General features: G+C 45.4%; 1 protein-coding gene across 2 annotated transcripts; it reads left to right on the forward strand.

The window, feature by feature from the left end:
- Positions 1 to 8,754: 8,754 nt before the first annotated feature.
- MVB12B (multivesicular body subunit 12B) lies at positions 8,755 to 96,072 on the forward strand. Of its 2 annotated transcripts, XM_032769253.2 has the most exons (10): positions 8,758 to 8,973; positions 9,167 to 9,289; positions 17,191 to 17,298; positions 20,498 to 20,594; positions 23,968 to 24,097; positions 24,415 to 24,537; positions 42,498 to 42,595; positions 77,525 to 77,580; positions 79,918 to 79,977; positions 89,997 to 96,072. In XM_032769253.2, exons 2-10 carry the CDS (start codon positions 9,179 to 9,181, stop codon positions 90,081 to 90,083), a joined length of 870 nt encoding a protein of 289 aa, XP_032625144.1. In that variant the 5' UTR covers positions 8,758 to 8,973; positions 9,167 to 9,178; the 3' UTR covers positions 90,084 to 96,072. The 2 variants fall into 2 exon arrangements, with proteins under 2 accessions (XP_074916776.1, XP_032625144.1); XM_075060675.1 differs by lacking the exons at positions 77,525 to 77,580; positions 79,918 to 79,977; positions 89,997 to 96,072 and adding an exon at positions 42,997 to 43,368 and having other exon boundaries at positions 8,755 to 8,973.
- The last annotated feature ends 48,107 nt before the right edge of the window (positions 96,073 to 144,179 follow it).

Consider the following 144,179-nt stretch of genomic DNA (forward strand, 5'->3'; position numbering starts at 1 on the left):
CGAGGACCTAATGCAAAACGATAGCTTGCTTCATGGATGACGGTTGAAACTGAAGATGTGGCTGCCTGTGACCATCAAAGATTCCATGGCGTTGGAACCCAGTATCCTGGCCAAAATCTAACTGTCTGCCTAAAATTCTCCCCTGTCATAAAACTGGCTGTGAGCTATTAAGCAGCAGCTACTTCACACCCCAGATGTGGCTGCGTTTTGGTGGTGGGCGAAGGGATCATGTATGTGTATCAGTTTGTATCAGCTTGCAATCCACTTTGTGCTGAGAATTGGTATGTAAATGTAAGAGTGCTATCAATATCTACAGCTTTTTAGAATGAACTTGCAAACAATCTTCCAATGGTATTTGAATTAAGGCTGCTGTAATGTCTCTCGCCATTAGACTTTGTAGCTTTATTTCTCCTTTGGTACAGGAAGTTACTGAGAGGTTTTAATTTTTCAGTTTAGTCTTTGCTGAATGTCATTCTGCCTTTGTGGTAACAAGTTAGTGTCAAAAGTGCGACGCATGTGGTTGAAGGAGGAAATAAGAAAATTGTTCTCCCTGCCATTCAGCTATAGGGCTGTGCTGGTTTTTCGTGACATGTTGTGTCTCCACCAAGTAGATTATCGGATCTGCTCCACTCTCACACAATTTGTTCTTTAAGTTTTTTGTTTTTGAATTTGTAAAACTTTGTTTTCTAGTTTACCGTAGTGTTCCATTCTTTAAACTAACAAAAATTCACCCTTAGAGTATGCAAGTATGTTTGTCCTGTGCTCTAGTGTTCTTGTCTCTGTGGTCAGGGCGTACTAATGAAATACTGGAAATGGACAATAAAGCTATTATAAATATACGTGTAGAGTAAACCAATACAAATGAAGATGACATACTATGAAAATCAGGTGGGAGAGAAAGGTAGGGAAGGAGAACGGGAAAGAGTGTGTTTATAAAGATATAAACACAGGGGATTAGGGTACCAGTCAGAAAGGGAGGTCTGTATATCTGTTGATCTGTGACCTAAGGGAAGTTAGCAAAGGCTGTGAAATGAAGTCTTATGGGAGAAGCTAGGATAAAAAGAACTAGACTCGGCTTTGATCTAGTTGGACAATGTAACCTGTTTCAGTAATGAGCACTGTTAGCAACCCCCTCAAGGATCCTGGGTTTTCCCAGAAACTCAGAAGACTCTTTTGAAGGGATCTAAGCCACTAGAGCATGTTTCCTGAAAGCACTCTGCTTCTTCCAAATGAGGAATATTTGTGTAGGCAGATAAAGGCTCTCAGTTAAAGTCCACAGGTTCCATGAATAGAATCAGTGTCTCCCTGATTGTGTGCTCCTCAGCCCAGGTGATCAGCAGTGTTCTCTCCAAAGCTGGGCCCAGAGCTAAAACCCCCTAAATATTGTGTGTATGTTTGTAGAAAGGGGTCAAAAGATCCTCCGACTGGGGATCCTATTTCAGTTTGGGTGACCTTTGCCACTGAATGCTTGTTTGATATTCATCCTTTTGAAATTTTCTGTCCTGATAAACCTTCTCCTATTGGCCCCCTGCTTCCCTCTCTTCACTGTTGTGTTGGCCACTCTTAAGGCTGAAGATCTCTCTAGAATGGGCTACAGCAGAATCAGGCTGTGGGCCGCTGGGTCTGTTTTCTTTTCAAAGGCCAGCAGTCTATTGGCTCAGAGCCCGGTGTGGCAGGAAATCCAGCCCAGCTGATTAATGTCTTGTCCACAGGTAAAGTCTCAGACATCTTGACCCTTAGCGGGTTTGCGGTATGGAAGTCCCAAGGTTGATCTCTGCTGCATGGCCCCTATAGAGCACTGCCAGGCAAGCTGTCTGCAGTAGGATGGAGTTGAGACACTGGTTAGCGTCCTCTAGCAGTGACAAAGGGTAGCGTGGGGGAATGATCAGGTTTTCAGAGGTTATTGCGAGTCTCTCCTAAAGGATCAGGCTCTTCCTCTTCCACCCCCAGCAGCTTTGATTTGCTCTCAGAATGTGGTGTACTGTCTGGGTCACTGCGGTCATGTTCTCCCCATCAGCTGCCCCTTAGGATTACTGGAGAACTCTCCACAAGGCAGTGGTAAGAGAATCTTTCAAGTGAAGGGATGGTCAGGCTGACTCTGATGCGTTGAACCCTGTGGGGAGAGAGCTCCCACTAACCAACCAGCAAGAAGCAGCCTGGCTCCTTATTATAGTGATGGATCAGGATGGCAATGCTTGCATTTCCTAGATGAATGCAGGCGTTCACCCGTGCTGCGTCTGCTCCGCAGTGTGGGAGCCTGACTCCTCTTTGCTGCGGTTACCACAAGGAAAATGAAGAGTTGGCTTAATTATAACGATGTGTGACCCTGCTCAGGGTGAGCTGCTGATGCAAATAGTGATGTGGAGATCTCAGGGAAGAACTTGTCTGCTTCTCCCCAGCCATCTATGTGCCTCCCTCCACACTCTCCTTTGCATGTGGAATATCCTCTCCTCCTCCAGATCCCTCCTCCAGGCCCCTCTCTGCTGTGATGCCGACAAGAGACTGGCCAGCAAATAATAGTCAGCTTGAAGGCCAGTTGGGGATGGTTGTTCTGGACTTAATAATAAATTCAGCACTATGAACAATGTCTATCAAAAGTGTATTCTCCCAGCCTTGGCCTGTTGCTTGTCGACATAGATTTTGAGCTTTCCAGGCAGGGACCAGTCCCCCTGTGCATGTGGGCAGCCTAGAGTGCAGGTGCTACTGGAGTGCAGGAGATGGTGAGTGAGCTCTTTGGCAGGCAAATTCCCTCTCCCCTAATGAGCAGCGATTTGAATCTGTCCTCCTAGAGCTTGGCATCTTCGGTCTCTCAGCCAAGATGGACTGGATGTGCACAGGGCATTTGGACTGACCTAAAGAGAGAATGCTTCCCGCTAATGGGAAAACGATCTTTTAATTGATTTGATCTGTTCCCAAAGCGACACTGCTCAGGATGGAGCGGGGGTAGGGGACCTTTCCATACAGAATTATACAAACACTGAGGGTAACAAATGGGATTATAAAATGCAGTTCTCAGCTGCAGTGCGTCTAGCCAGGACTACAGGTCAGCCTTGCATTATTTAAAGAGAAGCTCGCTGTGATAACAAGCCGTCTAATAGAAATGTTTGCGTAATCCTCCATCTTCATTTAATCCATTCTTTTATTGTTAAGGAAAAAATCACAAGGAGTTCAGCCACATGACGGTAAAGCAAGCAAAGTTAATTCATGTCCTCCAGGGAGGAATGAAGTGTAACCAATTGTGTTTGCCCAGCCAGGGTCTCCTCTGTGACCTGTGTAAAGTTCACAAAAGTATTTTTCTGCATTCCCAGTGGACATCCTCCATACCCATTGCAGGGGCATCCCAGGACCATCCCCAAGATGAGAAATTGCCCTAAATAGGCAACCTGCAGCCCAGCAGAGCTGGCTGAATAATCCTAGTGCTTCTGTGACATGGCTGTAGCGACGTGGCCCTGGTAGCAAAGTGCAGGACTCATCAGAGTGCACGTGCTGGGCCCCTGGGCAAGGGAAAGGCTCGCGCTCCATGTGAGCCAGGGTTTGGCAGCAGAGCTGTAAGAGTGGTGCTACGCTTTGTACGTATGTCCATGGCGCAGTGTGTGATAGCCAAACCCCACCCCAGAGCACTAGCCGTCTGAGGGCGCAGCCCAAGCCCTCGATGGGGTGAGGGCTGCAGAGCTGGAATGCTTCCCAGAGCAGCTAGGTCTTCAGGAGGCTTGGGATGGAGGGAATGCTGGGAGTGTAACGCACATTGATTGGCAGCCCATGGTGGGCCGGTGGGTGCTGTGAAAGCTCTAAAGTCACTGCCTTCCCTGAGGTGATCCCCTCAGCCTCATGTGAAACCAACACATCCCTCTGGTTCTACAGCACCTTGCAGAATGGACCCCTGTTTATGATCAAATGCACATCTAGTCCCTGTTGTCTCGAGGAGCCAGGGCCCGAGTCTGTGCAGTCCTGCTCCATCGGGCCCGTATTGTTATGCACAGGTCTAGCCTGATCTGGGTATGCTTCCCCCCGATAACTTGGAGCCTGTTTGCCAGGTTACAGAGCTGTGTCCTCACTGGCTGTGTCACGGGGGAACTGGGCTAGGATGGAATGTGTCGTGCTGGCCACTCTGTGCTGCTCAGCCAGGAATAAGAGCCAAACTCTGGCCTTCCTTTGGGTGCATGCGCACGTCTCTCTCGCTCCTGGAGACAGTGTCACATCTGTGACTCAGCCTGGCAGCATCTAGCTCCTGCCATCTAAAAGGAGAAAGGCCTATTTCTTTAGCTCTTAACCTCTGCTGTTACCAGTACAAAAGGGCTTTGTCTGAGCGGTGACAAAGTAAGGATTGATGTAGTTTCCTGCCTCCCGCCCGCCATGATGTGAGTCAGACACCCTCAAAAAAGTTTTGTGCTTCTGCTACACAGCAACTTATTGACAAAAGCACCTTTCCCCCCCTAGATTGAGGGCAGATTCATGTCAGCCTTAATGGAATGAGAAGTGCATTTGTATTGAGCTACGCCCCAGGGTACGTCTAGAAGCTCCTGCTTGTGTATGTGGCTCCCTCCAGGATCTGAGACTTGTTCTAAGGGTTGCAGACAGCCCCCTGGGCTGGCTCTTGAGTCAGACAATGGGCTGCTAACTTCTAGGGTGACAGGTCCTGAAGGAAAACTCAACTCATGGATGCTCTGGCAAGTCTCTGTTCACTGCAGCATGGTCCATACCGGTGCGGCTGCAGCACTGCCGACGTCCCAGTGGAGACAAGGCCAGAGAAATACTGGTGTTTAGAATCCCTGGGCATCTTTCCCACTATGCAAAGTTCCCCCAGGCATCTGGATGGTTCCCCAGAATTATGTCCCCAGCAGAGTCCTCTGAGCCGTGCATCATTCCCCAGTGCTCTGGTGGTAGAGAAGGGACAGGGGCCTTTGATGCTGTTGTTATTTTTCTCTTGGGAGACACTTGGATTCTCTGATGGGGCCAGTCCGAGCAGTCAGATAAGCAACAGCCTTGCCATTGAGCCAGCATGCTCCCAGGCAGAGGACATTGGATGGGACTTTCATGAAGGCCATTTCTGGGGTTATCAAGGGGGCTCCACAGAGCACCCAGCCTGTGCTGTCCCAAGAGTGAGTAAGCTCAAAGTCCTGTTCTCTGCTGCTCGGCTGCCGCAATGTTTTTTTGTCTGCTGGGGACCCGGCTCCTGTGGCTGGCCAGCAAAGGCAGATGCCTAAACTGTCCCTTCCCAATGAGGCATGGAGCCGCAGGCCAGGTTCTCAGCAGAATGACATTGGGAGAGTTGGTGTCTGGATCCCATGACATCCAATCCCATTTGGGAATTGTTGGATTCCAAGACCAGCTACACAGTGCAAGGGCTTAATAGCTTTGTCTAGTCAGGTCTGGGTTGTGGGACTGCAGCCATTCACCTTCATACAGAGCTCTCTGTACCTCCTTGACTCTGCTCCCACTGCTGAGCCTCATGCCTGGCAAGCATCCTGCAGTACCGAAACCACACAACAGCGCTACATGTGCCTTTGAGGAAGTGATCCCTGCTTTACATGTGCAGGAAGCTGGAACTTCATGTTTTCTCTGAAACTGTGATCTCCTCAGGGTCCAACAGCTGCTGGCAATGTCCATAGCAAAATAACTCGATGTGGATAGACTTGAGCGCTACTAATAAGAAGAAGTGTATTTTTGATCCTGGGTGCAATAAAGCAAGAAGTATTTTCAGCCAATGACTGAGAGTGAAGACTAGGGAGACTACACAAATTGTTCATGAGGCACACCAGAAAAGTTCAGCTCCACCAGAAACCATGGTTACAAGGAGCCCCGGTAATTCTGGAATTGCTCGGGAAGTTTGCTTCTCCTTAGATGCTCACAGCTCACGAGGGGCTTATTTTCAATTTTAAAAAAATTCTGTTAATGATTTTCACTAACTCTCATAGATTACAGCAGTCTTCCGTCCGTGCAGCTGTTTCTCACTAAGCCCTTAGTTCCGTGGGAACCCAAAACTGCAGTGCAGGGATAAACAGCGTCTGGGGCCAGCATCTCCCTGTAATTCTTGAGGTTAAAGAGCTGCAGGCGGCTTGAGCTACATTTCTGTGTGAGCCAGTTAGACAATGCTGAGGAACTCCGCTGGACATAGAAAGAAAGAGAGCCATCTGGGATGGGGGGGGAAGTGGTGACCCTTCCGTGCCCTGTTCTAAAAGGGGCACTGAGACAAGGGCTGAGTGAAATGAGCCAGCGTAACTCATTGATGTGGAGGATTCTGATGACAAACTGTATTCTGCATCTCCTGACTTCTGTATTTAAAATTTCAAGCTAAATGTTGTCCCAGCTTGCGGGGAGGCGAGGGGATGCAGTGGTGATGTGGCTGAACTCTTTCATTCTGAAATAGCGCTGGCTGGACACTAGCAAACGTTTTCAGAAAGGTTCAGAGAAATGTTCTGGTTTTTTCATTGAAAAGCGAGAAAGTTTCAAAAGAAATGAAGTTTTTATGCAAAACTGTCCATTTTAGGGAAGTCCATCTGTGCTTAAATTGCTCGTGCTGTCCCTGTGCAGTGTGACCGGGCAGGCTTTCCCCAGCTCTGTAGCGCAGGATTGCATCCCAGCTCCCCTCGGGGCCAGCGGGTCTTAGGAGGCAGGATGGGGCTTTGGCATAGTTTGCAGCAGAGTGACTCCTGGGTTGGCGTGTTAGAGAGGCTGAGGAGAAGCTGCTTCAGGCAAATCACATGCACAAACAAGCAGCTGGTTTGTTAGCTGCCTAGAGGAAATGGCTTGGGGCAAAATTTTCAAAGGCTGCTAGTGATTTTTGGACATCCAATGTGAGTGGGTGCCCATTTCAAAGGGTGATTGCTCAGCGCTCACTGGAAATGAGGCCTCCCCAAGTCACCAGTCACTTATGAAAATTTGTGGCTTTGCTGGTTTGTGGGTGTTTTCAAAGGCAAGATATTGTCAGCTCCATTCTGAGCCTTTCAGGAGAGGAGTGCCTGTAGTGATGTCCGATCCATTCGGGGTAGCTGCTTAGGAGGGAGTTGGGATGATGTTTGCCACAAATGGAAGGAAGCAAAGACTTTTTCATCCCAGCATTCTAGCATGTCAAGTCCTGGCACTAGACCTGAGGGCTCAGCCTGTGTTCGCCTAGTGCCAGTAAGCACTGCCACGTCGGTACCAGCCTTTGTTATCGCGTTTGAATGCAGCAGTAGCTGGTGATATGGAAACACTTGAGTGGAATCGACACTCTGCCCCTTTGCTTAGATAGCAGTCACCATTCTGAAATCTGCTGAGGGTATCTTTTCTGTCGTGACCTAGGGAATATCATTATTTCTTTTAAGGACAGTGTGGATTCACCTAAGAGCCCTTAACATCAACATTTGTTACATATCAAAAGAAATTGATGGGCATCAGTAGGTCACTAAGCTATTGTGAGCAACTTGGAAATGTGTTTATCAGTAAACATATCTACACATCTCTATGCAGATTACATATCCTGTATTTTAATTCACATTATACGGTGTCAGCACTGCACAGTTTATGCCTTCCGTTATGAATTGTTAATTGCAAAGCATTTTGGGAAGTTGGTAGATTGTAGTGTTTTGAACTGCAAGCAACAGCACTGGGTTTTGGGTTGGTTTTTGTATATAACTAAACATGAGAACCATGTTTGCTGGAAGTTGGCAGCTGTGGGTGGGCTGCAGTCTCTCTATTCTAAGGGCTGCCTTCATTCTTCTGAGCTGACTGTGTGAAGCTAAGGAGTCTGTATGCAAAATAGAAGGGGAAAACACCAGGATTCAAAATGCAAATTCCTATCTCCAGATTGCTAGAAGCTTGAGTAGTCTAGAAAATGAAGGAAGCTGCATCTCCGTTTCTTTTCATTTTCAAGAAGTTGGTCCAGGCGATGAAGCAGAACTCTTCCTGACACCAATTGCTTCATTGACATCATAGGCGGATGCTGACTCTTGGGGTTTTGCTGGGTGAGGGTACTACAGATATGCTGACTCTACATGTAGCACTGTTATGTAGGACACCAGAGTCACCTTTTTTATTGCCTGCAGCACGATGCTTGCTCAACTCGGCAGTATGAAGTGTACACACCAGCACTCACCTCTGCCTGGTTTAGAGGTGATAAGTAACCAGCCCTGAAGAGGTTGGGGTTTAATTGCTGTGAAAAAGCCACTGAATGAGGTAGCTTTTTGCACAGCTTGTCTGGCTTCCCAGCAGTGACGCTCTTTTACACTCCGTGCTGCCTTTTCATCTCTTGGCGTCGGGGTGGTTTCCTGGAGCATTTCTACCTGGAAGCAAGAGAGGACTTGCCTGAATTGGCTTTCTTGGCAGGACGCCACATGCTCAGGCAATGGCTCCGTTCCCCCCAGCCTTGCCTGGACTCTGCCCCCTCTCCTTCTCCTCCACCCCAGCTAGAATTCTGTCACAGCCCTCCCACCTACTCCTGGGACCTGTCTGGCACACGCATCTCCCCTGACTGCACCCTCAGGCTCTCGGGCCCACTCCCCCGCGATGCTTGGCACACCCCACCTCCTCCCCTCAAAGTCACTCCAAACCCAGCTACGCTGTGCATGCAAAAGTCTCCAGGCCTGGCCCATCGCACAGCCTGGGCCTGTTTGCGCCTCCCTGCTGTCTCAGCTGTGTGGGACAGGCATGTCGTTTGCTGTCCCAGCTGCTGTACAGTGCCAGGTACGTGATGAACCAAGTGCCAGAAGGGAGGCAGGCTCACAGTGCAATCCTCAGCTTGTCTGATACTGAGCTGCAAGGGGGAGCCTTAGAACAGAGCCATTCAAAGTAGCTTCCTTCCCTCCAGGAACGGCAGGACCACCTGGGCCTGGTTGAATCACAGGGGTCAGTTTGCCTTTCATTGGGTGATGGGCTCAGGTTTTCTTCCGGGCACTCGATGGGGACCAGCCCAGGCTAAACATTCTGGAAACAATCAAGTTAATCTCAGAAGAGGCTGTTGGCCTGAATTCCTGACCTATCAGAGAGGGTGCAAATGTAAGTTCTTATCAAAAGCAAATGCCTTTTTAAAAATGCTTGAAAGCTTGAATGCTTTAAAATGCGTAAGGTGTGTGTGGCCATAGTGGTGGGTTGCTCCAGCACACAAACGGTGCTCTGGATGCGCGTGCTAGGTTTTCTGTCTAAGGGACTGTCTGCAGTGTAGCTCTCTAACTCTGACTCCCTGTTTCAGGCACAGTCCATAATGCCTGAAGTCCGAGACCTTTCAGATGCCTTGCCAGACGTGCCAATGGATCCTATCACAGGCGTTGGGGTGGTTGCAACTCGGAACCGGGCACCTACAGGTTACGACGTAGTAAGTAGAGCTGATAATGCCTTGGCAATATTGTTTGTTTGTCCTTTGCTTTGCAGAGAGCAGTGTCTCCTCCAGAGAACGGGCCAGCTGTTTGTGTGCTCACCTTGAAGAACGTGTTCTGGGGTTCCTTTTTTTTACCAGCCACCCTCCTCCAGGTCTTGGCTTTGGAAGTATTTTAGCAATACTTTCCGTGTGCTGTCATGTTAGTGCATCTCCTCCCCACTACTGGCATGTCATGCGAAGCACAAGACTTCTGTAATTACCTGGGGGAGGGCTTTCCAGAAACAGCTGGCCAGTATGGCACGCAAATATAGTAATCCTAGTAACACCCATCTTGAAGGGTTCCAAAGCACGGCACAGATTATATCTACGTGTAAATGAATCCTGTATCAGCTATTTAACATCACACCTCAGCATGTTTGAACTCTTCAGGCTGGAAAGCAAAGAATTCTACATCCAGCTGAAACTGCAGGGAGAAATTAGCCAGCAGAATGCGACCCTGCAAACCGGACTCTGGTAGGAAGCTGGGCAGCTGGGAGAAGTACTCAGCTACTGTAGTGTTGAGGCCATAGAAGTATCTGCATGGATAGACCGATGTGAGTGCTTAGCAGCTGCTTAGCTCTTAGGTCGATTGGTCAAATTGCTTTGGAACCAGAACAAGATTTTTTCCTGAGGCCAGTGACCCAACCAGTGAAAGATTCTAACATTAAATGTGTATAGCTGTAAATTGCAAACGTAGCTACCCCGTCAAGGCAGACCAGTCGTCCATCTGTTCCCCTCCTCCTGCTCTTTCCACAGTGCAGCACGCCAACCAGTCATCAGCCCCCAGCAGTGTCCAGTTAACTGCCTAGCCCCACTCACTCCTTTTAAAGCACTGGGTTGGGGCAAATAAAATGTAAAAGGGAAGGAAAGGGCTCAGGGCAAAGTTGTTTTCCCAGAGCCAAGTGAATCCTCATCTAAGGCAGCCGTATGAGCGTTTTCTCCAGTTCCAATGTAATTTACACCAAAGTACAGTAACTGGGCACCAATGAGCCTCACAGCACACTTGCTGCAGCTGACAGGTTAACTGACTTGAAACAGCAGATGTAACTGATGAGCCAACTAAAGGGTAAAATGCAAGGAGACAGAGTGCCTCTGCAGCAGAGGGGCCTGGGAGGTCTTGGGGAAGTATTTGGTCTGTATTTGTTTGCTTGCAGCCCCTCACCAGGGCCTTGAGTGGCATTTCTCTCAGTGTCTGGCTGATCCAATGGGTGGGCTAGGCAGGGCTTTGCAACTTCTGCTGCGTGGTGCATAGTGTATCATGCTCCCGCTCTTTGACAGCATCCCCTTTCTGAACCAAAGGCAAATACCCTTTCAGCCTGCCCAGCAGGAGCCCTTGTGTGCCCATCCCGATGGCAGGTGAGTGAGTTATCTGCACCACCTTCCAGAGCTCCCAGGATATCAGAATTAAAGATCACCTGGAGCGAGGATAGCCATGGGTAGGTGGAGGGGGTGGAGTGGGGCCAAATAGTCTCTTCCATCGTACGCTTTTCCTTGTAACTTGTTTGAGTTTGTGCTTGGAGACTACGGCTCGGTGTCCTTCTTGCAGAGAGTAGGCTCCTCCCTTCACCCTGTGTCAGGTGAACGTCCACTTGGTGCTCCCGTGGGAGAGGCAGTTCCCATTGCAAGGCAGCGCTGGCTTGGGCTCTCTCTGATCCCAGTGCAGTGCTGGAAGGTCCATGAGGACGGAGCCCTGCAGATGATGTATGAAGTTTCCTGTTTACATTAGTCTGTTTCTTTCCGCCACGAGTTTCCTGACAAGTGAACGCAGGCTTACATTCTTCAGGCTTGAAAGAGGCTCTTAAAGGCTAATCTGGTGCTGCAGCATTAGAGATTAATTGCTGGTGATAGTGCTTGGGCGTTTCCGCTCAGCATTTTGGTCAATGGCTTGTTAATCCCAGCTGCCTCTTGCTCAGCACAGTGCTTGGATCTGGGGATCTACAAATCGCACTAACCAAGGGCTTGTCCACACGTAAAACGCTGCAGCAGCCTAGCTGTGCAGCTGCAGCACGTCAGTGTAGACTAGGGTCAGCAACCTTTCAGAAGTGGTGTGCCGAGTCTTTGTTTATTCACTCGAATGTATAGTTTTGCGTGCTGGTAATACATTTTAATGTTTTTAGAAGGTCTCTTTCTATAAGTCTGTAATGCATAACTAAACCATTGTTATATGTAAAGTAAATAAGGTTTTAAAAAAATGTTTAAGAAGCTTCATTTAAAATTAAACTAAAATGCAGAGCCCACCCTCCCCCCCGGTCCGGTTGCCAGGACCCGGGCAGTGTGAGTGCCACTGAAAATCAACTTGCGTGTCGCAGGTTGCCTAACCCTGGTGTAGACACTGCCTACGCTGAAGGGAAGGGCTCTCTGCTGGTAATCCCTGCCCGAGAGGTGGTAGCTAGGTGGATGGCAGAATCCCCCTGTCGCCGGTGCTAGCAGTGTCTCCGTGGGGACTTAGGTTGGCTTAACTAGCCGCTCAGGGGGGTGGGTTTCTCACTGACCTAATTGTCTAGCCCAGCCCTAATTAAGCTTCCCACATGCCCTGGGACTGCGGTGAGCGTGAGACCGATCATGGCCCAGATCAGTGAACTCTCTGTTCAAGGCCACACAACGCTCCAGGAAACTGTGGGAGCTTTACCATCGACTTCAACGGGCCTTGGATCAGGCCCTTGGTAAGTGGCCGAGCCAGGAATAGATCCCACAGGAGTCTGCCCCCTCCTCTTGCCAGGTGACGACACGGCCACCCCACTAGCAAACGTGCACTGGGAGAATGGGCCTGGCTCTGCTCTGCTTTGGAATGAGCTTCCCACTGTTGGTGAGTGGGTTTGTGGGTGCTAAGGGAGAGTGGAGAGAGGGGGGAAGGTGAGGGTGGTGGGGTGACTAGGCCTGGCTTGTGCAAGGGAGCTGAGGCAGTGATCTGGGAGCTCAGGTGCTCCCCTTGGACAGGAGTGAACAAGACTCTTCTGGCACCTACGCTGGGTCTTGGCCTGCAGCTGGTTTTAAGCACCCTGTCAGAGGTGAGCTGCTCCCAAATGCACAAAGTCTCCATCCGTCGCCTACAGCAGATCACTCTCCTTGCCCTGCTGCGGGTGCCATGCTGGGCTCTAGGACGCCCTGCGTTTCTCACGTGCGCGGCAGAGAGACGTGTTCGGGTAGGTCTACAGTGCAATTAAACATCGTGGCTGGCCCAGCTCAGCTAACTCATCTTGCGAGACTCGGGCGTGGGGCTGAAAATGGGTGTAGCCACTAGGGTCTGGGCTGAAGCCCCAGCTCTGGGACCCCCCAGGAGGAGGCATCTGTCATGTGAGTGTGACTCAGGGCAGGGTGTGGGGCACATTGACCAGAAAAAACAGCGCTGGGGTCCTCTCCTTTTAGTGCTTCCCTCCTTTTTCACCAGACATGTGGGATGCTCCCTCGTGACTCAGCATGGGCTGGGGCATGCAGGGATGGGTGCTGAGTGCAGGGTAGGCGGAGAATAAATGGCATTTCCTGGGAAGATGCTGGGAGGTTTAATGTGTGTATTTGGGAACTGCCTTTCACTTGAGCTGCTCCTGCTCAGCTGATGGGGGTCTCAGAGAGACATGGCCAGATGGGGCAACTTCATAAACTTCAGCTCCCAAGTTTGTTCCTGAATGCAGAACCCTGACAGGCCATTTTCCGTCTTGGCTATCGCATGTATCTCAAGCTGAGCAGTGCGCAGCCAGTGATTGCAATACATTCCTTTCTACCATTGACTCGGACAGATTCTTTTCCTTGGAATTTAGTTTCCTGACCCCTTTTGATTACATTCCTTATCTGCGTAAGACGTGAACGTGTTACAGACATTCCTTCATGTTATAGACTTACAGCAACATTAACTCTCTAAACTCCTTTAGACAGCTGAGAGGAAGAAACAGACTAATTTTCGCTCTTGGATCTACCATTGAAGGAGACTTAAAAGCTGTTAAAATCGGCCTGCACCAAAGATCCTTGGTGTATTTGCTGCTCCCCAGGGACCCAGATGTTTACAGATTTTAACATCATCTGTGCAGCTCATAGGTAATTTTTAAAGGCCTGGGAATGAAGTCCCCAAACAAGTTAAATGTTATGCCTAAAAATTCAATTAAAATCAACCACAACAAATTCCTCTTCCTCCTCCAGAATGAGAACTACTGAAAATAGAGGCCTTGTCTAGACTTGTGCTAAATAGGTGACATAGAACAAGCAGCAAATGATTCCCCTGTCTGTCCTTTGCTCTGAAATCACTCCATGGTGGTTGCACATGCAATGGCCCCTGCCCGGCTGTCCTCACTGGGAACTCTTGCCTGGACAGAGAAATGTGCAGCTGTTGATTCTGGCTCTGTCGTTTGGATTTCCCTCAGGCATGCTCTCTATTTCAATCTCATGCATTTTAAAAGAACATGATTCTCCCAGGGGCTCCCTTTTCCCTGTTGGTCTGTGGAAGGAAACTCTAGCCACCTGCTTGTCGTGAGTCCTCCTGCAACTGCAGAGTCTGACAGCTTAGGAAAATGACTTCGCTTTAATTCTTGTGAATTCAAAATAGCAAAAGACACTAAAAATTCTCTCTCCAAGTGCAGAGTTTAACCTCGGGGATGGTTGTTGGACGAAGCAAATTATTGCTGAGACCATCCGTGATTTAAGAGGAGGCTTTGAGGTTTGATCCTGGAGGGCATTTTCCATGGGGGAATGAGAGGACGTCTTACATTTTCTTTGTCTTTGCATTCATTCCTTTGTCTTTTTTTTTTCATTTTGTTCTGTCCTGCTTCCCAAGGCCGCAGGAGGGAAATCCTGCCTTCTTTCCTGTTCCCTTTCAAACCTTCCACATCTCCTGTCTCAACAGCTTCTGCAGAATCAGGCCACTGTAAGGGCCTCTGCCTCTCACTCTCTGCTCCACTTCTTTTCCGGTCTCCTGCTCTCCCTTCTCCTGCCCCAAGTGGTGGGCAGATTGGTGGCTGCCTAGGTCTGAGACACACCATGACCGGTGGCCAAGATCTCCTGAGATCTGTGGCATGACGGGCTCTGGCACCTGCAGGCAAGTTCAGTTAGGGGATGTCTGCACCCTGGGGACTATACCAGAATAGCAAGGGTCAGCATAGCCCCATAGCGTAGATGCGTCTACACTGACAATGTTTGTCAGCTGGTGAAGGGATACCTGCTCACTGAACAAAGCTATGTCAGTGGAATCCCTCTTCCAGGGACGTAACTGTGTCTGCACTGGTAGTTATGTTGGCTTGCTACATCAGCCAGGGGTGTGGATTTAACTTTTCAGTGTAGATCAGGCCTTAGTGCCGCTGTGATCCTGGGGTGCTGCTGCTTGCATAGAGAAAGTGACAATTTGTGCATTGGGGCCTCCAGGAAAGAGTATGTGCACAGGAGCTAAGCAAGTTCTGCAGCTGATAGCCTGTTTTAAAGAAAGACACAAGATATGCCAGTTTCCTGGAAAGAGGCATGCGGCAGTAGGTCTGAAGTCACAAACTTAGCTTGAGAGGAGCCCACTGGACCACAATGCTAGGAATTGACCCCTTCCATCTCCACGTGAGCTTGTCCTATCAGATAATTGGGCTGCTGAGACCACACACCTCCCATGTCCTCTCAGGGCTGCTACGAAGGCCCTGCAGTGGTTTTCAGAGAGACGTGTTTGTTACGCAGGGAGCAGATCTGGAGTGCCACACCCGACAGCCTCAAAGTCATGGCAGGTGACCCATGGGAGGTACCCTGTTTCTGTGGAATAGTCCAGGAGATGACCGCTTACCTGTCACCTGGAATAAATAAATATTCCAGTGAGGTTATTCCTTCACACAGAGAGGAAACAGGGGAAAGTTGGCCCTGAATTCTTAGCATGGTTCACGCTGAGCCAGGAAGCAGTGCTTAGGTTTCAGTGTCATATCAGTTGTGTGGTTAACTTTCATCAAAGGTTCTGTGAAATACAACTTCCAGAATTATTCTGCAATAGCTGCTTATTTGGCTGCTGTCCTGACACTGCTGAATGTTCACTGCTTTATCCAGGAACGAGGAGTCTTAACTCTGACCAGCAACATCACAACGAAATGACCTGCAGATGGCAGGGTTGGTATATTGTATTGTGTGGATTTTTTAAGAATGAGAAAAAAACGATGTGATACTCAGTGGCTTAGAAAGGGTTGATCTAAAGTATAGAACAAATGGAACAGTGTCAGTCAGATGCTGCCTCAAATATCACAGGAATTCTGCATTCTGGGAAGTGGCAACTTTTCCGTTTGTCTTAAAGCCCCTAGGTGCATTCAGCCTGTTATGTTGCTCACCTGCATCAACATCCCCAAGCTCTATCATGCCTAGCAAACGCCTCACGCATTAGAATGAGCCATTTATGTGGACTGATCCCTGTTCTGCTTGCAGGACACAACTGGCCATATCCATCTGAAGTTCATAAGGACATAAGAACGGCCAGACTGACTCAGACCAATGGTACATCTAGCCCAGTATCCTGTCTGCTGACAGTGGCCAATACCACATGCATTAGAGGGAATGAACAGAACCGGGCAGTTTGTCAAATGATCCATCCCCTGTTGTCCAGTCCCAGCTTGTGACAATCAACTGATTAGGGATACCCAAGTTCAACACAGTGGCTTTGATGCAGTGCTCTCCAGTAAAGTTCAGGGCTGTTCCAATGGCACCTCTTTCTGTTACCAGGCCTGTCACTGATAGTCCTCTCAGGATCTGAATTATTGCTTCTCTGTCTTTCTCCTGAACCCTCCTAAGGATGGTCCATAAAAATGTTCTGTAAAGAGGCGTCTCTCCGTGCCTGGTTGCAGAGAAAGCTTGGGCTCTTCTCTTACGTAGTAAGAGGTGGGGCTTCTGCTGTGAACAGAAATTAAACTGTGAAGATGTTTGTGTCTTTCACTATTGGAAACTTTAATTTTTTCAGAGATTCGGCTTTCAGATGCATTGAGATCGGATAGGACAGGTCGAATCCTGCGCTGATTTACATCCTGGGTTCTGTATTGTGAGTCAGTGAAGTCTGTCCTGCTGCATTACAACAGTTCCTGCCCTAAGAGGCCTGGGAACACAGAGTAGACCTTGGATTAGGGGGGTGCTGAGAACTCCTCTAAGCTGGTCAGAGGAGACAGGAGACATACCCAGTGCATTAGCTCTAGGGACACTGGTGCTACTTCCGCATACACAGCCATCTCTGCAGCTGGAGTGAAGAGACTTTGAAGGGAAAGGGGGAATTTCACTCTCAGACAGGCACAGCTAAGTCTCTGGTTAACTTTTTGAGTGTGTGAACCAAGTGCAGCAATTCTGATACTATTGCAGTGAGTCTTTCTGTTGGAGAAAGGTGACTGTCACCTTTGTGAACTACCACAACTTGCAGTGCTCCTTGGAACTGATGTTCTGGGCATAAGGTGCTTTTTGAACTTCGTGAAAAACATTTGCACAACTGTTCACTGGTTCCACTCGGCCCCGCTTGCTGGGCATGTGAGCGTACCATTCAGGCAGGCTCCTGCCCAACTACTGGAGCTGGGGCACCTTTTGGAGGGCAATTTCCTGCATCCCTAAAATGTAGCCCTCTTTCCATGTTTGCAGATGCTGTGCCCCTTGTGATGGAATGGTACTGAGTGTCGTAATGTGCTGACTTTCCAAAGCTGCCGTTTCCTTTTTAGAATAGTTTTTGTCAGGGATTCTTTAATCAACTGGCTCCCTCGAGACAATATTCTTAGAAGCTGGGGCTTTTTTTATCCCTCCACTTTACCTTGTGAAATGAACTAATGAGATGCTGAGAGAATTCAGGCCAGCGTTAATGAGAATAGGTGTGAGAAAGATGTACTGCACATACATTAACTGTATCTTGGCTCAGATGTCCCGTCTCTCCCTCTGTCTCATCTTTCCAGGTTGCGCAAACAGCAGATGGCTTGGATGCTGACCTCTGGAAAGATGGCTTGTTTAAATCCAAGGTCACAAGATACCTGTGCTTCACAAGATCGTTTTCAAAAGAAAATGTAAGTCCATTTGCCGAGTGACTGAACAATTTGCTTGGCACGTTCTTGTTCCTAAACTGATTCAGTTTGGGGAGCCAGGATAATTCAAGCAGGTTTTTCAGCAAGTCCAGGTGAGTCTATGGCCAAGCTACACTGATGGGATCTTTGCTGTGTGTTTGTTCTCTTAATCAGCTGTTTGTTCCTGGGTAAAGCAGCTCTCTGAAAGATTTGCAATCAACAAAATGGAAAAAAAAAATCCCAGGAAAGTTTGTTTCATCCCTGTTCTTGCACTAGCATCTAGCACACACGCAATGGGGCAGCCCTTGCTAGCAATGCAGGTGACTTTCCTACACTGCCAACATAAGGAAAGCAAGTGTAAGAATTGAATCCCACAAGCCTGAGTGCTCTCCTGGTCCAGAGCATCATCCCCGTTTTCCCTGGGGGACTCACTTCCTCACCCTTCTCTGTCCTACTACAGTTCTTTAGCACTCACCCAGGGTTTTCAGTAGCTGTGTGTATGTCTGCCCTGGAATCATATCTTCCAACATGGATAGTCAGACTTTGTTCACAGTGTGCAGGCAGCAGCTATCTGGTGTGCCTCTCCAGTGGACAGCGGGCAACTACATCCAGCCAGTCTTGGTTGGTTGTGCTCTAGACTCACTTGGGTAAGGAGCTATTAGGCTGGGAAAGCCCGTGATCTGATGCCTTTACTGACTGTTTGTTTTTATTTGTCAGATGAGAATAATCTAAAAACTTTATATTTTCTGGAGAAAAATATTTGATTTTGCATTCCAAGTGCAGTGAGAGCCCTATATAGGAGGTACTACTTCTGCTCTCCATGTTTTGAATGTCAATATTGATTCAGTTTTCAGTGTTTTTGCTAATAACAGAGATAGAGAAAGGCAGCCCCCAGCAGCACAGTGGGATCCTGGTCCATAACTTAGGCTCCGAGCTGCTGTCATACAAATAAATAATAATAATTAATAATAGGCGGCTGATCATGGATCTTGACTTGAAAACCAAAGGATCCACCAACCCCCAGCCCCCGGCCTCGCTGTAAGCTGTCTAGTGTAACCATAGCCATGTTATTTTGACACGAATGACACTGGTTTAATGGGGTGCAGTGTTGTAGCCATGTTGGTCTCAGGATATTAGAGGCACAAGGTGAGTGAGGTAATATCTTTTGTTGGACCAACTTCTGTTGAGGAGAGAAACAAACTTTTGAGCTCGAAAGCTTGTCTCTCTCACCAACGCAAGTTGGTCTGATAGAAGATATTACCTCACCCACCTTGTCCCGGGTTTAGTTAACAGAACAAACCTAGTTAAGTCTCTGAGTTTCACTGTAGGGCTAATTTGTGATGTCATTTATTGGGAGCATCATTCTCAACTGTATAAAGAATCTTTGAGAGGCTTTCTAATTTCCCAACATGTTGACGTTTTCCATGTGTTGGTGTTTAAGTGTTGGGGACAGTGGGTTCTTTAACACTTTTACCTGAGTAAATTGTTTGCTGCACTCTCATACATACACTCCATTGGATCAGCACTGACTCCAGCCATTTCAATAGTTAATAAACTTAGTGTGGTTTTTTTCTTCTGCCTATCTGGTATTGATGTGGCAGAGGAATCATCAGTTTAACTGACGTTGAATGTTAGTGTAAAACAGACAGACAGTAGGAATAATACAACATGAAAGATGCATTAGCAAAGACCGTTTTATCAACCAGTCACTGTGCCTAGACAAAATGTTAACTGACATGTTCAGATTTTAGAAAATCAGCACTGCTCACTTTCAGCATCACCACTGTGTAGTGTTTAGGTATTGCTATGGAACTGTAAAGTTAAAAAAAAACACTGTTCAGAAGGTACGAAGCCCCTAATCAACCTGTTTTATTTCAAAGCCCCCCAATTCATAGACGCACAGTAATCAGACAGCATTGGTTTTTCTGAAATATTTTGCTTGCCCAGATAAAATAAAAATTGTGCCTGGCAGTTTGCAGGAAGTAATGATAAAATACACTGGCGGGGTCTCATAGCTTAGAATGACATTTTAATTGCTTTTTGCATTTCTGTTCATAAAAGCCATGTGACAATGAAAGAGGGTTTGTTTTTCTTCCACGTGTGAATCCAGAATATTGGCAGAATATTGGCTTTAAAGGGAACTGCAAAGGAAATGAAGTCTCTAAACAATTGTGGAGGCTGTCATACTAAATTGTTTTTTAGTTCTTCAAACCTTGATTAATAGGACAAGGTACTGGTTCAGAATTCATATGGATTCCAAATGAAATTTATCATTCCAAATGGCGTGAGCTTTTGGAGCTAGCACCATATATATTCAATATTAATTAGCAGAAGCATGTAATAACTTTGGCTGTGTCTACATTAGAGTCTCTCCTTAGCATTTCCCACCACTGTGACCATATAAACATCATGTGGCTTTCACAGCTGGACCATGCATCGGGCTTGTAGGCTTACAGTGCACTAGATGATGGTGTTTCTCCTTTAGCTCACTGGGTAGGGACCAGGGACTTTCCAGGAGACTAGCATGGTCTCTGTTTCCAGGGTGCTAAGGGATTACAGTGATGGGTGTGACAGAAGACCCTGTATAAACAAAGATGCCTGTAATCTCTTAGCTGATGACCCTTTGTGGGCTGTGTACATGCTGTAAGTAGGCAATCAGGAGTAAAGCTACAATTTTGGCACAGACATTTTTTCGTAAATTTCATGACAGAGGTTCGGAAAAAGTTGCTAAGTCACAGAAAGGGAGGGCGGGGTTGGAGAGCAAGCCCACTCACCGTGCAGTGGGTGGCTCCGGTCTTGCAGGGCTGATCCCGGCTCCCCACTCTAGGTGCTGTGACGTGGAGTTACAGCACCACTCAGCTTTGGCCCAGCCTCACCTCTGTCGACAGAGACTGGTGAACAGGCCAAACCTGAGTGGTGCTGTGACACCGTGAGCTAGGTGGCACCATTATTCAGTTTGGGGGCCTAATCACATGTGGTTTGACAGCCATTTCCGAGATTCAAATTCACGATTTCTATCACCTCTCTGACAAAATCGTAGCCTTAGGTCTGAGTTGTTAGCCTGGTACCTGCTCCTCATTCTTCAGTCACCCTCTCTGCTAAAATACTCTGCTTAACAGGGAGCTTCAAGTCAAATCAGCAAGAGAAGAAGAACCTGAATTATTAAGAGTCACACTCACCTGTTTTTCTCCTCTCTCTAAAGAGCCATTTAGGCAACGTCCTGGTCGACATGAAACTAATTGATATCAAGGACACGCTTCCTGTGGGCTTCATCCCCATCCAGGAGACAGTCGATACACGTAAGTGTTTGTTTTCACAATGCTGGGTTTTGTGAGCAGCAAGCTCCATTCTCATGCACATCTCATGCACAGCTCCAGCAGTGGCTGAGGGGGAAGAGCAGGCAGCATTGTTACATACGCATGTTTCTGGATGGTGCCAGGCTAGGAATAAATGGCATTTTGTTCCCATGTGAGATTGAGCCTGGGCTCATGCTGTACTGTGCAGAAATGCACTGTAGGCTTTTCGGTGGAGCTACCATGACTGCCCACAGGAGCACTGCACCTTTCAGCAGTGGTGGATCTTGCTCCTTCCCTTTGCATGGGCAGATGAGGCCCAAAAGGCACCTTGTGTCTGCCAAAGGCAGTGTGGTAATGTTGGTCATGAGCGGGTGCTCAGCGGGCTCCCAGCCTCCCTGCCCCACGTCTCCACCTCGTGACCCCAGTGAAGCTGGAATAGATGATTTCACCTGGGGCAGAGCACTAGACCCTGCTGCAGACTTCCCTGGCAGGTCAATGCAATCGAGTCAGATGACCCACGGGCACTCTGGCAAGATAGAGCTGCTTTTAAAGACCTGGCAGAACCTCTCTTTTGGTTACCTGTTAAACAAGCTCAGCTTCTGGGAAAAGATGAGTCTTTTCTGAGTAGTGTTGTAAAGGAACCTTTTGTGATGAGTCAAACTTAAACATCAAAAGCTGGATTAGTCACTTAAAAAGGGCTCCTTGAATCATTCCCCCGCATGTGTCCTGGGGCATGCAGCTGTGTAATAGTCCTTATCTCACTCGCTTTCATTAACTACACCTAAGGTGTTAGATCTCCTAGATACACAAGGGATGACACCAGGTATCCAAATGGCTAGTGGGACATGCCCCACCTCTCTTATCAGCCCTCATTCCCCCTAGTGCTTTGAAGGGGAGGGTTCTCTGGGAGCAGTTAACCTTTTTCTGCTGGTAAGTGTGGTATTGAGCTCTGTATGTGTTGCTTGTACACGTATGACTTTATAGCCCTCAGATATGAGCAAATTGGTGCCCATGCACTGGGGAGCTGGGGTGCACATGAGCCTCTCTCATCATTGCCAAGATGAATTGGAAGGAGAATGCCCAGAAAATCCTCCCCTTCATTCCTGCAAGGGAAAAGCAACTTTCCAGATAAATACCTAAACTGCACTCAGCCCCAAGCCCTCTGCACCAATTAAGCCCGACTGTTGCACCCCCTGCATGCTACAGAAGAGGTCGGTGCACCAGCTCTGCAAACCACTCTCAGGCCAGTGGCTGGGGCTTGTGGGAAGGGGCTGCAGTCACTCTGCCAGTGCACATACTCACAGGCCCTTTTTGCCAGTAATGAAATGCAGAACAGTTTGTAAATTGAATCTTCATCACAGATATTAATTCATCTGGATCTGCAGTGCGTGGGGATGGTTGGTGAGTCACTGCCAGCCTGGGGTTGATTTGTATGAGTGACCAAGAAGGAAAAGATTCTGTAACCCATGACTGACTTTCCAGTGTCACTGCCCCCGGGAACTCCAGAGCACCTGTGGAGGAAGGGTAGAGCCAATCGCTTACCAAGGAAACACCACAGGGTTGTGGCTGGAGAATAACTTTAAATTAAATCACAGTCACGTAACCTGTGGCTGATGGGGAGAGGACTGCGTGATTCATTTACAGTGTATTCTGCTGCCCTCCATGCGCTGTTTGTATAAATAAAGTGGTGCATTTTCCCTGCCTCCATGAGCACGTGTAATTAGCAGTTCTAGTTCCATCGCTGAGTTTGCCACAGGTGGAGGAATTTAGCAAAATGTGAAAGTGCTTGGCAGATAAGCCAATAAAACAAGCGTTGTGATATTCTGTAAGTAAAGTAACAAGGGCCTCTCATTTTGTTCAAAGTAAAATTTGTGGCTGTGTGTTTCCATTTGTAGTTTCTGGGCTTATAACACAACGCACTAAATGTACTGCCCCCTGGCCATCTCAGCAAAGTGCAGAAATGTGGGAGTCAAAAGCCAGGCTTCTACAATCCACCTTTAGACGCCTAACTGAAAGTGGCCTGATTTTCAGAGTAGCTGAGGACCCACAACTCCACCTGACTTGACTGGGAGCTGTGGCCACCTAAATCAGGCTAAGCTGATGCTGGCTGTGGTGTGTTGAATGGTGTGCCTTATACCCTCTAGGGTCACAGTCTGTATTGTCTGTGCAGCTCTGGGACACAGGTTAGTATGGTGTTTCCAATGGCCAAACCTTAGGAAGGAAGTGGCTCGAGATGGGTTTGGCTAGGAGTGCAGCAGGCCTGTGAAATCCTGTTCTATTAAATATTTTACTAGGCTAGAATAGGGCTAAAGCGGTTAATGTAATTCAGAGATTATACTAAAGTGGAAGGAGTTATAAACAACAGCAAGGGCAGAGAAATGTACAGGGACCTCCAGAGATTAGTAGGGCCAGCATATGGTAGCAAAATGAACCACAGCTGGGAGAGCAAGCATGCATTTCCATAAACTCAATTCTTTAAGACTGAAGCTTCTGGTACAATTAGACCTTAGAGCTTGGCTAGACTAGGGAAATATACACTGGTGTAGCCACACTAGGCAAATTTCCGTTACAGATACACTGCATGAATGCAAAATGGGGTTCATGCCAGGACGATTTACCTTGGTAACTTCCTGGGGTAAATTGTACGATTGCAGCATATCTACACTGGGCGGTTGCACCATTACAAGAACTACACTGGTGCAAAGAGCCCAGCATAGACAGGGTCTCGGATGCATTTGGGTGAGGTGTTCCTGAGGAGATCTGAATCTGAGTGCATGCACTTCTTCTGTGTCACCCTCTGGGGTCCAGTCTCTCTTCCATCTCCACCTCCCTAGTCTCACCAGATGGCAGCATTTTGCTGAATGCTCCCAGTTTGAGCCTAGCTGAAGGGGACACTTACTAGAATTTAATATGCTGCCATGCACGAATGGCCATGTGAAAAAATCTTGATCCTGGGTTGACCAATGATGCTGGTGACTTTCACGTGTGTTACCAAACACAGTGATTGCTCTCCAGGCTGCTGTGGTGAATGCTACCATGAGAGAAGTGAAGTAAATGATATCAGAGATATAGGACGTGGAAACAACAGCCTGACAAATTCTATTACAGAGGCTGTAATTCTTTGTGGTATGTAGTACCTAATCTTCTCTGTAGATGATAGTATGGAGAGAAGTACTGGTAAATAACAAATCTTGCATGCCCCACAGAAGGACTAGTGTTAGAAAATTCAGTCAAATGCATGGCTTTGCACACTTATTTGCTGTCCACCTCATATTCCTGCCATAACTATCTGCATAAGAACTGAAGATGCAATAAATAACTTTTATATCCTGGTCATGCATAAAAACCAGCCTCTAATCCTGGTTTCCTTTCACAGAAGAAATAGCTTTCAGAAAAAAGAGGCTCTGCATCAAATTCATCCCTCGAGATTCTACGGAGGCTGCTATTTGTGATATCCGAATCCTGGGCAGAACTAAGCAGGCCCCTCCACAGTACACATTCATAGGGTAAGCAACCCTTCATCCAGAGGATGTTCCCATACCTCAGCATGTACCAAACCCATGCACTGTAATTTCCTACAGGAATTAAGTGGGATTTTGCAAGTGTTAATGTTTGTGAAAAAGCTCTGAGATCACTGAAGGGAATGTGCTATATAAGTGCAAAGTATTATTCTGCTTGGTATGAGAATTTATTGATCTTCTGTGGTAATTAGCCTGGTTCTTATTACACAAGATTTTTCTTGGTGAAACTTGCCGATGTTTGATATCATGTGTGCATGCTGCATTTGCTAATAGCATTAATTATTTCTCTGTTACATACAAAGGGAACTTAACAATATGGGTATTTGGTACCGAATGGGCAGGGTTCCACGAAACCATGACTCCTCGCAACCCGGGACACCTTCCTCCCAAGTACCAGCTTCAACACCAGCTCCTAACCTTCCGAGGTAGGTTCTGCCACTTGTCAGTGTTTTCTGTGGTTCTCTCCTGTTGCGCATGCCATGCTGCGTATTTTAGCTGAACACTCAAGCCAGTGGGACTGTGACCAGTGGGCACTGTCCCAGTATAAATTATTACTTGGTCCACCCTGATATGATGGGGGAATATATGCTAGTCCCCAGAAAGCTGTGCCAATGTCGTGCATAGATGGCAAATGGATGGAATGGGGATGAGAAGGTAGCAAAGTTAACAGAACAATAACAAAAATGCATTCACTGAGGGCTGCTCGGTGGTCCTGTTTAGCACGCAGGCCTGGGTCAGAGTGTAAACAATTCCAAGCATGAAACTGCCTGTCTTTTGTGTCCTGTATACCAAAGAGCAAACAATAACAGTATCATAGAGCTTCTCACAGTTGCCCCATATCTTTGTTTTTAACTGAATATAAAGCATCTTTGGTCTTACATGAGTGCCTAGGATTCTCCTTCCTGGGGCAGGCCAGTGGTCTGTCTAGACTATCTTCACCATCCTCCCCTCCACTCCCCGGGAAAGTGGGACAAAGGGAGGGGGGAGCATTCATGCCGTTGGTGGATTGTGCCGGCTTGTTATATAAGAGTGGGGAACAATTTTTTCCTAATCCCCAGAACTGAAGCCTGAGGTTGCTTTTCTTTGTCATGTCCAAACCTGTGACTTTAGGCCCCACTGCTGCCGCTGTTCGTTGTGCACAGACCCAGCTGCCCACCATCACACAAGGAACTGCAACAGCAGGGCCGTAGAGCTGCTGCTAATGTCATGGCTTTGCTCTTGCAGTGTGTGCGTGTGTCAAGTGTGTGTGTGTATTTTATATGTCAGAGGAACAGGAGTATAATTATCACTTACAGTTATTTACCACATTTTCCTGCACAAAGCCTAGTGGTGGGGGTGTTTTTAAACAACCCCGCACGCAGAAATGTATTGAACAATTTATATTATTGGCATTTGAGATGAAAATGCAGCATTGCGTGCAATGGTGAGAGAGTTGCTCTGAACTCATAGCCCGGGCAACCCCAATTGGAAAACGTGTTCTTGGTGGGTTTTTACATATTTTGGAGTGTCAGTGTTTTGTTAGCACATTCAGTGTACTGCAAATACATCTAGCGTGTGAAAGGAAATGCTTGGGATTTATATTTCTAAGGAGATTGGCAGATGGGAATTCCATGGAGACTGTAAATTGTCCAAAGTTCAGTGTATTGTCTGGCTAGAAGATGCTGCCCATATCCTTGGTTATTTTGCTTTTCTGTGCATTTTAAAGAGTGGCAGTCTTAAAATTGCTTGAAAAAGGCTTTTAACAGGGCTATGTGGTATAACTTTATCCTGATGAAGGCCGGTATCTGGGTAGGGGCATGCTCCCATGCCCTAAAGTGTGCTTATAACCTAATGTATTGTGGTGACTTCTCAACCATCTTCTGTGGTTTATTTTTGACAAGTCACTTCACTGAAAGTTGTGCTAGATCTCATCTCTTGTGCTGTCTGAGAGGGGTCCTTGCTGCATGGTAAAGAGAAAAATTATCTTAGCAAGAGAATGTCAGTGGCTGTCCTTAATCACGAAGTGTGGATGGGTCATTTTATGACTGAGCAGGGAGGACTGCAGAATGGCTCCAGAGCTGTTGGGAACAGGCCAGAACTGGAGCTCAGAGCATCAGCGACAGTCTGAAAAGAAGTGTTTACAAGGCTTATATATTTTATAACCTCTTGTTGTACAGTTTATGGTTTACAATGGCTGCAAGGAAATTGGATCAGTTTTGTTTTACTCGCCAAATAAAACAAATGTCAAAATAGTCAATATAAAATGTATTCTAATTTGGCTGAGTTAAAACAGCCAGTATGCAGTGGAATAATTGAATGTTACATTAATGCCTCCTAGTAAAAACCACCTGTCTGTAGCTGACTCTACCCTCATGCACCATGTATGATTTACAGGTAACTTTTACACCGGAATAAAAACAGCCCAATCATTCAAGGCATCTATTCATGTCTGGGTTTTTTTACATTGATTATTTATTATCCAATATATTTTTTAGAAATAGAAATGTATAGAAGGATGCTCCTTGCAAACATTTCTTATTAGAGGAAACATATGTTACTTGAAAAGCTGTTTTAACACTTTATCAACAGGGTAGTAATTTATTCAAGCTTAATGTCCATGGAAGACTGTAGTCACAAGTAACTTTTTATTTTAACATGACCATAGAGATAAGAGAACACACTTGCAGCCAGTTTGCCATTTTATTCCATGTGGATATATTCCAGCAGTAGCTGCAAAAGTCTGTTCTGAATGACTGCGGATGCCAAGACAGAATCACTGAACAGCGCATTACACAACTAGTGCTATTTAGCTGTTAGGTTGGTCAGATATTTGAAGGGATTCTCTTCAGTTTCTGACTTGTTGTCATGGTATAATTCCCCACTTTGAACCTTAGCGTCCAAAAAATGGGGTACCAGCATGAATTCCTCTAAGCTCAGTTACCAGCTTAGTATTTGTAGCACTGCCACCAACCAGGAATTCCAGTGCCTGGTACACTCTGGTCCCCCCAAAACCTTGCCTGGGGAACCCCAAGACCCAGATCCTCTGGATCTTAACACAGGAAAGTAAACCCTTTCCCCCCCATTGCCTCTCCCAGGCTTTATCTCCCTGGGTTACCTGGAAGATTACTGTCTTCAAAGTCGGGGGGTCTTGAATCCAAAAGCAGAGAGAATTCACCTTCCTGCTCATTTCTCTCTCCCCTCGGGGAGAAAGTAATCTAACACAGAGAGAATTACCTTCTCTCCCCTTTCCTCCTTTCTCCCACAATTCCTTTGTGGTTCAGACCCAGTCTCGTGGGTCTACCAGATAAAAAAACATCAGGTTCTTAACAGAAACTTTTATTAAAGAGAGAAAAAGACAGTAAAATTGATCTTTGTAAATTTTTAGTGGATTACGTACAGGGTTTTTCAGCTGCTAGGACACTGGATAACCCTCCCAGCGTTAAGTATACAAGTCCAAATCAAATCCTTTCAGCAATACAATTTGAACTCCTTTTAGCCAATATACCAATGAACTTTCTTCAGCAAATGCTCATTTGCAAATAAAGAAAACAAACATAAGCCTAACTTGCCTTATCTACCTAGTACTCACTATTCTGAACCTATAAGAGCCTGTATGGGAGAGATTGGAGAGAAACGTGGTTGCACATCTGGTCACTCTCAGACCCCAGAGAGAACAAGAACTAAAAACTAACAGCACACACACCAACTTCCCTCCCACAAGATTTGAAAGTATCTTGTCCCCTGATTGGTCCTCTGGTCAGGTGACAGCCAGGCTCACTGAACTTGTTAACCCTTTATAGTCAAAAGAGATATAAGTACTTCTGTTCTATTAACTCCTACTATTTGTTTATGACACTTGTTTTTATAAAATACCTTTGAAATCAGGACAATATGTAGCGTATCCTCAGTGCTTCGGAGTGCGTGCTAACACTATAGTACGTACAGATAGACAACAGAACACCCCAATGTGTTACTGCAGAGCTTCTTAATACATTGGTTTTCATTTCTGTGCTGGGCAGGTTCAGCAGACACATTAATTATTGATTCTCGTGATGCTGGCATGTCAGAGTTCCATCACACATGCTTTGCTGCTCTGCAAGAGACTCGACTCAGCACCTTACTGTGTGTCAGCATTGCTGCTTCGTCCATCTGAGGTTCTGTTCAGGCCATTCGCACTCTGGACTCTGCTTAGTCCCAGCATCGGGACTTCCCTGTCCCCTCCTGTTAAAGTGGGAGAGGGTTGCACTAGGGTTTGCTAGTTTGTTGGGAACTTGGAACTCCGTTGCAAGTTCTGTACCGATATCTAATGAATGAAAGCTTTTGCTAAATCGTTTGCCTTTGAATGTCCTTAGATAGAGTTGGCCAGTGGCTTGGGCGTGTGGGCTTCACACTATGCTTGTGCCTGCCCTTTTGAGAGAGAGAGAGAGAAGAAATCTATACCAAAGTACATTAGTTTCAGTCTCATGAAAGACGGTTCAGAAATCTCTGTCTTCTCATGCGCTTGTATTTAATGCCTGGCTGGCAGCATCCTGGGTTTCTCAAAAAGTGATGCCTGCAGTGGAAACAAACCTATGTGCTCTTCTTTAAGGACATCCCTGTTTGCTAGCATGCTTGCTACATCCAGGATACACCTCTCTTCCGACTATGGGGTAATACACCGTTGATTTCAATGGAGCATCCGTTCAGAACTGCGGAGCAGAAAGAGGCAAAGGGCTGAACACAATTCCTCCTGCCAGTATGGAGGGGGAAGGATTGCTTGTTTCCTGTTGCGGGGATGTTCATGTTGCTTTGGCTCTCTCTTGTCCTTCGTATTCCCCGTTACAAGCATCTGTGCTTCTGGTCTCCTGGACCGAGGCTGAGACGTTGCACTGTGGAGTGCGACCTGATGAGCTACCATTGTGCATTGTAGGATGATGCGGTGTCAAGTCACCCTAGGATTTTTCTCCCTGTATTTTGTGCTGTGGGCAGTGTGGAGAAATACACCTGCCATTTCTCATCTAAGAGGCGAGTGTTAAAAGATCCATTCCAGTGACTTGAGCTGCCTGTAGCAGGAATGTTGGACATGGAGCTTTACACTGCTTTCCTAGGTGTGTTTGCTGGGCACTGCTGGGCAGTCAGTAATTAATGCAGCTTTGTTGAGAGAGTTGGTGTGAGTAACGTCTCTTGTATAAGTTGGTGCTAAACACAGCACAGTGATTGCTTCACCTTAGGGCCTTTGGGGGAGGGGGTTTCCCAAAAGCAGGTGCTAATGATAAATATTTCAGCCTTGCCTTTTGAGGACATCAGCTTAGTTGCTGTGTGTGAATGGCTTGGGGACCACAGCCCATGTGTGCCGGAGAGTGTCAGGGTCACAGATTTGGTGTTTAGGGAATAAGCACTAGCGAAAGCTTCATTACAAGTTTGCCCCAGCCTGCAGTTCTGCCTAGCAATTGTGTATGAGTTCAGCTTTCTACCTGGCTCTTGTGCTCTCCATAAATCTAACCTCAGCTTTTCTGGGGGGAGCTCTGACTTCCTGCCAGCACAGGCAGAGCTCCCCGAAAGCCATCTCGCTTGCTGAGGCCTGCATATCGGCTGCTGTCACAGCTGTTACATTCCCTGCGTTTGTGTGATTTCTTGGTTAGCAAGTGCCTTCCGAGTTCCTTCCCAAGGTGCTGCTGGAAGAGCCTCCACCACACTCATTCAAACAATCTTCTAACAATTTGTCAGCTTCCAGCAAGATGTCACTCAGTGCTGCTGAAGTGTGTTTTACAATGACAGACATAATTGCCCTTAACTTTTTGCGTGGATGTTATCAATCTGTGGCAGATACTTTGGGAAATGGAACACTTTGATTGCAAAAGATGTGTCACACGGGTTTAATCTTACTCTCAGTGAGACTGTGATTCAGTCACAACTTTTGCATGTTGCTGTCAGGTTTTGAGAACGTAGATCTGCGCTGACCCTGAGAATCGTTCAGTCATTCCGATTGCAGGGCTGTCATCTGAAAGGTTAATGGCTTATAGGGGAAAGGAGAATCGTGCTGCAATCATCTTGTATTCAGATCATGCTTCACCATGGCCTGGCTCACAGAGCTTTCAGGCCAAAAAGGCTCCGACCCCTCCATCCACCTTCAGAACTTGCCCGCTCCACCTCCTAGGCAGATTGGGGTACGGTGTCTGGAACACTTGTTTCGTCTCCGCTTGAATTAAAACCGAGCGAGGGACTGGTGTGGAGACATGAAGCCTTTTGCTTCTAGGTCCCTGGTGCAAATTTAGCCCAGTCACTCCGTGGCAGAAGTTTGTTAGCAGGGGGCCTCAGTCTGGTCCCTGGTGGACGGATTACAGAAACCACCAGCAGAGGTCCCCTGTGTAGGCAGCTTCAGCTGAGAGGCCATGGATCAACTGGGTTGTGAAGGCTGAATTTTCTTCTTGGGATGGGGTGTGCAGCACAGTGGAAGGGCAATGGGGGGAGCATGCACTGCTGTTAACCTGCAGTTCCTGTTCTGCCAATAAAGGACTTCAGTCCATGGGGCCGCTCTCACCAGTGAATGGTGAGTATGCAAGTTCACTGGGAAAATCCTGGTGGTGTTGTAGGGGGTGAGTGGGCTGGAATGCCAGAATGCAAGCTATTGTTACAGCAAATTAATCAGAGATCTGTAGCAATGCCGATGAAATGAACGTTGTAACTTCCTAGCAGTGGGTTTGCAGGCTCCTCCAGCCTGCATGCCTTTTCCTCTTTGCTTGGAATACAGACACAGTCTGTGCCACTGAATGCTTCACATTGTAATGAAATACAGAGCTGGTGTGGATGTTCTACCAGGAGAGCTCTGTCTGGTTTTGGTAAGAGAGTGGCGAGTATTTAATGTAAATTCTTGGAATAGGAGCAGCATGTGTGAATTTTCCTCCCATGCTACTGATTTTGTTTTGAATAGTTGAGTTACTTCCTCATAGCAAAAGTTCATGTTTTGTTCATGTAACCCTTCTACCCCTCTGAATTGGCAGCAACAAGGGCTGGGTTCAGTATCCAGGGGTTCTGTTTCAATAACACAATGCCAAACCAGCTTGAGCCTCCACCCAGTGACCTGGGAAAATCTTACACACATCCCTAGGTGCCTCAAAGAGGCAATGTTTCCCCTCTCGCAAGCACAGAGTCTCGGTGTAGCAGAAAAAGTTTAATTACATGAGATAAACAACAAGCACTAAATTGGGAAAACACCTCAACTAGAGTTCCTAGACCAAACCTTGAGCAAAGACCCACCCCAGGAAATTGGGCTGTGTCCTTTCCCCTGGGCTCTTGAGTCCAGCAACCCCCAAATCACCCACAGTCCCAAAAGTCCCACAATCCAAAAGTCTCTGTCCTGGGTCAGTGCAGCCCCAAAGTTCAAGAGTCTATCTGCAGAGGTCCCTCCCCCCAGCCTGGGTAGAAAGGGGCACCTTACATGGTCTGGGGCCAACTGCCCTGCCTCTCCGTGGGTTCTGCTTCCGCCTTCTCCACGAACTGCTCTGCTTTACCAGCCACTCCACACTGCTCCTCCAGCCATCCTCACAAACTGCTCCGCTCCACCAGCTGCTCTGCTCCACCAGCTGTCCCGTGAGCTGCTCCAGTTGTCCCTGCAAACTGCTTGGCTCTGCTTGCTCTGTGGGCCGCTGCACCTGTCCCACAGCTACTCCGCTCTGCTAGCCGCTCCACTCCACCAGCTGTCCCGTGATCCGCTCCAGCCGTCCCCGCAAACTGCTCCACTCCGCCAGCTGCTCTGTTCCACAGCATAGCTTCAGGCCTCCCCACTAGTTAGCACAGTACTCAGTGCTCTCAGCTAAGAAATTTCAGCTCTTTAGTGATTTCGGCTCTTTAGTGATTTCAGCTCTTAGTAGGGGAGCCCCAGTGCTAGTGCACCATTAGCCCAAAGTGAGTTCAGCTTTGTAACCTGTGTTTAGATTCTTAAGGGAATAAAAAAAAATCAACTCTGACATTCCACCGTAGAGAGAGGAGTGGGTGGAACTGGTGCTTCTGGCTCCACAAGGAGACTACACCACCAGGCACAAATACCTGTCCCCAGCCTCTCTCAATTCACTGGGTTTTGGAACCCATGTCCCTTGTGTAGCAAGTCACCCAACTGAGGTTGAGTCATTTCTGTCACAAAGCAGTCCCACAGCTCGGCAGTCTGGGATGGGGTAGGCGTGCCTATGCAAATACATTCTCTGAAATTCTTTCCACCAGATGTCAGGGTAGAGCTCATCCTGACTCTGCTTACATTCATATTCCCCTGCGCATAACTGAGTTTGTGACAAGGGTTTCTGGCAGAGGGATCTGTTGATTTTTAATTGATTTGTTTTATTGATGGCATTTGAACTGTGGCATGTAGCTTGAAAGATGATTAACATTTGGCTTTCTGTAGGGAAATTATAATATACAGGAATGGGAGTCAATAATGTGCTACCAGTGGATGTGGCGAATTGGAGAACTAAACTCAGTGTAATACTGAGCCAGTCTCTCCCACGCAAAGGTGAATTGAATGGAAGAGGAAAGACTTGAACTGTTCCTAATCTTTCTTTTCAAAAAAGTATCAAGACACATTATTTAGAGGTAACAATATCCGGTTCTCTTTCATGCACTTCAAACCCATTTACTGAGCTTATCTAGCTTATCAAACATGAGCTCATGTATTCTTTGAGCTAAAGGTTCAAATCACATTTATTGTGACAATACGGGGGAATATACCCAGTCTTTTATTAACCAGCTTATTCTAAAAACATGTCAAGTTGAGGGTGGGGCCAAGAGTCAGAGAGCAGGTGTGCTGAGTTGGGATTTGTTGGAAGACGAAGACCTGCGGGGTTGAAGAGATGAGAACGCGAGAGACTGAACTCTTCCAGGAGGAAGCATTTTCCACAGCCCCACTCGGTGGCACAGTAGGAAGTGCATTGTAAAGAAGTACATCTGTGATCAGTGTACCCCCCATTGCATAAGAAATATGCTGAGAACAGTTTGCATGAGCAGAGAATGGGAAGGCAGGTTGACATATGGCCATTTAGGGATTGTTTCCCATTAAAGACTTGTTATGAAACTTGCACTAACCATGCACAACTTGCATCCGGCTCTGCCACATGAAGATGGCAAAAAATAGGTTAAAGTCCAGTGCGTTTTAGTGATAGCCGGTGATTAGGAAGAAATATTGAAACTGTCTGAACAGTTCCTAGCCTGAGAATCCCCAAAGCAGCTGAGAAAGAAAGACACTATCTACAGTTAAGAGAAGTTTGATTTAGTTAGCTCGTTTTGAGGATGGAGGGAGAAATATTAGGGAGTACGCAGACTGAAGATGCTTCAGTCTTCTCAGTATTGTTTTTCTTTAGAGAACGCTCTTCCTAAAGGCATTCTGCCACTGTGGCGTTGTTTGGGATCACTGAATACAGCTTGTGGTATTCATGCAAAGGAGCTGTGTGCTTAGTTGTTAAATAAGCCCTTCTGGGGAATTGGGAGTTTATTTCTAAAACTGCAGTGGTGTCTTCTAGTTAATATAATCTCTGCCACTGTGGATCTAATTGTGCTTTCACCCTGAAGTATGTGAGAGTATGTTCAGGGAGTAGCTGTTTCCATCAATCACTTTCACCATTTTTACTTTTCTCCAAAACATTTCTAGAGTTTATTGGTTTTAGACTCTTGTCAGTTACTATTTAAAGGCCTGGCAGTGCTCTTTCTGGAGGTGCCTGTGTGTGATTTCTTGGGGAAATGGCAATATGAATGTTGAGCATTTGTTTAAAAGGCTTTGTGGGAGTGAGACTGCTGTTTCTAGTGATTTGGGGCCTGATCCTGCAATGCCCATTGAAGCAGTGGAAGTCTTTGCATTGACTTTGATGGCTTTGGATCAGGCACCATATTCTCCTCTTCAAACAGACTCATGGTGTATTTTGCACACAGAAGTGTTTAGTTCTGAGAGAGGCTTGTGAATTTAGGCTTTGTTATTTTAAGACTGATTTGATAGTATTTAAAATCTTCACTGTGGAAGCTTACAGTGCATAATTTGATCTTTTGAGTATTTCTGTGGTTTGCTCCTTCCTGCCCCCCACCCCCGAACCCAGTTTCATTTTCTGTAGAGTTGAAAACTACTAATTCTAGAGATGAAGGATATGGAAAGCTGCACACACTTCCCATTGCAGCCTCCAGAGACATCAGACTGTTCATCTAACACAACAACTTCATGAACCCTTCATATTTACAGGCTGAGGTCTAAGCACTTTCATGCAGTCCTCAACTTACAAGACTTGACTAGGCTCCAGCTCAGACTTTCAAGTTGGGTAAATTAAACTCAGAGAGTTGACGAGATTTGTTTTTTCTTCTCCCTGTTGGGCAGCTGTTATATTCTGCTTGTTTAAATGTATCTGATCATAAACAAATCCTCCATATAGAGCAAGCGGTAAGAGCTACACTCTGCAGTGAGCTCTGTAGTTTGGACTGGGGCTTTCATACACTAGACCAGGCACTCCCTGTTATGACTATCTATTTTTGTTCCATTTACTCCTGTTTAGAAGTGATTATTTTAGTTTGAGGAAAATAATCTTGACTCTAGTGTCCCGTGTAGTCAGCATATGGGTGTGAGCAGAAGCGAGGTCATGCTGAATAGAGGTGCATTGTGCCACCACTGTGGGCGTGTGCCTCTCCCCCTTGCCCAACTGTGAGAGAGTGGTGGGTAAATCTACAATTCAGTGGAAAGAATCACTCACTCCCTTCTCCGCTCTCTCATGCAGGGGGGCGGCTCTAAATCTGAGAATGGTACCCCCAACGCTCAGTGATTTTTTGAGAAATAGGATATTTTAGCAGTTTGGAATGAGATGAAATACTTACCAGGCCCATATGTTGCTTGTTTTAGGTAAAGGGTCAGTGAGGATTTAGAAAGTATTTCAATATTTGGGTTTCTATGATTAGAATAGATTGTCTGGAATGAAGGCCGTTCCCTAGGTAATTCTCAGCCTTCCAGTCTTTGTTTCTCACTGCAGCGCTTTCGCCTGTGAGGTAGGTGTTGTAGCATTGCAATGCTCACATGCAAGAAAAGTTAAGAGCTATGAATAAATATCGTAGGTGTGATTTTTGGATATTGTGGAAATCTGCTTTCATGTTTTCTGTAAACTGTAACTTGAGACACGTATCCTGAGACTTAAGCACTCCTTTGACTTCTAGCCATGTGGCATGCACACATATTTTTAAGGACACACTCTTTCCCAGTCTAAATGCTGGGCTTGAAACTACTATCTTGTGGGTGGATTTTTAGCTTTTGTAGCCTAGTGTACAATGACAGTGTCCTGCACTGGGAAAGAGGTGAGAACTTTTGGTAACAGTCATTGAATGTGGAAGATGATGCAGTTTTATTTGGCAGTATTTCTATGTGGCTCTACAAATTTTGCATCACAATTCTTATGTGCATATCAAATAAATGATGGAAGTGCACACAGCACCCCAAAGCGCAGCATTGCTTCTAGTTAGTGTTATACAACATGGTTTTAGTTTACTAAATTAGCATGAGTCAGTGTTCTGTATCTTGATTGACTTCTATACCATGTTGCACCTGATCTGATTGGAAGATAAAGTCACCACTGTTTACTCTGGTGTCCATTGTGATATTTTGGATTGAATTCTGAAGCTTCCTTTGCTCTCTGGCATTGCCCCTTACAATCCTTTGTTACTTTTTATAAGTATTTGCTCCCTAACTTCAGAAGCAATTCATCACCTTCATGCAGATTGTCATTACTAATTGTTGTTTGGAACTGTTGGGTATCCTCTGGCCTGTTTGTGAGACTGCCTCTAAAATACGCACCTGAAAACTGGCCATAAGATGTGCATTACACACACTTCTCTCTTGATGGGCTCTGACGACTTTGCCTATCACGTGCCATTTTTGTTGCTGCTGTGTGTTGAATCGTTCCAAGAGTTTAATGAGTAAAAGAGCAGCTGAAGTAGAGAGTGGTTAAATCAAACCTGCACTGAACTGTTGTTGTTGTTTGATACCACCATGGAGTGTTCTGGAATTGTCAATATACCATTGTTTGAGAAAATGTTTTGCCAGAATCTGTGCATCTTAGTGCCCATCTTAAATCAATCTGGTTTCATGTGCCAACGTTCAAGAGAATTGTTTTGAAAGCCTGATTCCTAGTCTCAGTGGAGTAGGCATTCCTCACTCTCCAAAGTCCGTCTTGTCACTTTAGTAATATGGAGGGGGGTGCAACTTGTTTTGGTATGTGTGTGTGGAAATGCCAAAGAAAAATAATTGGCATTCGTGTATGTTAATGTGAGTTGCTGTTCCTTAATATAAGAGTTTCCACTAAAGTACTAATAATTACTGTTAATACCTTTCAGTGGAAACTTTCAGAGTAAACGAGCAGTGGTTGAAACAGTATTTAATGGCATGCTGCTGGCATGATAAGAATGCAAATATGCGTTATTAGCCTAATGATTTTGCTGTCGCCATGGCTGTGCGGCAACACTGTTGTGAATATGTCATGCAGCACCCGTGAATTTGGAAAGTGTGTCAAAACACAAGTTCAATTAGTTTGCTCTAATTGTGGCTCTAGAGAGTTAGTAGCTATATCACTCCTCATTAAAAGAGATTTTCTTATATGGATTAATGTAACATGCAAAGGAAAGTTTCAGAATTCCAGAGAGGAGCTGGCTTCTGAAAAGAGGTAGGCCGTAGGTTGTACAGGTCCGCAGCCCTGACTGTGTGCCATGCATTGCCGCCTTAGCCTGAGGAGCCCTGAGACTCTGGTGCGAAGAGCAGGTTTGAAAGCCTCTGAGATCTCTCTCCCCACATAGGGAGGAGGGAGACAGAACAAGGGCAATGAAGGGCTCCTAACTCAGGAATCCCAGGTCCTTCCCTTGGGACACTGGTTCTGCTGGCTAAGCATGATTCGCACCCTGCTGATCCCCCTAGGGCAGGGGTCATCAGCCTACAGCATGTGTGCCAAAGGCAGCACGCGAGCTGATTTTTACTGGCTGCCGGCCCTGCTCCACCCACTGCCTGTGTGGGTGAACGGACTCCTAGGCCGGCAGCAGTCTGAGCAGGACTGACAGCCAGGACCCCAGCTGGCCAGTGGCCGGAACCCCAGACTGGCAGCGGGCTGAGCGGCTCAGCGTGCTACCGGTCTGGGGTTCCATCCACCAGCCCCTGCCAGCCGGGGTCCCAGCTGCCAGCCCTGCTCAGCCCGCTGCCATTCTGGGTTTCTGTCAGGGCCCCTGTAAATGTAAATTTTATTACTGGTATGCGAAACTTTAAATTACTGAAGACATGGCACGCCACTTCTCAGAGGTTTCCGACCCCTGCCCTAGGGTGTGTCTGCTCCCAGCACAGACTCTCCCTAGCTCCGTTTGAGCTAGCGTGCTAGCAATGCCAGGTTGTGGCAAGGTCGGTGGCATGGGCTAGTCACCCAAGTCCAGGCTCACCTGACCCCCTAGGTGTGAGCTCAGGTGGCTGGCCCAAGCCGCTGTCTGTGCCGCAACATCCACACTGCTGCTGTTAGTGCGCTAGCTCGAGGAGAGCTAGCAAGAGTTTGTCTCCCTGGATTGGGAGTCGCGCCGCCCAGCTGCAGTGCAGACATCTCTTATGAGCCCTGCCAGGAAGGGTGAGCCAAGAGCCAAGGTTTGACATTTCAGTGTAGAGCTTGCTACACAGCAGCAGCTGGCGCTGACAATGGCTGTCCCTCCCCGTGTCCTAGAGCAGTGAATGTTCAGCTGAGTCTGCATTCTTGCCCTGTGGGTGAGTCACAGCGCTGGCTCCCTTGGCAAGCCTGTGGCTGCGTTCTCCACACAGTGCAGAACTGCCAGCACCACTGCTGACCACTAGCATTGCTGCCTCCCTCTCTGACGCACGCAGCAGTGCAGCCAGGGCTCTGCACTGGATAGTAGCAGCCTGGTGAACTGCACTGCCCCGTCTCCAGCCCACCTTTGCCAGGCACAACTACTGAGAGGAAGGATGAAAGGGTCAGGGGCTACCCTAGGACTCGGGAGACCAGGGTTCAGTTCCCTGGCCCAGCACAGGCTTTGTGAGTGACCTTGGGAAAATCAAAGAAAATTAGAAGCCTTAAAACCTTTGAGGAGCTGGGCCATGGTATCCCCACTCCCTTTGCTGAAGGGCATTTAACAATCATAGCAACACAGACCCCAGTTGTGCACTGCAAGGGAGCCCATGTCCTTAGTCAGGCTCTGTGTGAAAGAAACTCGACATCTCAGTAAAAGTCCGAGCCTCTGGACTAACATGAATGGAGTTCAAGAAACCTCCCTCAGTATGGCGTCTCTGAATAGGACCCACAGTATGTTCAGTGCCTGCAAAGCTTTCCTCCTGTATTTCTAATAAAGGGATTATACCTAATTCCTGTTTTGCTGTCTGAACATGCTCTTCCTTCCCGGGAATGGGGTGCAAGTTCTTCAGCTCACAGGTGAGCAGCTGCTAATGGGTTAAAGTCTAATTGTTTAAATCTTCTAGGCTTCCCTCCCAGTTCTGTGATAATTTGATGAAGAACTTCACCCTAATTAAATATTCAAATGAGGAATAAGTGTCAATATGGCTTCCTGTTGCCTGGAATGATGATTAATTGTATTCAAAACTCTAGTGGCCACTGTAATCTAAACCGAACTGTTGTTCTTGGTTATTTCTGCAACACATTTGCCATGTTTTTGTTTTAAAATTTAAACTAGTAATTGATTTGCCATATGCTACAGAGCTGCACATGCTTTCATGATATGTGTTTAGGAACTTGGGGAGTTTATAATTGGGATTTTCTTGCTTTTTTCAATGGCAGCCTATTTTTTTTCCTTCTACAATGCAAAATGATTTGGCTTTCACAACCCATAAGGAAAATTCATTATGCAATCAAGTTAGTAGGTATGAGTTATATTGATCATGGCCAAATGTTTGCATTAATTTAAAATAAATTAGACTGTGTTTCCCTCCCCCTCCCCTCGTGTGTCACATTTTTTTTTTTTAGAATTTAAAGTTCTGATCTTGCACTAGAAATGCCACTATCTCCTGTGCTGTAGTCTTGAAACTCCATTTCCTCCTTGGAGAGGCCCTTAAATACTCCAATCCCTGCACCAAGTTTTATTCTAAATGATGAAATCCCATTTGTCTATCAGAAAGAATGGATGCTCACAATAGAGCCGAGTGAACAAGGGAGAGAGAATCCAAAAACATTTGTGTGTATTTGAAAACTTCCTCTTATTAGCCAGTGCCCATGATTCAGTATTATTAAATTAATACCCCACTAACATTTGAGGTGCCATCACTACACATGGACATGTGAAAAAAAAGTTACAGGCTTGAATGCTCACCAAAAGCAAGTTTCAAATTGTAGGTTCAGAGTTTAACTTTGGTGTATTTAAGATTAAGAATAAACTGGAGATGATGCTGAGATATGAGCCAAGAGCTGGATATGTGCTTCTCTACTGCCATGCTCAAGTGTACGTGAGCTGAGTCTGTTTGAGTCAGAGCAGTTCATTTTAATGACGCTGGTGAAAGATATACACCATCTTAGCGTATGGCACTTATGAAACCTGGTGCCTGGTGTGAATTGCCAGGAAATTGTGGTGATAGTCAGGTACTTTGTTCATTTGGGTATGTCCCAACCCAAGGATTGAATGAAATTCTTATTTGAAGGCTCTTGGCTATATGGAAGGTCACGGTATCAACAACTTATAATTTGCTTACACAATGTACACTATGAATTACTCTGATAGACCCATCATTTTTAGCCCAGTTGGTTGCTAAGATATGCATGTCCTGCCTCTGGAGTGTGGGCTGGCTCTGTCTTTTGAGGTCGTTTGCTGAAAAGTACTCTCCCCATGGAGAAGATCCAGCATTTCTGTCAACAGTCGTTGTTAATCTCTGGTGACTTCCACGTGCTCTGTACTCCTGATTTCATCCTGCTACAGGAAGTCTTTACATTGTGTTGCTCAGAGATGTGCCCTTTGGAAGTCTGACTTATTTTCTCCCTGTGAATCTCCCTTTGGGGTTACTGTTTATGCACATGGAAGAAGAGAACGGACCCCAACGTAAACAAGAGACATTCAGGCATCCCTCACTGTTAATTGTCTGGATGACTCATCAGTAAATTCCTGGTCAGTTTCATTAAAAACGGAAGGAAAAGTGCATAATGCATAGAACTGGTGTAACTGGGCTGGGGCTGGTACTGGCAAAAAGCCCCCACCTGGGCAGAGTTTTCAGTAGAAAACTGTTGGCTAAATTTGAAAATGTTTTCACGTGGCCTTTTTGGTTATTTGTTTTAATGTTTACTTGGAAATAGGTTTGGAAGTACACACTAATTCAAAGCAATGTTATCCCTGAGGTTTGCAACCATTATCGTTGTTTTTAAAGCTGTTTCTCTGGTTTGTAGGAGTGTGTCCTGTTTTTAAAGGTAGCTGTTTTCCAACAAATATTTAGTAAATAAAAATTCCTTGGCTTGGAAAACAGGCCAGACATTCTCTGCTGGAAAGTACATGATGCTTTTCCCCCTCTAAATATGGCATTTGTGATGGGGAAAGCACTACCTTCTTTTCTGGCAAATGGCCATCGCAAAGTATCTTCCCTTGTTTGTGTAGCTTTTAAATGTATGAAATGGACAGCTGCTGCCTCTTCCCTTCATGCTAGACTAAGTCTTTGCTGTGAAGAGAGAAGCATCTTCATTACATGTGGCAACTGGGTCCAGAAGATTAATGATAACATTTAATAAAAATTCACACAGACCTAGAATCAGCAGTAGAAAATATAGATTTAAATTAAAAAGGAAAAGCTTGAATCTCCCATCAAAGCATATAAATCTATAGCTAGCAAATATCATCTCCTAATGAAATGTATTCTGTAACTGAAGGGCTTTGGATGAAGCTGTCTCTCTAGTTTAGTTTAGTGACCACATTAATTGAATCAAGTACGAAGACTGGTTTAGGGGACAAAATAAAATCTTCTTTCTGCATTCACTTAGACATATTAGGTGGCAGGAGAAGTTGTGAAAATGGCCTTTTCATATTCCACCCAAGGATAGTACATTGGAGAGTTGGTCAGTTTGCCATTAATAGAGAAGGCCTGGATGGTAAGTAGGATCCAGCACAGGATTATGAAGCAGATGTCATGGGGCCATGATTCCCTGCCTGGTTTCTTGAACAGGGAGTGCGAGGAGCCACAAGGAGCATGGAACCTAGAAACTTACCCTCGTGAGTTAGTGGCTGTCAGATTGAGGATTAGGTTTTTTCCCTGTTGCCAAACAGCTGGTGTGAATAGTTACACCCCCAGACTCCAGATTTTGAAAATCAACTGCTTGCAAATGACCACAAGACAGAGCTTGCATTTCTGGCCCTGGTACCTACTGGTACTGGGGCTCTCTAAGCATCACTTCCAGCTCCTGGCCTGTGGCAGATGGGGATTCTGGGAAACTTGCCTGCATTCTCTAGCCCACTCTCTACGCCATTCCCTACAGCATGTACGGTTTTCTTTTAATAGTTCATAAATGCTGAGCTATTGAAATGTCCCTGACTTCATTTCTGCAGGCTTGTTTTATTTACAGCATGTGCTGAAGTTAGGGCATAACTAAATTTTTTAAAATGGGGGGAGGAGGAGAAGGAGGATCCTGGTGTTGCTGCCCCTGCAGCCATGGCCTGTGCTGCTGGTGGCCATGTGGAGCTCTGCGGAGCGTTTTCCTGGGCAGGGTTTCGTTGGTCTCTCAAGGGCAGTATGGAAAGGGTGAGGTGGAAAATGCAGCTGCCCCTCTCCGAGTGTGGGGCTGGAGGAAACCACCTTGTACATTTGGGTTCTGTTTGGAGCAGTCAAGCCTGAGCTGCTGAGGGGAGGATGCAGTGGGCTGTCAAGTTTAAAAAACATCTGCCCAGGGACTGTGTTTGTGAATGCAGCAAGGTTGCAGTGCTTTACCTTACAGATAAATCCAGACCCACAGTTATAATAGACATCCACTGACTGCTTGAAAGATACACATTTAACTCCTTCAGTGCCTGCCTGCAGACTGTTAGTACTGCGTCATGGGGACACCTCTGTAAAGTCAAGGTGATGCTCATAAAAAACTGACAGCTGCCCCATGCCCCTGCCATGCTGCTCTTGAGGGTGAGTGGGTGGCTGGGTCTCCGTAGCAGAGTCACACTTTGCTCTCTTTGCTGCAGCTGCCCGTGAATGTGCCAGTGCTGGGCTCCTCGCCCACTGAGAGCTGGACTGAGATGCCAACACATTTCACTTAAGCTGCTGAACAAGTCGGGTAATAATGACCGAGTCACCAGTTCTGTCACTTTCCTGTGATTTGGGCCCACTCTGCCTTTTGCAGGCAGCATTGCCGTTGCTGTTTACCACTTGAGCTCACAGGAATCATCATCAGTTTAAGGAATGGGGTGATAGCAGCACTTTCTCCTGCTCTGTAGTAATGTCATCTCCATTCCCCCCTCTCTTCACTAGGCACATATCTCTGACGCTTCCCGCGAGCTTTCGAGGCAAAAGTAACAACTCCCGACTCGACTTTGAACACCAGCACTCAAATCTATATGCCATATCAGGTAAGCTAGTGCATGCAGTAATGACTCTTTTGTACTCTGCTCTGTCAGTTAAATCAGAAAGTCTAACCAAATGAAGCAGTCCTGGCTGCATAAAATGGAAAGAGGTGTGGGATCAATGCACTGGACTTCCAAGATTTCTGTCACTCAAGCATCAGAAACATGTGGGATGCAAAATAGTTCCAGAGAATGTTCAGGCACAACTGTTACTAACAGCAAGTGTCATTGTTCACTGGAAACAATGGAGCCAGGTGGGAGTATGGGTGCGAGAAATGGGATTTCTAGGTAGTTTTTGTCAGTCTAACACCTCTGCTTATCTTTTTTCCTCTCCCCTTTGCCCTGATCCTTACCTTACCTCCTCTTATTTACCTCATAAAACCAATCTCTTCTTTCCATATTTACAGGACACTTCTCTCTGTGTGATAAGCCCAGTTTCTGCATAGACAGTGCCCCTGTTTCTTCCCATCCCCACCCAAAAAACAAACAAACCCACCACATACGGAGTAAAAGTAAAATAACTGAACTCCTGCAGACTCAGTGTGTCGTGTGCGGTCATGGCATAGAATTTTCTCACCACCTCTGGGATAAATCAAAAACTAGACATTGTTTGGTTTTAAGGGTTTTGTTGCTTTTAGAACTTCTCTAGCTTTTTTTTTTTTTTGCATACTTTATTTCCCTCCATTATCTGCAAACTCCAGAGTGGCCTTAATCTCATTTTCTTCAGGAGCACTGGGGCCTTTCACGATCTTTCCCCAGATTTCTTGGATATTGGAGGAGAGAGGCACACCAGAATCCCAGGCACTATTCCTGTATGTAATGTTGAGCACATGTTGACTCTCTAGTCAGAAAATAGCACCATTTGCCATCTGGGGCAGGCCTACAGATACTAGAGCTAGTCAAAAGTCTCCAAATTTCAATGTGGAAAAAAAGTCAATGAATATTTTTCCTGATTTTTTTCCTCACACTAGCTCTAGTGTGCATGTTAATGAAAGAACAATTAAAATACATATGTAAGTACCATGAGCAGGAACGAGACCGTGCATGTGTATAAATGAAAATAACCAGCGAGTACAGCATATCTTGGTTCCTGCACACAACCCGTCTTAGTACTAGGCCTAAAGCTCGGCCTGTGCTGACACCTATGCAAACCCATTTCAGGAGAACCTTTGTCTACAGATTCTTTATTTCTGTGGTGATGTTCAAGCCAAAAAACCCCACAAAAATGGCCATACTGGGTCAGACCATTGGCCCATCCAGCCCAGCATCCTGTCTTCTGACAGTGGCCAGTGCCAGATGCTTCAGAGGGAACGAACAGAACAGGCAATCAGCGAGTGATCCAGCCCCTGTCATCCAGTCCCAGCTTCTGGCAGTTGGAGGTTTAGAGACACCTAGCGCATGGGGTTGCATCTCTGACCATCTTGGCTAATAGCCATTGATGGGCCTATCCTCCATGAAATTATCTAATTGGTTTTTGAGCCCAGTTCTACTTTTGCCCTTCACATCATTCCCTGGCAGCCCAGCTTGACTCTCAGAACCCAGGCTGGAATTGAATGGCTGCTGCTAGGAGGTTGTGAGGGGAGTTTTTATAAATATAAAATCTCACAGAGCCAGCCACTGTGCAGCCAAGAGCAGTGTAGTCTGGAAGTCATTTGCAGTCCACAGCAACAATAAATGGAATGTTCCTACAAACTACTGAATAATGTTATGTATTATGTGCCAAGATGGCATTCTTTATGTTAGCTGTCTACCTACAGGGGGGTGTGTGTGTGTGTAAACACATGTAAAATCATATTCAGCACTAACAGCTACAGTTCAGAATAATATCAGACTTCAATTATTTTCTCAAAGTGCTTTTCCTAGACTAATTTCAGGCCTTTAAAACTGTTGTGATAATCTTGGTGAAAAGCTAATTAGCCTTAGTGTTCCTTTAATTGTGTCACTTTCACAAAAGAAGGAAAATATCTGGCTTTAAAATTTATTGTGCCAAAATGTGGCCAGGATATTGGCTGCCTCACTAGATTCTGGTGGATTTACAGATCTGATTGGGACCCCAGGAAAGCCAGCCATGAAGACAGTGGGTGTAAGATAGAGTAGGTAGTGCTTGCACATCCTAAGGGAGGAAAAAGTGGCAAACCTGTGCCATCCACAGGATCTTTCTGTTAATGATGAGTGACACTTCTAACATAGGAACATGGCATTAATTCATGTACCATAATCAAATGGTTATTTGAAAGGTAATCGCTTGCTAAAATTGCAGCTTCAGATTCCTGAATATGTGGAATATAACAATGGCATAATTCATGTCAGGCTGGTTTTTCTCCTTACTCTTCTGCCCTGATAGATTTGGCTATGTAGGGAAAGCATGTTCTTGTGCTCATATCACACAGTTCTAGGGGGAGGAAGGGAAGGTCATGAGTTCTCACTTGCTGACACCTCGTGAGCCCAACAGGCGCACGCAGGCAGAGAAGCAATATTTCTACCTGAAAGCTGCTGGAGAGCCCCCTTGGTAGTAGGAATTCCTGGGGACTTCTGCTTCCGGCAGCAGAACGAGCTTGGAAAGATGACCTGTTTTATACAGACCCTGAATATTTCACCAGATGTTTACAGGCAAAGTGCAAAACAAGCCTATAAAACCAGGCAAAGCAATAGGCCTCAATGTCTGCACAAGTTTCAATCAAACTATGTAACTTTTTTTTCAGACTGCCAATCCTCCTCCAGGCATATTGTAATACAAGCTGCAGTGCTTACATCTGTTGTAATGGCTATTGCAGCTGTGAAATATTTCCACAGAAAAGGTCTAGTAATGTGAAACATCCTGTGCATTGGCAGGAATCTTTGTTTGCCTTCTGACCATTGCTGCCTTTTCAGCAGCCTTGATTAGCTGCTGTCTGTGACAATTCCCTCCGTGTGCTTTACATTATAAAGGTACGTTTAGCATCAGGACACAGTGGTAGCCATTCAGAAATTTCCTGTTCTGTCTGTGTAATTTGCAGTCAGTCGGTTTTATCTACATTACAGCATTAGTGTCTTGCTACAGGACTATGGTAACAGGAAATTTACAAATGTTACACACCTAATTCCTCTGCTGAGGTCTAGATTTGCACAAGTAGGATACTGATTGTGACATGCTGCGGATCTTGCTCTCGTTCCTTGCAGTTTAAGAGCTCGTGTCTAAGGAGAGACCGCAGTAGATATTAGCAATGAAGCAAAGTCCTTCAAAAGAGAATGGCTAGAACTGTTGAGTGGGAATCAAAATGGACTGACAATCAAGGCTGGCCTGGGAGGAAGCTTATGGAGCCTGGATGTTTTATTGGGCCAGTCAGCATTGGATTAGAAGGAAATACTGTGTCCCCAGCTGCTTATTGGGGTTCTGCAAATGCGGCCTCCTGCTTCGGGCTGTTTCCACGTGCTGGTTACTGCTGTGTGCCAGGCTCTCCCTGGATCCTAGTGCTATTGAGGAGCAGAGCAGTATGCTGCAGTGTTTGAGAATGTCCAACACCTTTCACTGGGAGTCTGAGGCCTCACCAGTTGCTAACTTCGTAGCGTTCCCGACCTGCACACATGTGAACCTGACTTCCCGTTCCTTTTCAGTTGGTTAAAGGTAATTCTGTAACTGTTTACAGGTAGCTGCATTGTTCTTTCAAGTCTCTTAGCACTAGCAGAAATGTAGTACAGTATCTGGACAATTTAGTGGGTCCAAATATTGGTTTGCTAAACAGTCAATGGGACAGTAGCAGATAGGCATCTGTGAAATCTGCTGCCTCTCTGACCACCTGTTAGCTCAAAAATGCCTTGTGAAAGGGACAATAACAGGGCTTTCCCCTGAACCACAGAGCCAAGGAAACTCTGAATTAGCCATGTTCCATATTCTCCCAGTGCAGGGTTCTGGCATTCGCCTGTGATATTCTGAGACCTAAAACTTCATTCAGGATGATTATCAGTAAATAAAGGATTTAAAAAAAAAAACAAAAAAAAACTCTTACAAGAAAGTTGTAATGAGCAAAGACACCACCACTAAAAGCCAGGAAAGTCGGATTGCTTTCTGTCATAGTGTCATGGTTTTCCTTTAGCATAATCCCAGACTGATTTTACTTTTCTGTCCCATTCTCTCTCTTGCAGCCCTGAGTGACACATTGTGTTGATGATTTGTCATTACCAGGCAGTCAGTTATTTAAAAATGCCTAGTTTATAAAGGATTAGGGATTTACTAAGCACCTTCCAAGTGTGGCTTTGCCTGCTGCATCATGATTGTGACCTAAAATGTATAACAATAGCTAGCAGAGTGGTAGAAGGGAGATGCAACGTCCTTCTTTCGCAGGTTAAGCCAGTCTCTAACCACTAGGGCTTCCTTTGCAGCATCTGCTGCTGGTCGCTGTGGTAGACCATGGACTAGGCCAGATGGCCCTTGGGTCTGATCCAGTCTGCAGTCCCTGTGTTCCTATCCAATCATTTGACATTAGCATCTCTGAAAGCTTGCTTACTGCATCTTTCGTAGTGACCAGTTGTTCAGGTGAAAGCCTGTGTGGTACAATGGGCCTTTCCTGCCTTTGGTAGTTACAGTTCATGTGGCATTAGCAGCGCCTCCAGAAAGTTGGCTGGGAACTGCTGTGGGAAAGTTAGATTGCCTAGAGAGAAATCCTCCAGGAGGATGGAGCCGGCCTGTTGGGTTGTACTTTCATTTTCCAGCCCCCTGCGGAGGCCAGCTTATGTGGGATACTGCTCATTTCTGCAAGCTCCTGTTAGCAGTGGTACAGAAGCGATCGGTGGCTAATGCTGCTGATGGAGAGGTGCTGGCTCACTGAAATGGGAGTTGTTCTTCTCACACAATTCTGACATCATCCTAGGAAAGCAAAAGCAATTCCAAATAATTAATGATTTTTGAATATCTGCTTTCCTCACATTGCAATTTAAATTTAGTCCTCATTTAAATAGCAGATGGGCAGGTAATCAATTTCATAATATGTATAATTATCTTCGTCATCCATATTGATAATTTCAGCCAATTCTTTTTAAAGGAGAGTGGAAGGGAATCTGTGTATGTTACACCAAAGAGGATAAAAAAGAACACATGTGGTGCATGTTCTGAACCTACCTAGCCAGGCCCTGCCCTCAGATGGTGTAAGTTGGCATGACAACATTGGGTCTGTAATAATTAAATGACTTCAGATCCATAATGGAGGTGAAAATAGAGCTGAAAGTTGTTGGTTAGTTGGTTGGTGGGTTGATGTTTGGACATTTTCACTCTCAGCAATTAAATGTTGGGTGGCAGAAAAAAATAAAAAGAGATTCTTGATTGCAAGTTAGAGCAATGAATAAGTTAATCTTTAAGATTTGCTGTACGTAGAAAAATATAGACCCAGATCTGTAATGCTGCTCGGGGAGTTCCCTGTACATAGCTCTGGTGCAGGATCAGGGCCTCTGTCTGGAATCACTTTGTTCTTCTTCTTCACACAGAAGATGTATTTTCCCCACCATGTCGCACCTGTTTTTATAGCCAGGATTATTTATGACTGGATCTGCAAAGAGTCTCATGTGCTATTGAGAGCCTGGCACCAAACAGCGGATCGAGTTTTATTCGCCGTATTCAAATGGCCACCCATTAGGACAGGGAATGCCTCATTCCAGACAGACCCATCGACAAGTGCTGCTCAGTATTTTACAACATAGTCCTTTTTCATGGCCTTCAATTTAATTAAGATGTTGTGACTACATATTGCCTTCATTTCAGAGCTCAGCATCCCTGAGCATATTGCTTTGGCTTATCAAAGCCACAAGGACAGAGAGAGAGAGCCCTCTCATGCAGCCGCAGATAATAGCATACAGGGAAAATTCCTGAATGAGGTGAAAAATTATTTATAATAATGGTGCTCAAATAGAGGGGAAATAAGTCACTTTAAGGGTATATAAATTTGTATGATAGTGTACAAACAGCCATAGCTCGCCGTGTCTCACCATCTATTCCTGCAAAGAATGAGAAAGCATCTAGCATAAAGAAAAATATAATAAGAAAACTAAGAAATGAATGGGCAGGGCTGGAGGATTGATCGCCCGGTGTATTTGTATATCCTGATGTAAAAGGTGCTGCTGACAGGTGGCCAGGTTTTCTCTGTATAAAACCATGTGTGTGCTGTCTGGGCTGTGCAAGCAGCCTTGTTTCGATTGATGAATTGCCTGCTTTCTTGATTAAACCTTCCGTCACTTAAGAAACAAAGAGCCTGTGTTTGGATGGCAGAGTGGGACATGTCACAAAAATCTGTCTGCTTTACCTTTGTGCAGATGTTGGGCACAGACTGTAACATGTATTATTAAAATGAATGTGGCATTTACTGTGCATTATTTCTTTCCTGGGAGAAAGGACCTGTAAATTATATGCTAATAATAAGCTTTAACCCTTTCAGAAAGTAAGAGATTTAAGAGTGCAAATATTCCTGCAGTCTTCTCTAATTGGATGTGCTTTAATACCACTGTAGCTATCTCAGTGAAGTTAATAAACAGTGTGTTTCAGACCAATATGCTGATGCCCCTTGGGGATCTTGCCTCCAATAAGTTTTCTGCTGTGTAAGTGCCACTGAAACATAAACCTTTTGAATTACAAGATACTCCACAGAAAGCCCTCTTCAAATTCTGATTAGAGACGGAAGACATCTGCCTGCTCAAATAGAGGCCTGTGGTGGGACAGGTGAGAGTCAGCCATGCATAGGACACACAGCGCTATCTGTTTTAGGAGCTTGGCATCCCGCTGCCCAAATTGCACCAGCTTTTAAAAACTAGCATTCAGTCCCTGAGGAGCAGAGGTTAGCATGGAAGAGTGGCAGTGTATTGTGCCACTCACCAATGGCTGACCTGGCAAAGCCACATTCTGTCAATTATTTGTGATTTCTGAGAAACAATTTGCTGTATATTTAGGCAGTTCAACAGGACACATAATCATAGCTAGTGATCTCTCTGCTAATCCAGTCATGGCAAAGTCACCTCTGGTGAAAATGACTGCATAGGATTATCATTTATATTTTATGTGAAATTCCTCAATAGGCAACTTCTGAATCACATTTCACACAAGCTCAGTTTGTACACAACACTGTGTCATGCACCCAGATGGAAATTTATCTTTAGATAGATAGATAGATATGGCACACACCAGATGGATCTTCATTAAGCAATGCTTGTAGCTTTGGGGGTTTGAACACTTGCTATCATGGTGTCCCTATAAAGACAGTATTATGCAAAATGTGGTGGACACTCTGCACAGGAGCCATCAGAATGTGCATATCATGTAGCCAAAGTCCCTTTGTGTGAATTTGAGAAGGACATAAACTTATAGAGATCACTGCAGCTGATTTTTACCTCAGCCAAAACTCTGGTTTCAGTGAGTGAAATCCTGCTCTTGTAGATTTTTTGTTTAGAAGAAACCTTCAGGTACCATGTTAATAATGATTTGCTTTGGACACAGCTGAGTTTGATGCTCTTGAAGGATAAAATATGAGAACTGCTGGTTGTGGAAAGGCAGCAGAAAAAGGCAAAGAGCACTTTCATACATTGTTGGTCAGATAATTTCTAAAGAGCACTTGCCAGCTGTCAGCCTTAAGCAATTAAAATATTTCGGTGCTGTCCTTTAAAACAGATTAAGTTGATGTCATTGTGGTAGCTAGATGGACGGTGTCTGTCATGGTGTTAGTCTATCACACAGAATCCAGAAGTGTATTGCCTGCCATCAGTAGCAGTAAGGGAAGAAATGACTAAATAAACCTTTTTTTTTAAAAAAAATAGGGATAAGAAATTGACACCATTGCTAAATGTTACATTTGCAGAAGGGTTTGATTTAGTTACAGATCCCCTAGAAATCCACATCCATGGAGCCAGCATTAAAAGTATTTGGTAAGCGTGCTATTTTTAGTAATTTGATTTATAACTAGATCCTTCAGAATTCTGAGATGCTGGGAGTTCACAACAAATCTTGATAGCAGTTATTTGTTGCCTAGACCAAAACTCACACTTCAGAATGTTTTATGCAGTTAGAGCACAATACCTGCATGTGAAGTGGGTTGCAACTAAGTACCAGTCAGATATACACTATTTCCTGATTTTTTTCTGATCCCCATTTTTTCTTTTCTTCCAGCTGGAATCCTGGATCTAATTGCAGTTTTCTAAAAATGCCCATTTCTAGTCCTGAATACTTAGAGGTTTTATGTTTTCTTTGTTTGGGGATTTTTGGGGTGCCTGGGGAGGGGCAGTTAACTGAAGATGAAGATCTCAACCAGCTTACTGTAAAGACACGCTGTGCTGTAGATCAGAGTTGAGATGGAATAGATCTGTCACATCCCTGAAAAGAGGCGCGTTATTCTACAGATTTGTTTTACAATTGTCTATGAGAAAATGAATGACACAAGCTCTAGCAGAGCTGAAATCCTTTGTTAGGCAGAGAACGGTTTTCTGCGTGCCTGACTTGTTTTATAGCATCAGAGATCTAGCGAGCTCCCAAGAAAGCAACACTCACAATTGGAAGGAAGCAGCTGCACTTGCCATTTTTTGCCCCATGCATCACCTGTAGGTGACCCATTTGGAAGGAGCCACGTAATAGAGCCGCAGGGGTGTTTCCAGTCTATGCTGTGCCTGTTTTCTGTAGTGCTCACACAATCACTTGTGCGATGTCTAGTTTCTCTGACTAAAATACATGTGAGAGGACAGTAAACACTCACTAGCCAGATTCAACTGGCAACCCCGAGTGATGGTCACTAAATGCCTGACAAGTCCCCACAGCTCTAGGAGGTGGGATATTGGCAATCCCCTCATGGCTAGCTTTGGTCCTTCTGGTGCTGGGATGCCTTTGGTTACTGCATCATCTGAATTCTTGAGACATCATCCGTGGGTGAGGAAGAGAGCAGAGCAAATTCTGAAAAAAATGTCCATAAATCCTAATTCCAAAAAGGGCCTGGAGTTCCCTGCACTCTCCAGCATCCTCCTCATTCCGTGACCGTCGTGAGTGACATTTTTGTTTGAAAAAAAATCGTCATAATTCCACTTGGGCCCTCTCTGGGGATGATTGTGGACTGATGAGCCATCCATTCACGTAGCAGAAACAACTCTGTCTGTGTCACTTAGATGACTGCTCACCTTGCACAATTAGCAACTTACTGAGAGCAAATTGTCTAAGCAGCCATCTCAGCAGACCGCGGGCCAACAGCCCATAGGGTGACACATGTTCACATAAAGCATTCGCCAAGACACTTCAAATGCCAAATGCATTGAAATTCGTAGGGCTGGAGTCTCCAGTCTACTAAGACCTGTTTGCACAGCACATGGTGGCCTTAAAGCAGCCAGAGATTCCACACGGGACAAGTCCTCATTACAAGGGGAATCTGTGCTGCTGGAGAACTGGTCGAGCTAGCGTAGACCCTTGCCGCTGGGGTCGGGGCAGTGGGGAGCTGAGCTCTGCTATGCCTGATCATCTGCTGGCATAAGGGACTTTGCACCAGCACTGTGAGTTAGAGGAGACACCTGCTGCCCCAGCGTATGCCAAGGCTGAGCAGGCCTGAATCAGGGAGCTGCAGCTTGCTCCCTTCAGCTGCCCCTGGCTCTGCACTCAGATGTAGAGGAGAACCAGGTCCTTAGTCTGGTCATAGCTAGTTTGGAAACAGACCAAGGGGCTAACTTTGCCCAGTTGTTTACTGTGAATTGCCCCAGCTCTGCGGAGGATAGAAAGCAGCCAGTGAAGCGCTAATCCAGCTCTTCTAGCTTCTGCCTCTCTCTGAGGCTGTCCTTAGCTGGGGCAGGCTGATGGTCTCGCTTTGGCACCACGAAGAAGCCCACACCCCACTCACTAACCAGAGTCAGATTCCGGAGCAAGAGCTGCAGTTATCTGGGCAGTGTCATCCGGGTGTTTGCAGTAGGAAGAAGTTTGGAAGCTTCGATTCAGTACTGTGGAGGGAAGAGAATACAATCAGATTTAGGTATACGTGATAATCCCAACACAGCTCTACAACTGCGAGTGCCAGAGACAGCAAAGACATTGGAAACTCATCCTATTTATGATCTGGGGAACCACTGAAGCAAATGGATTCCTGAAATAAATGCCAAGTTCCTTTCCTGGCTGGATAATGGAGATCCCCCTGGCAATGGGTAGCTATGAATTCCCTCTGCCAGGTGTGCTGCAGTTTATCGGGTTCTGGGAACACTTCAGGCATCGGTGGAACGTATGCTCTGAAGGAAAGAACAGCCTTGGCATTAGCACAGGAATCAGTCTGGCTGTAAGTGTTCAAAACTTTTTAAATCCAGTGATCTTTGAGTGAAACTGCTCAGATACCCCGGTGATGGGCAGCCTTTGAAAAACTTGGGTGGGTGGATGGATTGACAGCTGCCTCCCTTTCTCTTCAGGGGACATTTGGAATGGAAATAAAGCATACCGGTCTAGCGGCATACAGGTCTGGAGTCCCTGCACAATAAAGGTTTTATTCTGCTCCCACATGCCTTCATCCATTGTGAACAGTTTGACTTCCCACAGCCCATCTCTGTAACACTGCTCTGAGTGCGAAACCTGCCTTGTCCTCCTGAAACTCCTCTGAAAGGGTTTGCCAACCCATTGTCACAGAGCGGCCGGTTTGTAGAATAAGATCCCTACAAAAAGTTCAGCCTTTGACTGCTTTGCTCTCTGTCAGTGCCCACTTTGAAATTGCTATTTGCTCAGAGGATTCGGGAGCTCATTGCGTACGCCACATTAAAAAAAACTTCTTTTTAATTGGTTTTCCAGATTTAGAAAGAGAGGAAAATTAAATATTTCATTACATTTCCGTACTCTGTGCTTTTTTCCCTTTTATAAAACGTCAGGTTATCCATGCCACAGTACTGCCACGTCTCCTCAATATACATTTGGTTAAGGTATTGTATCTTTTATATGCATATAACGAGGACAGACGTTTTAATCAGAGGTTAGTCATTTATTTTTACAAACTATTGTTTTGATTCATCATTTTTGCAGATAATTAAATGGTTCACTTGGCACAGTGTGTCTGCTGTATTAAAACAGGTAACTTTGAAAAAAGAAAGATGCTATTCTTTGGATCACTGCACAAGAATTGCTTTTATCTTCATCTTTGAACATAGTTACTGGTTGTTTTGCATTACCCTCTTATGTTCAAGTGTTTGAGTGCACTCTGCTCTCTAGAGGTGAGGCCCTGTGCTGCATTTTGACATCCTAGCTTTTGAACTCAATGCATCTCTCCAAGAAGAGAAGCAAAACCAAATTTAAATTTGTGGCACTGAATTTTAAGCAGGAAGGTCAGTAATAAGACTGGTTGTGACATTAGCAGTATGGCTTGGGCTCTGCATTGAAACCTCCCTGGGGCCAAGATTAAAGTCAGCCTCTGCCTTTGACCTGTTTCAATTTTCACCCCTTTGGATAGAGAGAGTCCTGGGCAGTCTTCAAGAGTGTAAAAGGTTCCATTTATTGACAACAATTGGTGGAGAGAGGCTGAGGTCTTGTGTAAAAGGCTGCACATGCATATTTCAAAAAGTAAAATCTCATTTATTTAGACAACGCATAGACATGTATTTACTAAGAAACATGAGAGAGCGAGAGAGAGAGAGTGGACTTCTAAAATCAGTTCTCCTATTGCATATGGTTTTCTATCTGCTTGCTGATGTGCAGTAATGTTCTGTGTCCAGCTTTAACAAAAAGTAAGTGACACTCTAATCAGGTCAGTGATCAGCTGGTAAATAGTGGAGCTCCAAGGTCTGCTATTAACAATATTATTTTTCAAACATGTAGATTTTCTGGTTAATTCAGTGAAAAAGGAAGGGTTTTTTATGTCAAACAGCTACACTTTGGAGGCTCATTTTTGCTTAGTTATGCAAAACTGTAAAAGCCTTTGCTACAGCCCTGCTCCCTGTTATGTTTCTCTCCGTAGCTACATCTCAGCTAATGCATGAAGCCGCAGCTTTGGTGTGAGTGCATAACTGCACTCCTAATGTCCATATCCATTTTTATAATGTCTTCAAGGGATTGCCTGCTTCTCTCTCTTTGTCCAGGGATTTATCTTGATACCGTCCTAGGCAATCTCTGAGCACCTCATAAGCACTGACACATGAAAATAATAATAAGCTCCCTGTCCCTCCCAAGGTTGCAGGTTTATAAGGTTTGGTTTGAGGGAAAGCTAACTTGAAAAGGTGGCATTTTGCATTAAGTTCCGAAGGTGAAGTTCCGAAGGTGATGAGGTCATTCTTGTATCTGAAGTCGAACGCCAGTTCCTGCACTCGCATAAGCCTACCTCTATTGACTGACAGTGCAGTTTTTCCAGTGCATCATAGTTACAGTGAGGCACGGGTGGTGACCATGGAGGCAACTGGACCCAGCCCGTGGAGGGCTCTGGTTGTTAGGACGGAGACCTTGAACTGGACTCTGCAATCAGTGGGGAGTCAGCGCACCAGCGTGATGTGCTCACTGCAACTCATGTTGCTATGCAGACAGGCTGCTGCATCTTGTACAAGTTGCTGGAGGAATGAAGCCTTCAGGAGTAGCTGCAGTGTATTTGTTTTGCTTGTATGTGTACCATAGTTTAATTTTTTTTAATCGGAAGCTGCTGTGTAGTTTGGATATTTAAACAGTTATTAACCGAATGACAATTAACAGATTGCATAGACAGATTTTCTTTTGAAAACCTCTGAAATTGAGTACAGTTTGCAAAACTATCACGGCATAGTAATGACAATAAATTTTGATTTCCCGGAACTGATATTAGACTCCTTATTAAACTATGTGCATCTGCTTTTAATTTACTCCAAATAATTGGAAAATGCAATGAAGCTTTCCAATTAAAGCACGGCTTTATGCTGTTTAATAATACCCCCATAATATTATAGCTTGTGAAGTGACAGGTGAGTTGGTGTATGAATAAAACATAAAGGCAGCAATAAGGGACAGAAAACCGGAGACAGTTGTTGGGGATTTTAAATGTTGGATGTAATTTGCATATATTAATCTCTTCTTTTCAGCCTTATCAGGCGTTCTTCAGTATTTGAAGTTAAAATAACGTTGACAGGCGGGAGTACGCTTAGTTTTTTCAAGGATTTATTACTTGTATAATTTCTGATCTTTAATAAGCAGATATGACTGATCCTCATAGTTCTATAGAAATCAGTTAATTGTTCCAGATGGCGTGTACTGATTATGCAAAATTACTTTTCACACCATTTTTTTTTTGTGATAGAGTTCGGAGTAAAATTAAATTTTTTATAGCCTTCTTATCGTGCTGTTTTACAGTGGTTTTTGCACTGAAGTTGAATTTAATCTACTCTATTACATTGACCAGCACAGTTACTCTAATGGAGCATTTTGTGATTTGACAAAGAATAATAGAGCACATTGCTCATTGTTCGTTACTGTGCTGCTAATAAAAAGGAGTTCCAGTGTAGAGAACCAGGCTGTTGTTTATGAAGAATACATAATTCACACCGTTAAAAATGCAAAATTATTACAGGGAGATGTTCTCTCTCTTTTGGGTAGAAGATCCAGGCAGAACAAATGAAAATAGCCTTGTTGCTACAGATTTCACCTAATAAAGAAGGATTTTTTTTTAATGACTGGTGCAGTTAAATTGTGTGGAGGTTTTGTTAGGAGAAGCAGTCATCCGAGTGGCATGCTCTGAGCCCTACTGAGAGGTGTCAATGATGGTGTTTTCCCTGATTAACGTAATCTGGATCACTCAATGGCATAATTTCATAATTGAAAAGCATTTATAAAGGTTGTTGGGTTTCATTTATCTAATTGAAAGCTGTTTATACAGAATAAACCACACACAACCCTCCCCCGCCCCGTGCTAATAAGGTTATTGTGATTCATTTCGAATGTTGACTAAACTGTCAGATTATCATGAAGAGCACGGCCCTGGTTTCCCTTCAGAATCAGAGATACTGGCATACGTAGCAGGATTGCTGCCTAGGCACCCCGGTCTCCCTTTCCCTTTGGCTGGCTCTTCCAGGAGCAGGGGGGATGGAAGCAGGGCAGCAGGCTTCCCCCACGCAGCTGGCTGGTAATGCAGGTGGCTGTCCCCTCCCTGTGGAAGTTGGACAGCACCTGGGGAGGTGCCGTTTACCTTTACAGCCTTGTCATCTGTCCAAAGTATCAAGTAGCGCAGCAGTTGTTCAAAGCGCACGGTTCTCATTCATACTCACTCGTCTGCTGTGGTAGGTTTGTCAGAGAACAATGCCAGAGTGTGTTTAACTTTCTTGTTACTTTTCATTATTTGTCCTATGCTCTCACCAGCGGGACATGAACCTTTTCTTTTGGTGGCTCTGATCACCATGTTTTATATGAATCGCATTGACGTTGGTGGGCGGTAGCTGGTTTTTCTCTCCATTTGACAAATTTTAGGATGGTGGTTTCTCTGTTTTTGTGTTGTTTTAATTATCGTGCCTTCTATCAAAACAAACAGCCACATCAAGCAATGTTCTCTCAGCTCTGAGTCAGTCTGCTCATTCACTTCTGATGTGGGCCACCAGTGGGAGCAAACAGTATTGGTTTTTTGTGTGGTCTGAAAATAACATTGCTTTTTATTACACAGGCCAAATTTGGGCATAAAATCCTTAACTGTCACCTTTTAGACATTTATAAAAAGGCTGAAGGTCATGGTTGGATTTAATGAATCTTACTAATCTTTGAAAAGTAAAGCAGCAAATGTTTAAAAAATTTAGTTTATAAAATTTAATTTCCCAGTTAAATTAGAGAATCAGGGATACAGGAAATGGTCTTTAAAAGAGTGCTTATTTTTAATTCACTAAAAACAGACAAGTAATTAACTCAGCTATTAAAAGGCTTAAAATTTCACTTGTCTCTCCTACAACTGGAAAATTGTTTTGTATATAGCTGTTATATGTCGGATTAATGGTATAAATCAGAAATGATTAGAAAATATTTGTTCTAATGAAGTAATAATTTGATAGTAATGCTTTTCATCAGCATAGCTTAAGGCTACATTGAGTGGACAGACTTTATGTGGATTCTCTAATTTTAATCTTTAAAATGCTATCTAATGTCTCATTAAGACTTGCATATAATGTATCTTAAGTACAGTCATTAAATATAGTTTAGGGAGATTTATGTGCAGATATTGCTTAAAGATGTTTTAATAGGCCCATTTACTCTGATGATATTAATGATCTCTTAACACATATTAAGCTTCTAAAACTAGAGGTATGACTCTCACAGTGAACAAAACAACTTAGAATCTGCAGATGGATTGGATAATCCAAGAAGGTTGCTTTTGTTGGTTATTTGTAATTGGTTCCTCAAATATTCACTTGAATCTGTTTAACTCTTTCAAGGTCTGGCAGTGGTCTCACTCATTTTTAAAGGTGCTTCTGTATATTTTCATGTATTCCTATCATATACGTTACACAGGGCCTTGGCAAGGTCATTCAGATCCCCTTTTATCATATGTTGTATTTCCCAGACATGTTAGGGGTTAGCGGAGATGATTGTTTCTCATATAGTCATATGTGACATAGGGGACCACACTTCCGCACCTCCCTCTGTGAATATCTTAGACCTTCTGCAAATGAACTGTAAAACATTACACACATTTGTTCAGCTCATAGCAACAAGAATATATTTATAGAACTAAATCAGGTATTCTAAAAAATAGACCAACACAGACCATTTTCTAAAAAATTCTAAGCCTTTGGTCATTTAAAGTTTGGATGCAAAAATTATGATTATGCATAAGTAGCAAAATCTGTTCATTTCAGTAATGTCACTTTATTTCCAATTCTGAGAGTTATTGCAAAAAAAATTCTCTTGTTTCAGTTGCTAAATTCTCCTATTTAAAAAAAACCTTTCTGAGTTCAGAGACTTTTATAATTACTAAATTGGTTTGTTAGAAGAAGATAATAGCCAATTTCTTCTTTTCATAATTGGACGTTTGTGCCCTGTAGGCTAATGTATGCACAACCCTTGCATACACAATAAGCTGTGCATTTGAAAAGCCATAACTAGCTAATAAGTGCTCTGGTGTCATCAGAGAGTAATGGTTTGCTGATTAGCATAATTCATGACAAATGGTGGTGTGGAATTGGTGGATTGGTTTAGTGGATGATGAATGTATCGCAGCCCAGGTTGAATCCTGCCCAGTAGGCTTTGCTGGCTGTCAGCCCTTTTGTTCTTATGCAGGTAGAGCTCATTAGTCACCGTGTGAGGGTGGCAGCTTACTGCACAGAAGACTTAATAATACAAGCAACTACGGTGTCCCTGTTTTCTTTAAGCGTGTTCTCAAAATCTGTTCTTCCTATCTAGCCAGTAGCTTGTTCTTTAATTCTTCGACAATGCAATAGGCAGAATTCTATTCAGACTCACCATTGATGCCAGGGGCGTCTGGAAGGTGTTCTAGCAAAGCACCACTAGGTATCAGTGTTGCTTTTGCAACAGAGAGATGAATTGCTGCATCTGTCTGAAATATTTTTGTGGGCTATGGGCTGTAAATGTTCTTTTTCCTTTGAGGGTAGGAAAGATGCAATAGGCAGCCATCCATGCTATGAGACGGGTGCGTTTATCTCTGACTTGATTAATCAAGGTTGATTTGCATTCACAAATGAGACTGATAAAAATGAAATTACCTTTTCACCTTTAGTGAGGCGGGGAGGATTTCTAGGGTGTCTTTCCTTTAAGTGATAAGCTACTCCTTTACCAATAAGGATGCAAATCCTTAATTTGCATTAGCAAAAGGGGCTAATTATTATATAGATAATTAGCATCTGGAAATGAGGATTATCTTAATTACAAAGCACAATTTCCCTAATAGCTACAAAACTGTAAGTTTGATCTGTGTGAAGACTGGTGACTATTATTATGTAATTAGTAATCACATTAATGGTGTGGAGTATTTAGATATAATTTGCATATGCAAATGAAATTTACCTGATAGAAATATGTGGCCCTTCTAATGACTCAGAACACTTAAAAATTAAAATGCTTTCAGAACTCCAACTTCTGATTTGCAGTTTGCTGGTACTTTAGGTGACTCTCCCTCTGCGAGGAAGTGTTAGCACTGGATGGCATGGGTGCTTGTGTGGGGCCAGAGGGCCCATGATGGAGAAGGATGACGTCACTACCAGGAAGCCATTGTGTTCACAGCCCAACTCTGGGTCACTCCCAGCATTGATTTTCTCTGATCTTTGAAAATCCACCCACCTACCTCCAAAGTAATATGTCCCTGCAGCCCCCCTCTTCCACCATTCTTCCTCTACAGCTCTCGGCAGCCCCTTGTACATTATAGATGTGGCAGGACCCTGCTGACTTCCTCTCTCTCCTGAACTGCAGGCTGTGTTCTTTTGGGCACTTGTCAAGGTTTGTCCTCCACTGAGTACATTCTACCCTCAGGACTGGTGCATACGCTTCTGGATGCAAGTGTCCAGTGCTCATGGACATGCCTGCTCTGTGAGTGTGAAAGATGTTGGTTGCATTTTCTTTGCAGTGCTGTTTATTCACACAGCTGTAACTTTGGCTCTGGTGGGACAGGACTTACACGCAGACTTTTGTGGGGAATATTTTTATAGTCATTCTTTCCAAATGTGAAGAGTCGAGACATTCACAGAGACACTTCGTAGCTGTAAACTGTTTTTAATGGTTATAGAAATTTGAATATGAATGAAGCTTCTTGGTGGGTGGGGTGGGTATTCTGAAGTCTATTATCCGGAGTGCTTTGCCAGTTCATAGCTGCTTCATGGGCATAGGATTTCCAGGCTCTGGAAAAAACTGTCTGAGGTGAGCATGGTTGTCTGAGTTTGACCTGTCTCCTCTTTTAGCCTCTAGACCTTTTACGACATTTCTTTGCATTCAAATTATACAGGCTCTAACCCCATCATATGGGCCAGGCCCAGCACCTTGATTGGAACCCAGAACCTGCAGGATAGGTGCTCTATTCTCCCAGGCTTTTCCTTTCCTGGCATAAGAAAGGGGTTGGAATGGCACCATTCTGGCCACCCCAACAGACTTTTGCTGTGGCATCTCACTTTGTCAGCCTCATTGGATGTCTCTTGCGCCCTGATAAAGTCTGTGTGTTTAATGGATGGAGTGTGCCTATGCTTGTTGTGACTGTTTGTTTTTTATTTTTACTGCACCCGTAAGTGTGTTGGGTACTTACAGGGTAATTAGAAATATTAAGTCCCCGCCATGAATGTCTTCCCGTGGGATTTTGAATAGGATGCTATGAGTGAGGTTGCACACACGAGGCGGGGGAGAGGTGAGGAAGGCCAATACAGCCCACGTGCATTTGGATTGTGCACATAGGGACAGTCAGGAGAGCAAAGGCAAATCAGCTGATGGTGAAAAGTCAATGTGCGCAAGTGAAAGCTCATTAGCCCTGGTGTGGATGCTCTTGTTCACGAGTGAAGTGTCCTTAGTTTGCTCTAATATAATCCTTCTTGGGAGGATAATGTTAAAGCAGTCTGAGGGCTCTCTACTCCTGAATGTGAGTGTCCACAGAGAGGGGGTTGACGTCCTTTGAGTTTTGGCTTCATGCTTTTTAATCGATTCGCCTTAACTTTTCTGCCTGTCTCCACACAGAGGCGGCTTTAGTGCTGAAGATGGGGCAGATGGCAACATGTAAATAAATAAAACTCCTGTTCTCCTGGGAAGAGGGTCTGGGTCTCCCGGCTGCATGGCAGTCCAGGCCCATGCTAGCCCAGGAATGTTTCTGGACAGGTCACAGACCAGCTTGCTTTTTAGCAGGATGCTTCCCACCAAGGGATCATTTAATCCTCAGTGCTGCTCTGGGGGAAACAGGTTTGGCTTTTCCTCTCGTTCACGTTTGCGGAAGCCTACCTCTGTTTTGACTGGCTCACTGTGGCATGACACTTCCAGGCGGCAGCCACTCCGTTTTCTCCCAACAGCCTGCTATACCATAAACACTAAATAGCATGTACACTTTCGAAGATGAAATCCTCCAAAATAAAGCCCTACCAAAACAAAACGCTACACTGCATGCACAGCTCTCCCCTGGGGAGAGGATCTGAGAATGAACCACAAGTAATGGCCGTAAGTCACTTCATTTAATGCATGGGTAGAAGGGGCTCTCCTACTGTGGTGATGAGCATGGTATAAGAACAGAACAGTGGCCATTGTTAATACTTTGTCTTGTTTCGTCTCATTGTACAAAGTCATCCCCTTGTTTCGTGAGACCCTTCAAAGGCAAGTCCCAAGCAGTTCAGTATGAACTTTGGATCATGCAGCATCTCCTTGGAAGAAGTACATTGAGCAAGGCCCTACGTGAGTCTGTCAGAGAAAAGGAAAAGCCAAGCCCATGTGGCACAATACTGTAACACAATGCAGCATGTTCTGTAAATATGCCCAGGTTCTAACCTAGAGGCTGAAAACAATTCAAATGCAAAAGCCAGGAGCTCTGTAAGGAAGCAGCCGTTACTTATCACAGTAAAGGCTCATCAGAAGAGAGGTGTTTGTCACCTCAAATCATGAAACACTACTGCTATGCTGGGCACTGCTTGATATTGTTTTTCAGGTATTAGACCAAGTTGTACATGCCTGCAGCTCTATGTACCTAGGATACAGACAGATATTTACATGTTTAATGAATTCCAAGGAGTCTCTATCTCATTAAATTTAGATCTGATGGTAATTGAAAAATGCCTATGCTCTTCTTCAGCTCAAAGCCAGAATGCACAGCTTCACACCGCTTTGGGAGACCGTTTCTCTCTCAGACTCTGCAAGAGTCCAGTACCACTAGCCTCTTTTGTACCTGCTCTGGTGTCATTAATTAAGGGTTGTTGCCAGGAAGTGGCACTTCCCCAGGTGAGATCATTGAAGTTCTATATGTGAGGAAAACTTCTAAGGAAGATTTTATTAAAAAATCAATATCTTTGTTTGTAAACACTTGCAATTTGAAGGGCACATTTGAAGCTCTCTGCTTACTGCGGATGCTGGTGCAGCCACGGCTCTGAGGGGCTGCTTCGCTGTTCCCATTCTGCACTTGACGTTTTTATTTTCTAACAAAATCAAAACCAGGAGTATTTTTAAAAAATGTTTTGTTTGCTGGGTGTCTCAGCACAGAACTTGCTATGTTGTAGCAAGTTAGTGACAAAGCCCAGCAGAGATGTAGAGAAATTCTAAGGATCGAGTTCAAATTAACAAAAGGATTTTTAATAATTTTAATAATAATGCAGTCAGCTAGGGCCAGAACACCCATCTTCTGCTTTTAATTAATGTTGTTCCAAGTAAAAGAGAGACTTTCCAATGCTATCTCCATACTGAGCCTTCTTTCCAAAATTGTGAAAGCATCCATTCATCGCAGTTACCCGTGTGGGCGTGGGGTGAGCTAGCAACAGCCACTTGTATCTGACGCGTCTCCAGTTTACTGCTTCTGACTGGACAAAAGCCTGCCAAGTAGGCCTCAGCCCTGGTGTGGCTGTCCCTTGTTAGTCACTGCAGGAGTTATCTGCTCATATTCTCTGTTGTTCCTAATGTGAAGGACACACGCACAAATGGGTTTCTGGCTTCCGGAATTAGAAATTATACTTTATATCTCATGTGCAGATAAGGATTCTCTTTCCTCCTCCTAGGATGATCAGATGTCTCGATTTTATAGGGACAGCCTCGATATTCAGGGCTTTTTCTCACATGGGCACCTATTAGCCCCCTGTCCCGATTTTTCATATTTGCTATCTGGTCACCCTACCTCCTCCTGAGGTGTTAGTTCAAGGGAATTCCTTTAAAAGTGCCACTAATCTTGGTCCAAGATTGTTCTTCTGGAGCGCAGTGAGTGCCCTGGTAGAATTGTCTCAGAGAGGGGTTTGCATAAAGGTTCAGAGCTTTAATTTGTATGTGAATTAAGCAGGATCTGGAATGGTATAGGCAAAAGTGATGCCAGGGACATCAAATAGCTGAGTGTGGAAGTAAGGGAACGAACAGGCTGAGTTCAGTAGCGCAGCGCTAAACTTTCAGATCTCTCTGCCTGGTGCACAAGGGCAGCCTACCTGGCAGTGCCCTGGGGCAGGCGGCCTGTGAGTGTATTCAGTAGTAAGATTAAAGGAGAGAATAACAAGCAACTGCATGTGGGGTGCCTGGAGTCTTTCCCATCATTGTACGCAGCCCAGGTTGTTCTAACAAGAGAGGCCTGGCCACTGTCTTTAGTGAGGGGGGATCCGCGCATGCAACACACACTCTCTGAGAACACTCCTCTTCTTCCCAGGGGCCTGCAAACTGTTTCATTTCATGCCTCTCCCCCATCTCAGCTTACCAGTTTGCCCTTCAGCTGAGCAGGCTGGTGCTCTGATGCAGACGTTCTCAACCTTCAGTGATCCAGCCCTTTCTGAATGCTCATCTTGTCTCTGGATTTGACCCTCTTCTTTCTATCACTCACGTTCTGGGGCCCGGCTGTCTGGTCTACTGAGGCCACTTTGTGCCATGCACAACTACTTGGAATAGCCGGAGGGGAATTCCCTTTGCATGGGCAAGCTCTCTGCCCATGGAAGGCTGTGCTACCCCAGTGTAAAGGGAGGGAGGCCAGGTCAGGGGAGCTCCAGAGGCAGGACATAAGCAGGACGGGAGAGGAATTGGTGGAGCTCACTTCACTCCCCTGATCCCTCCCTCTCCATTATGAACCTTGTGCCAGGATATTGCCCCTGCTGCTCTTACCTTCACTGGGGCCACAGGACCAACAACCAGCTCTCTGCAGCACAGCTCTGGGGCCAGGACATAAGTAACTCAGCCTCCAGAACAAAACTGAACCCAGGTGTCCTGGGAGCAAACCACACATTCCCTCTTTCACAGCTCGCCAGCATCCCCCATCTGAACAGAACCCCCTGCTCTCCTCACCGTGCGAAGCACAGGGCTGTCCTTGTTCTCCTAGTACAGGTCACTGGCTCCTCCCCTCCCAAAATGCTGCTTGTGGAGGGGGCTGCTTTCACTTGCTCTCATTAGGCCATTTGACTAATGACTGGAGGAGTCTACTGAGCTGTTCTGGGACTGATGGACTCTCGCTAGTTCTCTTCTAGCAGCCTGTGAAGGCAGCCTCTGTTGGAATGGCACAGATGGCCGGCCCGAACGGCAAAGTAAACTACAATATGTCTTGTAGACACTGTCAGGCTGCAGCTTATTTGTCATGTCATAGAAGCCTACTGGGTTAGGGAGTAACTTTGTCTTTCCCCCATCTCCTAGTCTGAGAAATTATTTACAGTATGTCTGCTCTGTTGGCTGGGAGAGAAGCTGGAGACAGGCCACAATAAACGGGTCAGTTTCTTAACGTGTGGGGATTTTCTTTGTTTAAAAAAAAAAAAAAGCTGAAGGCAGGAGGGAGGGGTCAGCCCACCAATCAGTGAACGCAGCCTCTGGCAATGGCAGAGGGTTGGGCCAGGGTTTTGGTGGTGGTTGCTGGTCTGTTGCTCTTGATATGTATGTTGGTGGTGTTCCATCTGGGACGAAGCACACTGTGGCACAGAAAAACACAGGTGTTACTTTTCAGGCTTGATGTTCAGACTACTATGGACAGAAATGCAAAGGTAGGGGGCTTCTCTGTACAGGATGGAGAATGTGGCTCATTCCAAAAAACTCCTGTCATCTTCACGATCCATTGCAGGGTAGTGTAAAGTGTTTTTCCATATTTATGAATAATTTTCCTCTGTACAGAGATCACATGACATTTTGCCCCTTTTTTTACCTTGGTGTGCTGCAGAATCTCCCATGTGATTAGTAAAGCACTGTTAGTAAAAAGGATAAAATTTTGCTAAAAATGGGATTCTGAGCAGGAGATAGAAATGCACAGATGAGAACCAAAGCTTTGGGTGTGTTAGAAGTTAAATAAAGTGTCACACTTAGCAATAAAACACTTTGTTCCAAAAGACAAGGATTATAGAGAAGTCTTATAGAAATCTGTGGAAATTCTTAATTATTTCTAGGTTCTTGAGTGATTCTGTGGGATTTAATAGATTACTATGTCTCTGCTATTGAATCTTCTAGGAAGTTTGAAAAGAAAGCTCTTAGTATTTGTGTTATCATAGTGCATAGGAGCCAGGTCACGGACCAGGACCTGTTTGTGACAGGTGCTGACAGACACAGAACAGAGAGATGGTCCCTGCCCCGAGGAGCTTATCATCCAGAGAAGATTCTTTTCCATTAAATTCTAATAGTTCTCCAAAGTAATTTCTGTAGAACCCCATTGGCTTCGTCCGTATTGCATTCTCCAGGAACGTGGCAGAAGGAAAGCGTTCCCATCAGTCTTGTCACACGCCTTTCTCAACAGACAATACTCACCTGGAGCGATATTGCTGAGTCCAGCAGCCTTTTAAATGGTGAAAAGCCACAGGGCAGTGGGTAAGAATGAGCCAAAGCATAAAGTACACGTGTGTCCCCATCCACGCTGTGAGGGGCTTCCTCCCACCAACTGGAAAACCTCATGTGCTAATAGAAAAAAACAGAACATTTTCTAAAATGGTGTGTGATGGCCAAATCGACGGGGTGGCAGAGCCGGAGTGAGTGAAACCTGCTCCCATTCTTCCACCCTGCTCACCCTGTTGTTCTTACGGCTGCTAAAACATTGCTTTGGCCCGATCCTACCTGGTACTGAATGACCCCAGCACCAGGGAGTCCAGTTGCAGTTGAGAGGACTCATGGCCCTGCAAGATTCAGAGGGCATTGGAGAGGAAGGACAGGACATTTCTGTTCCTTATAGAAACATAATGGTGTCCAAGGATAATTATCAAGCAGCAGAAATGCAGAGGATGAAAGACACACTGAATACAGTGCAGCTTCCTTAGCAACTTGAGCATGGGAGGTGCTGTGACGCCGTATTACCCCGAGCCTGCTCATAAGGATCACTAGCACCCCAGGCACATCACTTCCAGACAGTGGGTCTGTGCCATTCACCTGAGAGCAGAACTTGGCCCTTTAGAGCTCCTGCCTTCTCCAGCTCCCCTTTGGCATTCACACTGCTAACTTCACTTTCAGCTCCGGCTAGTAACACAGGTTATTATTTGGTCTCCTTCCAATAACCGCCACTGCTGGAAGGGTGTGTGTGAAAACTAGCAGAGAGTGCATGACCTGCACCGGATGGAGGGATTACTCCGGGCATGGCTTTGGCATATCCTTGCTTGTCAGACTCTTCTGCCTCTAGCAGAAGCGAGGTTTCACACACACAATTCGATCCTAACATGTCTATAGGCAGCTGACCTGTTCTACACTGGAAACACCACTTCTTCTCCTCCTCCTCTGTGTCCCCAGCAGCTCTGTCCTGTTGACTGTGAGCTCCTTGCAAAGCACTGAGCCCATTCTCATTACCCCGTAATTAATAATCAGAATTACAGAGAGTATGTATCTTCTAAAGGGAAAACGATCTGCACCATCACAGCAGATTTATCAGGAGGTGGCACTTGTCCCTGAATCCTGCGCAAACCCCACATACGCTGTTGCTGTTGGTTGCCCATAGAACAGACACCAAGGTTGAGATTTGCAAAGGAGCCTCAGGGAGTTAGGTGTCTGGCTCACATTTGAATTGCAGTGGGATTTGAGTACAATGTGCCCTTAGCGTCTATTGAAAATCCAAGCCTCGAACAACTCATGGCCAGGTCTCCTTATTAATAGGATTGATTATTTATATGGTAGTAGCATCAAGAGGCGCCAGCCAAAAGCTGAACCACATTGTATGGGCACTGCACAAACATATTATGTCCTTGCTCCAAAGTACTTGGGCAATCCATTGAATTTACTATCTCAGATTAGTGATACCGTCTCTTTTAGCATTTGTCCTTGGTGTCCGCAAATGAAGCATCATGTCTTTTTTTGGTATATTGATTTAATTTCACAATGGACAGTGATCTTTTGTGTGAGGAGCTACCAGATTTGAACTCTAGAGTTGCCCGCATCCTGTGCCGATGATTAACTTGTTCCCACATAGTCCCAAGTTCTCGGGGGAAACAATGAAGACGTTATTTCCCTCTGGTAGTTGTTCAGCTGAAAATGATATTTTCTTTAACCAGGTGAGCTTTGCCATTTTCATGAGACTGAAGCTATCTTCTGAGATGCTCATCTCTGTAAAACACAAACACTGCACTGTGCTTTCAGATCTGGAGAGAGGCTTACAGAATTTTGTACTATTGCAGTAAGCTGGTTTTAGAATCTAAGGGAACTTAAATGTTAAAAGTGGCAGCAATATATTCAGTGTTTTAATGGTTAATGGTTAATTTTCATGCAATCAGGAGGGATGTTTTTGCAAGTTTTTAATATCAGCAGTTGAAAATTCCTATATAAAAATGTATGTGAAAAGAAAGCAATAAAAGAAATTCAAAGCTCTCAAATCCTAGGGTGAGAATTTCAGTGCAGAAGTGGCTGTTATTTCCTTGGGACTCCAGGTAGGTAAAACTCTTCCGTGGCTGCGTCTCCCTCCACAGTGATGTGAAGGATTAGTGCTCACTGCAGTGTGCACACGGAACCCTCCAAGCACTAAACCAGCTATTCATCTATACCCAGGAGCTAAATATGACAATGTTAGCATTTTTCATTTCCCTGACGTTACCATTAATAAAGCAATGATCCAAAAGAAGCTTTGCTGAGTCTGTTCTTTATGCTTCCATCACTCACGACTAGATAATTTCACACAGGATCGTTTTTAAATTAAATGACGATAAAAGCGCTCTGCTGTTCTGTGTTCACTAGTTCATAGAAGTCTATCAAGTCATTAATGTGTCATGACAAACTGCTAGATGGATACAAGAGTAATTAATTATTTGCATAAATAACAGGTTGAACTTGGTGCTGTGAACCACAATGACATATGTATCACATTGAGGGTATCTCAGAACCTTTCACAGAAGGTTCATAAAAAGAATTAAAACTTAACATTTTTGAAATCATATTTTCATCATTTTTTAAATGGTCAAAAGCTTGGCTTGAGTTTTAATGCTCTTTGTTATAAAGTTCTTTTTTAATGGTCATTTTAAGAAGCATCTGATCATTGGAGGTTTCAGTGAACAATTATACAGATTTCTATAATCACTATTAATCGCCACATATTTTTCAAGATAATCACAGCAATTATTATTTAGATTCCTCTTGTTATGTGCACATTGTACAAAAGAGCAAGTGCTTATTATAGTGAGTAGTGTAGTGAACTGCAGTTTAAATTCTTTGTCATCTAGAAACTCATTATGTTAGCTGATGAAAGTTCGTCAGCGTGGTTAAATTAGGGTAGCATTGGCAGATCTGGTTATTTAAATCTGGTAGCTTTGCTAAAAATATAGTTATTCTAGAAAGATGAATTACTAATTTGACAACTGAGATTTAGCTGGAATCTACAGCATTAGGAAGAAGGCAGCATCTATTGTATAGCAAGCAAAGAAAGGTGATAGGGTTGTTTTTTTCATATTAAAGAGAGAATTTCTAAGTGAACAAGTTGTATTTATAGGACATAGTTTTGTGACATGCCCTTTAAAGGTTAATATTAAATCTTAGTAATTTACAACAAATTGCACTTGGAGACATATCAGATCAGTTAAAAATGAATTCACTATTCTGCAGTTCTACATCAAATGAGATTGTCATTTTGGCTGTAGCTTCTGTCATCTGCTGCTTCCTTTTGGGGGAATTCTCCGGGAAATTCAGTCCACCACATTTTGTGTTTTGTGTGAGTGGGATTCTCACATCCGTCTCCCTGTTCCTCCTGTATCCAATTCCAGTGAGTGAGCTAATTGAATGTGACCCTTGGGAAGGAGGTGCATCTGGGAGATAGAAAAATGTTGGCAACTGTTGTTTATTTTCTGAAATTCCTTTTTGCTTTTTCACTGTAAATCTGAGAAGGGTGCAGGCCACTCACTAATCTGATACAGATGCCGTAGACATAGTTATGCAAAGGGAAGGAAACAACTACCCTTTCTTTCCTTCCCTGCATTTCAAATTCTCGGTTTTCCAATACCATGAGACTGTTTCTTTTCTCAGCCTGGTTTCACACATGGAGTAGCTCCTGATTTGCACTGTTATGAGGAGAGAATTGGGTTTCTTGGCTTTAGGGTTCCTAGTGACTGTTGTTTCAGAAGGAAAACCCTTAGACTTAGATTATTCCCATCCATTTCTCATAGGAAGAGGTATTGTACTGATGCCTTTCAGATCTATCTGGGCAAAGACTAGGCAACCCAGGGAAATGGTGTCTGGATACAGAATGTGTGTCACTTCTAGGTCATAGAATCATAGAAATGTAGGCCCGGAAGAGACCTTGAGAAGTCATCGAGTCCAGCCCCCTGCACTGAGGCAACACCAAGTAAACCTAGACCACCCCTGACTGGCGTTCGTCCAACCTGTTCTCACTGGTTCCAATCCATGTCTGGTCAGTAATAACCAAAGGTCATTGCTCTTACACAACTGTTTGGAAGCCTGCCATGTATGAAAAGTGTTGGTCTGTCTCCAGTGCAGGGGAGCCACATGCTGTCAGTGAAATAGCCATCCCAGCATGGTGACGATTTCAGCTTAAATAGGAAGGCATGAATTGTCCAGGGACACTGAGTGAACTTGGTGCTGGCATGCTCAGAGGTGGAGTGTGTTGGGGTGGGGGGTTGTACTAACTGCTGGGATCTGATGCTGGGCTTTTTTGAGGATGAAAAGAGACTATTCCAGTTACTTTACATGTGGGTTTATGCAGGGTTATTGTTTAGATACTGAAATTGATACAATCTCAAATACATTTCAAATCTACGTGATTACTATCAACTTCACACCTTTATGGAAAAGCCCTGCAGAATTTAATAGAGAATGATAATCTTTCTCTAGGACTTCTGCATCACCCTGAGGAATTTAATGGGGAAATATATCCCTGCTGTAGCTTTCTATAGGATAGTTTTAAAAACTGATAGAAAGAACACCATTCTCTGTTAAATCTTGCAGGTCTTTAGAATTGATTTTCAGCAGATCCCTATTGATTTCTTGCCTATTTAAATTGTGTAGCACTCTCCCAAAAGAGAGAGAGATATAACTAAGCCATGATTCCTCAGCAAGTGTTGGCTGAGAATTGCTTGAACCCGAAAGGTTTGCAAAGTCAGTTACTACCTTAGTATGAGTTTATTAGATCCTTGGACAAGTCTGGAAGCTTCCCTTGGGAGCTTTCCACATGCGCTTAGCACCCAGTGATGGGAGGAGGAAGGGAGTAGTATAAGGGTGAGAGGGTGACACCATCAGGCATCATCTGTAGAAATAAACGTTTCTGGTTTTGGTTTCTGGGAACTCTGACTTTGTTGTTTCTCCTATTCAGTCTTCCCGTAGATCGCTCACTGATTATTTAGGCTTTCAAGACAGAGTATGTTGGGTGACTGTTTGTCTTGGTTTTTCAAAGATGTCACTTAGGATATGGGAGCAGTCTTTCTCCTTGGCCATGTCAAACACCAGATGTGTTCCATGCCCTGAGGGAACAGTTCAGGCCTCTGTGTTTCTCCTGCAACCAGCCCGAGGGAAAGAAAATGTTATGGAATTAACCGGCTGCACAGGCCTTGGAACCGCAGTTGTTAAAGAGCTGCTGGTACCGCCTGAAAAAAATGGGGAAATGTTTTATTCTGCCAAGGAAGACCCTGTTTTCCATAGTTCTTTCCCTTGAGGACTATTCCCAGCCACACAGATACAGGATCTGGATCTTAATGTTTAATCTCTCAGCTAATAACTTTAATTGATATTTTGGTATGTTTTAGTGTGGAGACTTTATTGATGAGGAGTCTTTTTCATTATTATTATTATTTATTTTATTATTTCTACTTACTTACCATAGATAATAGGATGGTCTCTCACTCACCTTTGTCATCAGTTGTGGATGACTATAGTAGGGTGGTCACCCCGCTCCTGCCCTTAGGGGGTTGAAGCAGCCCTGGAGAGGGCTGTGGTGGGGGAAAAGCTAGACTGATTGGGGAAGCAGCCATAGGTGGGGTCACGCCCCTATCAGGCCACAGCTGGCCCCATAAGAGGGCTGAGGGCCAGAGACAGAAGAGACTCTCTCTCTAGCTCCCTAGAGAGAGAAGGCCCTGGCTACCTGGGAAGCTGAGAAGGGTACCTAGGCTGGAGCAGTGCTGGGGAAGGGCAGAGGAAGCTGGGGAGCTCCAGCCTAACAAAGCCCCAGGCTGCAGGCCAAGCTAAGGGCCCACAAAAGCGAACTAGAGCTGCAGAGGGGCAGCTCAGAAATAGGCAGAGGTGGCTGGTCCAAACCCCACTTGCTGACAATGAGTGGCATACAGACTGAAGCCTGCTGTAGGGAGCGGGCTAGATGGTGACTGGCAGTAGCTACTGAGGCAAGGTGGGGATAGAGGGTTGGGGGTTCCCCAGGGTTGGGAGACCCAGATTGTGGGTTACTGCCAGGGCAGAACCCTGACATAGATCATAGATGGGCATTGGGGTCCAGGAGGGACATGGGGCCAGTGGCAAGTGTGACACTGGCCTGCAGAGGGTGCTCCGGAGGGCTGGAGAGCTAATTTCCGAGACAACCAGCAGGAGGCGCTGTGCCGGTGAGTCATCACCCCCGCCCCAGTGACACTAAGCTGAGGGGAGAGGTAGATACGCTGGAGGGTAGGGATAGGGTCCAGAGTGACCTAGACAAATTGGAGGATTGGGCTAAAGAAATCTGATGAGGTTCAGTAAGGACAAGTGCAGAGTCTTGCACTTAGGATGGAAGAATCCCATGCAAAGTGATTATTCCCCTATATTCAAAACTGGTGAGGCCACATCTGGAGTATTGCGTCCAGTTTTGGTCCCCCCACTACAGAAAGGATGTGGACAAATTGGAGAGAGTCCAGCAGAGGGCAACAAAAATGATCAGGGGGCTTGGGCACATGACTTACAAGGAGAGGCTGAGGGAGCTGGGGTCATTTAGTCTGCAGAAAAGAAGAGTGAGGGGGGATTTGATAGCAGCCTTCAACTATCTGAAGGGGGGTTCCAAAGAGGATGGAGCTCAGCTATTCTCAGTGGTGGCAGATGACAGAACAAGGAATAATGGTCTCAAGTTGCAGTGGGAGAGGTCTAGGGTGGATATTAGGAAACACTATTTCACTAGGAGGGTGGTGAAGCACTGGAATGGGTTCCCTAGGGAGGTGGTGGAATCTCCACCCTTAGAGGTTTACAAAGCCCTGGCTGGGATGATTTAGTTGGGGATTGGTCCTGCTTTGAGCAGGAGGTTGGACTGTATGACCTCCTGATGTCCCTTCTAACCCTGATCTTCTGTAGTTCTGTGTCTACTTGGTATTTATTTGCCCCAGAATGGCTGCTGTAGGGATCCATACTTTCTTTGTACAGTGCCATCTCCAAGGGGATGATGTTTTCCTTGGTAGTCTTGGGGGTGAAGAAAGCAGAAGTAGAAATGCCCAGAATAAGCTCTATTTTAGGTCTGTCTTGTATGGGAAATACTCTAATTATCCAAGAGTCCTAGATGCTAATTCAGTCTTAAGGTTTTGCTACCACTTATAATTTCTTAGCTCTTCCCTTCTATTGTTTGAGTTAAAATGAACTCTTCAGTAGATGGCTGGCTGGTAACTGGCTCTCCGGAGCTGATATCTGACATTCTTTTAGGGGAACATTGACAACAGCCAACCAAGGAGGAATGTAAGATGTGGGTCAATCCTGTCAGAATGGATAGTGCCCTCTAAGACTACAAATATAGCAAAGGAAAATATTAATTTTTAACAAGAATTTTGAAGAACTTTACTAATAAGAAGGATCATCCGCAGCAATGCTATCTGTGCACATTTTTAAAACCTGCACCAGTGCAACACAAAACAGGACTGAAATTCCAAAGATCAAGTTCACATGACAACTGTTAACTTGGGTACCTTGAGGGAGATTCAGACTCACCCAAGGCCTATGCCTCACCGAGGCCCCGTCTTTTGCCCTAGAGGAGAATTTCATTTGTGCGCATGTACTGTATATTAAGCAAACTTTTAACGGAAGATGCAATATGCAAAACTGATGTACATCCTGCGTGCAATGGGACTGGGATTGCGTTGCTGTGGGGACCTTCATTTTTCTAATTACTTGACTTTTTAGCTGCTCCATTCCCAGCTTAATGTAGCCCTGAAAAATATGTAGGAGCAACAAGGTCTCTGAAAAGTTTCGCCTGTTAGAGTGATTTAAATGCCATTAGCCAATGTGCAGGGTCATGGTGTTTCCTTTGTTTTTAAACTGTATCCCTGCCATTGTGAGTAATACTTACTCCATCCAGCCTGAGGTCCACTTTTTATGGTGAATCACTAGCTTTTAGCTTTGGAAAAAGAATTTCCTTGCCCATCCTCCAGCATCCCTCTGTTTTCTCCGTTCACGGTGTTGCTGGGTACAGTCGATTGCAGCACAGTTTGTCTATAAGGAACATTTGAACCTCTGGCAGAATGAAAGCAAACATTGCAGGGCTTGGCCTGGGAGTTGCTAACAACTTTTGAAAGTGGCCATTGGAATACAGACCCTTAGCTCAGGCACTGTTCCCATCACAGACTGCCAAGCACTCTAGAAAAGCACCAGGAAAAGAGAATCAAAGGTTGTGGATTATGATTATTTTCAGTGCAGTGTTGGAGCAGGGGGCATAGAATTAAAAGCTACCTTCCAATGTCATTTAACTTCATTATGAAATGAACTGGCTGCTAGTAAATCACAGTTCAGCATCGTCTCCCGCTGCCCTTTGAGTGACTCGCACCCGTGGCCAGGTACCAACATGCAGCACCTCCCAAGCAGATAGTAGCTGCAGCTCTGGTCATTGTTTCCTTGTCTTTGTTCTGCTCACTTGTCATGTAGCAAAGACGTCCTCATATGGAATTAACATCTGCATTGATTAAACCCTCACCCTCCCTTGTAAATTACCAGAAACTTCACTTTAGTGCTAATGGTGATTTGAAAAAAACAACAACACTTGAGGGTTGGATTCTGCCACCCACACTTGCACTAGCATCTAATTGTGCAAAGCGGCGCCACTAACATCCGTGTAGCTACTCATGGGGTGATGGGGGTAGAGTCTGGCCCTACGTGGCAGTGGGTCCCAGGGTGATATGTGCCACGCCTCGATTGCCTGTTCAATGGATACAAGACTGAAGCCACCAACTCCAGCTGCCAAGTTCTAGGAGATTGGCTGGTGTGCTAGGCTAGCTGAGGGTTACTAGGGGGCGCTGTGCTGGGGAAAAGGGAGGGAGGCTTCGGTAAGTGGGAGTGACTCTTGCATTCATTGACTCCATTCTGCCCCACACCCACATCCCAGCAGCCTCCTCATCTCCCTGCAGCCCCTTGTGCTTTGTTGTGAATGATTATTTAGGCTGTAGTATTGCCCAGAGTGTGCTGGGGGAAATCCTTGCCCGCAAGATGTAAATATGAGCATTAATTGAACATAACTCAATATTGTGGTGAGATCAAATATACCAATATCAAACATGCTGTTCACCATCTGGATTCAGATCCCTGCAAGGAAATTTGGGCTTTTGCCCCCAAAATTGCTAGAAACGTTCACAAAACTGGGCTTGGAAAAGGTACTTATAAAAAACCCAGCATTTTAAATCTCTCTCGCATGGTGTCTCATGTTGGAACAGTTGTGGTCCCACCTGCGCTTTGTGTATTGATGTTAAATCTCCAGAAATCAACAGGTGGGGGCGAGGTGCAGGACTCTTCAGATAGTGGTGACACCCATGGGCACATTTGCTTTGTCAGGGAACAGAATAGTTCAGGTGTGAAGTCAGGATAAAGATTCCAGCTGAAACCCCTTCATTTTGTTAGGAGATTGGTTGGAGAGCAGCCTGCTTCCAGCAGGGCCCTAGTTCTGTTCCAAACAATGTGCATTCTGCAGACTGGCCCCACACTCTCCAAACAGTTGACCCTTGTGTCAAACACAGGTATGGGGGTGGTAGGAGAAAAACTCTTCACTTTCTCCCCCTTCCTTGCCCCCAGTACAGGTCTGGTGGAGGGACAGACAATGACAGCTTAGTGCATTGTTTGTTTAAACTCCCCTGAATCCGTAAGTATTTCAAATTCTCGACTTCTAGAGCTTGCCTATACGAAGAGCAGCTGAATGAGCTCATTGTTTTCTGATTGTTCCCTTTAATATATTTTACAAACAGCCTAGTGACGGGCCTGACACACTGATTCCTATGTATGCTGCTTTCGCTTTGGGATTACAGCATTAATAACATACTTCCATGCATCATGCCATTTTTAAGCATGATCGTTATGATAAAGGGCATATACTTAATTACAGGCCTACTTAATTACAGCTCTGTTGAAGCTCGTTTGTTTAGGAGAATGCTAATTGCGCTACTGAGCCTTTGGCACAGCCTTACTTTCATCTGCTGGGTTTCTCTGTACTGTGTATCAGCGTTTTTTTAACTACAGTCTCAAAGACTGAGGGAGCCTAGTGATGCATTTCTGAGGATGTTTTGCTGTGTTAGAGGAACAAACAGACGAGTGTTGGGTTATTTCTTTAATTTCTTTAACAAAATCCATTGTCTGGCTGACCAAAGCATCTCTCTGCCAGAGTAAGAAGGTTTGAGAACTTGCCTGGCTCTGTGGCACTGTTTCTTATCTGTATATTTTGTTCGTTGTAACACTGTGGCTGTGTGTTGCTGCCACACAGTGCCCTGCCTCCATCTGAGTTGGTTTGTCAAAGAAAAATTATATAAAGTGCATGTCACATGTTAAATGTATGAAAATCTTCCTACAGCCAACGTCCATGTTGGCTGACGTTAGGCACACAAACAAAAGAGTTGCAAGAAACCTGGCCATTTCAAATCGGAGCCCAAGAAACACTGCCTTGGGTCTGATGCTTTCCAGAAGAAAACCTGTTTGGAGTTAAAGTAGAGGCCACTGCAAACATTAAACTTGTTTTGGGGACATGGTCACGTCATCTTTTTCTCAGAGCTGAAATGGAAAGATGCTGAAAGGATCGAAGCAAATAACCGATGTGGATAAATTGTAAAGCCTATTCAAGGCTCAGTGTGCTGGCTTGGAAACCTGCCTTTTTCAGAATTTTATGGGAATTGCTGAGAGATGCAGGTTCCAGAAATAATCTAGCTCACCTGGTCTACGGTGCCTTTCAGAGCTTTCTTTGAGGGTTGCAAAGGCAGTGACAGTACAACAAAGATCCTTATCCTGGTTTAAAAGAGGAAACGACCCAAAGCATATGCAAAACCCACTCCCTGTTCCTAAGGTCATGCTGCAAACCAAGAGAGCCAGGGCAGTGTAACTCAAGGCTGCTACCCCACTCCAGGGTACCCTGATTTCATTGGCATCCACTTCCAGTGGACTGTATGTTTACTGCCTTATATTTGCATTTGGTTTTTTCCTGTCCAGTGTTTTCATCAGTAGTGGACTGGCAAGGGAAGGTCATTTCTCCTGACGGTCTGGGAGGCTCCATTTCATCTCTAGTGTCAGGATTTTTTTTTAAAGGATTGCAAACAAGTTTCTAAGTGTCTTTTCCAACCCTCCCCCTGTAAGTCTGCCTGTGGGATGCTTAGCGCCTTGTGTTCTCGGGGGCAAAACCCATCTTGTCCTCTGAACCAAACATTTGATTTTTCTCTCACTAAGAAAAAGTGCTACATTCCGAGGGCTCTTTTCTTATGTAGCAGTTTATATGCAAACTGTTACTACACAGTAGGTGGCAAGTGGAAGTCTGTCCTTTTAAACCATCTGCATTTGTTTTGGGCTCCAAACGCTGCCCCTCTTGAGAGTCCAACCAAGTTGGGAGCAATTTCATAGAACACAGTGTATGAAATTGTGCCAACGGCCAGAATGAGACTGGATGTTATCATGGCTGTACCTCACTGCCCCCCCTGTGCTTTGAACTGGCGGAACAATTGGGAGAGTCAACAGACTGGTCTGCCCTGATTGATTTTTTACCCTGGTATGTTATTGCCAAATGTCGATGTGATTCATACATGGTATGTTTCTGGAAACGCAGTAAGTTATTGGACATCAGAATATCAATGTAAGATTTCAACTCTCTGTTCATCTGTATTTTTCAGCCATGGATGGAGTGCCTTTTATGATCTCAGATAAGTTTGCCTGCGCTCCTGAAGGGGTAAGTTACTGTCATCATTCTCTAGGGTAAAGCTCACCCTCATGTGGAGGGCACTCACAAGGCATAAGCACCCGTTAAACTTGTGGAACATAATTGGTGCATAGTCCTGGTGCTGGCTCCTGTACGAGGGTGAATTTCACCAGTGACTGTAGATGCACCTGAGAACACTTTTGTTTGACATGTGGATGGCTGTTTAGATTGTTTCACCAGATCATTTCTAAAAGTAAATTCCTCTATTAGCTGAACCCTTGATCACTGCCAAGATTGAGGTGATCATGAGTAAATTCCTGGCTGCATTGAGACTGTCTGTATATGTTAAAAAAAAAAAAAAAAAGAAAAGCAAATACCTGGTTTTCCAAGTCTAAGTTAAATCTATTGTCCCTTCCCTGCATAGGGGTGGCCCTGTTCTTTCGGATCCCAGAAGTTGAGTACAATTCTAATGACACTGTGATTACTGCAGACACTCACTGAGAGTTGGAGATATTGCAGGGTTCTTTTCATCCCTGCTCTTCATAACTCCACAGAGAGTGGTGCTAAGCTGCGGTGAGACCTTGCACAACTGTGGTATAAGGCTGGTAAGGCACCTCCAAGCCCTCCCCAGTAGCAAAGATGGCAGGGCTGCCGTTGCCTATGAATACTTGATCGAACCAGCACAGTACTGTAATTCGTGTTTAAAAATGAGGGGTTTTCAGTTCTTTGGTGGGAGCCCTAGACATTCCATTGCGGGTCTGGCCTGTTGCTGCTGAGCCAAAGTAAAATCATTCCCAGTCTGCATCTTCGTTAGACCTCGCAGCCTGACTTTCCCAGTACCTGATGTGCTGGTCGCGGTGTCATCGAAATGTTGCTCTGGGACTGCACTTACAGCTGAGAGTCCTGGGCAGTTCCCCATTCTAATGAAATACAATACGCATCACTTACATCTTTCTGGGAGCTGCTTAATCTTGAAAAATGCTTGTGGTTTTGCACGTGGAGTGCAAGTAACTTTAGCTGACCCAAGGTAGCTTGGTTGCCATGGCTACCCTGGCAGGATTCCTGTTTCTGTGAAGAGAGGCTGTGCTGTCTTGTTTACCAATTTCAGTCTAGAAAGTTTAAAGAGGTGGTTATTGTCCTAATGATACAACAGCTGGACCTCCGCTGGGGTCCAGGTAATAGAAACGTGGCTAGAAAAATGTTTTTAGTATTCATGTTTCCCTCTGGTTTGAGAGATTATATATGCCAAAGTGTATCAAGTGCAGCAGCAAAGCGAGATTGTGTTTCCATGTACAGAATACTGCCAACTGAATTTTGAAGTGGACGTAGTGCTGGTGATGAATTTAGGATCTACACTGACAGCCCTGCTGATTCGGCACAGGTGGTGACAGTGTAAGCTTCTCATGCTACCCTGCACTGAGGTTTCTGAACTCAGATCTGTGTCTGTTTCTGAAGGGAGAGGACTCGTGTCCTGTTCAGTTCAGGGTGTATCTGCTGTGATGGGCAGCAGGGGATGCTGGTTAGTTTCTGATGTTGTGGTGTGTTTTGTGAACACCTGTCCATAGGAATGGATTCCATAGAGAGTCCCAAATAAATGCCGTTTAAAGACTTTGGAGTACTGCTTGCCTGGTACTCATTTAAGACTGTATTCTAGAGCAAAAAAGCTCCACATTCCATTACCATTCCCCTAATCCAGCCACTGTCTCAAGCAATGTCTCTTGAAAAATCAATGTACAAGAAACTATTACTGAAAACACGGAACTGCCTTCTGTGTCTTGTTCTTCACGTCCTGCATCTGCTGTTACATCTTTTTTATTTTGTGATTATAGAAACTCCAGATAAAATGTGATGGTTTTGCAGCCATTGCTGTCTGAAAAGGATCGTTTGTGCGTTGTTCATCCCTCCCACGCACCTTCCCAGAGAACTGGAATCCCTCTGCTACTAGGAGAAATGCAGAGAGCCATTAGGCCATGCTAATCCTTCCTTAAATTCCTGTGACACCATTGCCACCAGATGGTCAGTGTGGTCAGGCTTTTCCACAGCTAATGCCTCTCCTGCTTATGGCCCCACTGCCATCTAAAATCCAGGGTGTGTTACACACTGTGGTACAAGGAAGACAGCGAAGGATTTACCTGTTTTAAATGACCCTGTCAAGAATGGCAAATAATCCTGGTTAGTTATAAACAAGCGTTGCAATCACTGCCCATGGTCCACCTGCCTCTGTGTCAGTGTGGTGTATTGGGGAAAAAGGTTACATCGATTTTTATAGCTGGTGCCTCTGACTCTCCAGTGACAGAGAAAGTATCTGCTGAATTATTCTAAAAACTAAATAGCATGTTTCTGGGGTCTTTGGGGTTTTTTTTTTAGATGCAGCAAGTTGATCTCTTGGGCATCACAATCAAATCCCTGGCAGAAATCGAAAAGGAGGTAAGTGGCCCTGTGGGACTCTGAGCACAGGCACAGCCAAATCTATGCTCCCATAGCTGTAAGGTTCCCTCCCTTATGGAAAGAATTTAGCTTGCTTTGCCAGGTCACTGCTGGTAGATAATGTCAACATTAAGTTAAGCCAAACAGTAAGCTCAAAATTACAAATGCCTTTTTTGATTTGCACCAGAAGAAGCTTTAAGCATTGAATCTAACAGCAAAATCTGCACCCTCCATTTAATTCCAGATGTCTCTTTTGTTTAACCTTTCTTTCTCGCTTATTAACAAACTACATGTTTCCCCAAATAGGGCACTGTTTGTGTGAGGTTGCCTTTTCCATTTCAGGAAGCAATTGAACTCAGTTAAGCAGTGCCAGGTAAACTGCTTCATAATTTTTCAGTTTGATGGTGAACGTAACTTGTCACGAGGAACAAATAGGCTGAGATTTGAGAGAATGTGAACCTTCCAAAAGAGAGAGAGGATCAAACCAGAGTATTGTCCACCTCTAGCTTTGTGTAATTGCTGTTTTCCTAAGGCAATGTTTTAGTGTGTGCATGCACCGTACTGCAGGATGGTAAGCAGTCAGTCAGAGGCAGCTTCCCTTTGAGAGGAATATTTGTCTTAAAGATGGAGCTGGTGGAACCATGTTCCTTTGGGATTCCCTTTTTGTGTTATCAGCTAACAGGTTCCTGGCTGGAATGAAGGCAAAGTGAATCAATGTGGCACAGCAAAATTTCTGAACCTATCATAGCCAACACAGAAACACAGCTGACTACTCCTTTTATCTTTGATTTGTAGTACGTCATAAAAATGGAAGGAGTGTCACATGCAGATTATAGATGACTTTACTACAAAACGCAGTGGTTTATTACTCAAGTATTTTTATGGGAAGTTAGGAATTCTCATGTTTATTTCCATAATAAGGAAGACTCTATTTATAAGCTAGCAAATCTTCAGGAACAATGTATTCAGGTTTAAGGTGTATCCAGATTGTGAATAATTCCGTGCCCTGACACATAGCAGGGTTTAGAGCCAGGCAATCTGGTTGTGGAATATCTCAGAGTATCCCATGCGTCATCTCCCCCATGGAAATGTGTATCAGTGACAAACCAGCTCAAATCCTAGAGCCTTGCTGTTCTGTACCATCTCAGTCATCTGCTCCTCTGGAGCACTTGCATGTAGATAACATATAAGATAATAGGTTAATATTTTTATTTTCCCTTTCTTACTGAGAAATGGCAGAGTGAGGGTATAGAGCAGTTTCCCTGTTCGAGGGCATTCATGGGATATTTCTGGTGCACAGAGATGAACTTTACTCTGGGTGAAAAGCAGAACCACGTCTAATTGTGCATCACTTAAGGAAGGACAGCTTGGTCCATGCAAAGTCTGACTAGTGCCAGGTGCTGCTGCCCCACCCGACGTGAGCCTGAACTGTTAGCATCTGTTGCAGCAACAGTGTTTTAGTTGGTAGGTTTTGTCCATCCTGCTAGCATGGGAGATTAAGAAGACGTTAGATTTCAGCATCAAGGTTTGAAGCCCAGCACCATGTGCAAGATCTTAGATGGGGGAGAGCCCTCCAAACATCGAAGCACTGTTCCAAAGAGTCACAGATTACAATGCCTTTTCAGTGTGCCACCCCCCGGCCAGGTTATGTGAGGGACCGTGAGTGTCACTCTCATTTTGTGCTGCAATGCAAGGGAGCCATCCATCCCACACCCTCTTCTCCCATCACAGGCCACATGTGTTCCAGAGTAATGAAAAGTTTAATTATGTAGCCCATATTCCTTGATGAAGCATCTTGTCTGCATGCAGAGAGATGTGCATATAAATATTGTGAATTTCTGTGTAGCTTTATTTCCCTTGCAAGCAATAGCTCCATTACAGCAAACCTGCTGGTTTTCCAACTGCAGTAAGAGCATTTTCCCTGGAGCTGCATGCCACACAGAAATATTCCCAAAGAATTCCAGGAATGATTATTCATTTCGTATAGTGGAATATGCCAACTGTACCAGCCATTCTCCAGGCTGTGATAACAGCCTTCTCCTTTACATGAACAAATCAAACTTTCAGCTCTTTGGGGGAAATGTTGTAGTTGCGAGAGCACTTAGAGACTCCCATCTGGATGAGGGTGCTGTTGTGCGGGCATTGTGGAAACAGTCCCTGCCAGAAGGAGTTTACACTCTAAATAAAGAAGACAAACCAAAAGGTGGGAGGGTTGCCTGGCAAAGAGAGGAGAAGCAACTTGTCCAAGATCAGCCAGCAGGTCAGTGACAAAGCCAGGAGTGGATCCAAATCTCCTGACATCCAGGAGAGTGTCCTAGTCACTAGAGCACAATTCACTTCTTGGGAGGGAGGGGGGACATTTATACATCCAGAAAAGATTCTGCTGTTCCTGCCTTCAGCTCCAGGAAGGGATTTTGTGGTTGTTTGTCACGCACTGCATGTGCCCCTGCATAGCAAGACCTGTGTCATAATGCATTGGTAACGAATCCCCAGAAGGTGGTGGTCTCAACAAGTTAAACTATCTTCTGTAGAGGTGAGAGTGATACATACGGCCAGTGAAGAGGGCCCTCAGCCCCATTCATGCCCAGAACTCCATAGACTGTCGAGAGCAATTTATCAGCTCAATATTGCCTTAAACCTCCATGCTGTAACATAGTTAACATGACCATTGGCCTCCCAGCTCTTTTCAGCGCAAGCATTCGACAGAATGCGCCACTCAGTTTTAACTTGGCATTTAGCTAAAAGTCTAGTGAGAGTCTAATTAGCAAAGTGAACATCTAATATTAATCGTTCTCTTCAAATTGACAAGGAAGGCAATTCATTTAACCACTTAATTGCTACAGGTTTTCATAGGCTGCTCTTTGGAAACATTTTAATGAAGAAGTTGTAAATCTACAAGAGTTTAAAATCTTAATTTTATACAGAAATATTTTTCCTTGTTCTCCTGTTTGTAGTCAATTCTCCAGAGTGTAGTCACATGAAATGTTCTTTAAATGAACATATTTGCTAACTGGCATGATTTCAGTTTTTAAAACATTGGTTCCAGCAATTAGGCATTTTTTTCTGTTCCCAAATGACTAGAGAAATTCGTCTTGATTATAATTGCTCTTAGCCACGCATATCTAATTTGTGTCTTTTTAAGTGTTAATTAGTAAACAGTTTGAGCTGACATCTTTATGTGTTTGTGTGTTGAAAAATGAGGCTTATTGCTTATTTAGCTTGGGGCTGATAGTGCTGGCTGTGACATCACGACATTGAGGTAAAATTAATGAAGACATGTTTGCCAATTAAAAAGCTTTCGTGGAGAAGACGACTTCTTGACACATCCTCCCTTGTACAGATTCCATTTGAACATGAGAGCTGTATGCCATAGATCATTTTCTTTATAAGGTGAATAAGGCAGGAGTTCCTTATATTTTTGGCATCCAAGTACCCATTTCTCAGTTGCCTAGGCAGCAAATTTCCTTAGCCCTGTATCACATGTATTCACTTTTCTTTTTTTCAACTGCCTTTTGTAAAGGTTAACTTTAAAGAATAGCAGGTTTTGTCACAAAGTAATTTGTGGTCTTGTAGCACCATCTAGTGATGTAACATTTTATTGCGGCTAGAAAATAACGGCTTGCCACTTCTCTGATCAGTAGTAAATATTTATAATATGGTGGCACCCAAAAATTCCTGTTGGAACTGGAGCTCCATTGTGCTGGATACGATACAAGCGTAGAAAAGAGACCATCCCTACCTGAAGCCTACATGATTGTTATTTCTTTATCTAAAGGACACCAGGTGCTACCCAGAAGAAGAGCCCCTGCCTAGAAGAGCATACAGTCCAGATGAAAATAGCTCAGTGTACAGAATCAGACTCTAGATATGATAGTGGCAAAAATGTGTTTTCATCTGTGTGGTCTAAGGAGTCAGGGAAACAGGGTGATCTAGTGGGCAGAGCACTGGACTGGGAGTGCAGGGACCTGAGTTCTAGTCCTGCCTTTGTTCCTGGCTGGGCCAGTCACGTCCCCTTTCTGTGCCTGGTTTCCTGTCTGTAAAATCAAGATAATGACACTGCCCTCATATGTTCAGTGGTACGAGATCCCCTGATGGAAGTGCCTTTGTCAGAGGTAAGCAGCGTGATGTTATCAGCAGAGTTTTTCCTTAACCAGCCTCTCAGACACTCAGCCAGGGCATGTGACATGTCAGGAGAAGTGGCCAGGGCCCAGACATTGGCTTTCTAGAGTACAGAATAACACTGGCCTGTCCACAATGTCCCAGGGCAAATCCAGCCTCTCCCCTGGCAAGCACACAGATCAGTAAATCTGCCCCGGCCCTGTTTGGGGAGGCCGAGGAAACATGGGGCCAGTCTGCCTTCCATGAAAAGTCATGGGAGAGATTCCAGAGGGCTGGAAAAGGGCTAATATAGTGCCCATCTATAAAAAGGGGAATAAGGACAATGTGGGGAATTACCAGTCAGCTTCGGTACCTGGAAAGATAATGGAGCAAATAATTAAGCAGTCAATTTGCAAACACCTAGAAGATAATAAGGTGATAAGTAACAGTCAGCATGGATTTGTCAAACCAACCTGAGAGCTTGCTTTGACAGGGTAACAAGCCTCGTGGATAGGGGGGAAGCTGTAGATGTGGTATATCTTGACTTTAGTAGGCTTCTGATACTGTCCCACATGACCTTCTCATAAACAAACTAGGGAAATGCAGCCTAGCTGGAGCCACAATTGGGTGGGTGCATAACTGGTTGGAAAACCGTTCCCAGAGAGTAGTTATTAGTGGTTCACAGTCATACTGGAAGGGCATAACGAGTGGGGTCCCACAGGGATTGGTTCTGGGTCCGGTTCTGTTCAGTATCATCGTCAATGATTTAGATAATGGCATAGAGAGTACACTTATAAAGTTTGTGGATGATACCAAGCTGGGAGGGGTTGCAAGTGCTTGGAGGATAGATTGAAATTTTCAAAATGATGTGGACAAACTGGGAGAAATGGTTGATAGTTAAAATACGTGATGAAATTCAATAAGGACAAAGTGATAATACTCCACTTGGTAGTGATCAAGTTACACACATACAAAATGGGAAATGCCTGGATGGAGTCGCTGCGGAAGTTCTCAATAGGGTGGCGATCATAGTGGACTACAAGGCTAAATATGAGCACCATTGTAACACTGTTTGCAAAAAATGGTAACATCATTTGGGATCTATCAGCTGGAGTGCCGTAAGCAAGGGACATTGAGAAGTAATTTCTTCCGCTCTACTCACGTGATTAGGCCGCAACTGGAGTATTGCGTATTTCAGGAAAGAGTGGACAAATTGGAGAAAGTCCAGAAGAGAGCACAAAAAATGATTAAAGGTTAGAAAACATGACCTTATGAGGAAGAGTGAAAAATTGGGTTTGGTTTGTCTGGAGAAGAGGAGACTGAGAGGGGACATGATAACAGTTTTTAAGTTCACAAAAGGTTATTACAAGGAGGAGAGAGAAAAATTGTTTTTCTTAACCTCTGAGGATAGAAAAAGAAGCAGTGGGCTTGAATTGCAGAAAGGGAGGTTTATGCTTGACATTAGGAAAACTTCCTAACTGTCAGGGTGGTTATGCACTGGAATAAATTGCCTAGAGAGGTTGTGGAATTCCTGGCATTGGAGATTTTTAAGCACAGGTTAGACAAACGCCTGTCAGAGATGGTCTAGATAATACTTAGTCTGGCCATGAGTGCAGGGGACTGGACTAGACAACCTCTTGAGCTCCCTCCCAGTGCTATGATTCTGTTCTGCCTTCAGAGGTGGGTTTATCATGGGAATGGATGTTTGCGCTCAGACCCCTTCAGCACCGGTCCTAGGCCAGTGGAGTCGCGGGGTGTTCCCAAGCTCTGTGCTGCATGCTGCGTGCTCTCAGGTGTTAACAGAACTCACTGACTGTGGGGGTCCGTGCCCAGCGTGTGGGCCCATACATCCCAGGCTCCAACCCGCTGGGCCCCTGGGCTTGGCCTAACCCTAGAGCCTAGCGAGGAGCTTCAGCGCTCCTGCGCATAGGCATTCTCCGCCCATGTTGGTTCTCGGCTGGCCCGACTCCCTGTGCCTGGAGGAGCTGGCCCAGCTGCTAGCTCGTTGACAGGTCCGGTGATGGCATCATTGCCAAGGGGATGTTAACAACTCCCCTCTCCAGCAGCACAGGCCCATACTGGTGCATAGATTGGGCAGGCCATGGACAAGCAGGGGAGGAGATTTGAGTATCCCTTGCCTTTTGGGCCATGACTAGTGTCCTTTTAGCACCAGGCCCTGTGCATCTGCTGGTAGCTCTGGATGAAAGGAGTCATAGCCCTGCCTGCTCCATCCCTTGCCCCATGATAGGAACATCCGCCACTCCAACAAGTACAGCTAGAAATGAGTCTGGGTACCTATGGATCCTCCCTGCCACTTCGCCCCCTTAGCAGCCCCCCAGGGTCTCCAGGAGGGGTCTCCCACCCAGAGCCTTGGAGAGGGGGGTACTTGTGGCCTGTTGCCCCAGTTCTGAGCGCTCCTCGTCAATGGGGTCTCTGCCGAGAGGAGCAGGCTGCATATCTGCCTTTATGACCTGTGAGTCAGGGTCAAGAGGAAGGGGTGTGGAGTCATCCCATGAGATTGATGCAGAGGGTTCAGTACAGCTGGGCCGGTCCCCCAGCGCTGGGCATGCCCAGCTGTACGAACCCAGCAACACCCCCACCAACACAGCAATAAGCAGCACGGCTGAGCTCTGAGCCCGTGGAATAGACAAACCACAGAGCCCAGTCGAGAGCGAAACCTGTGCGTAGGTGCTTTTCTGATTGGAGCTGTCCCGCCACCTCCACGTTCACAAATGACCCATTGGGTGCGTAAATGCGAGTGGCTTCACTGCACAGACACCACAGCGATGTAGATGCAGGGCCGTAGTTAGAACTGGGCAGCTATCTCCACACAGCTTCCAGGCACAGCTGCTTCCACACACATTTCAATTTGCTTCATATCAGTGCTGGCTTCCTCCAGATATCCCAGTGAAGGAGTTGATTGGCTTGAGTGCCTGTGGAAACAGCCCTACACTGCCTGGTTGGGTTTTCTCATGATAGGACCAGCATGGGCAGGGCCGAGCTGTGCTCGGGGCTGTACAGACACGTAGTAAGAGACGGTCCCTTTGGTGGGTTCAGACTGGAAAGCTGGGGACAGTAGCCCAATGTGAGCTCTGTCCTGTCATGGGGAGGAGCTGCACACACGCGAGATACAGACTAAGAACTAGCTGCAGACAGTGCCTGGCAAATACCTGGGCTGAGGGGAAATTCCCATGTGAGCATAAACTGGCTGACCGTGTGCGACCAAAGAGCCTAAATCATTCGGCTCACCCCACGTGCCGTGGGTTACTGGCTGAGTGCTGCTGGCAGCCGGACGCCTGGGAAAAGTTGGGTTTGTGGGTATGAAGGTTTAGGGCCTTTCCCAAGTTTAGCCCCTCTGTTGGACCATGCTGAGTCTCCTGCCCTCAGATGTGCATCCTGCCTGTCACGGGGCACGGTTGGTTTGTTCACCTGAGGAGCTGTGCCCATCCCATTCCAGGCCCCACCACCACGGCAGCGTGTCCCACATTGGTTCCACATCTGCATTTGCCAGAGGGAGGGTCGGCGAGGCTAGCAGCCCATAGACCCAAGAGGGGTGACGCCGGGGCAGCCCTCCCAGAGTCATTCAGAGGGGCTGTCTCAGGGAACAGGGAGTCGCCGTTCATGCAGGCTCCCTGCTGTCGTTGTGAGCTGGGGGCGTAAAAGGCATGAGCCAACCGGAAACGTAGCCCAGAGCCAGGCGTGAGGAACCGAGCTGGTTTGGTGGTTTCAGTGACCATTATCCCTGCGCTTCCTGGGGCAGGGAAGGGGCTGGGGGACTTTCTCAGTTGAGCTCACCCACCAGTGTCACAGCAGGGAGAAGGCTTTAGTGAGTGGGGAAACCCGCTTTAACTGTTAGACCCCAATCGCCCGTGTCAGTGCCCTTGGCTCTGCTCCCAGGTTGTTACGGGCCGTGGTGAATGGCTTTCGCTGGTGTGCGGGGGACCTAGCTGTGTGCTTCGCCTGTGGCAGTCACGCGTGCTAGTCAGGGCCGAGGTTATTTACTGAGCAGTGATAATGATGGGTCAGTTTAAATGATTCCATGTTTCCTCCTTGGCCGCAGCAGAGGGACTGCTTGAGCTATGTAACTAGGTGCCCAGGGCAAAGGGGGCGTTTGCTCTGGACTAGCAGGTCTGGAATGGCTTCTTCAACATCTGCTTGTTTGGTTACTTTGGAGAAGAGGGTGTGATCGACCCTAGTGACCAGAGCTAGGGCCAGGGAAGGGGATTCAGGACTCTAGTCCTAACTGCCACTAGAGTACGTCACTTTTTCGCTGTGTGCTGCATTTTTCCCATGTGTCCAGCTGGCGAGATCATTCTTATGCCACTTAACTAATTGCAATTACCTGGCGATCCTGGGCTGAAAGATGCCTCAGAAGAGCAAAATATTTCGGTCTCGATGAAAGAGCACGTGCTCAGTTGATTGGTATTGGAAGTGTATGAGCCACGATTTGCCACACGATGGCAGTGTTACCCTGCATTTACAGCTCTTCTCAGCACTAATGGTCAGGCACAGGGCATTTCCTGGGGATTAACGCTGGCTGGGAGGAGCTGATGGCCAGAGGTTCATTGAGGGATTCCAAGCCAGCCATAAATCCTCAGGAAAAGCCCTGGGCTGTGGCTGTTATTGCTGTTGGAAGATGGATTTCTGGCAGGGAAGCGCTCTGTCCTTTGGTCTGTGCAGGCAGGGCATCTCTAGAGACAAATGTCTTGGTCACGAGCCAGCCGGCCAGGCTGAATCCTGCTGAAAGTCACGCTGGGTGTCAGAGCGAATCACTGCCCAGAAAAGGCCTCGGGAGCTGACGTTAGAAAGCGGCTTTTCGCAGGGTACCCTGAGTTCTGCCGCACCCAGCCAGAGTTGGTCCCATTCTCAGGGAAATCAATGGCAAAGCTCTCCAGGGCCCCCCTGCACAGAGGTGCGCTGGCTTCATGTGAGGTTTGATTTTCCACATGGACGCTCTCTTTTGTTACGGCTTATTTATTTCAGTTTATACAGTTTATTTCTGTTTATTTTAAATCGATTAGGAACCAATTTAAGCTAAACTGAAACAAGTCCCACTCGAGGTGAAGTAAGAGCGTCTACTTGCAGGGTTACACCAATTAACTAAACCAGTTTAATTAAACTGGGGCAAGTTTGTGTACCCACTCCCTGAGAAGAGAAATATTTCTCCCAGCTGCTTTACTTGGTAGATATTATGTTCCAATTTATCTCAGCAAAAGGAGCTACTTAATCTGGAGGAAGGAATTCCCTGCATCCCCACTGATAGTGTTCCTGCTGCTTCCACTGGCCACACCAACATCACTCTGGGAGCTTGGCTATGGACCAGTGCTTGGAAATGCTAAAGAGCATTTGTTCCCACTAACTGAGAATTGCTTTTCCATTTATTCCTTAACACAGGTCTGGATTATAATCTTACACTTGGAACAAAACTGAGTTGTTGGAGGAAAAGCGAAAGAATCAGCAGGGCTTGGGATACCCCTGCTTTCCCTCAATGAATGTTGTGCTGCATATTGAGCTGGCAGCAGATAGCAATGCTACAGACTGAAAGGGCCGGTTTGTAGTGGAAGAGGCAGCAAGTGTGACCCTTTGCTGCATCCTGTAGTGGCCTCCTCTGGCCAGTGCACTGGGCAGTGCTGGTGGGGGCAGGGCTGTGGGCAAGCTGGGGAGAGCTCTGTGCAAGAACACAGAGGGGCTTAGGGGCGTGCATGGAGCCGAGAGGCACATTGTTCACCCAGGTACAATGCGTCGCTCTGTGTAAACAGCTCTGGGTGCCACACCAGGGAGCAAGGGTGTCCCATTTTACCCTGCACCGGGTGGCAGGAAGGGTGGGTCTGAGACCAGAGCTCCGCGCCTAGTGCTAGTGACGCAGCTTTAGCCCACTCCCTGGCAGCGATGTCACTCTCTCTTTCTGTTTTGCTCTCTAGTATGACTACAGCTTCAGGACAGAGCAAAGTGCAGCTGCCCGGCTGCCCCCCAGCCCCACTAGATGTCAGCAGATGCCACAGTCCTGAGAAGCGAGGGAAGGCCGGCTCCCTGGAGATGCGGCACGTGCGCACAGATACTACTGATGGCAGGCGAGCCCTGATGAGCAGTGTTACTGGAACCCTTCTCAGCAGAGGGACACTTCTAATGACTTGCCTTCCTTCCTGCGCTTTCCCTGATCATTTTGTACATGTTGTTTCTGAGATTTGGACTGTGTTAACCCTTTCTGCCAGGCGCCCTCACCCCTTAGCCCTGCTGGGGCAATTCCTGGTCAGGAGTCCCTTAGTCAGAGCTTGACAGATGGCTTCCTCAGTTCTCTCTGCCTTATAGCACCTGCTGCAGCATGCTCACTGCAATACAGATCTGGAGTGAAATGCTGCAAGCCATGAACCCCAGCTTGTGGGAATCTGGAGAGATTCCCAGCAATGAGCCCTGCTAGGATAGAGTGTTTTGGGAAATGAGACTAAAAATACAGCCAGTTAGTCCACAACTCACAAAATGCACCAGCTTAGACTGGGAACTGAAGTGCAGCAGGATAAACTGCCCCAGCTGCCCCTCTCAGTACAGCAGGGTTCTCTGGTTTGTGCAGGGTCAGCGTTCCGGGGCCCTTTCAAGTCCTTAGATTAGCAAGCTAACCCTGAGTAATGGTAAACCCTTCATCTGCCTCTCCAAGTCAAGACTGCCCAACAGCTCACTCGTGGCCAGGATACACCTGAGACCTTAATGGTTTTTGTTACTTTCAGCTCACGTAGCCAGGGTCGCTCACTCAGTTCCACTTAGGGCTCTCTCCTAAGTTGCTGGCAAAGTGGAGTAGCTCGAAGAGCACAGGGATCTCAGTGGCGCCTCTCCCTGGCACAAAGGCTGCATGTCCACTGCCTGGAAGTAGAGGATTGTGGCAAATGTTGCATAACTCTCTCTGGCTATGGAAAGCAAGCCAGCCAGACCTCTGCAATGCCATCGTGACTTCTCTCAGCCACCCGAAAGCTTTGCCACGGCACCTGCCCATACACTGCGCATTGGAACCTGCCAGTTACTTTGGCAGTTTTCAAACATTTGCCCTTGCTGGCTGCTAAAAGGAAAGAGATTTGTGCACTCCGTTCCTGCACACTCCTGCACTCGGGGAGGGAAATGCTAAAGCCTTATCATGTTGGACAAGGCTGAGATAGTTCCACTGGGCAAGTGTCTGATGCATTAAACCCTGACCTCAGCATGCTCACAATTGGTGTCCCTGGCTCACTCCTGAGTCAAATGCATGTCTTGGTGAAGTCTGTTGCTGTGATAAGTTCTTTAGAAGCATTCATCTGAGCTCTGTGCTGCTTTTCAAGTCTGCTGTGGAACAAAACTACGTTACAGCAGCGAAATGGCATTTTTTAAAAGTAAGTGTTAAAGTGTGCAACTTTTTGTATTGTAAGAGACAGGTTGTCTAACCCTATTAAAATGCAATTGCCATAGTAACAAATCCTGGTATTGTAACTCTGGTTTGGGTTATTCGGACCTGCTTTGCACTGCTTTTGACTTTCCTGAGCTCTCTAGTCTAACAGAGTGTTGACTAATCGTAGGTTTTCTACTGGTGGTTTGTGTATTTCATACTTGTACATATGTAAAATATTTCTTGTCCAATGATCCATTCTGGTTTCAAAGCACTGTACCATGTTTCTGGGAGGAAATAAGTGCAAAACACCACAGCATTCTGGGTAGAATCCAGTTCAGGTTTTCTGCTTTGACTCTCCAGACCAGTCTCTTTTTTACTGACTGCCTCTTAGACACCAGCTCTGCTGTTGGAAGAATGGGCATATATGGTTATAAAAGGGTCAGCTCTGAGCACAAGATTTAAGACCTATAATATTTGGCATCAGCTGTGTAGGCCTGGGTGACTCCCACAAGGTGCTCCTTTCCTTTAGGGTTCCAAAGTGGCTTTTAGTTCTTACTTTCTGCTGCAGGAAAGCAAAGCCAGCCTTTACTGCCAAGCTTCACAGAGGCTAGATTGATGGTGCTGACATCAACCAATGAACATATCATGGAAGCTAGCACAGTCAGCCTGGTCATTCTGCTCAGGTTCACTTGAAGTTCAAACTCACTCCACACTGCAGTTGTTTGTCCATCCCATCCATCTCTTGTGTTTCCGACCTTTCAGCTGTCTGTAACTTGTCCTGTAGTTCATTGTAGATCAATTTGTAGCTCCCTCCTTGGCTGAGGGCAGCTTTGTGGACGTATCAGGGAGTAGGCGTGTTAGACTGTATCCACAAAAACAACAAGGAGTCTGGTGGCACCTTAAAGACTAACAGATTTATTTGGGCATAAGCTTTTGTGGGTAAAAAACCTCACTTCTTCAGATGCATCTGAGGAAGTGAGGGTTTTTACCCTCACAAGTTATGCCCAAATAAATCTGTTAGTCTTTAAGGTGCCACCAGACTCCTTGTTGTTTTTGTGGACATAGTAACAGGTAGGTCAAAGTTTTCTGCAACGTTGGTCCTAGCATAAGGATGATAGTTATTGTCACAGAGCTGCCCCTCTCTATACGCTGAAGCTGGAGAATTAGGAGCTTTAGATTTAACAGCAAGATAACTAGTGTGGTCCAGAGTTCTGCCATGTCGGTCTACCAGATGAAGGTGGAGTGTCTCCTGTGGGAGCTGTCGTCCCAATGGACAGTTTCTCCTCATTCCAGGGGAGGCCAGACCCAGCTGCTCCATTGTAGACACATTTCAGTGGGCAGCAGAGGCTGCTAAGAACAGGCCAATGGCCCCGTTGGTTGGACAAAGCTTGGGTACTCCTGCTCTAAATCAGAGCTAAGCCAATATCTGTGATTATCAAACGCCGATCGATACTTGGAGCCACAGAGCATTTTCTTGGCACTCTTAGGAATTTCTGTCAGAGGCTGCAGCATTTGGTTCAGCAGACTGAGCTGTGGAAATCACCCAGCTTTGGTGAAGCTGAAATGTTGGGACTGCTTTTTAAAACTGATCTGGAGCTTTTCCATCCTGTTTGTGGGAGTAGGTTAAAGTGCATCAGTAGCTCTTCGCTCTCAGAAACTTGAGTCAATGCTATAAGCTGCTTAGCAACAGTGACAGTGCATTTGTCCTTGGCACCTTCTGAGAGACGATACACACATGACACATGCCGAACTCTGGATCACTCCAGGTGTTGACAGAGTGTCTAACTGGGACAAGGATTTGTTCAATGGAGCCCTCCTCCTCCCCTCCCTCTCCCAGCCCTTGCACAGCTGTTTCAAAGCTGTTTCTCTGCAAAGAAAGGCTGAAAATGAACATTTGACTTTTACATTTGTGCTTGTGCAGTTTGCCAGTGACATGTCTGAGATTTTCTGTGCCATAGGCTTGGCCTGCACAAGAGTGTAGGGCAAATGGAGTGTGTTGGGTCAGGATCCATGGACGGTTGGTCAGAACTTCTCGTGCACTCTCAGACCTGCTTGGATGGCTGTGAGTATTTCCTTAGACAAGAGGGCTGAGAGTGCAATGCAGGAAGCAGTTTAAGCAGATTGACAATAGTGCAAGTGATTTCCTTCGGAACTCATTAGCTATTGGGTGCTCTCCCTGCCACCTCAATCCCCCCTTCTTTGGAGGCATCACATAAGTATTTCAATAGGCAGGTTTTAATTACTGAGCAGTAATTTTCTTCTTCAAAATAACTCCATGCCGGGCTGGCCCTGTTTCCTAGTGGTTACTGCTCTCCACTGGCAAGTAGATTTCCCTTTACGTGTCTTGCTCCCCACACAAGGTGTGAGTTCTCCAGCATTGGCCCGTGCAGTCCCAGAGGAGGCAGTGTGTCCGCTGCTCTGCACTAGCCCTGAGATTGAGATAGGAGTGGCTGCAGAGAGGTCATGACCAGGCCTCCTTGACAGAAGGTGTGGGGGTGGGTGGATGTAAAACAGAAGGGCTGATTCCTCCTACCTGTAATGAGTGTGTCTCGGTCAGCCCACGTCTATCCCCAGAGCAAGGTAAGGAGTGTGCAGCTTCCACTTGGAAGAAGAAGAAATTACTTTGCCAAATAATCATGAAATCTCCTGACACTGCTGAGGAGACAGTACTGGGGAAGTGGGGGCTTGCTTACAGTCAGATGAATTATTAACAGTGATGCACTGACCTGGGATTTCCCATGGTGATGCTCCCCTAGCAAAGGGCAGCAATGTATGTGGATAGCTCCTGGGCCAGCCAGGGAACTAGATTGTGAAATCTCATATAGTAGTAATAGAGAGGGACGGATTTATTCTCAGAGTGATATAGCCTGTGAACATTGTGATAAATGCCAGTATTAATTAGCTGATACATTCCCTCATCACATAGCCATATTCATGTGGGATGAGACTGCTCCTGACCCTCCTTCCATTGCTGCATCCCTTGCCAGGAGTTCGCTCTGAGCAGGAGCTTTGTAGGGACAGTCCGTTGTGACCCCGCTGTGCTTGTTAGAGATCAGTATTCTGTGGTGCTGAGTTTATTTGGGTTTGTCACCAGTCTTCTAATTTCTCAAAACTAAAACTTTCAAAGACAGAAGAGGCTGAGCTGGTCTCAGTTTGTAGGCTTGTTGGCGGCGCCTCGGAGATCCCATGACCCGCCCCCACTCCTGTATCTCCAAAGGGGTGTTTAGCCTGAGAGAGGTAGGATTGGGTGTGGCTGGCAAAAGCCATTTCTCAGCCACTCTCCCCCAAGCAACCTTTGTCTTCCTCTGTCCTTCCTCCCCTCTGGCCCACGCTACCCTCACCTTTCCTTTCTTCTCAGGCCTCACCTGGCTGCATCTTCACACTCCACTTTTTGCGAATTAAATTTCTGTACAAATTACTTAAGGAACTGGATGTTCTGCTGATCCCATGCTGTGGCCTGGTTTGTCCATCCCAGATATCTGCTCACCTCAGTGCTGGGGCATGCGTCTCACCAGCATTCAGCAGCAAGGTCCTGACTGGCGAGCTCAGCTCGGGCCAGGGGCAGCCATCTTGCTGGAAAGTGACATAATGGATGGGAGCTAGGGATAGAGATGGTGTGGAGTTGAGCTCCAAGCTGCTCTACTGGGGGGTTAAACTACCTGAAGAACAACACTGAGGTTTGGTATTTAAAATGTTTTTTTAATAATTTCAAAGCCATTGTTGAATCTAATGGAACTGGATTTGTGGTCCCTTTCCCTGAGCTCCCAAGAGCTGAGCGCAAACAGCTCCATAAGATGGCTGCCTCCTGCACTAGGCTTTACCCCTTTAAAAAAAAAATGTGCAACTGCCTTGGAGTGAGATTAGCTTTGCTGGTGGGTTCTTACCCCATGGAGCTGAGCAGAATAACTCCAACTTTCCACAAGAGGAGACAGGCATTGTCCCTGACACTGACTCCTCCAGGATTTATGGTCCCCGTTATGAGTTTCACATCATGCATATAGGGAAGAATCAACCCTGTGCTGAGGGCCAGCAGTAGGCCTTCATGTCCTCCAAATAGCTTAAGTAGGACGTTAGTGGTGCCTGTCTTCTCTGGATCCTCTGCATAGGGCTGAATTCCGCCCATCGCAGAGGGTGTGTTCATATCATTGTATTAACTATTACCTCAGCCTTTGAGCCTTGAAGAACCACTTTAAGGTAAAGCTCTCTCTGTGGCAGTGAAGAGAGAGGATAATAGGACACACTTCAACACTGGTGATTCTGAGCCATAAAAGTCAGACACGATTGTCAATAGGGGAAGTGTGGTGCTTCTCAATTTCATCTGTTCATTTGGTACAGGGAATCCAAACTGGTTGAATCTTTCTGGGTTGTTTGTTGTGAAATGAATTCCTAACAGCAACAATTTTAACAGTTGTGTCATAGAAATGGAAAAGAAAAACCTTTTATGCAGTTGTGAAATGTTTTTAAGATGCTGCATTTTTGTTGTGCTATTGGAAGTGAATTTACTGTGCATTAACCTGATGTATGTTCTGACTTTTTATATTTATTTTAGATCACCCTCCTGTATTTTACAAAGGGAAGTTTCATTGTGTGATAACGTCGTCTGTATTCTTAATATAATTTGCTAAATAAAAGTATGTTTTAACTGGTTTACTCTCCCTGATTTTTTTTCTCTAAAATATGAATTTTAAGAAACTTAACACACCCTTAGGAACAGAGATGTGTGTGGCACGACTCTGGCCTGGAAGAGTGAGAAGGCATCATCAAGCTCCATGAAGATCCAGTGGTCGTCAGCCTGCTGCGGAGGTAGGACACAGAACCATCTGTGGTGGTGTTGGTTTCGGTGATGAGGACATCTTAGGCCATCTGAACTTAGCTCCTCTTTCCAGCCCCAAAGAGCTGTCAGATAATAAAGACTTTAGGTCACAAATGATTTGTGTTCATTTGAGCTAGTGCCCTAAAATTGAGAGGCTCCTAGTGCTGCAGCTGCTGGCAGTTGGCCTCTTCTAACTATCAAGGTGGACAGGTTGTACCAAACCACTTCTCCGCCTCCACCCCATCAGTCTCATCGCTCTTCACATCAGAGTACAGATCTGAATGCTCTGAAAATAGTTGAGAGAAACCAAGGAGAGCAGTGAGGTGAATTTACACTTATTCTGAACTGAACCACTGTGTAAATTCCTTGGCACTGCTCCATGGAGTTGCCTTTATCATTTCTTGATGAGATTACAAGTTAGGTTGATAAAGGCAGTATGTCGATGTAAAATACTTCTGTAAGGCATTGACACCACACAACATTTTGATAAACCAGAACTATACCAGATCAACAGGGCACATTATCAGTAGGGCCCTACCAAATTTCATGGCCATGAAAAACACGTCACGGGCCATGAAATCTGGTCTCCCCCTGTGAAATCTTGTCTTTTGTGTGCTTTTACCCTATACTATACAGATTTCATGGGGAAGACCAGCGTTTCTCAAACTCTGGGTCCCGATTCAAAAGGGTGCTGCAGGGGGGTTGCAAAGGTTATGGTAGGGAGATTGCAGTATTGCCACCCCTACTGTGCTCCTGCCTTCAGAGCTGGGCACCGGAGAGTGGTGCCTGCTGGCCGAGGCCCAGCTCCGAAGGCAGCAGCACAGAAGTAAGGGTGGCAAAACTGCGACCCCTACAGTTACAACAAGAGGAAATTTCAGGTTTAAATATCTGAAAACATGACATTTACGATTTTGAAAAGCCTGTGACCATGACATAGACCAAAATGGACTGTGAATTAGGTAGGGCCCTAATTATAAAATGAGGCTTATAGATCTCAAAATGTAATTGTAAATGGGAAATCATCATCAAGCAGGTATTTCTAGTGGGGTTCAGCAGGGATCAGTCCCTGGCCTTATGCTATTTAATATTTTTATCCATAACCTGGAAGAAAACATAAAATCATTTCCAAAAGAGTTTGCAGATGTTGTGACATTATCTGGATCTATATGGTCATATTTTAATATCATTGCAGCCACTTTAATATATTTGCAGCAAATCTTGTACAAAGGTTAAGTGAGGTGTCTATGCAAAGGCTATGACTTGCTGGTTATGATTATGCTATCTATATGCATGTATCATTTTTGTATTTAAAGTTGTAAGTATTGGCTCTATGGCAGGATTTCAAATGTTTGCTCCTGGGGTAACACCCACAAGGTAGCCAGCCAGTACATCTTGGAGAGACTATTCAAATTGAATGGCCCATCAAAAGAACATTTAACTGACAATGGACCAAGGGGGACGCCTATCTACACTTAACAGAATTTCCTGCTGTAATTAGGCGAAATGCATGGACATGTGACTTGTTGCTGTAAGTTTCCACAGTGAGAACAATGAGATTCCCTCCACATGGCTGAAGCTATAAAAGACTCTGAAAACACCTCCATTTTGCCCCTTTTCTGCTCCAGCTTCTGGACTATGAACTTACATTAATAGAAGCATTCTAAGCAAGGAATTGAGGACCTTTCAGTGATTTGGAAGCCAGAGACTTGGCTTAAGATAGCAATTTATTCCATCACTGCTACAAGCCTGAACCAAGAACTTTGCAATTATTGTATATTTGATTCTGTTTACCAATTGTAACTCTCACTTTTCTTTCTTTTTATGAAAAAACCTTTAGATTTTAGATATTAAAGGATTGGCAGCGTGACTTTTGGGTAAGATCTAAGTTATGTATTGGCCTGGGTGTATGGCTGGTCCTTTGGGATCAGAAGAACATTTTATTTGATGAAATTGGTTTTAATAACCACACATCTCTAAATCCAGTGGTTTTGGTGGTGATATAAGAACTGGAATGCCTAAGGAAACTGCTTTTATGACTTCTTGTTAGCCACTGTGGTGAAACAGGCATTTACTTTTGTTTCTGGTTTGGTATAGCTTATGGAAGAATATCCATCAGCTTGAGGGGGGGTGTTTGCTCTATTTCTCAGCAGTTTGTCCTGAATTTGGCATCCTCGGTTGTGGCCCACAAAGGCACCGTAACAGATGTCCCAAAGATTGGGGGAGTGGTAAATGATGAGGACAGGCCACTAACACTGAGTGATCTGGTTCATTTGGCTGGGTGGGTACAATCAGACATCATGCATTTCAGGGAGGTCAAATGTAAAGTCATACATCTGAGAACAAAGCATAGGGCCATACAGACTGGATGGGAGACCTCATGGGGAAATCCAGGAATCAGTGCTGAAGGCTTGTAAAAGATATTGTTCTCCCTGACTCACAGCTGAACAGAAGCCCATGCATTTTCTTAAGGGAAACTGTGCTGTTAAAGGTGCTTTCTTCTGAGCGAGGCATGCAGTCAAGATCCTGAGCAGTTGGTTACGAAAGATCAGAATGTATCTAAATTCCAGCCCTGGTCCATGCATTCGGCCTCCCTGAATTCATTGTGAATTGTATTCTCAGAGCAATTGCCCACTGAACAGCACAGTTCAAAATGTAGTTCTTGCTGAGCAGACAGCTGGATATTTTAGCGAATCTACAGCTATCTTCAGAAGCTATGTGTGCTATGCAGTGTGGGAACCATATTTGTAACCAGCCCATCAAGGGACAGAGCAACACCAACTTCTGAAACAACCTATCACATGACAAATCCTTGTCCCGCTCAGGCCAAAAGCAGCAAAGTTCATTCAATCACACACTAATTGCTTCTACTGAAGGAACATCTTGGTGTTAAAGGTGTTTTCTTAACAATGGCAGACTTTCTCTATCTTGTCCATTTCCTCCTGCTGCTAAGTATTTCAGACTCATGAACTGAAGAAAACAATAAATATTTCCAGCAGTTAATAAATATTTTGTGTATGCACACATCAGCAAAACTAGCAGAAACGCCTCTATTTAAGGTTACCTGGCACTTTCATTATAAAACTCTCTTTCCACTTGCCTGTAATTTTGCCAAACTTTAATCCTTCAGGCTGCAATTTTCCATGCTGGATGTCTGCCGTAAGCTGGACATTTTTGAAAAGTTTCATCTAAAATGATTCAGCTGATTCTAAGAACCAGAGTAGGGGCGATGGATTGTTTTGCTTATGTTAAAGTCTTACAACCAATTTGTTTATCTCCAGGCTGTGAAATGGGAATTTGAAATTTGATGGTGGGTGTCACCTGGTGTTAGAGAAGTGCCTTTTTCTGTCCCTGTGAGTTACAAGCTTCTGACAATTGTCATTTGCATATGCTCATTAGAGGCTTGTTAGAGGCTGGCAGTCCATCTGTATAGAGTACGCTTAACCCCACAGGTGGCATGAGGATGCTCCAGGGTGAGGCTGCAGGAACAAACAGTTTCACACATACAAAATGGGAAGAGACTGTCTAGGAAGGAGCACTCCAGAAAGAGATCTAGAGGTCGTAGTGGACCACAAGCTAAATATGAGTCAACAGTGTGATGCTGTTGTAAAAAAAGCAAACATGATTCTGGGATGCATTAACAGGTGTGTTGTGAGCAAGACACGAGAAGTCATTCTTCCGCTCTACTCTGCACTGGGCAGGCCTCAGCTGGAGTATTGTGTCCTGTTCTGGGCACCTCATTTCAGGAAAGATGTGGAGAAATTGGAGAGGGTCCAGAGAAGAGCAACAAGAATGATTAAAGATCTTGAGAACATGATCTATGAAGAAAGGCTGAAAGAATTGGGTTTGTTTAGTTTGGAAAAGAGAAGACTGAGAGGGGACATGATAGCAGTTTTCGGGTATCTAAAAAGGTGTCATCAGGAGGAGGGAGAAAACTTGTTCACTTTAGCCTCTAAGGATGGAACAAGAAGCAATGGGCTTAAACTGCAGCAAGGGAGGTTTAGGTTGGACATTAGGAAAAAGTTCCTAACTGTCAGAGTGGTTAAACACTGGAATAAATTGCCTAAGGAGGTTGTGGAATCTCCGTCTCTGGAGATACTTAAGAGTAGGTTAGATAAATGTCTATCACGGATGGTCTAGACAGTATTTGGTCCTACCATGAGGGCAGGGGACTGGACTCGATGACCTCTCGAAGGTCCCTTCCAGTCCTAGAATCTATGAATTGCCCCTCCCTTCTGCTGGGAGTTGCTGTGCTGATGGGCACCAGAGCTGAGAGCAGGAAACTCTACCATGATTGGTCCATTGATGGGCTGGTTGCAGATGTGGCTACTATGCTGGAGAATGCATAAAGCTGGATAGTTCAGCACATCTGCAGCTATCCTCACAGGCTGTCTCTTCTGTGCACTGGGTGCACTCAGGCAGCACAGAGGGATAAGCAGCAGAAGGGAGACAGGCCTGGACAGGAGTAGAGGAGACAGAGGCAGAAGAGCCTGTAACCACTAGCTACACTTCCCTCCAAAACTTGGAACATTATCCAGGATTCCTGAGTCTCAACATCTAGCAAACGTTTATGAAATTCACTGGCAAAATGTGTGTCTCATCTCCCTATTGGTTGATCTACATTGATAACAGCCTACAACTACTACCAGTTACTCTGTGAGTTCAATGTCAGAGGCTTGTGCTGTGGATCTAAAGGTCCCAACCCTGTTGACAACCCATGTGGGGTCAGTATGGTTCTGCAGGATGGAATTTCTAGGTTTTCTTCAGTTTGCTTTTTTTAAAACCTTAGAAATTGCACCCCAAAAAACTGTTAAAGTTGAAAAATCAAACACTCAAAAGCTGGGAAAAGTCAGAATTTAGGGATTCTGTGGAAAAACAGTGAATCACATGAATCATCTACGTATTTCCTGTCACTAGGCATGCGGCAGTTGTATTTAGGTGTAACTGTGTTGGGTGAATACTTCCAGTCCATAGTCTCTTCATTACAAAGTTTAGCAGCCGCAAAGTCCTTGTAATTAAAAATGGTATTATAAAGCATACCCAAAAGGGGGTCAAATTAAGGTTGCACAGGCAACCATATATCTGGCTTTTCCCAACATTTCAGGGCTTGGCTTTGCAATCGAAACAATCTTATAATGTAAGGTCCCTGTCACTGTGTGTGTGAGTGTATGTGGGTGTGTTGTGCGTCCCTCAGTCCTGTACTGAAAACCCTTTGCTATATCAAGAGCTCCAGGATTAGCACTAATTCCATTCACAGTGACGTGTCCCATTGGGGAAGCTCCGGCCTCACAGTGCCAAGGATTTCTGTTGGCCGAAATGGCACTATGCATCCTGCTCAGTATGGAGCGTGTTCAATAGGAACATAAATTAAAGGACTAGTGAGCACTCTGCACATCTTGGGGTGGGCTTGCTTGTCACCGTTCCAGAAAGCTCAGTCAACAAGAATTCGCTAAGTCCAAACTTTCAGTCTCCCTCCAGTTCCCTGGTCACTGCTTCCTCCCAGCGCATAGTGACTTGGCAGCACTGTGGCTTTTCTTCACCCAAATGGCCACCCACAGAGTCACTCTCCGTTCCAGCATTTCCTATTTGAAACTGGACAGACACCATGAATCCAAGCTGCATGTGGCTCCAGGTTGGTCCCTGCCAGAACTCTCCGCGCCAAGAGCTGCACTAATCAGCTCAGAGTTCCAAAGCCTTTTTACAAATGTTATAAACTGGAATTCTGCAGAGTTTTGTAATTAACTCTGAACTACAGTCCCGCTCTGAGTTATGGGGCACTGCCCGGCTCTTACAATTCACTGCTTCCACTGCACTGATCTGGGCTGCACTTTGCTTGTTGACTCCCCTTGAAAAATATTTTAGTTGCGCCAGAGGGATATTGCTGGGGCTGGCACTGAGCAAAGAGAGGCGGGGACTGAGTAGCAGAAAACATTTCTTAAGGTGAGATCTGTTCCATGGTTGGTTCCTAAAGGGAGTGGGAAGAGGCCCCATTGCTGAGCCATGGTTGGAACAAAGCCTTGAAAGAAATCCATGGTATGGAACAGCTCTGCCTTGCTTGGGGAGGGAGGGAGAGAGGGGTGGTAACATGGCTCTTTTATCTCAAATTGGGATTATCAGATTTCATCCTATTTTTTCCCTAGGAAGCATAATGGAATAAGCTGCTCCTCAGCTGCGCTGCCTGGCAAGTGTAACTTTACTGCTTGACATGTCCTCCATGGCTGGAGAAGGAACTTCAGGTCCCGACTGACCTCCCTCTGGAAGGCGACTGTGGGGTCACATGATGTTTGGACTGAACAGCTGGGAACGATGCAGGGATGTGGCTGGCACATCACAGCCAGGCGCCACTGGAGCCTGTCCCCAGAGGGGTCCCACGCCCCTGGTGTGCGAGTACTAGGGCACAGGCAGTAGCTATGGTAATACCTGCCCAGAACTTGGTGCTTAAGCCTGGTCCCTGGAGCTGAGGAACTGGGAGTTCTGCAGAGACGACATGCCCAGAGGGAGGGAGAGCCCCATATCACTCCAGCGACTCCTGCGGCATATGGGCAAGGAGGAAGGTGGAGGTTTGCCATGAGGCGGAGTCTGAAGCAAAATGTGTGGTGCTGCAGAGGACTCAGGGCCTCCAGGGGAATTTCTCATCTCTGCCCAGAGGGTCTCTCCCCAGGTGCTTCTGGTGCCAGCAGCTTGGCAGTGCAAATTGCAGGTGTCATCTACATCTCCCGGAGCTGGGCATGGCCCAGTTGTGTATGGTGGAGCGCTTTATGCATGGGGCACTGCCTGGGCATCGTCTCATTGTGAACTACAAGGACTAACAGCCATACGCTGGCCTGGGAGCAGATCTTCCTCATTAGCGGCATATCACTCTCCACAGTGTCCTTTCACCCAGCACTGGGACAGCGCAGAGGCATTGTCTGGAGTTGGGACCGGTGTTGTGAGTGGATAATGAATGTCCTCAGGGCCCTCAGAACAAGTGCAACCTTCCCCATGTCACCGTGCGGGTGGGGAGCTCCAGAACCCAGCCTAGGCGATGTGCCAGGGCTGTTTCACCAGGTGCAGGGTGACCTGCCGGTGTCAAGCTATGGCCACCCGTTTCCATCTGGGCTCTACACTGAAGTAAATGTTTACAGCTTGCGCTGCCACTGCAGCCCCCCGCTGCAGAGTAGGTGAACAGCCAGGAGGCTGACAGCAGAGATTAACTGAGAGTGCATCACAGGCTTAATCCTGCTCCTGTCAACAGCTACAGCCCACCTGAGGGGTATCAGTTATATTGGCCATAATAGGAACATGTGTCTGTGTATGGACAGCAGCAAAACTCCAACTGCGGGGGACTGGAGAGACAGGCTGCCCCAGAATTCAAGACATGCCAAATGAAGAGGTTTGCCTTTCGTGCTGGAGATTTACTTCTAAATTGTATCCAATCCGACACAGTAAATTGTGACCTTTGGCTTCTTCTTTCACCCCACTCCCTCTTGGTAACTCAAATATTTAGAGTCATCTTTGAATTCAATCAGATGAATACCTGACTCTGAGATTCTCTTCAGGCATATATTTTAGAACCTCCCTTTTCAAATCAGCACCATTTCCCGCACCAAAAAATAAGAAACTTCATCTTAGAATTGCTGTGGGCGCCTCCCTGGCACCTGCTGAATGGGCAGGCCAGAGGGAGGAGGTGGGTGCGTAGGATGTAAAGCAGAATTAGCCCATCCCACACTTCCATGGTTGAGTTCTTCTCCTACTGTCCGTATGATGCATTTTACCACGAGACCTTTCTCAGGAAGAGGTAATGCCTGCAAACATCAAAGCAACTCTGGGCAATTAGCTCTTGCTACTTTACATGGCCAGGCTGTACTGCCTTCAAAGTGTGAGGTTCTCCATTTCTGGGCAATAGAAGTGCAATGTTCTTACCAGAACGAGAGTGTCAGAGAATCAGGCAGTAATGTCTCCAAAGGTCAGGGTGCAAGTTGCTTTCTTTCAAAGTCTTATTTGTATTTGTGTTTGCACATATGCACATACAGGATGCAATACCCTAGACCAGAGGTGGCCTATCTGAGCCTGAAAAGGAGCCAGAATTTACCAGTGTACGTTCCAAAGAGCCACAGTAATACATCAGCAGCCCCCGCATCAGCAACCCCCTCTGCTCCCAGAGCCTCCCATCCCTTCCAGTCCCACCAATCAGCACCTCCCCCCCCTCCCCACACCTCCTGATCAGCTGTTTTGTTGGATGCAGGAGTCTCGGAGGTGGGGTGGGAGGAGTGAGGGAATGACAGGCTGAGGGGAGGGGGCGGGAGGGGGTGGAGGGGGGGCAGGGCCTGTGGCAGAGCCAGAGGTTGAGCAGTGAGCACTGCCCGGCACATTGGAAAGTTGGCGCCTGTAGCTCCAGCCCTGGAGTCGGTGCCTATACAAGGAGCCACAGGTTGGGCACCCCTGCCCTAGACTTTACCAAAATCCCTGTTCCCCTGGCTTCTCCTAGTCTCCCTCTGCTCTTTTCATTTCCCAATAGAGCTCAACAAAAATGTTGCCATTTTTGTTGAAACGTCCAAAAAAGGGAAGTATTTTTCAACCCAAAACAGTCTGTGTTTCCCAAGTAATTGATTCCCAGTACTTCTCCCTGAACCAGTTTCAGCCCCGAGGCTCTGTTCTGAAATGACTGTTGTCACTGGGTTCATCACTGGGGACAGGTAGCTACAGTGGAAATTAACACCCCATGGTTAGGAACTGCACCTCTGTTGTGTGGGAGCAGGAGAAACCCTCCAGGCTTTTAACTGCCTCAGCGGATCAGCTTGGGAGGATGGTGCTACCTTCATCCATTGCTTGGCAGAGTGAGGTAGTAGAAAAGCTTTCACTGGACGTGTTCTGATATGAGATCACACACTTCCCATAGTGATGGGGTTTTGAGGAAGAAAGGTACTTTCCTGTCTGCTGCAAAACAGAACCTGCTGGAGATGATAAAACCAAGTGCAAGGGCTGCAGTGCCCTGCCTGCCATGCTGCTTCCTGCCAGCAGCAAACATACAGAATTCTGAATGAAATTGTCTTTTGTTATAAAAACCTAAGCCAGTTTGCTCCATAAATCTCTGCTCATTGAATCATCTTCTCCCCTTCAGCTGAAGTGCTATTCTCTGTTTGATGTTTCAATTACTCCTCCTCAATTCCTTCCTTCTGAGACAAACTACAGACTTTAAACCTCCACCCTGACGGATTTATTGGAGCAGAATACAGAGCTCAGTTGCCTGGGTCAGAGACATGATTTCCCCCTGAACTATCAGGGAAGATTTCAGTCTGTGGCTGCTTAAGGGGGTTGGACAGGAGGGAAATGGCTGGCTGAACTTAGTTCACATTCCACTCCTGATGGATCTGGAACTTGGCAATCCTCATACTAGCTGCCAGGAAAAAAAAACCCAGGCACGCATACAAAATACCACAACTTGCTATGCACTTAACGGCACAAAACTGAAGTGCTCTGAGTTTCTATAACCAATAGAGATAATGAATTGAGGATAGCATTCAAATGAACTAGTTATCTTCCACGTTGCCACCAATACTTACAAATACTTGTTTGCAGTCTCCTTGCACAGACCCGTACCTGGTGCGAGTGTAGCAAAGTCAGACTTGTCTCTGGTTCTGCGGTTTGTTTTCTAAGGAAATGGAATAAATGAATTTGAACATTGAAGGCCGACTTCTGCTCTGTCTGATACTCAAAGCACTGAGAACTGCAATTTGTCTTCAGAAATGTCACTGCCTTCCAAATTTTAACCCCCAAACAGTCTTTGTTTTGTAAAAAACAGGGAACTACATGCATGAGAGTTAGAGAGAAAGCCAGCCGAAGGACTCTGGAGGCCTGGACACACACTTTGGGGATTTGATTGGTTGGTTTTGTTTTTCACTATGGTTTGTTTTTCCTACAGTATTAAAAATTAACTTGCATTGGGAATTTTTTCAGATATTTGCCTTTTTAGCACATATCTCTGAAATGATTGATAAGCCACCTAACTGATTGTCATGGCCCTGGAGAAGGAAACATCTTTTGCAGTTTAATATAAAACCCTCTCACTTCTCAGTTAATAAGTGTTGAAAGAAGCATAAATAGAAATAACATAGGATTTCCATGACTAACAAGATGACCACATCAGTGAATGTTGTTTGGGGTTACAAATGACTCAGCTTTTGCCTCCCTAGGGTAAGATGTTTTATTCCATTGCAAGAGAGGCTGCCAACACTACTTTGAAGGTCTGACAAACTCAATATAACTTGTGTTCAAAACTCGGAAATGTTTGAATGCACAGTCAAAAAAAAATAAAATAAAAAAAACTTTTAAACTCTACTCCATGTGTGCAGATTTCTTAAAGATAAAGGAGCCCACAGCTTTATCCGGCTATTGCTGACTCTTTTCTTTTCTAAAGCCTTTTCAGATGTTTTCACTTTTCTGCTTGCTTTGTTGAAAGATGTAAAAATTTTAGACAACCACAAAGTAAACATTTCAAAACTTTCTATTTTGAAAATTAGTGACATTTTCAAAATCCCTTGAATTCCATTTTCAGAAACGAAGGTAGTTTTTTTTATTTAGTTGACAAATCATCCAGGTAGATTTTTGTTTATTCACAGCCTTTCTTTTATTTTTCAAAGAAAATAGATTTATTATTTAATAGAAACACTAGATAAGTAGATGTCTTTTTCAAAATAAAGCAGGTTTTCTTTATTAGAGTGAAATAGTAATGAACTCATCTGCTTCCAATATTTATAAAGAGTAGAGAAGGCCATTAATTATACTGGTTGTGAATAAAACCATCTGTGATTTCTTTCCATTTGATGTGTTTTGGTTTTAATATACATTTTTCACAAATAAGTGCAGGGTTTTTTTGTGAAAATGTCACATTCAGAATCTCATAAAGAAAGAACACAAAGAGGGGGAAACGAAATGTTTTGTTAACTAAGTAATTTCTCACCTTGCATACAGAATAAAATCCATGCCAACTTTAACACATTAGGCGACAGAATTACACGTTCAACTCTAATGCAATCCATGACATGTTACAAGGCAAATAGAGTATGTTTTGAAGTTTGTTTCCTTGGGGAATTAAACAGTACGTTTAACCTAATCTGTCCTGACACTTGAATTATAACATGATGAGCTTCTTCAGAGAAGCATAACAGTAGATGCCTCCTTTAAAAGCAACGCAGAAGTTAATAAAATGGGCTAGATGTCAGGGAAAAAAGTCTAATCAAATCATGGTGTAATTCTCTGGAGAACACAGGTTCAAGTTATATTTTTTTCCACCAGAAATCTTGGAAGTCTAATGACATACTTCTTCCCAAGGTGAAATTTGACCTCTAGAATTTTGCTTGATTAAACCCAAAACTGTGAGAATACCCCAAATGGGACCACTTTGTAGTTTGACTTATGAGTGTTGGATCTAAATTAAAATGAGTATTCATCCAGCTGCTCTGCCAGACGTCATTTTACACACTTCCCAGCAACTTGCACTGTGGAGCCTGCACTGCATTGCAGTTGTCCTTGTTGTCATGCTAAATAACTGGTCATGGTGCAGGTTACACACACACACACACACACCTCCCTCTCTCCCTCCTCAGGAAACTTTGCTGAGATGCAGTGATGGTTAAAAAACAAACCCAAGGTAATTTTCTTTAATGACTCTCTTGACATGCCCACTTTAAATGCTGGATGTTCTGCAATGGGTGAAGCAGATATCCTTGAACTATAGGATTATACTACAGGGGCCGGATCCAATGTCCATTGATTTTAATGGGATCTGGATTAGGCCCTCATATTTTAATCCAACCCCATCATGACCATTTGGAGAGACTTAAAACAATATGTTGCACAAAAGGGTAAAACTTCTCAGCTGATGCGCTCTGTAGCAATGCAAATGATGGAACTGTGACAGATTAATTAATCCCAATGATACATCAAGCAGAAATTCTGCAAAAGGCTCTTGCAGCCTGGTCCAGGGAGCAGAGGGTGCTCAAGCCGTTAGTGGGAAGGTCTGGGTTGGTGCTCAGCGCCATAAGCCCAGGAAACTCTCACTAAAACAAAGCCGCCCCTTAATAGGCCATTTCACAAACAAGCTCCCTGTTTCTAGCACACTCTACATGCGTTTTATGTAGACCACCTGTTTGTTAATGTGACCTCCTTTGGTTCTAAACAGTGAGCGATCAGACAGGATTTGCTGGGACCCATGAAGTGATCTATAGGCTTCAGCTTTGCTGCAGCTGAAGCTAAAGTTATTGATGTCTATTAGCAGTCCGGTTATGAAGGGAAAGCAAAGAGCCCTTTCAGGGAACTTGCATTAACATTAAGTAGGACCAGATAGCTTTGGTGCATGTGGTATTAGGCCTAAGCGATTGTACTGATGATGTGTTAGTGAAGATACAATACCTCACTTAGAAATTACCATTGTCATTAAGGGACTGCAACGAGCCCTACGCAAAACACTTCTTATTTGGTTTTTCTTTCCCTCTCTGTTCTAACTAGGAGGTCAACTTCCACAAGTCCAGAGGTCCTGCTCAGGAAGGCGTTACCCAAGACAGATCTGCAGCTCTCCTTCCCAATGGATGCCCGGAGTCTTCCATTTCATACTCCCCTATTCCCATCATCCCAGCCCCTCACAGAAATCCCTCCTACCTGGGCAAATCATGAGCTGGAAGCTCAGAGAGGTCAGGCCTATGGAATTTCCCGCATCCAGTGACCCTCTGTGCCCTGCCCAGGAAGATCTTACAGCCCCTCAAAGGGGTCCCTGACATGTTTCTGACTGACAATGGCTTTTGGATTAACTGGAAATTCTCAGGAAAACATTTCCATTATCCTCAGTTATTTGGGGGATTCTTATTCAAAAAATGAAAACCTGAAAAAAAAAGGAAGGCAACAAAAAGAAAGGGGCAATGTTTCTCTGTGTCTGTTATTGTCTTGTGCTAGGGGTTCTGGTTGAGTCCCTGCTTGTGCTCTCCGCTCTTTCCTGGAGCTTTGATTACACATATTACACAGAGCTTTTATATTTTCAGCTTTGTCTACTCTTGAGTCATCTTCTCTTTACCTTTGTCAAAGCTCACAGTGGAAGCAAGAGCTGCTGTGTGGCTTAGGTAAGATGAAATGCCTTTAGACGGTATTTTGAATATTATAACATTATTTTGCTAGACTTATTTGAGTCCTGCTATTGTGGGCTGTAAGAGCAATTGTTAAAAGCCATTGGTTGTGATTTAAAGTTTAAAACTAACCCATCCCCGTGTCTCTGGGCTTTCAGAATGCTGTCTCCAGCAAGCACTGATGAGCCCACTAACAACATAGAGAGGATTTAAGAAAAAAGAAAGAAACCTTGAATTGTAAAAAATAACATATTTTTAGTTAGTTTCTAACACGCTCTATTTATTGCACACAAAACAGTGGACATGGCTCGTGCAGAACCTTATGTGAAGGACCGTCCGTTGCTGTCTACACGTTAGACATCTAGAGTGTCCTATCAGACAAGCTAAAGAAAGCAAGCAGTTCTCTATGTGGATGTATAAGGCTACGTCTACACTACAGGATAAATTCGAATTAGCTTAAACCGATCTTATAAAACATATAAAGTCGATTGTGCGTGTCCACACTAGGCACATTAATTCGGTGGTGTGCGTCCATGGTCCGAGGCTAGCATCGATTTCTGGAGCAGTGCACTGTGGGTAGCTACTGTAAAATAATGAGGCCAATAATGTCGATTTCCGTCCACACTAACACTATTCCAATATAGTAATATCGATTTTAGCATTACTCCTCTCGTTTTGTAGGAGTACAGAAATTGATTTAAAGAGCCCTTTAAATCAATATAAAGAGCAGTGTAGTGTGGACGGGTGCAGCATTAAATCTATTTATTGCTCTTGAAATCAGTTTAACAGCGTAGTGTAGACCAGGCCTAAGTCTCTGCAACTGAAGTCTTTAATTGCAATGGGATGTAGCAGTTTGTGGAGCTGGCAGCTTTCCTGCTGGGGACTGTTGGACCATCATGCTGCTACCAATGGATTTTCTTCTGGATTCTGCAGCAGGAGGCCTGCGCTTTTCTGTATTCTGGACTTTTCATGAAAAAATTACATCAACGCACATGCACAAAGGAAAGAAAGAAAACAGGCCTTACTGGTTCAGTATTGAATAGCAGACTGATAAAAAAGGCCTTATTCAGCTTGCTCATATTTTATTTTTTAACTTAGTTGTGGTCCAGAATTGAAGGGGAGATGCCTGTCCAGACAATGGGGCTCAGTCTGGCTGTTCAGTAGCCACCTGATGCATTTGCTAGGGGTAGCTAGTTGTGTTTGCCTAGGCACAGACACATGTGTGAAGCCAGCGCTTCCAAGGGTGAATGAGATGATATTGGTGGGGGAGGCTACATTACATGTGTTTGTTAAAATTCAGAACAATGCAAATAAAAGCAGCATAATTCTACCGCTAAGTACCAAATGTGTGTATGTCTAGAAACCTAGTACTGTATCCTTTGGAAATGAGAACTTCATACATATCCCAGGTTTACTCACATCCCTAAGGGACTGGCACAACCCCAAAGGAGAAATACTGAGGGGAAGGACAGGCAATGATGTTTAACGGCTGTTGTGGGAGAGTTTGTGTCTCCTCCCTAGAAAACCTCTGCTGCATGCATCATACATCTGCTACTTTTCATGCCAAGTCTCTGACATATTATATTTGCACATTCTGGCCCTAATATTGTAATAGGTGCCAATGAAAAACCATTCAGCAATTCACTGTACGTGAGAGAGCTGGAAATTACAGTGGGAAAATGTGTGTGCACGTGTCGAGCAGTGAGAGCAGAGTCAGATACACACAGCGTGTGGGTAACAAAGCCAAAGAGCCAGCATGACTCATTAATTCCCCCTTTCAAATTCTATGTCACAGGTTGAAGAGTGAAATATGGGTGTCACCGTGTGGCTGGCCCTTTAAGGGAGTTGAGCCCAGCCTCACCTGTGATGGATCAGCTGCCTCCCAGCTGAGACAGATCAGCTAGGACTCTGGTGCTATAACCCAGCCGGTTTGTGGGCTGGAAGGGTTTTGTTGGAGAGTGGTGCTTGATGGAAGGGGGGTTGTGCCTGGGGCAGGGTTGGGAGCACAGTGACTCCCAGGCAAAGGGTCTCTAGGAGAATTGGAGAAGAGCTTCCAGGAAGCTCTGGTCAGGGTTGGGGGAATAGCAGAGTCTGTGGCTGACTCTCAGGCAGGGGGCCTGGAGTGTGGAAAGCTGTAGGGCATAGATAGGCCCCTGTGGAAGACCCTGGATTGGGGGGGATGTAAGATTTGTTACCAGGTTTATGGAGAAGAAATAAAGTTGAGGCCCTGAGACAAAAGGCCTTGCTCAGACCCTGGGTGTGGTGACAGGGCTTCCTGGGCTGAGAGAGCAGGCCTGGGGCTGACAACAGATCAGTGGGAAAATTAACTTGTGTGCACGGAGCTTAGTTAAGGTCAATGAACACACAGACAGCTGCTCCCTGGAACAACAAAGGACATTCCAAGAGGTACACAACACCCTGCTCACACACACAAGCAGTGTCCCTGCTAACTAGTGCCTTGCATACGAGGTGCTGTGCGCTCCTTGGGAGCTGCCAGTTAGAGCATTTTGTTTCAAAAGTATAATCGGAGTCAGTATGACACAGGCCACACACTGTTGCTGAACTGGACAAACTAAACTGTATCAGTTTGGGGTGGAGGAGGGGCTAAATACACCCATGTTAGTTTCATTTTCACCTTAAAATGTAAAACCTTTGGTGCAGGTGGCTTCACTAAGAGGTCACAATGTCCATGTCTCAGAGCAGAGTGCTAGGTGCCTTTTCACTGCCCAGTGTTGCGGGAACACTATGCTTGGGTTGTGTACTAGATACACTGAAGCTGAGGGCACTAGGCGGTCACTGTCTGCACACAAGGTGCCTGAGAAGGCCATAATGTCTGTAGGTTAGAACTGGTTTATCATGCCCGCAAAACACCCTCAGACACTCAACCAACAAGCCAAATGCCCAAAGCCAAAAAGTACATGGTAGAAAAACTTCACAGCATCTGGCCAGCCCCTGCTGGATCTTTCTATGGTCCCCAGATCACTGGTAGGACACATGCAAAACTTTGTTTCAAGTACAGTATGAAGAGTCCGTTAGGGATAGGGCCGGTGATTGCAGGTTAGTTTCCCTCACAAGGGGAGACAGGTATTAGAATGAAATCTGCCTCTTCTTGCCAGGGCTTCTCATGAGAGACAACTGTGGTGCTTGGCAAAAATAGCTCTGCAGCCTGTATGCATTTCCCAGCAGGGTGCAGATTCTTGACATCCTTGGTTTCCTTGGCATGCAAACTTGTACCTAATTTCTTCTACAAAGGGCCCGAAGGAAGTAAGCAGATGTTACTATTAAAAGCATTGAGTATCAGCAGCTCCTGAGATAGTCAGTTCCTTAATTAGCTGATCAAACTGTGGAAAGCAAGGTGTTTCCCAACTTCTTAGTAATGAAAATAAGACCTCCAAGGTTAAAAGACTTCTTTTAAACTGCACCAAGTTTATAGGTTGCAAAATGTTCTTTAATCAGTATTTCCTTAGAAGGCCTAACCACACAGTCAGGGGAGTAGGTGGGATATGAAGTGGTACTGCTGGGAAACATTAGCAGTTCTAATTCTGAAGCATTTGCTGCCATTTCTAATGGCTAAATACTTGGTTTCTCTTCACAATAAACTCATTCAAAATGGTCTCTTTAATCCTTAAACCCATATATATCACGATGATTCGCATTAGCTCTGCTCCCAGGAATCTAAACACTTTCCAGCATTATTTTAACATTCTGAAAATAAACCCTATTCCTCCCTCCCCCTCCCAGTTTTTCATTCTCCATTTGCCATACTTTCATCCTCAGGTGTTTTCCAAGTCTGGCAGGAGCCGAAATATGCAAAAGTTGGCATCATAAAGGGGCCTTGAAAGTTAGAAAGTATCTCTGGGTCGCTTCTCTGTCTTTGCTCCAGCCTCATTGGCAAGGCTGACGTCGGGACCCATCCATGCCTAGAGATTGGCTGACAACCTGCTCCTACTATAAAGAGTGGGGAGGGGAAGGAATAGCAGCCATTCTTCAAATTCCACAACATCTGGGAGTGGGTGTGGAATTTGGTTAGTTCTTTCAGTTGAAGGGATATTTAGAAACTGGAAGACACTGTCAGTTTGATTAGAGTAAATGGATGACGGGTAAGATTCTGAGCAGAGGTAGCATTCATTATTGGTGCAGCGCTACAGAACAGCGGGGCATTTCTTTAGGTGCTTTACAGTTAATATTAAAAGAGTTTTAGATCCAAGACCCGACCAGTGTAAGCTGAGAAAAACTTGACAGGTAAAGTTTGGTTCTTTATGCTCAAAATGTGACCAGACAAAGTTTAAGGGGAATATTCAAGGGGAAAGGGGTGTGCGCAGAGGGCAAGTTTTACTACCCAGCTCTCCCTGCCCACTCACTTACACAACTTTTCAAATAGGAAAAGCCAAAGCCACCTCCAGCTGAACTAAGCTTGGCATAGGTGCTGGGGAGGGGAGAGAGGCATCCGTTCGAAAGCTCTTCCCGGCCCCCCGAGGAATGTGGGGCAGCAGCCTAAGCAAAGCCCATGAGAAGGATTTAGCTGTGGACTCAGCAGTCCAGCATCTCTGCAACACTTTCCTCCTGCCATGCATCACCTGGGTGTATAATCATGTGTGGATGTATTTGAGCATGGCTATATTTATAACAGCTGACAAGTAGTAACTGCTAGAAATATGTCTGTGTGTGCACCAGTGAGGAGGGGGCATGTCGTGATAAATTGACCCTAAACTGAATTGTTTGTTTCTGATTTTAAAGAGTAAAACGATTGGGTGTTGGGGCAGAGCTTGGGGCAGTGGTGCAATGGCTGTTTGTGTATCACCATAACTAGGGGGGGCGGGCGGGGTGTTGGTTTTGTAATTTTTTAAGGCGGCAATTTATTTACTTCACTGCTGCTTCCTAGAGGGCTTTCTGACATGCCTTTCACTTTAATCCTAATCTGTGTCATTGACTAAATGTACCTAGTGACTCAGAACCAAACGGAGCCCAAAATATTTGTCAGAGTTCTAAGAAGTGTCATTGTTTTTCTCGGTTTCCTCAGCCTCTGCCCCTTCTGGCTTCAGCCAGGTCTGGAAGCAGAAAAAGTGAAATACAGCTAGTGAGGCTCTCATGAAATCTCACTGCATGGAAAGCAAGGCATACTGCAAAACCCCTCTGGCAGTCTGACCTTAAGAGCTACTGATCTACCCACCCATGGCTTTCCTAACATGCTTACCCCTGTGGTACCTTAGGTCCAGCCTGGTTTATCTAACAGAGTCAGGATACTTTACTTCAGGCAAACCTCTAGATTGCTTGAGGTTCTCCATCACTAGTGAAGTACTGTGCTGCTGAAGGCTGGTGGGTATAGGTCTCCTAGGGATCTTTCATGGTGCTAGGAGAGCTATTGTCAGCTCAGTGGCAGCTTATCAGAAGAAAAACTGCAAAGGATCAAAAATAGAGGTTGGACAGAGATTCCCTTTCTCTTTGAGTGTGTCTGATGTTCAGTGCTCATAGCAGTACAGCTCCTGGCACCACATGCATTGCCACAAATATCACTGAAGCTTTGGGGTTGCTTTGTTAAATCATTTGGCACTAAGCACTAACACACAGCTTTCCCTGAGACAGCATGGCTCCTTGGGATCTGGATAGCCAATACTCCATCTGGAACCCAACCCAATGAGGTACCGTTCAGCCCTTCCTTCACATTTCCTTCCTTTTACAGGTTTAAATCAGACATTAGCCATTCCTGGGGCTGAGAGGCGTGAGGGGAGGAGAGGATTTCATTTTCTTTCTTTTCTTTGTAAGTTGCCTGAGAAAACAGTCCTGGGATGCGTGAAAGCATTTGGGGCTTGTCCTGTCAGTAGAGATCAGGACGGGGATGATCCTGTTCTATTCTGTAGAGATTCTTACACCTACAGTCTTGCAAATCTGCTTTATCTCCACACCCCATGTTTGCAGATTAGATGCGGATACAAATTTTGTATCCACGCAGGGCTCTACTTATACTGGGCTTGTCACTGTAGTATCTGAGCATTCTGTAGTCATGCATTAAGTGATGGGACCAGCACGTGTATCATGTTTGGTCTCTCATCATCTCCCTGGGAGGGGTGGGGGGAGAGTGTGTGTGCAGTAGAGAGTTTTGCTTAGTCTCACTTAGTTGTCCCCTGTTAATTTCAGAAGAGTTAGGCCTGATTTTCACCTGGGAAATGAGCTCCAACTGTGGCCCTTTATGCAATAATGATACTGACCAGAGGTGTTGTGAGGCGTGAGCAGTTTCTGTTAACAAATCACTTTGAGATCTTCAAGCGAAAGATGCTGTTGTTCTGCAAGTGTTGTGCCATTAAAATGTACAAAATTTAAAAACCAGAAATGCCGTGTTTTTTCCACCACTTACTGCTTACACATATTCAGGAAACTCCATGTCCTGTCATTGCAGACGTTCTCTCTATGCTAGACTGGGGAATGGACCTGGAAATGCCTTGGGCCTCCTCATTCTCTCAGTTGTGCATGTGCAGTCCCTCGGACATCCCTGGGAGTTACACACACACACACACACACACACACACCTCTGACAGGCTAATTGGGCAGCTTGTGGGAACTGATGATGCTCAGCATTAGCGAGGAACCTGGCAGTGTCACAACTAAGGATGGAGGCAAATTCATTCTCTCTAAAAATGGTGTGTGTGTGGGGGGGGGGGGGATAAGTAGCTAAATATTTTAGTTTAATTTTTAAAAGAATATAAAGACATCTTTATCTCTAAATATCCTTGGCACAAAAAAGAAAACATTTGCTCTTATCAGATTCTATCATTTAGCATTTTCTTACATAGCTATATAACGTTCAGGAAAAAACAGTTTTCTAGACACTGAATAAATGAAACGTGCACATAATTTTGTGGTGAGAGGGAAAGGGGGCATGCATGCAAACACAGGAACTATCAAAATATTATTCATACAATGAATGCATTATACAAAATGAAATTATTATTTTTAATCTAGTGCTGCCAGACAGCTAAGAGGCAGAAGACACCTTTGTGCCAGCCCCTTGGCTAGAGCAGAGATGTGTGTAGTGCACGTTGGGGTGGAAAGGTGGCATGTAGCTCCCCTGTGCCCTCTCCCAATCTGCATATGTTGTGTACAGGGCCAGCCCCTGGCCAGTTTAGAGCAGTCCTCAGGCTGATCTAACTGAGACCAGCGGTTAACAGCCCCAAGGGGCTTGGTGCCACATCGGAGCATCCTCCAGCCATGCCCTCTATGCTGGCACCAGGATGGGAGACACCATAGGACCCAGTGTATGGTTCTTTGCCACCGGAGGATCCCCGTTACACTGAAGTGATCATCTCAGAACTGTATATGCCAGCTGAACACCAGAATCTGCTAATATGGCACAAAGCACCCATGGCCGTATCGCAGCATCTATCTCCAGAGCAACACTTGTCTGAAGCTCACAGACAAGGAAACCAAGATACTTTACACATTCTCACTTCTCTCAGGTTCCAAAGCTCAGAATATACTGAAAACACATGGCAAAATATGGCTGTACATCCCACGGGACTGTTCTGAGCTATACAAGGGGTATACTGTGACTAGCCTTCTCTAATGCAAACACAGACTTGGAAAGACTGCCTAATACAAAACATTAAAATATGCCTGATTTGGGAAGCTGTGGGTTGGCCTCCTCAATCCCAAAAGACGAGCCTGTTTGTAACCCAAGTCTGAGTGATGTCCCTTTGCAGACAAAAACGGAACCAATTTCCCATATGATGATGCTTTCTCTCTTTTAGTAGTGTATCGATAAACTGCAGCACAATCAGTAGAATTTCATACTGGCATGCGCCTTAGAACTGTGACTTGCTGCAAAACTCAAGCTATGGATTCATTAAGAAGACACCACCCAGAATAAATCCAGAAGGATTAAAGTGGCAATTCTGCACTATTCTGTTAGAACGTACAATGCCACATATTGCATTTGGCTATGTGCATGCTGGTTAGGTCACGGAAACCTTATAGTGCATGAAAGCATTTCATCTAACTGAAAACAACACTAGATAGAGGCATGTTTTTATATTCAAGAATCTATTCTGGAAAGTGGAATTTTGTGATTTAAAAAAAATTCAGGAGTCCATATATAGTTTTTGTCATAACACCAAAAGGGAGCTATTGCAGTCTTTGTCAAATTAGAAACAGGCTTGAGTATTAGTCTTTACGCTGATGGTACTCAGGTATTAATCCATTAAAGTAAAGTAATCAAAAGAGCTTAAATAAGAATCTGAAGGCTGCAATATATATGTCACTGAACAAGCTGTAAAACTTCCTGAAAAGGTGATTTCAAAGCCATATTGCCCAAGGTTGGCAAATTGCATATTTAATTATTTTGTCAGTCCCTTTTTCTACTCTAATCTTTTGGTAAAATACCTTTAGACATATGAAATCAGTTAAGATAATTAGGCTATGATGGAATTAGGTGTTACTTGATTTTTAAGAAAGATACTATCCTCTGCCGTGGTATAAAATGTGTACAGAGCCCAAAAGCTAGCCTGTATTGTAATGTTTTCTTTTCTATAAAGATCAAAGGTCTTTAGCCCCTTTCAAGATGTCTGCAGAATTTGTTTCCTAATTATACCACATTTACTTACTCGTGTGCTGGGACATCACAGTTAACTCTTTGATTGTAAAGATGATATTGGACCTTCACCCAGATGATGTCTGGCCAGCAAAACCCTTGCATCTCTAAAACGTTTTTTAGATTGACTCTAATTCTACTATTTTGACACAGTGTTTGCTTTATTTTTAATACCCAAATCCTCTCCAGAAACAATTTGTTTTTCCTCTGTACGAGTTTACACTTTCATTACTCCCTTTTACAAGTTTACATACTCTTCATGAACAAGAATAAACTAGTCAGGCTTTGATTTGCCTGGGAGCTGGAATTGTTCTGACCCAATCGTTATGCTCTTTCCATGAGGTGGTGCCTAAGTTTCTATAAAAGATTTGGAATTAGAATTTTTTTGGCTCACTTCACTGACTTTATTTTTCCTCAGCAAGAGAGAGATAAAAGCGTGACAGGCCACCCCAGCAATGTGAAAGCAGGCTGGATGGTTTGCAGTTTCAGTTGTGAAGTTACAAAAATCAATTTGATTAGAATAGCATGAAATCTATAAAATAAAAAGCTGAAACGTTCATAGGAAAAAAGTCTAATATGAAACATTTTTAAACAATGTGTTTTATTTAGTTTTTAATCCATTTCCTTTCTCATATTCTTTTGAACTTTTTTGAATCTTCTCATGTTTGCTAATTACATTTGCCGTTATGATTCCCGTCTCAATATTTTTTCCCTTCTACTAAAAGTCTTTCAACATGAAACATAAAAACACCATGCCTGGCCTTTTTGAGAGAATATTTGGAAAAACAGTCAATATAATTCAGAAATCACAAGTGCCCACAAAACAGTGGAAAATGAAGCTAATGCGTAGATACAATAAGTGAGTTTATTTAAGATTTTCTCCTTTCTGGCGGCTCCAGAAACCTGAAAGAGACTGTTAATATCTTCCCTTTATTTGAAGATTCTAATTCCTACTATTTAATCTCTTTAAAAAACACTACTGACTTAAATTGACAGGAAATACAAATTATTCTGCTTGGACCTGATCCTCCAGGCCCTAGAATTATTAACTGGTGTTAACAGACATTCGGCACATAGAGGACTGGCAGGATTGGTCCCTCCATGGAAAACAAAAATGGAATTAATGTTACTTCTCCCCCTCCCCCCTTTTTCCCTGGAGGGTGAGTATGCTTTGGCATAACAAACATTTCTCTTGGTAGCAGATAGAATGTGCTCCAGGGTGAATATTTTTCAGAAATCTTGAGAAAAATTACCTGCTGGCAAGGCTGAGGCAGACTCTTCTTGCATTTAGTGAAGCAGCACTCCTAGGAGTCTGCTCCGTAAGATGTGACAGAAAACTGAATAATGGCAGCCCATATTACTATTGGCCTAGGTTTCCAAAAGTGACTGGTGATTTTGGGATCTACCCTGAAACCCCTTCGAGGAGCCTGATTCTCAGTGGGGAGTGCCAGTGCCTTTCTGAGAGTCACCAGTCATTTATATCTTGGCTTTTATTTAGACCACCTGACTCTCTTGCTGGGGTAAAATTCAGCTCTGGTGGCATCTCCGTGCAGGAATGGATATCTTGGGGATTGGGGTTTGTCCATTTGGGATCTTGAAGGATCCCGAAGCACTGACAGACTGTGCATTTGTACGTGCAGCCATTCCTTCCCCCACCACTAACACATACTATGCTTCACCAAGGGCAGGAGAGAAATTTCGTCTGCCTGTGGCATCTTGTCATTACCAAGGCTGTAAGCTCTTTGATTCAGGAACTGTCTCTTTACTTCAGGTCTGTACAGTGTCTGGTGCAAAGGGGCCCTGGCTGGGATCTGGAGACGTGGCTGTTTTACACATTAATAATCCTGTGGCTATTTATCTATTTTCCAAGAAAAATGCAGCCTGCTACCACTTACTGACAAGTTTAAAATAATCCCCACCTCTTCTAGTAGTCAGTCCTAACAGTGGATTCATGATTTCACAGTATTCTCGCCAACAAGATCTCATCCAATTTAGAGAGAAACTAAAAATTGAAAGAATTTTACTGAAATATCTGGGAAAGGCAAGAATCTCTCCTGTCACTGTTTATATTCTCCAGCTTCCCTCTGAGAGGGGGCCAGGGTGGACAAAAATCAAGAATATTTTTAATTAAAAACATTAGATTTTATAGTTTAAAATGTTTTTCTTTTTAAATGATGTTTTCCTTTTAAAACAATAAAACTATTTAATATTAAGTTTGAAAGAATGACAACTAATGTAAGGCCTAAATTTACAATAATCTATTTTTAAAGTATTTTTTAAAAACAATATCCAAGCAGTACATGTTTGCTGCCCTAGTATGAAAGAAAGACCACTGAACTGCTGGAAATCCTTCAATAGGCATCTGGAACCAGAGTTTGTTCAAGAATTAACCCAGCTTTTGACAACAGTAGCTCAGAGATAATATTTTAATTTCAGTTTATTCAAGTAGTTTAGTTCAATGACTAGTCATTCAGAGTTGAGAAACCAATAGGAATTTGAAAAAGCAAGAAAGCATGTTTTCCTCTTCTAATCTATGAGTAAAAATGAGGTGTGAGGACGAGACCAATTACTTCTAAAATTTTGAAGGCTACAGTGACCAGAAACAATCACAATAATTCTCTAACTATATTTACATAGTTTACATTTACTTCCTTTGTTAATAAGCTGGTTAATTTTAAATGCAAAATATATTTTGATAAACTTTCTTTTGTCCTTTATTATATCCAGCACATATGAGGAAGTTTTATTTAACCAATAAACAATTTTAGAATGCTGGTTTTTTGCTTTTTAATTAAATTTCAATTTCTATCTAAATGTAGCTTGACACAAGTGAGGAGTAAAATTAATCAGCTTCTAGTAAATAAGAAAAACATTATTCACCATTTTCTAACATACTACAAATGTAAAAATTAAGAATCTGAATAAATTTAGAGTTATGGTACATAACTGCTTAAATAAATGTGCATATCCTCCCAGTTACCAAGGAGTAGTACCAAATGTAGCGGAAAGGCTGTATCTAGTTGCTAAATAACTTGTTGTAATGGTTACCAAGCAATGAGAATCCACCTCTCTTTAGGAAAATAACTAAAAAGTACAAATGCAAAAGAAGATTAAAATCCATCATTTAAATCAAGGTTTCCTGTTGCTGATTTAAATCATGATTAAAATTGGTGTTTTAAATCATCTTCAATCCACCCTGGAGGATTCAGCGCATTGCTACACATGTTGCTGCTTCCCTTGGTCTGGCTGAATCAGACATTCCTAACTGACTGCAAACTCTGTCTTCATGAGGACGTGGTACACAGCGACTGTGGTGATCATTCACTTTTCCCTCACATCTTTCATCCCACAGAACACCAGAGTCTTTTGCCCTGAAGTGATGTTTTCACTCTACAATTTGTAGCGGCTTCTGACATTGACTCACATGCAAATAAATAAATCCATGGGATTTCTAATGTCCTCCTCACACAGACTTATTCTGAGGTTTCACCTGAAAGGCCTCCACATGGCAACCGACATGGAGCTCTGGGTAAGAACCAGGGCTGAGCTGACTCTACTGATATTGGAACCAGTGACTCCATGGAGATATCATATTACTGATGCTTAGAGCATCACATGACTGCAGCAGTAGTGTCATTCCCTGCTGCTCATAGGGACAGATGATTGCGCTTTGATATCCTATAAAAATGTCGTGGTGTTGTCTACCCTGTGATGCCTTGTAGCTAACTTGCCATGCAATGCTGTCCAGCCTTCAGATCCAGTTTTTTCATTGTTGTTGTTGTTTGCTTTTTGGTAGGCTCTTTGGTACAGGAACTGTCTCTTTACTTCAGGTCTGTACAGTGTCTGGTGCAAAGGGACCCTGGCTGGGATCTGGAGACATGGCTGTTTTACACATTAATAATCCAGGTGTTAAAGTTAGAGGGAGCAAGGAGAAGTGCATCTCACCTGCCTCTACTCAGAGCACAGGGAGATTTCCCCAGCTCCTTGGCAGGAAGAAGCAGCTCCCCTCCCTTGTTGACTGGTGCAGTAAGAGTTCCCCTTCCTGTTTCAATCTACTTTGGCACCTGGTAAAAGCCCAAGATTTCATGTCCTGATTGGCCGGTGAGCGCTGCCCTGGAGCTGTATCCATCAGGCATGGAGTCCTCCTTGAGAAGCGAGGACGTTTGCTATTTGTAATATGTTCTTTAGTCCAAGGGGCTCAGTGTAGCCTCATGCTATGTTCTCTTCCTTCTACTTCTCTGGTTTGAATGGTCCATGAAGACACAACTTCTAATTCCTTCCCACCCACTATCATCATTTTGTCTTTCCCCAGACCACTTCCACCTCCTTTTCACCCCAAGCCTTTTATCAGCAATGCTCAACTGCTGTCAAGGAGTTTCACAGCCCCCCAAAAATAATTGTGTTGTGAGTGTCTACAATTGGATTGCCATGGCTGCATCCTGGGGTCACATCAATATGTGATGACATCACATGGTGGCATAATAATATCACCCTATTCAGTGCATTAGCTGTCATAAAGCAGTGAGAGGAGCACGCTCTCTCTCTCTCTCTCTCTCTCTGGTTATTTTGGGTTCTGCTGCTCCACATGAATCCATCCTGACTGCTCAAAGGGTGGCAGGATTGATGGCTGCTTTTTGTTCTTCTGGATGTCAGGTGCTGGCAGTTTCCATACCACTAGAACATATACTTAGTACTCACATGTACCAGGCAGTGGATATAGCCCTCCTGTGATCGGTGTTCATATCACTCTGAGCCCTGATGGCACCAAATAGCTACACAAAGCCAATTGCCCCTGCTTTACATTGTCCAACACACTTATCCCAAGCAGCCTTCTCCAGAACCTGATTCATTGTGTGTAGGTGATCCTTGAATTAGCAATTGCTTCGTGCCTGTTCAGAACTTCAACTAACCATAAGAAGTCCCTATTGTCTGAACTCAAGCTATTGTAAAACACAGACAGCAGAGCCGCTGTCTTCCATGTCTCCCTTTTATACGTGTGAATACCAATGTCCCAACTGCCTGGTGGACTACTCTTCATTATAGTCACATCTCAGCCATTTGTTTTCTGGTCTGCTATTCTTCATCATCTCATGTAACTAGCATAGCTCCTACTCCTACTCTGAGCCTCTTCCTGCTCCTGGTAGCCTGTGCAACTTTTTATGCTGGTCCTTCAGAGATGCCTTGCAAATAACAATGCATCTTAGTCTCATCCCAGGTGAGTAACATTATCACAGTCTCCCAGTCTCTTAGGCCCTGATTCAGTAAGGCACTTTAGCATGTGCCTAATTCCTTTTGCCTTCAACAGGATTAATCGTGAGTTCAAGTAAAGCATGTGCTTAGTTGTACTGCTGGAATGGAGGAGACTGAATTATCTTTACCCAACAATTATTTTTCCATTCTTTGCCCAGCATTAAAGTTAACTATTGTTTCCCTTTCATTTTCTCTTTTACTCATTTCAGTTGGTGTTTGCTTTAGGAATCCAGTATTCTTCTCCCTATTTTCCATCTTACCCTTGGCCTCAGCTCTTTGCACAGACACATAGTGGCTGGTGTTCAATCTTTTCTCTAACATTTGTTATTTATTCAGGCAAGACTTCAAATTTGTCTTGTTTCATTATTCTCAGTTTGGGAGTGGTTTTCTCCATTGCACTGAATATATTTTTCCATTTAATCAGTGATTAATTATTTAGCTTCTGCTCTTCCGAAGCTCTGCATCTATTTGGTATGTCTGTTTGCTATTCTTCTTTTCTTTGCAAAGCTTTCAGTTTCAGCAATGTTGACTTTTTAACTTCATGTTGCACTATCCCACATATTGGCCCAATTCAGTAGAGCATCAAAAGAACTCAAGTGTCTTCTTAAAGTTAAACATGTGCTTAAATGCCTTCCTGAATCGAGGCCGCCTTCTGTCCAGCCAAGACATGTCCAGAGGGATTTCAAATTAAATTTTAATTAAGAAGCCTATATCACTTTTCATGGAACAATCAGAACATTCTACGGTCCTTGTTTTGTATCTGGGTAAAATTTTCCACAATGCCCTGCACACACTCCGAAGAAACTGAGGTATGCAGGAGCCCAAGTCCCACTGGAGTCAAGGGGGTTTCCTAAGTGCCTAAGTCTCTTTTGAAAATGGGACTTGGGCTCCTAAGACTTAGTACATTTGAAAACATTTATCCTACATCTTACTGAAGGACACGTCCAATTGCTTCATTTGCCTGCTTTTCACAAACTGTATTTGGTGCCAGATACTAAAGGGGCTGCTGATGGATTTTTGATGAAGGAATTTCATGTGGACTCTTCTTGAAAAATTTCTGTGTGAGCTATCAAAAATCCCCAGGCTTGTATCTGAATTCCACCTGTAACACTGCCCTTTTGTCCATAGCTTGTGTAGCCTAGTAAACAAATATTCATGGGGAAAAGAATGGCTTCTGACGATAGAACTGTCATTACAACTGCCTGTCCCCAAACAGCTGGATTTTCATGTTCAGGTAAAATATACAGAATATTTAATTTTGCAGACTAACTTGTCTGCACTCAGGGTTTGCTGGACAGCAATGGTTAATATTAACTAGCTAATCTTTAGAAACATTTCCCCTTGGAAACATCTCCCACTTTCCCATACCTAGTGGGTATAATTTTCTGCTTCTTGACATTGTTAACATTCCAGTAGCAGTAGATTAAGGAGACACCAATAAAGGGATTGTGGAGCAACAATGAGAGAGTTTTAATATATGCACATATAATTAATTCTGTCACTGGGCTGGAATTCTACTGACATGCAGTGTTGTTATTCCTCCAATTACAATGATGAGCCAGAGAGCACCTCCTTTTAAAACAAACTTTTGAGAGAAAACCCATACAGAATTGTTCTTCTTTGTATAAATAATTACAAAACTCTGCTATATAGCAAAAACTTTTTCAAAATGAGGTAGTTTTAAAAGAAATCTACTGCCTTTAAAACTGTCATTTGTACTACTAGGCTGATAATTATTTAAAGTAAATTTTAACATTTATGTCTATTAAATTTAACTTAATTGAATAAATGAATAGGAAATATTTAAGGTTAGGAAAAATAATTGTTTATAAAACATACATTAATTCCATGAACATTTTTATAAGTTCACACTTATTTTTTAATAAGGAGGAAAGAATCATGCATTTTTCCCAATGCTTTAAGGCATTCTATAATTGGATTTTATGCCATAACTTAGCTTGTACGGTTATAAGTATATTTAAAGATATGTTAAATTCATCAAGCATTCACTTGTTAAGCTGGTTAAATATAATGATAAATATTCAAGCATTTACCTTGTTGTGACTAGGTGCAGCAGACACCCTTTAAGGTGAGACTCAATGATGTTCGTATGCTGAGCTGAGAAGAAGCTCATGGCAGATTAGGGTATGTTAAGTCTCTCTTCAGACAGGTGCACAAATACTTCCCCCTTGTAGGTGCTACCTGCTCTTTACTGGACATTTATTACAAGTCAATGCAATTTCACAAAGCACCTGCATGCAATAAAAACCTATTACATGTGTGAGGCCTTAAGGAAATTAACAGTTCCTCCCTAGGGATGCATATTTTGTTAAGACGTTTATTACAGATGAAGTGGTCCTGGGGTAAAACATTAACAAGTTGTAGAGTGATAAAAGGAATTTTATCATTTCTCAGTGACATAAATAGGAAGAAACATTTAACTAAATCTATAAAATTCCTGTTTTCTAATGAATTTGCTTTAACTATTTATTAACTGGATCAACTGGCTGAGGCCACATTTGTTTGTTTATTTGTTTTCAAAAAGCAAAATAATTCTATGACCAAATGTGCTCATCAAAATCTGCTACCAGAAATAAATAAATAAAGAACAGTTTGCACAGAGTAAGGAACATCAATAGTCTGTTGTGAGATTAAGGAAAGCACCGCTCTAAAAGTCAGTTTGCTGTTGTCATATTGACTTAAGCATTAGATGTAAATTTTATCTTCTGCATTAAATTATAATAATACATTGAGCTCTTACATATCATCATATTTTGTGCCATAGTCCAGCAATTTATTTTTGGTTAGGATTACAAAAGCATATTATTTTTTTAACACCAGATGAACCGAGTTTGTCTGTGCTCCATTATTAGAGATGAAAGCGCTGAGTACTGCCTTTGGACTAAGAATGCTGAATCTAATTGAATTATATGAATGTAGTTAAATGTCTACTTCAGAAAGGCTATATTCACTTTCAAGATTAGTTACTTCAAGAGTTAATGGGCTATTTAAACAACATAGTCCAAGAGCCAAACACAGGTGGGCTGTGTTAATAACTTTATTTAAACTGCTTTTCCCCTTTGAGAGGCACAAGCCATCCATTAATGCATTCATTAGAGTTTATGGCATAGTTCTGCTTTTTTCCTAATGACACTATCCAGACTCAAACTTGCTCAGTTAATTTAGCCCAGCTGCCCTTTGCCTCTCAGCAACAGGTCTCTTGTTCTTCAGTCATACATGCTAAAGTGTCACAATGATTAGTTTTTGTTGCATTGCTACTCCTTGCAATATTGTTTTGTGTATTCTTTGCATCTGAGCCCACTTTTCCTTTGTGTATTTTCCATATGGCTCTGGGGAAATGCCCCACTGGGAAGCCATTGGAAAAGGCAGCACAGCGTAAAAGCTAAAACCAAATTCCCGACAGTGCTTGCATTCCAATTTGATTGAATATAGCAGTTTATTACTTGCCTCTAACTAAAGAAGCTAACAAGATTTAATATCCAGTTCTGCTGCAACTATTTGTAACAGTTCCTTGCTATTGCCACACCTTCACCAGTTGCCTGACTTTTCAAAGTGTGCTAAACTGAGTCCAAAGATGTTTGTCCACAATGATGTTAGAGTTGTAAAATATATAATTGAGGACTGAAGTGCTCACTCCCACCAGTAGCTAAAACACAGGTAACCTGTGTCTGTTTAGTAACTAATTCCCCAGGTACTAATGAACATCACAATGAATAAGAATGACCAATGTGTCACTCTCAGATTAACAGCCAGGAACTGAACGTACAGAGTATAGACTCAGCCCTGTCAGCTGCTGAAATTTGCTCAGTTTATTTGGGGACTTTTTATCAGGTTAGGGTTTGCAGGTCTAATATTCCTGGGATTTGGCTTTCAGGCAACTTGTATCCAAGCTGAAATAGCCTTAACTTGCTCAGACCTCAAGCAATGCTGCAACTTCCATTCTGTTTACTGCAGCTGCTGTTCTAGTAAGAGCATGTGCCTCCTAGTGTGTATTAAAACCTGACAGAAGTAACGGTCCCAGCTGTCGGCGTTAGGTAAATTCTGGTTGGTGCTTGATAAAATATGTACGATGTTCCCCAAGTTGGTTTTAATGTTCTTTTTCACCTGACTTTAGAAAGAGAATCTAATACACCTCTACCCCAATATAACGCTGTCCTCGGGAGCCAAAAATCTTACCGCGTTATAGGTGAAACCGTGTTATATCAAACTTGCTTTGATCCATCAGAGTGCACAGCTCCCCCCCCCCCCCGGAGCACTGCTTTACCGCATTATATCTGAATTCGTGTTATATCGGGTGGCGTTATATTGGGGTAGAGGTGTAGTTGATACAAGTATGCAATACACTGTAGGTATAAAACATGGTCTTATTTCTATGGAGGTGAATGATATAAATAAAGAACCACTACTGCTCTACTCTGCCAACGTCTCTCTATTGAGGAACTTCCGTTTCTAGTGTTAGATTGTAAACTCAATGGGGAGGCAGATGTCATTTTATTAATCTGTGAAGCACCATGCGCCCCCTGGCACCATATGAGCAATAACAGTAATGGGTGCTGCCTATTGCATTGCTTTGGGAGAGAAAGAAGTATCCCCTTCTGGCAGATGTCGTCTCTCTATCACGCACTGTCTCTGGCGCCTTGGAGGGAAACAGGGGCAGCGTGGTTTGTTAGTAGCATGGCAGTCCAGGCTTGGAGGTGACTGGGGTTCAACCAGCAAGACAAAAATTGTGCTGACTGGCTATGGGGAAATGGGAGGGGTATGGTGTTTTCTTAGAGCCTATCTGGCATCTTTACGCTGCTGCTTCTTTGGCCCGAACAGGAAGCCAATATTTGGAACCTGGCAGGACTGTTCCACTGGGATGGGGAATCAACAATACGAGTCAGGTCTGTTTATTTACAAGAAATGTTCCCTCAGTCCTGCTTCTCTGAACACACCGAAACAAACAGTGGGCAACTCCTTGCTCAGAAATCCCTGAGGCTGCCATGCCAAAGAGCGCTGTGCCCGGGATGCATTCTCTCTCTGCTTCCTGCCAGGGTCCCGCTCACACCACTCATGGCCTCCTGCCTCCAGCACATGCAGCAGCTTCTCTGTCCTCACAGCTCAGCTTTGATCTGCCATGAACAGTGCAGAGCCTTGGGCATGGCCTCTGCAGTGGCCTTTGCTGTGTACAGGGGATGAACTGCTCCTTCCACTGGGCCTGAAAGAGTGCTTGGCTCCAGTGGCTGTAGCGAGGCCTGTGATTATCTTTGGACTCCCCTGAGGGCAGCCATCAGCACCTTTCCGAGTAACACTATAGTCTGTGTATGTAGGACCAGCCCTGATGTTTGACAGCTGATGGAGAACTCTCTGTGCATAGCAGAACTCTCTGGACTTCCTACACCAGCTGCCCCCAGTCTGCAGTGGAAGGGGTCATGCCCAGCATTTGGGGGCAGTCTGTGGGTGGAAAGAAGGGCTGATGGAGCCAAGCTCTGATATACCTGGTCCTCTAAGGGCAAACAGTCCATCCTTTATACCCATGGTATAGACAAGAGCAGGGCCCTGCGGGGCCAGGCAGTTGGGGATCAGGGAGCCACAAACAGTTCCTTGTAGCCACCACTCCCTACTATGTCTCCATGCAGCTCAGGACTAAAGAGATCTGTTAAAGTGTGATGACTGGTGACTATGGAACAGTGGGAACTTCATCCACCTTGCTCTCTGTATGTATCAGAGCCAGGGCTACTGACATCACTGATTAAGTAAGTGGTTTCCTGGGGGGGCGGGAGAGAGAGTCTGCTTTTTATTATAATTGGCCAAAACCACAACGGGGCAAGGATCCAGCTTCCATTCTCAGTCCTGCAGCTCCTGCCACTTTGGCCGAGGGGGCTGAATTCTGTTCTGCCTTGTGCATCGGTTGTGCAGAATTGTAAATTATGCTGTGACTGTCATCTCTATTGCTGGTGCTGCCGGAGCCCAAGCACACCCACCTTGATGCTCAGATCCCCAGGTGAACTGTAGAGATGGCAGGCAGAAAATCTTCTGTTACTTGTCAATGAAGCAGATTTGATCTGGGCAATAAACACAGAGCCACTTTTCAGATTAGAACTGCCCTCTTGATGGGGAATAGTCTCCCAAGGGAAACAGGGGAATTTCACTACACAGGACACTGAAAAGTAGATGGCTAAAGCCCTGGACCTTTTGTGGGCAGGGGAACAGAGTGGGTGGGGTAGGTACCAATGGCTTAATGCTCTAACTTCCTGGAGGTGTCTGATTTGTACTGCAGTAGTGCCTAGGGGCCTGGGTCATTATGAAGAGGCTGTATTATACTAACCGAACTGCACCGGTGCTTGAGGAGCAGAGCCCCTGCCTTAGTGAGCTCACAGTAACAAAGGAATGCATGGAAGGGGGAGTGTCACACACAACCTCTCAGGGCTGCATGGGCCACCTTGTGCACAACGGGCTGGTTCTAAAGCAAGGCAGATGACGGGTTCCTGCATAAGCACTGGGACCTCAGGGCAGGGCCGCAGGGTGAGCAGGGATGCAGGGATGTGAGAACGGGGCCCGTTCAGTTCTCTTGCATGGTCTGACAGTGAGCACAGCCCCCTAGTGTCAGCACCACGCTCAGAAGCTGGCTGTGCTCTAGTGGCCTGGTCTGTGACCTCCCCTGCCAGTGACAGGAGCTGCAGGCCTCACTCCACCTCCCATCCTCCCGTCTCTGCCTGTGCACACCCACATGCATCACACGCAATCAGAGCCCCAACAATGGTTCTGAAGCTGGGTTTGAACACTGCTGCATGAACACTTCAGCTCCTTCTCTGGAACAATAAACATTCCTTGGCAGCACGGGGCTGCAGTTCTGGCAGATTTTCTTTAAGCTCCTGCTTTGTGCCCCTCCCAACTGAATGGTGGGCTCCAGGCCTGGCTGTTTGATTGAACAGAAGAGCCTGAGGCAGTGAGGTGAGCTGGTCGGGACATTCCCTTTCTAGCTCACAGCTGGCTGCAGAGCCTGTCTCTGGAATGATGGGAACTGTCAGTAAGCCAGCAGCATCTGCACTGCAGATCCATTGCACCAGTGTGTCCAGCTCAGACAGGGGTGATAAGGTTGTATCCACAGAACGGGCCTGTGAGGGGGTGTCCAGCCCACACAAGACTTGAAGGGGTTTAGGGGGCCAGGTGGGCCAATTAACTCCTGAGGCTGCACCTGGAGGCGGAGCCTGGGAACAGGTTATTAATTAAATGAGGCTCAGCAGGACTGGAACAGGAGGGGCCTGAAGAAAGCCCAGGAGCTGAGAGCACCTGTGGGCTGCAGGGAAGCAGTCTGCAGTCGCTCCCTGGGCGGAGGGAGTTTGGGACTGCAAAGCCAGAGAAGGGAGGTAGGAGAGGCTCAGGGGAAAGGCAGCAAGATATAAAGTAGTGCAGCCTTTGGCTGCTGAGGAGAGGGCCCCTGGCTGGCGCCTGGCGTAGAGGTGGGGCTGGGGCCCCTGCCAACCAGCCACTGGGGAAGGGGCACAGACCAGGCAGTGGAGAGCGGACAGCTGGGGACATTTCACCTTGAAGATTTTGATATCCAGGAAAGGAAGGACCATGGTGACCGGCCAGACAGCCAAGTCCCAAACAGGCAGCTACAGCTCCTGGAGCGAGAGGGACCACAGGGTGAGAGGACGATGGATGGAGAGACCCCCAGAGGAGGGTGCAGCACCTGGAGAGAGCTAATCCCATAGTGACCAGGAGGAAGCCCCTCTAGCGGTGAGTGGATCCTGTGACAGGGCCACAGAACAAAAGAAAGGAAACAGATGAGGATGGATTCCTCCAAGCGGAGCAGGCTGCAGGAGCCAGAGCTGCAGTAAGTCTGGCCATGGGGTAGGGGGTGCAAATGCCTGTGTCTCCGTGGGGACGAGGCGGCATAGGCCATCCAGTCACATCTGGCATTACTGCCACTCATTCTAAAGGCCAGTGTGGAAAACGATGGCCCAAAGAGAGGAGTGCAGCCTCCTCCGAGCTCTCAGCTCGACCCACACTGATCCCAGCCTCTCACAGAGGGAGATTTCTGCATGGCAGACAGAGGGACAAGCAGCTGATAGAAGGGAGGTCTTTGCAGAGCCGGGAAAGGCAGGAAGTGTGACATGAGTTTGGAACAGGGTTGCCAGGTATCCGGTTTTCGTCTGGAACACTTGGTCGAAAAGGGACCCTGGTGGCTCCAGTCAGCACCGCTGACCAGGCCATTAAAAGTCTGGTTACTGAGGGGCTGGTAGGCTCCCTACCTGGATCTGTGAGGCTCCCTGGAAGCAGCGACATGTCTGGCTCCTAGGCACAGGGGTGGCCAGAGGGGCTCCATGCGCTGCCCCCATCCTGACTGCCAGCTCCACAGCTCCCATTGGTTGGGAACCACAGCCAATGGGAGCTGCAGGGATGGTGCCTACGGGCAAGGACAGCACACAGAGCCCCCAACACCTCCATCTAGGAGCCAAGGGACATGTTACCACTTCAGGGAGCCACCTGAGGTAAGCACCTCCCAGAACCTGCTCCCAGCACCTCCTCCCATGCCCCAACTCCTGCCCCAGCCCTGAACCCCACCCTGGAGGCCACACCTCCTCCCACATCCCAACCCCCTGCCCCAGCCCTGAGCCCCGAGCCCCTCCTGCACCCAAACTCCCTCCTGTAGCCTGTATCCCACACTCCCTCCCATCCTCCACCCTCTGCCCCAGCTCAGAACCCCTCCTGCACCCTGAACCCCTCAACCCCAGCCTGGAGTCCCATCCTGCACCCCAAACCTCATCCCTGGCCTCACCCCAGAGCCTGCACCCCCAGCCGGAGCCCTTGCCCCCTCCTACACCCCAACCACCTGCCTCAGCCCAGTGAAAGTGAGTGAGTGAGTGTGGGGGAGAGCAAGTGACGGAGGGAGGGGGGATGAGTGAGTAGGGGCGGGGCCTCAGGGCAGGGGCCGGGCAGGGTGTTCGGTTTTGTGCGATTAGAATGTTGGCAACCCTAGCTCAGAATTCCCATCAGGCTGCACTCCTTTCTGGAAGACGGCAGGCACGAGGTTCCAGGCAGGCAGGCTCTGGCTGTTGTATTAAATGCAGAGTACATGACTCAGTGTCTTCCTTGCTCCTTGTCCATCTCAAGAGATGCAGAAATGTTTTACTGGGAAATGGAGATGCTCCAGGACTGAAATAGCACAACGAGCCTAGCAAGCTCCAGGTGTATGGGCAATCTAGTTCTTCTGGAATGCCCAAAACGCTATGTATATGATGGGTGGGTGCGTGTGCGTGTGTGTGGGGGGGAGGGGCAAGAGAGATCCTTTCCACTTCTAATGATGCTCCCAATCCATTCATAAATGCCTTCCTAGCATGACTCACTTATCTGTAATCAGCAACATTACCCCATTTCTGCTCTTATTCCTCCTCGCTGCTGCTGCTGTTCGCCATTGAGGGGGGAAAGGTTCCTCTCTGAAATAGCTCTAAGCTGCAGATAAATAGTCCCTACGGATTTGTAGCAGACGTGCCTGCGTATCTCTTCATACCAGGCATGGGTGTGTAATATTGTCACCGCTTACTATAATGTTTCCCGTTTAAGCAGCGAAACACAGGCCAGAAAGTAGGGAGCCAGGCACCTAGGCAGATTCTTACAGGTGTTTGGGTGCCAGTGAGATCTGCCTAGGTGCCTGGCTCCCACTGAAATCCAGTGACAAGGGGACCCCTCAGCCAGCCTGGCCCGCTCCTGCCTTATGCTGTAGGCAGTGTGCTCTCACTGCACACAGGCAGGTGGGAGGTGGGAACTGGCTGAGGCACGGTTAGGTCCTGGATCCTGCAGCAATGTTTGTGCAAAGTGATTCTCAGGGACTATCGTGTTCAGGTTGCAGGGGCCTGGCCACCAAGGATGCTCACAGCAAAAGCTAGTGACAATGAGCCTGTGACCAAAGCGACCCCACATCTGCCAGGCCAGATTTCCAATTAGGCAGCACCAGTGTTCTTGGGGCGCCTTACCTCTCTAAAACTGTGTGCAACTTGGAGGTTAGCTGTGGGGTGGGGTGAGAAGATGCTATGCCTATCGGCACATAAGGTGCAAATCCAGCTTGGCCTTCAGGCATCCTCCTTGGCTCTAATCCACACAGGGCTTTTTCACTGGCCCCTGAGCCCAATGGCCATGCAGTTCAAGAACTACCCCAGGTGGCCCAGTGGCTGTACAGCAGGTGCAGCATGGGAATGGAATGGACAAGCCCATGCATGTCCCCCTGCCCCCATCCCCCCTGCATTTTAACCAGTATTACCTTTGGCACGTAATTGAAATGACCTCATTGGTAATACAGGATCTGCCTTTGAGTCCCTCACAGTTGCTGGTTCCTCAGCTAGACCAACCCATTTCTCCTCTGAAGCACCTGCAGCGCAGCCGTGCAGCAGCTGGTCAGAGCTGTCATCTACAGGCTCTTCCACCCCTGTGGAATGCAACTGGCAGAGCTCTGCCCAGGTCACAAAGCCACTTCCATGACTGGCTGTCTGGGTGACAATCTCAGCCAGAAGGCTACTCAGTCAACGTGCCCGGGAGAACGGCAGCCCACCCAGTCAGTGCGTAGGTAGCTAGTTTTGCCAGTGCACCTGTCTTGTGGAGAGAAGGTCTCAGGGCTGTTGTCTGTCTGGCACCTTTCCCCACCATTACAGGTAACTCTCATACAAGAGAAGAGCAAAATTGGCTCTCCATTTGTCACTCCAAGGTGCTTTCTAAAATACCCATTGTGCTGTGGCGCCTGGACAGTGGTGTAAAATAAAGCTCTGGGTACATGCAGAATTGCACCTGAAGGACTGAGGAGCAGAAGTCTCCTTGTCTCTCAGGAGGAGGTGTGCCCCTGAATCACACAGGTTCGTCTGAGAAACCATCCCAGACACATCCTTATTCACAGCTCCTAGACACCTCTCGCTTCCCACCAGTTAGCCTGCACTGGTGGCAAGGGGGCCATCATGGAACCCTGCAAGAACCTAAAGCCATCCCATAAATTGTGTACTGAATCCTAACATGATACACTGTGACACTCTGGGCTGATAACACAGATCTTACAGTTCATTAGAGGATTTCTTCTGAGGCCATAAAAGCAATGGAGGGAAAAAAAGAGAGGCAGGGCTCAAACATGCATAAATCTCCCTAACTACTGCTCGTATATCACAACCTGTAAACCTGCTGGAGAAGGAGATTGTAACAATAACCTCAACAGAATAAAACATTTTCCATACATCTTCATTTTTGGGTGGTCCTAATTTTGTCTTTGATTTATCATGATTTGCTTCTAGTTTGGAAAATAATTCTGTGCTCATACATCTTACTTATAATTACATCCCATGTGCTGTCCAGCGGACCCATATCTATGTTAGTGTCCCTATGTCCTTACAGATTTTGAATTTTAAAAGGAAAAAAAATGCATAAACAGCTGTTCACTGCTCCCTTTAAATTCCTACAATAGGACTGGAGCTGCTGTTTTCTGCTCTAGTTTTTATTGTTTGCACTAGTCACATTACATAAACTAAGATGCACAGTACTACAGTCACGTAATACAGTCTGAGACGAAAGAGTTTCAGGCATAAATAAATATACGCCCACCAGCAAAAACGAAAGTAATTCCACACATAATTAACTCATCCATTTTCTCCGTCATAACTTAAGAAAAAGGGTAATTGGCAGCCTTGATGATGAAAATCGTACTGCAGGTGAAAGGATTCCTTTGTCTTCTACTCCGTAATGCTCTCCTCGCATTGCGAGAGCCATGTGAGGATGTGCTAATGAAATGAAACGACTGTACCCCCATTTCTATGAGTCCTGGCTTCTTAGCATGGGCTGGGACACAGCTGTGCAGATTCAGGATCTCATTTTAAAGCAACCACTAGATGTCACAGAAGGCATGTGTCCGAACACTACTCTGCAAAGGACAAACACTCGTCACATTCAGAGGCAACATTCCTCAGGCTAGGGAATAGCCAATTCATGAGACTTTCTTTCTCTCCTTGTAGGAAAGGGGCTTCTTGGGTGGACTCTTCCTTACCTATCCCCATCCCTGAACCTGGCCCATGTGTGTGCAAAGGCATTTGTCACTTCCCCAAGCCAGTGACTGCACTATGGATGGGTTTGGTCACAGAAGGCAGCATGGTCCAGAATGATTAGAGATGGGAAGTGTGTTCTCTCCCTGGCTCCAATGCACTGTGTGACCTTGTACAGAGTGGTAAGGAGATTTGTCCCTCTCCCCATTAGGGTAGGTGGAGATAATAGAGTGGGTTGGAAAAGTGTCGTGAGTTTTTTCCCCATGACTGAACAGCTTTAATATTTACTTCCCTTTGTTGGGATTCCGTGCATGACACAGCACTTTCACCCCAGGATCTCTAAGGATCATGTGTTAACAACATTATAATCACAAATAATCTGAATACGTTTTCACCAACTGCTTCAGTCCAGGTGCTTTCCTCCTCTTCAGCTCCCCAGGAAATTCCATCCCTTTCCTGCCACTCCACAGCATCTGCTGGTGTGATCAGTGATCGCTCTGACACACATGCCCCTGGATGATGGACATTCTCTAGTGACGGCCCATGAGAAGCCAAAAGGGTATGCAAAGGTACAGTCCCCCCTGAATCCTGCCCCAGGGCCCTGGGAGGTGCAAAGTGGGAGCAGCAACTCTGCACAGAGAGCCTTTGCACGAGCCCTGCCAGGGCTACTGGTGGCCCTACTCTCTAGCAGTCCCCGTGGCCCCATGCTGCTGGGTCTGGGGACCTCAGTCATGGCTACAAGATGAAGAAAATGCACTGTCTGAGCCTGGTCCCTCCTTTGGCGTTGGAACCGTAGGGAGGCACAACGTCACCTAGCTGGGATCCCCCACCTGTATGATTTTTGGGACTTCTCTGGCTCTGCCTTCAGCCTGGCTCCCCATTCAGCCAAGCTTTGGGCTCCTGCATAACATGCAAAGCCTGCCAGGCCCAAGAAAAGCCTCCTGAAACAACAACATGGCTCGGTTCCTGCTCGTGGAACATGCCCCTCGAAAGAGCCTCCACTTTGACAGTGACTTCAATGGCTTTCCAACAGCTGCAGCCACATATCTAAACACCTCTGGGTGATACTTTAGCAACAGGAACCAGGAACTGGTGCTTTAGTTGTCATCTCAGCAAAAGACAATAATGAATAAGGCCATTCCTGGCCCAGGCCGAGATGAGGGCAGATCCCCAGTGCTTTAGCATCCAGGGCTTCCTGTCCACGGTGCTATGAATAACTCCATTTAGTGCAAGAGCTTGGAAACATTTCCCCCACTTTTTAAATCTTTGGTGTGACTTGCTTTATTACTTCAAGGGAGCTGGGAACGGAGAATCCTGCTGCTGATACTGGCTCTGATGCAATTCATCTGAAAGCAATTGCACTACAAATCAGCATTTGTCACACTGCCCAGTTAATGAGCTTATCCGTGGTCTGGAGAGAGACAGGGCAAGAGGCAGCCTGTTTCTAGGGATGGGAGACAATTTATAACTTTCCATGCTAGCTAAGTGCTGGGTCTCTTTCTGAGAAAAGACTCGGGCTGTGCCAAGGCTGATGGCATGCTCTGAACGGCAGGATAAAAGCACTACGTAGCATGTTACAGCCTCTGTAGTTAATAGCATCCCAAACACCTGCTGCTAATGCCGGGTTACAAGGGCCGCAACAGGAAAGACAAAAATATTATTCAAAAAGTATGTGATCTTTTTGGATCTAGCTGCAGCGACAGAGCTTCTCTGCTCAGTAGCTACCACGCCACCCGGGGGCTCGCAGGAGAGCCTGGCTCTGGCAGGGTGGCCCTGTCACGACTGCACAGCCTGGGGCAGGGCGCAGCCCTCCCCACACTTCCTCTGTCTTCCATCACTCAAGACCACGGGCGGAGTCTGCCCTGCGTAGCCCAATTTCCATCCTGTGCTATTTAGAGACCAGCCTGTGAGACTTCGAAAGATGGGAATCGCAAACAAACAAATATTGCTTTTATAATAGGACACCAGTGCAGTCTAATACAGAGAGCTGGGCATCAGGACTCTTGGTGTTCCTGACGTCACCAGCTTTGTGAGTATCTTGGGAGCCCCAGATGAAAGCGGATCGACAAGGTCAAACCATTGTTATTCATTGATATTGTATCTGTTAGCATGTTGTTGTTTGCTGTATCTATGAGCGTCTCTGGGGACGGATACTGAAGAAGCAACCACACTGGAATTGCTATTGGTCCAAATGAGGCTAGTGCTAGTGAATAGAACTAATGCAAGAGGTGAAGGCTTGTAACCTGCTTCTGGACATAGTCTGACTGTTCCATCACCCGCACATCTTGTCTAGTGCTCAGTACTTATTAGACGAGCACACTCCTTACCAGTGAATGGGCAGCATGTGACAGATGGAGTCCGGGGTGAGACGTGGAAGATTATCAGATGGGTTTGTGTCTTTTTAGCTACATTTTTGCGGAATGAAATTTCAGTGCAACACGTCTCAAGGCAAATAGTTCATTATTCTGTCAAGCACCCTTCCCGAAATCACGTGCAATGTTATCGGTGGTACTTGGGGAGGATGCTCTGCCTGCATGCACATGTACATGCACCAGCCAGCCTCTGCCTGCATGGCCATGGTTTCATTAGCACGGCTACTCTAAGTTAGTGCTGGTGTCCCTTCGGGGTTGGCCTGTTCTCAAGAGCAGCACACTTGTGGGCCGGAGGGTTTCCAGCAGCAAGGGGATAGGGTTGGGGCAAGAGTCATTCAATCAAGACTTGGCTTCTGTTTCCTTGCCCCTAGCATACACTCCTCATGCTGCCTGCCTGCCTGCTGCAAAGCCTTACCCTCTCCACAGCTGAGAGCAGGGGCTGCAGGGGGTACATGCCCAATATCCAGTGGGGAAGTGGGGGGGGGGGTGAAGAAGAGAGCCCCAGGGGAAGGCAGGATGAACAGAAACTTGGAAGGAGGCTGATGGAGGAAGCAGGACCTTGCTTTATGTAAAAGCTGTGCTGAGCTTTCCCCATTATTAAGCCTGGAGCTTAATGCCACTGCGTTCCCAGCCTGGCCGGCTAGCTGCTTAGGGCAGCCAGCCCAAATCTTTCTTTGCCCCTGCCACCTCTGCTTCATTGCACAGTAGTTTAAAGCTTTGCAGAGACTGCAGGGTACTCGGGGTGGAGGTAAAATTAATGCTAGCGGGAGCCTCAACAAAATTAGCCCAAGCAAAGAAATGAAATGAATACAATAAATAAAGTGCACTTTGTCCTCTTTCCCTTCTGCTTTCGGGTAGCACTGGCCTGTCGCTCTGCTCTCATCTCTGCCTAGCAAACGGAGAGAGCCCAGGTGCTGCACACACCATTGGATCTGTAGTGGTCATTTTATACTGGTGCGTTTGAATTGCAACTGACAGTGTGTCCTGCAGACGGCCGCAGAGAGAGGCTGCTCCTTTCCATTCCTATGCTGGGTATTTATTTCGGCACTGGCTGGTCAGACTGTTTTGACAGTACGTTGCAGGAGGACAGTGAGTGCTGTGCTCGCATCTCTCCACTCAGAAACCACAGAATTGGAAGCCCCAAAAATGAAAGTTAAAACTAACACAAATATCCAGATCAAACGTAAGTTCAGAAGAAAATGGCAATGCCTGGAGCATGTCAGTCACAAAATGCATAAAGCCCCACCGCACACATAGACAGCAAAACCCCCACCACACATTCCGCAGCACCTCTCACTGGAGCTCGTGTTTCCAATGTGCAATGTATGCAACCGAGGACTTAGACACTGACTGCCCCAGTGGCAGCCTTCTGCTTTCCTAAGGCATCAGACTGCTCGGCCCCCATGTCTGCACCGTCATCACTGGGTTCTGTGCAGCCATCTTACAGAACCACCTGCTTCTGAGATGTGATTGGAGGTCAAACAGATATCGACTGGTGTTTAGAAATCTGTACAAATATTTGTAATGCCACTGTCTGACACATTTCAAAGTGACCCTGCCCTGTACATGCTCTGTATTAATGTGGGAAACATTTATTACAATAAAAACTATGTAATATTAAAGTGCTAGTCATTGCTATAGGGCATCCCTGTAGGGCCTGATTAGGGGTTTTCCTATTTCCATACCAGAATAGACAAGTTTTAGGCCTACACTATCTCACCTTGGGATTGAATTAAAATAATTTCTTTCCTTATTTCTGTTGCTTCTTCATCTGCAGATACTTGGCAGGGTTTATGCAGATGAATCAGTGTCACACCCGAATCATTAATGCTCTTGATGCTAGTGTGGTGATTGGGCCTACAAATTTATTCCAATTGTGAGCTCAACTGTGAAAAGTGAGTGAAAGTTCATAAAGTGTCACAATCTAGAACAACACATGGCAATGGGGAAACGTGCAAAAGCAAATGAGAGACTGAATTAATCAAATCAAAAAGGCTTCTTGAGCTAACTCAAGGACAGTGATAGGCTCATGCCTGGTAAACAAGAACAGTGTGGGACTGAAAATCAGTGAACCAAAACTGGGGGGGGGGGTTAGAAATCAGGGAGGATGGGCTGTCTTCTACCCATCACTCCCTTTTAGAGGTCATAAAAAAGGGGACTTTGGAAGGAAACTCAGCAAAGGGGAAAAGTTGGTGTCCAGAACGCTGGCTGAGCAACAGATGGAAGAAGGGGAAGGCGTGAGTTTCACCAGCATGGCTGCCACCACTTCTTTCTCCTGGGAACTGAGAGACATCCTGACCAGACTGAGCCAGAGAAAGGGATCCACTGGCTCCCATTAAATCCCAAACACTGACTGGGATTTGAGACTTTATCATCCCCCCTCCTACTGTCTCCTTTTCCTTCCTCACCTTAATTTTTTGCTTTCCTATTCTCCCCTGTTGCCTTCTCTCTAGGAAAAGTCTGGTGAAGCCAGGCAAGACTCTGTATTTTGCTCACTGGTGTCAGCCTTGACCAGAAAGAAACAGCTAAATGCCATGCCCAAATCAGCCCCACACTGGTACAAGTTTGCCAGGTCTGAGTGGCTGATAAGACTGTGTGCTGGGCCTGTGTTTCTCCAGCACTGCGGTTCCAGATGAAAGTTAACATGAGAAACAGAAACTGCATTTTCAATCTTTGCTCTTCTTTTCTCTCCCCTTTTGTGTCTGTTTTGTCCCCATAGGAAATGGGATTGAACTTCAAGAACAGCTTCAGCCCATCTCAACTCACTTCTTTGCTCTTCCCCAGGACAGATGTTACCATCTAACAGGGGGTTCTTTCTCCAGCTGCAGGGAACCGGAACATGGGCTATGGTTCAAATGAAAGCCTTGGTTAATACTTCACATTCCAAATGCTTTCACCGTTTTCTTTCCTGCCTTTTCTGTATCTTTAAGACAAGCTTAAAAGTATTTTAATGGTGTGTTTGCCATGGCACTAAGAAGGCTGAAGTCGCTAACTGCCACACCCTGGATGTGTTAACAGCTTGGACTATTTGGGCCCTGGATTCCCTCAACATTAATACAAGAGAACCCGTGCATCCGCAGAGCCCATCTGGCGAGGGGGCACTCCTTGAGCTTCTGCCATCTTCAATGTCCCCTGATCAGCCAGGGTAGGATGCTGAAATTATAACAGCGTGTGACCCAGGAGCTTTCAGCTGCACCAACAATGAAAGAGTTAATGCAGTAATTAAAAAGATTTTTAGCATGGGCCTGAACTGGGGACGACAATCCATTACTCATAACTCTTCAGAAACCTGTTGCCTAATTCTTCGCTCTCTCTCATGATTTACAGAACACAACAAAAAGGAGAAGCACTTTGCAGTTGTTTTTTATTGCACTCTCCAAAGTGAAGAGTTATTATTCAGTGTTCACGCTGGACAAATGTGTTCCAGTGTTTTATGCATCCTTTTCATCTGATCTGGCCCCATGTCTAGCTGCCTCCCACTCCAGGCAAGGAACTTAATGAATTTCTAAAACTGGCTGCAGCTCAAGCAGCCCGACTGTTGCACCCTTGAGGGGTTAAACACTATGAACCTATACAGGTAAAAAGAGCTGCTCTCCAACAAGCTAGAGCAGATTATGAGAGGGTTGGGGCGGGGGACAGCCCCGTGCTGTTTCCAGCTGCTTGGTGGGCAGGTTTAGCAGCTTTAGGAGAAGCAGGAGGCAACTGGAACATGTCCAGCATGGTAGCCCTCCTCTCTGTCACCATGTTATTGTTGCAATCAAAAATGCAGAAGGAGCTTGGCTGGTGCTGTTTTATTAAAGGAGGCGTCACGCACGTGAGAGCTACCATGCTGGACAGGTGCGTATGGGGCAGCCTCGAAAGGGCACAGTGACTCTATTTGATTTTCCCACAAGAGCTCCCGGCTCACTTCAGTGCAGCCTACATGGGCCAACAGCAGAATGTGGCAGCTGGCAAGGGTGGTTCCTTTTGAGCTGGAGCCAGATAAACCCCAGCTCATACCCCTCAGTGCTGGGGGACTGACGAATCCTCTCAGAATCCCACTCGATTTGCTGTTTCAGGGAGTAGCTGAGGGTTTTATTTATTATTCTTTTCTTGTGACTAGTTTCCTACCAAAGACTACTGCAGAGAAAGCTACTGCCCTGGCAGTATCTCTCCTACCGTCCTGCCAGCTCCCCTCCCTGTGCCCCCCACCACCGAGGCACTTTCAGGAGAAAGTATTTTAATAGCAAAGGGCTCAGTTATGCAAATAAATAAAATCTGTGCAGTAAGTAATGTCCCGCCAGGCCCATAGACGTCAGTAGTGTCACATCAGGGTCAGACTGCAACAAGCCAGTGATGTGCCAGGTCCAAGTGTTGTCCAGCGAGTCCCAAACTGCACCATGGCCCACCAGTGGTCTGTGAGCTACTTGCAGGTGGTTCCAGGAGACCTAGATTCTCCTCTGCAGCTGCTTTTATACAGCTAAAAACACTTAGCCATGTTTCCTCCCATTGCACACAAGCAATGGCTATAGCTGCCACAGGGAATTGAGACAATCAGACAATTAAGACAGGCTCCGTAATTGGAAAAGCATTTGTGAGCCTCTGCTGTAGCTCAGTGGCACTGCAGGCAGAACCCCAACAGGAGCTAATTTTTCATTCTGGACAAGAGAGTTATGAGGTACAAACGAGTGCCCGAAAGGTTAGTAAAGTACGCAGGCTTAGCAGCAGTGATGGGTGTATCTGCTGGGTGCAGCATTAGCCAGTAGGGCAGGCAGCTCCTGCTCAGTGTTTGTCACAGATCAGAAACACTAGCCCTTTGACAGATGCCACGTAGATCTTCATTTCCAAATTCGCCCATCTGAGAAACATCTGTGAACTTAGGCTGGCAAATCTCAAGGAATGCTCTGCCAAGCACTCCACTTCCTCTTTTATAGCTTTGTAATCCTTGCTTTGGATTCCTCATTTAAAAAGAATAGAAGTGTGTGCAACTTTTCAGGAAAGCTGTGTAGATGCAGGAGGAATTTTTGAAGAAAAGATTCATGGCATGAACAAAAAGCAGCCATGCCTTTTACAGACAGGCCTCAGTGCTTTAAACACTTAGGAGCATCAGCAAGGAGGGGAAAGCAGATTAAAGAGTTGGAGTTTAAAGCGCTACGTCTTATTAGAAAAGACATAGGCTTCATATTTCTCTCTGCTCTTATAAAACGAGGGTTATCCGCTTATATCTCAACAAGGATCACTCACATGCAGACAAGTCACAGGGAAAGAAGCACTTTTCTTAAAGCTGTTTGCGTAACTGTCACTGTTGTTTGTCAGGAACCACAAAAGGGCGTTCAGGGCTCAATTCAGAGACACATTTGACAGTTTGGAGACGTAACTATTCCATGCTTCTCCCTTGAAATCCCACAGGAAACAGGCTTTCTTGCAGGATTTTCAGAACTTCCACATTTTCAGTGGTGACATAAATACCATGACAATAGCTCTGGGGTGCTTTGGTGTTTCTGCTTCTGGCCCCAAACCCAGAGGATCATGGAAATTTAAACAGTTACCTAAAGTAGTGGAATCCAGGCCAGCTTGGCTTTTCCTTTTGCTCCTCACTTTAGCTGGCTCAGTTTGCCCCTCTCTAATTGTAATACCCGAGAGAAGAACTTCTCGAAGTACAGCCGACAGTCCAGTGCTCATAGACAGTTCTTTATTAGCTCCACGCACGTACAATGGAGAGATCACCAAGCCGTCTTCACTTCATCTGCACCACCAGTACATCCTACTATTGTTATTTGGGGGAAAATCAGAATGTAAAATATGTGACAATTATTTCTTCTTTTAAAATGCAGTGAAGAGGCCTGTGGCACCTTATAGACTAACAGATGTATTGGAGCATGAGCTTCCATGGGCGAATATCCACTTTGTCAGACGCATGACCCATGAAAGCTCATGCTCCAATACATCTGTTAGTCTATAAGGTGCCACAGGATTCTTTGCTGCTTTTACAGATCCAGACTAACATGGCTACCCCTCTGATACATTTCTGCTTTTGTTTGCTATAGAGCAGAGGCGGAAGGTCAGGGTGATGGGGCAAGATGGAAGGAAAGGACTGGTAGGGGCCGGGCAGCTGCATCCGATATGCTGCTTTAGTTCTGTTCTGGGTATTGTTCCTGTCATCTGACTCCAGCTCAGATGCTCCTCTCACTGGCATCACACCACTTCAGTCTCATTTCTTTCAGTGGCATTTACACCAATATGAGGTTGGAACCAGACTCCCTGTAGGATAAATGTGTAGAGGTGCACTCACTAATTCACCGGTGGGCGGATAATGTGCTTTTCGCTAGTTATCCTGTTTGTTGTCTCCTTCCGGTTTCCTCCCATGACTAGGTCCCTGGTGCAATGTATCTTAAGGTTCCTAGCTTCCCCACTTGTAGTTTTCCAGCCTACAAGACAGGCCGCATAGTGGAAAATTGTTTTTCTCTGTGGCTTGGCAGAGAGAGACCAATGTTCTCCACAGTGAACATGGCATCTCAGTAGTTGCTGTTGGAAGTGCCAGCCAGTTCCCAAGCTGCATATCTCATCTGGCAGAACAAGAAGACAATACACACTGTGGGCAGCAAACTGCATGGCTGAGCCAGTGGCTGGCTTTGGGGCTGGGACACAGG

This window comes from Chelonoidis abingdonii, chromosome 24 (genome assembly GCF_003597395.2).
Source record: "Chelonoidis abingdonii isolate Lonesome George chromosome 24, CheloAbing_2.0, whole genome shotgun sequence".
Classification (NCBI taxonomy): Eukaryota; Metazoa; Chordata; order Testudines; family Testudinidae; genus Chelonoidis; species Chelonoidis abingdonii.

Bases quoted from the DNA above. Each gene is read 5' to 3' on its own strand.
- MVB12B (XM_075060675.1), top strand. From the start codon at position 9,179: ATGCCTGAAGTCCGAGACCTTTCAGATGCCTTGCCAGACGTGCCAATG. The intron at 20,595-23,967 runs GTAAGTGTTTGT...TTCCTTTCACAG, and splicing joins CCAGGAGACAGTCGATACAC to AAGAAATAGCTTTCAGAAAA. The intron at 24,538-42,497 runs GTAGGTTCTGCC...TCTCTTCACTAG, and splicing joins CCAGCTCCTAACCTTCCGAG to GCACATATCTCTGACGCTTC.